General features: G+C 40.3%; 5 protein-coding genes and 2 long non-coding RNA genes across 25 annotated transcripts; 4 read left to right on the top strand and 3 right to left on the bottom strand.

The window, feature by feature from the left end:
- Positions 1-3,466: 3,466 nt before the first annotated feature.
- LOC119851555 (transmembrane protein 14C-like) lies at positions 3,467-13,492 on the bottom strand. The gene is made up of 5 exons (XM_038391582.2): positions 13,368-13,492; positions 11,812-11,888; positions 8,513-8,612; positions 4,521-4,606; positions 3,467-4,284 (listed from the first exon to the last, which is right to left on the bottom strand). The coding sequence occupies exons 1-4, from the start codon at positions 13,388-13,390 to the stop codon at positions 4,534-4,536; spliced, it is 273 nt and encodes a 90-aa protein (XP_038247510.1). The 5' UTR covers positions 13,391-13,492; the 3' UTR covers positions 3,467-4,284; positions 4,521-4,533.
- Positions 13,493-14,013: 521 nt separating this feature from the next.
- Positions 14,014-33,135, bottom strand: PAK1IP1 (PAK1 interacting protein 1). Of its 5 annotated transcripts, none has more exons than XM_043506998.1 (11): positions 33,002-33,122; positions 31,348-31,500; positions 30,679-30,841; positions 29,867-29,987; positions 29,696-29,770; positions 28,298-28,350; positions 27,195-27,340; positions 27,012-27,109; positions 24,760-24,859; positions 21,425-21,560; positions 14,014-18,950 (listed from the first exon to the last, which is right to left on the bottom strand). In XM_043506998.1, the coding sequence occupies exons 1-11, from the start codon at positions 33,062-33,064 to the stop codon at positions 18,796-18,798; spliced, it is 1,263 nt and encodes a 420-aa protein (XP_043362933.1). In that variant the 5' UTR covers positions 33,065-33,122; the 3' UTR covers positions 14,014-18,795. The 5 variants fall into 5 exon arrangements, with proteins under 5 accessions (XP_043362933.1, XP_043362934.1, XP_043362935.1 ...); XM_043506999.1 differs by having other exon boundaries at positions 21,434-21,560; XM_043507000.1 differs by lacking the exon at positions 31,348-31,500 and having other exon boundaries at positions 33,002-33,135.
- LOC122458405 lies at positions 15,788-31,288 on the top strand. The gene is made up of 3 exons (XR_006278449.1): positions 15,788-15,797; positions 26,523-26,533; positions 31,116-31,288. It is a non-coding gene; the product is annotated as an uncharacterized LOC122458405 (long non-coding RNA).
- On the top strand, positions 32,711-46,422 carry C2H6orf52 (chromosome 2 C6orf52 homolog). Of its 12 annotated transcripts, none has more exons than XM_038389165.2 (10): positions 32,711-32,921; positions 34,623-34,808; positions 37,564-37,633; positions 38,755-38,831; positions 38,937-39,073; positions 39,763-39,894; positions 40,943-41,062; positions 43,820-44,012; positions 44,866-44,911; positions 46,028-46,422. In XM_038389165.2, exons 4-10 carry the CDS (start codon positions 38,802-38,804, stop codon positions 46,162-46,164), a joined length of 795 nt encoding a protein of 264 aa, XP_038245093.1. In that variant the 5' UTR covers positions 32,711-32,921; positions 34,623-34,808; positions 37,564-37,633; positions 38,755-38,801; the 3' UTR covers positions 46,165-46,422. The 12 variants fall into 12 exon arrangements, with proteins under 12 accessions (XP_038245093.1, XP_038245090.1, XP_043362937.1 ...); XM_038389162.2 differs by having other exon boundaries at positions 32,886-32,921; positions 38,934-39,073; XM_043507002.1 differs by lacking the exon at positions 32,711-32,921 and adding an exon at positions 33,144-33,282 and having other exon boundaries at positions 38,934-39,073.
- Positions 46,423-54,436: 8,014 nt separating this feature from the next.
- NUP153 (nucleoporin 153) lies at positions 54,437-118,742 on the top strand. 4 transcript variants are annotated; one of them, XM_038391426.2, is made up of 22 exons: positions 54,437-54,781; positions 80,449-80,665; positions 82,697-82,945; positions 84,311-84,450; positions 84,533-84,661; positions 87,071-87,187; positions 87,317-87,361; positions 87,452-87,505; positions 90,028-90,174; positions 94,404-94,456; positions 97,518-97,650; positions 99,641-99,778; positions 100,621-100,713; positions 100,967-101,054; positions 103,645-103,764; positions 104,152-104,772; positions 108,668-108,862; positions 109,378-110,226; positions 112,186-112,554; positions 114,080-114,358; positions 116,855-117,002; positions 117,660-118,742. In XM_038391426.2, the coding sequence occupies exons 1-22, from the start codon at positions 54,671-54,673 to the stop codon at positions 117,742-117,744; spliced, it is 4,380 nt and encodes a 1,459-aa protein (XP_038247354.1). In that variant the 5' UTR covers positions 54,437-54,670; the 3' UTR covers positions 117,745-118,742. The 4 variants fall into 4 exon arrangements, with proteins under 4 accessions (XP_038247354.1, XP_038247360.1, XP_038247363.1 ...); XM_038391427.2 differs by having other exon boundaries at positions 54,636-54,781; positions 80,452-80,665; XM_038391432.2 differs by lacking the exon at positions 99,641-99,778 and having other exon boundaries at positions 54,632-54,781.
- Positions 118,743-122,018: 3,276 nt separating this feature from the next.
- On the bottom strand, positions 122,019-138,098 carry FAM8A1 (family with sequence similarity 8 member A1). Its single transcript, XM_043506997.1, is given in 9 exon segments — positions 122,019-124,808; positions 125,037-125,954; positions 126,480-126,619; positions 127,836-127,959; positions 132,813-132,814; positions 134,674-134,720; positions 134,723-134,752; positions 134,755-134,789; positions 137,701-138,098. Coding segments are annotated over 8 exon segments (918 nt in total). The 5' UTR covers positions 138,096-138,098; the 3' UTR covers positions 122,019-124,808; positions 125,037-125,809.
- LOC122458404 lies at positions 126,619-127,664 on the top strand. The gene is made up of 2 exons (XR_006278447.1): positions 126,619-127,034; positions 127,209-127,664. It is a non-coding gene; the product is annotated as an uncharacterized LOC122458404 (long non-coding RNA).
- Positions 138,099-143,398: the final 5,300 nt, after the last annotated feature.

Raw genomic sequence — 143,398 nt, 5'->3', positions numbered from 1 at the left:
AAGAATGTGCACCACTGTCCAGATAGGATTTCTGCTACGCAGCCAGTGGCAGGGTGCCTTTCACCTACTCCTGAACAGTGGCAAGTGTGGCATTTGCTGGACCTCAGTGATGAGTTGTTGGCGTTTTCTGTTGCCAGATGTTCGGTGGAGGAATATTGGGCAGAGCTGGAAACCTTGCAAGTTTTGTTATGGGAGAAACTATGATTATTTCCATTTTAATAGTTGGGAGCAGTTGCACAGAGAGAATAAGTGACATGCCCAAGATCACACAGAACATCTGGCAGAGCTGGGAATCTGGCACCAAAACACAAGGACATTTGATCTACTCCACTGTGGCATATCTGAAAAGCAGGAGGGGTGGAGTTTTCACCACCTCCCACATTCCTTTGTGCCGGTTCTTAAATTGGCATTTTACATTTTATTTTTTTAGGGGGTGTCACAGGGGCTAGCTCTTGCAGGGGAGTCAGGAACCAGCCTACCTCAGACAGTCTCCTCTAGGGGAGCACAAGCCAGCTCAGACACACCTGGATTCTGGAAGTAATTAAATCCTGAGGTGGCTGGTTGGCAGTTAATTAGCCTGATAAAGGATTACCAGTGCCCAGCTGAGGTGGTTCCTAGAGACAAGAAGCTCTTGAGGGAAGGAGCTTATCAAAGGAAGAGACCCGTAGTGTACTCTGAAGCCCTGCCCCGCAACATGCTACAAAAACTCAATAGCCCAGCTGTCAAGGTTCCTTCCCCACTCTGAACTCTAGAGTACAGATGTGGGACCTGCATGAAAGACCCTCTAAGCTTATTCTTACCAGCTTAGGTTACAAACTTCCCCAAGGTACAAACTTTGCCTTGTCCTTGAAGAGTATGCTGCCACCACCAAGCGTTTAAACAAAGAACAGGGAAAGAGACCACTTGGAGACGTCTTCCCCCAAAATAGCCTCCCAAGTCCTACACCCCCTTTCCTGGGGAAGGCTTGATAAGATCCTCATCAATTGGTATAGGTGAACACAGACCCAAACCCTTGGATCAGGTCCTTAAAAGAAGAATTTTAATTAAAGAAAAGGTAAAAGAATCACCTCTGTAAAATCAGGATGGTAAATACCTTACAGGGTAATCAGATTCAAAACATAGAGAATCCCTGTAGGCAAAACCTTAAGTTACAAAAAGACACAAAAACAGGAATCTACATTCCATCCAGCACAGCTTATTTTACCAGCCATTAAATAAAAGAAAATAACGCATTTCTAGCTAGATTACTTACTAACTTTACAAGAGTTGTAAGGCTGCATTCCTGATCTGTTCCCAGCAAAAGCATCACAAAGGCAGAGACAGACAGACCCCTTTGTTCCCCACCCCCCTCCTGATTTGAAAGTATCTTGTCCCCTCATTTGTCATTTTGGGTCAGGTGCCAGCAAGGTTATCTTAACTTCTTAACCCTTTAAAGGTGAAAGGGCTTTGCCTCTGGCCAGGAGGGATTTTATAGCACCATATACAGAAAGGTGGTTACCCTTCCCTTTATATTTATGACACCAGCTGTGCCACAACAACTGGTTTTCTGCATATAAAAGCCAGGGCCAGTGTTGGGGGGGAGCAAGTAGGGCAATTGCCTATGGCCCCATGCCACAGGGGGCCCTGTTAAGCTAAATTGCTCGGGCTCAGGCTTCAGCCCCACAGCACTTGGGCTTTGGCTTTCTGCCCTGAGCCCCAGCGAGTCTAAAACCGGCCCTGCTTGGTGGACCCCTCATTGAGAACCACTGCTCTGAGTGACAGGGAACTCCCAAACAGTGACAGGAAGCCTTACCTGTCAGAAACTAGATGCTGCCACATAGAAGAGCAGCCGCTGACAGATCTCTTCCCAGCCCTGGCTCCAGGGAAGGATTTTTTAATCGTAATAGACCCTACTCCAGGGAAAGGACCTGAGCTGGGAGAACCTTGCTGAAGGGAAGTGTTGGACCCAGATGAGAATGAATAAAGTGAGATTGACTCAGTCTCCCAGCTAAGGTGCTGGGGTGAAGGCTCTCTTTTCATTGGGCCTTTAGTTAATAAGCCAGACCCTTCAGAAGGAGTACTGTTCCTCATTTAAAAAAAATCTTAATTTACTGATGACATTGGGGGAAACTGAGGAAGCCAGCACCTATAGCATCACACTTGGCCAGAAGGGAGTGCTATAGGACAGATACACCGTGTGATGCGGGATGTTAAGGAACGAAGACTTTCCATCTTATGTAATAACTGCCTGGAGGGTGCCTGGCCCTTCTTTTCCCAGAGATTAAAATGTTCAACCAGAGAACAAAGCTGGCAAGCTAGGAAGTTGAGCACCGTAAAATGATACGGCTTAATACCTCAGGCCGTATTTCTGAGCAGGTATTGATCCTCAGCCAGAGATGCCAAGGTTCCATCAGCTCACAGCACGATAAATGACATAACTAGGACATGGCAAATGGTACTTTTAAAGCCGCCATCGGAATGATAGCTTGGTGGATGCTTTGCATTAAAAACAGGAAGTCATGTGCTATATTCTTAGAGCAAGGGGTAATGCAAGGCAGATCCTTGTTAAAAGAGAAATGGTTTCCAAGATATAATCAAGTTTTTTTCCCCAGCTAACTAAGGTTTTCTCCTCCTCAGCAGTTTGCTTTCAAAGCTCAGTTTTCTGCTCACATTATTTCTGCCAACAGTGAAATGGGTTTTGATAACTTGGAGTAAGCTTTTAATTTACTGGAATTCAGGGAAAACATCAGCTACTGCACATAGTGGTGTTGCTGAGTCAATAGGTAGCCCTCTCCTTCCCAAATCAGTGCAGTCTTTGTACCTCACTATGGTAGCAGTGGTCACTGTTGCTAGAGGCACTATCTTTGGGATAAAACCTAAGGTTCTGAACACTTATGCTTATTAAGATCCCCCCCCCCCCGAGTAATGGGTTTTAATCCTGGAATCATGGCCAGATTCTAACTTGTTAGATTCTGGTGACCTAAATCCACCTTGGGTACAACATGCTTAGTTTTTTGCTTAAAACCACTGCACATTGTTGCCATGTATCATTAAACAGGAGTTCAGTTCCACCCAAGAAGTGGCTGCATTTTGTTACTGGGTGAAGGGATTCTGGTATTTGTAAAACACTTCAGGATATTTCAGGTCAGTATAAATATCATTATAATTACTATAAGATATTTACTATAAGACTGTACTGGATTAACCCTATCTTCTACAGTTGTACAACAGTTTAAGCCACAGACTGCACAGAAAGCAGAGACATGTTAATGATTACAAAATAAAGTCACACCTGTGTCTATTAACTGAAGAGATGCTATATATGCTCAAGCAAGGTTGGAAACTAAAGGGTGATAGGGAAGACCAGAACTAATTATATACTCCGAATAGAAAATGCAAGTGATTGTGTATTTTAAGCTGACTTCAACAGTTCAAATACTCTTGCATAAATCTTGCTGAAATTATCCCAATAGAGGTTCTTTTTTAAAAAGAGTCTTTAATGCAGTGTTAACACATGTACACACGTAAATTCTGTCTTCTTCCCCTCCATTTAAGAGTTACCTTTCTTTACATGATCAAAGACTGACTGCATTTGGAGAACAGTGCACTGAAAAGATTTTCTTAAGAAAAGAAAAGGTAAGCCACAGGAAGGGCACAAACCTGCCCCAATCCAGACTTGCCAAATAAAGGATATAGTTTTGCAATATAAATTCTCAGGTTTTATTAGTATACAAATCAATCTCCTTTAAATGACATTTTGCTTAACATAATTTTGCAATAAATATTCAGTTGGTGGTAGACATTCTTACAGCCAAACTGCAGTCAGGTAAAGCATTATGATAGTTTGCATGCAGAGTAACCATATAGATTTGTATTGTATTTGACCAAGTACTCCTGTTGGCCCACAGTGGGAATTGTCTTTATCATGACATTAGGCACCCGTTCCCTAGTCTTCATATGTTGTCTATACTTTTTTTTTTGGACCGCTCAAAATGGGAGTGGTTAATGAAAGATGTATTAGGAGAAATTTAAACCAACACTAACCCAACTTCTCAGAACAAAGTAGGGATAAATATTGACTGCTGAAACAAATTATATTTTGTATACTTAACACTTACCCATCCCATCAAATTCCCCCATCTTAAAAAAAAAAAAAAAAAGTGTATTTGATGTAAGAACAGTTGTGTACTCTCTGTATATTCAGGCAGCTGCATTTTCAGGCTTCCTATTGACACAATAAGTCACAATTATGGAGTCATGGGCTTTTCAATCATCTTCAGTCCAAGTCTCCCAACCATTAACAGACTGTTTAAAGGAAAACATTGTAAGTTCACTGAATTTAAAAAAAGTGCAGAGCAAACTTGCAAATACTCCCCGCAAAAACATAAGTAGAAAACTGAAATGATCTGGTTTTAAAAAGATACATGGAATCTTATTTAAATATTTTATAATCCTAGAACACAGTAATTTACCCCAATGTAATTAAATAGGAGTGACTCAAACAAATGGAGTAAGATTAGAAACAGCATGTGGTGTAGTACCTGGCACCAGCAATTAATCCAGCAGGCATGACTTTTCCAGAGTGTAAAATCTCATTCCATAACTCCAGTCAGTGTTCCAGATGCAACTAATGAAAGATCAAATGATCAGTCAGAACTATTTCAGAGGTACGTGCGCAAGAGAGACATGCTAACTCAGAGCGAGCAAAAAGGAGTGATAAATAAGATCAAGTGTGAAACATGATTAATTTCATAAAACAGAAAAATCAAGAAAAACTGTAAAAAAAAATGTTAAAACCCACTGTAAGGGGTAATATTTTAAATTCAGGTTTTACACACCTATCTGGTGTCCTTATAGTTCCTTGGAAAAAGATTCATCTTTCATCAGAAATAAGTTATTCTAACCACAAATCAGGCATTGACTCCCTCCGAGTCTTTGGGCAAAACTTGTGCACCTCGGTTTCCCCAATTCGTGTGTGTGTGCATGCACACACGTGTGAAACAGTGAGAATATATTCTTCACCTATCTCTCAGAGGTGTTCTGAGGATTAGTTAATTTGTGTTTGTAAAAGACTTTGAAGATTTAGCATGCTTCATATACCTTAAGTATTGTTAATTTATTTCAAGAACCTGCACTATCTTCCATTAGCTGAGCTAAGAGTGAGTATTATCCATCTTGATCAATTATTCCTGGCACAGTCCCCATGCAAATTCATGGAGCTGCTAAAAATGAAGGGCCAAACCGTTGACTACTACACACCTCCAATGAAAAAGCTGAGTGATTAGAAAAATGTGCAGAGCTCATTCCTCAGCACAGAAGACATATGGAGGATGAAATCCTTAGCCCCATCATGGAGTAGCCAGCCCATAGCAACAACTGCAAAACATAAAAGTGAGCAGAATGATAGATATCTGTCACCATCTCCCTTTATGGGGGTTTGATTAGTGGATCCATCTGTGCACAAATCCACTGCTTAATCCTCTACAAATAATTCTAATGGGCCTATTTACTCAAATTGGGGGTTTGCAGGATGGATCCCTAGTTTGTATACAACTATAGTCTAGGGTACTGATCAGAACTGGCATTTAACCTTGTTGCCTTTCACAAATATTTTGTTAAAACTGCTTTAAGTCCTAATGGACTGATCACCATAAATGTAATCAAACAAAAATTATATTTAGTGGCAGTTAAGACATCTCCACTCAAGACCTTACAAACATGGATATATGTGAAGAAGGGGAAACAATTTATGCTTTTATATCGGGGTGGGCAAACTACAGCCCACAGCCGGCCCATCAGACCTTTAAATACAGCCCTTGAGCTCTTGTGGGGGAGCGGGGTCAGGGGCTTGCTCTGCTCCATGTGTGCTCCACGTGGCTCCTGGAAGCAGCGGCATGTCCCCACTCCGGCTCTTATGTGTAGGATTCGCCAGGGGGCTCTGCCTGCTGCCCCCACTCAAAGCACCGGCTCTGCAGCTCCCATTGGCCGGGAACCACGGTCAATGGAAGCTGCAGGGGCGGTGCCTGCAGACAGGGCGGCATGCAGAATCGCCTGGTCGCACCTCCGCGTTGGAGCGGGAGGTGGGGACATGCCGCTGCTTCTCGGAGCTGCTTGAGGTAAGAGCCACCCACAGCCTGCACCTCCGACCTCGTCCCGCATCCCAACCCCCTGACCCAGCACGGAGCCCCCTCCCGCACCCTGAACTCCTCAATTCTGGCCCCAACCCAGAGCCCGCACCCCCAGCCAGAGCCCTCACCTCCTCCTGCACCCCAACCCCCAATTTTGTGAGCATCCATGGCCCACCATGGAACCCAGATGTGGCCCTAAGGTCAAAAAGTTTGACCATCCCTATTTTATATCAACAGATCAGCACATCTGACTGTCACACATTCCATACATTTGGAAAGTTATTTTGCCTTAACACTGCTGACATTAAGGTTTTGTGTTACTGCAAGTTTAATGAAGGTGGGGTATGTACTGCTTTGGGGCATCAGTTGGAGATGGAAGCGAAAACCTTACAGAGCCCTGGAGTGCATATCAACAGTGCTATAGGCAATATGAAGATGAAAGGGAATACACAAGTCTTTCCCCATTACTTATTTCCATAGTTCTAGGGTTTGAGTGGGTGGAGTGCCACAACCTTAACTGCCATTGAATTAATTTGTGTTTGCTAACTTCTTGGGTTTTTTTTATTTTTAAACTACAGCTTGGATGTATAATTCCCAGAGTCAATGAGAAAGGACGCGGCACCTCCCTGGGAACCAGAGGAATAAATTGCACTGTTGAAGCAGTGTCTATATTGACTCTTATGAGGAGTGCGAAAGGCTCTGATGTTCCCCAGTAAATTGGGTGCCTATACCATTTTATCCCCATTTATAAGTTATTATAAAGTAAACAAGAGCAATCCTCTAGGTTAGCAGTGAAAACATAACCTGTCAGCTGCAGAGAACCTCTGAAGTAGCAGTTGCAGCTGTAGGGTATCATCCCTGCATTACAGCAGATCTGCCTATTGTGCTCCCTCCTCCCAGCCAGTATAAAGCGCATGGCTCAACGCGAGACACCAGCACATGTGACATCCATCGGTTTGCCCAAGACCGGGGACTGAACTAATGGCCTCTAGAGCTAAAAGCATGCAATTTTACAGCTTGTTCTGAAGAGGTATGCCCTCAAGCGGAGCGTTGTCACAGAGGGACGTCCTCTGGGGATCAGACACAGAGGGTTACACTTCATGCACCCCCTGCCTCCACTGGATTACTCAAACAAAATGTTGTGACAAGTAGTTGCAATACAAAACATGCGTTTTGGGAATTCACACCATATTACAGATTGTAATTTTTAACCAAAAACCCTGACCAAAAGTAGTTTTTTCACTGTGTGAATTGCATGCCACCATACACCCCCGCCTTCCAGCAGCAGCAGAGTTTGAACTCCTTGACCTTCAGGTTCTCTAACTTAGGCGCTTATTATTGAGCTACAGGAGCACTTCCTTTCTAGAGCAGTCACTGGAGGAGGACTTGACACACGCTTCCAAGTGACTTACATTGTTTACTAGTCAGCAGTAGAACACTGATGATCAGAACCCCTGGCTCTGGGAAAAGAATGTGGTTTACAGCTGTTAAGGACAAGATAAACCCAAAACTGTTTTAGTCTCTCTGAAAGACAGTGTGGTTGCAGTGGAGATGATTAGGTTTGTGATCTTAGACCTGGGGTCTGGACTTGCAGTGAACTTGCATAAACTATTAACTTATTTTAAAAAGAAAGGGGGCTGGGGAGGGGGGAAAAAAGGTGGTGTCAACACCTCTTTCCTAACTGTCTTCTAGGTAGGGGTTCATGACTATAGTCAATAATAGGGGTAGTGAATTGCAGAGGAATTTAAACAGCACATAGAAGAGGTGAAAGTTGAACTCCTGCCTGGGCTCCTCTTTTCTCTAGGCTACTGGCAGCATTGATGGGGGTTTCTCTCTCACTATTTCTGGAAGTGATGACCGTTCATACCCACAGCAGATTTTTCTTCAAACTGAAATTTGGCAGGTTTGGCTTGGCATATGTTTTCCATTAAGGCTAAAATGCCATACAATGCTCTATAGACAAACACACCTGATGTACAGTATAACTGATATTCTAGGAATCAGTACATGAAGACAATGATGTGGCTAAAAGCCAGAGCCTGGAGTGATTTAAATTTATTGCAAAAGGAGTACAAAGAAAAGTGAGACAGTCTAGCAGGGAGGGGTGGGGAAGACATACCAAGGGGATAATTATTAAACTCTTATTATTCTCTCTATCAATTCATTTTTCATTAAACCATCATGAAAATTTCAAATAGTGCTCTAAGTTTATATTCTATGTATTGCTTTTTGCCATTTCAGTGAGAGTTCTACAAAATAAGGTTTTAAATGCCCGGTTAAAACTGAACTTTGGAGCACAATCTTAACTATGGTGCACCCTACTGCTGCACCATAATATACACCCTTGAAGTGTTATTAACATAGCAGTATGTTTGTTTTACATAGATATTTTAAAGTAGACTCACTCAGAGAAAGCCACACGTTTTTTGGATTCTGAGACAGTGGTAAGCACCCAGCCAGCTAAGCTCCCGAAGAGAAGACCAGCAGCTAGAGATGGGACACTACCTTGAATAAATCAAACATACTGCACTTATTAGAAGATCAGACATAAACTTGGTCCATAAACCAAGCAGTTAAAAAAAAACAATCATGTTCGTTATATGTCTACTGTATAAGGTAGACTAGAATTTAGATCAAAAGTGAGAGGGATGTTAATATTTGAATAGGCTGGCTTTTATTAAGAAAATCATGATATAGATCCTAACAAAGTACCAAATAACTCTAGATTAGTTGCAGGTAACATTACAGCATTTAGTTCTTTAACATGCAAATAAGTCATTGATAAATTACAAACACAAAAAGAGTCACTAGAATAAAAGCATTAGACATGACCTTTGATGGGTAAAAGAACTTGTTTTTCCGCCCCATAAAATGTTTCCAGAAGCTCGAGAGGTACTAGCATGAAATGAAGGAATTAATTATGTTGGGTGATACAGATCTCACATAGCAATGACCTGAGATTAGAAAAAGGAAATTTAAACTAGCTAGGCAAGACTATTAGACAACTTACCAAGAAGGGCTAGAAGGCACCAATAATAGAAGTATTCAAGGTTAAACACACAAAAAGCCCAAAATCAAAGCCATTGGAGACAATGGAAAAAACGATTCTCATGGACTTGAGTGGGCTTTAGATCTGGTCCTTAGTGCAAAAGATAACCCTGCTCTATTGACAGAAGATGCATGCTATTATCAGTCTTATCCTCAGTGATTTGTAGACAACCTGCAAATGGAATTGACAAAATGTCATCACCTTTAATAAGTGATGAATGCCTTCATCAACCATGATGAGAGGAGCATTCCACACCTATTGCTAATGGTGTGAAGTGAGCTGTAGCTTACGAAAGCTTATGCGCAAATAAATGTGTTAGTCTCTAAGGTGCCACAAGTACTCCTTTTCTTTTTGCGAATACAGACTAACATGGCTGCTACTCTGAAACCTAGCATTCTGTCTGTTCCATTTGCAGGTCACCACTAAAATGGTCTGAAATTGTAAGGCTAGTACGATAAAAGCCTTTACTCAAAGTTTACCAGAATGATGAGCACTTAGTGCTGTAGGAAGCCGATCATTCTTCAGTCATTAATCATCAGCTGCACTATTGGTTCAGATCCCACATCTGGGATAAAGCAGGGGATGGAGGGAGAGGAGGTGTAGGATACACTCATTTGTGTAAGGAAAAGACGTGCACATTAGCAACTGGCTATTCTATTCCCATCTAGTTCAGCAACGTAGCTACAGTTTCTCCTGCAAATTGAGTAACTGATTTTCCACAGAATGGCCACTGCATTCCTGAATTTTGCCCCAATGATCAACAATAATGAGATGCCCATGCTCACAGCTACTCACACATGGTACCCGCTTCCCCCCCCCACATTCCATGACACAACTGGGCAGGGAGTGGGGAGGGGGTTAGGTAACGTGATGCCAGGATTTCCCTGGCATGCCTGCAGATTGGTTTTGGAGCACCCCATTGAATACAACATAAGCAAGATATGTTTCACTACTTATGTTGGACCCAAACAAAACCCCTTGAGTTATTACAAACACCCTTGGACATTCTGAAGATATGGTCAGGCAGGGTCTCCACCTATAAAAGATGAAGATGATAACGCTCCCTAGACTTGCACTACAATAATAGATTTGACATATGAACGTAATATCGCAAGTTCATAAGGATCTCCACAGAGGAATATACAATAGAGGTAATTTACACGGAGAACATTTTTTAAAAAAGAAAAAATGTATTAAAGAGCCTACTCTGTCAGTAGTGACATCATTATATAAGGCATCTCTTTTTTGCAAGGATATCAGAATGGTCAGGTATCTGACTGGTTGAACATTTTCAGGTTTAAGTTAAAAATAGATAACTATAGAATAAAGTGAATATAATGATGGACCGAGCCATTTGCTCAGCTACTCTTCCTTTATTTTTAACATGCTTGTCCTGTACTTTTACTGGCACAGGCACGTCTCAGTTATTAGCAGTCTCTCATACCCAGTCAAGTCACCTCACTTGCTTTTACTCCTCCCCTCAAAAAAAATCATTCCTCTCAGATTGCGAGTCAGGAGACCTGGGTTCCATTTCTCGCTTGGCCACTGAATTACCACATGACCTCGGAAAAGTCACTTAAATTCTGGGTCTCAGTTTCCCCATCTGGAAACAAAGGATAATAATGCTTACCATTTTGTAAAGTGCTCTGAGAAATACTAATCAAAAGTTTAGTGCAAGTTCCAAATGTTGTTCATTACCTCCATCCTGACTGGTCATCTACACTACAGGATGAAACAAGCAAGTGGGAGCACATTAACAAGCTCTCTGGAGCTCCAATTTATTCATATTTGTGGTCAAAACTCTTACTGAATTCAGGGATGTAGGAGCAGGCTGGCGGGTAACTGCGAACTCCACAGTCCACATTAAACATGGGTCTATCCTAAAAATTGAGTGAGGGTTTCCACATAAATTGAGGCCTCCCACTGCAAGAATTTTAACAGCTGATGATCCACAGTTCTGTATGAAGGAATGAAAACCAAGAAAAGCAGAACTGGAAGCAGCAGAGCAGGGAATAAAGTTCCAAGTGCAAATATATTCAATGCAGCTCTGCAAAGAAATATTGCTAAATAATTCTGACACAGCATAAACAAGTCACACTACTTACAGAAAGGTTAAAATGGAAAGCTGAGCTCCCTAAATACTTGCAGTTACTCTTCTAAATGAACCATTTTTAGAAGTGATAAGGGGACCATTTGTACAGTACAAGATGGTGCTGGTATCAATTGTAAAAAACAAAATTAAAAACTACCAGCAATTAACCTTCTTATAGGTTATCTGAAAAATATATAAAGTAGGTCATTGATATTCAAGACATCAGCCATAAAGCCTTTCTGAAGCAAGCTTACAGCGATTCACCCAAAGAACATAAAGCCATCAGCAGACGACTGGTATGCCTGATTGTGAGTTTATCACAAAAGACCACCAACTTAAATTACAGCTGTCCACTCCCAACTACAGTGAAAGATCTGCATAAACCTTAAACTGTCAAAGTTAAGAACAGCATGAACACTTAGATAACCTCTTTCTACAAGAATCTACACTGTGCAGAAAACTTGATATTTTACTTTTGATATGAGGGGAGTAGGGGTGGTTCCATTTCCCAACATCTGATTCAATGATGCACCAGAGAGTTTGAGGCTTTATCAATACTATACCTGCTTTTGCGTAGCCAATTATTCCACCTGATGTAACCAATGCTGCATAGCCAAAGCCTATCCAGTCCAAACCCATTCTGGGAACATAACAAGGAAATCAGAGTTATATTAATTCTTTTCATTCCCTCCTTCCTTTACACAGTTTTCATGCAAATGCACATTTATTTTTCAACTTACTTTAATGCTCACAAAAGTATTAACTTGATAACATTTGAAACGGAAGTTCTCTATTGATGTATAGTTTTTGTGTAATGACTAAAGATTGGGCAACAGTAATGCAAACTTCCCTGTACTGCTCTGTTTTTAGACAAGGTATTGGCAATCATTGAGAAACAAGAACAAACATGCACCACAAACTTAAAATCCTAAGAACGTGAAAGCATATACCATGATATCCGTGTATCTGGATGCAAGTGAGAGGGAGAAACATCCCATATGAAAGAACAGTTCTGGACTAAGTGAAAGGACATCACACACATTAAGTACAGAATATTAAAACAGATTTTAAATGGGTTTGATGAACACTGAACCTGAAGGCCAAGGAGAAGCAGCGTGTTAGGAAGGTGGTTCAGTGTCTAATGGTTTGAGACAGATGCACTGAAGCTGCTCCTTAACAGAGGCCATTGGTAATGCTTCCGTGTCAAGCAGCTCAGGCAATTCCCTATAACGACAACGTAAGGGGCAACAAACCTCATGGCCCTGCAAGAGCTCTAGCCCAGAACTTCCCTGAACAGGCAGAGACTGGGTCATGTTGCCATGATCAGATCTGGATCTGAACTTTCCCCAGGCTCAGGGGTGTCTGGATCTAGGCCTGGGTTCAGCCCAGTACACACACACAGGCGCCAGCCACAAATCCGGATCCAAACCTCCCCACGGCCTGGGGAAACTCAGAGGCGGGGGCTGGTTCCGGCTCGTTTCTGTAAGAAGGGTTTGACAGACCCCCTGTGGTCACCCCCAGCGGGATGCAGAGTGACGGCGGGAAAGCAGCTTGCGAGCAAGACGCTAGCAAACAGAGAACAGTCCTGCCCCGGCAAGGCGAGGGAACCAGCCGCGACCAGAGGGCAACGGCACCATCTCCGGGGTCTGGGGGCCCCCCCCAACCGCAACACGCAGAAAACACCTCCTCCCCCCTCCAAGCACAGCCTCGCTCAGCCCCCACCCCGCCGCCCGCGGACAGGGCCTCGCTCAGCGCCACGCCAGAAGTACAAAGCCAGGCACTTGCCCCTGTCTCTGCCCCCCCCGCCCCGGCAGCCCCAGGGCCACCAGACGCCCAGCGGCACTGACCTGCCCTCCCCGGGCAGAGCCGCGCTGCCGCGGGAACCTTCGCTCCAGGCCCTGGGGCGTCCCGACCTTCCACCCCCGAACCTCCCCGGGGCGGGGCACGGGACGGGCCAGCCAATCAGAGCCGCTCCCGGAGTGGCCGGGCGGGGCAAGGGCGGCTGCGCCGCGCATCGCCCGGGGTTTCCCGCCGCCTCGGCCCAGGGGGGCGGACGAGCGGGCTGGTTGGCTGGCTGGCTGGCTTGGCTCCCTCCGCCCCTAGCCGCTGAGCGCCTCACCCTCCCAGGGCTGGATTTACCATGCCCCCGTCTCGGGGGGCAGAAGCTTGGGGCTGCTGCTGCTGCTGCAGGGCGGCCAGGTTCCTCCCTCCCCCCGCCTCTTCCCCCAGCGTGCTCCGCCCCTCCCCCTCTCCCTGCCGCCGATCAGCTGTTTGCCGGCCGGAGGGAGGGGGAAGAGCGGAGCCTCAGCACGCTCGGCGGAGGGGCGGGGCCTTGGGGAAAGGGCTGGAATCGCGGCATACCCCCTCCAGCCCCTTGCCGTGAGTACCCCCACGACCCCAGCCCTCTGCCCACCCTGATCCCTGCACCCCCCCACACACCCCGAGCCCCCTGACCCTTCAACCCCCCCAGCCTCCCCCTACCCTGACTCCTGCACCCCCCCACATCCCCACCCCCATCCTGAGCACCAAACAGTAGCTCCTGCACTCCCCACCCCATTCCCATCTGCACCCCAAACAGGAGCAGCCACAGGTAAACGCGCCACACCCCAACCTCCTGCCCCAACCCTGAGCTCCCTCCCTCACCCTAGCTCCTGGCCAGACCCCACACCCCAACATTTTTTTTACAATATTTGGAAAGATCATTAAGTGGTCGGTCGAGACCCTAAGCAGTTTTCAAGTGGTCTGTAGAAAAATAAGTTAGACGACAAGAACAATCAAGGTACCTCACTTTTATTTTCATCTACTTGCTATTATTTATAGGAGGAGGATGAAAGAAAAAAAGAATAGAAAAGGGGTGCAGGGGGAGATAAGAGGAGTACTTGTGGCACCTTAGAGACTAACAAATTTATTTGAGCATAAGCTTTCGTGAGCTACAGCTCACTTCATCGGATGCATTTGGTGGAAAATACAGTGGGGAGATTTATATACACAGAGAACATGAAACAATGCGTGTTACCATACACTAACCTGATCACTCTCATTACTGTGTGTATGGTAACACTCATTGTTTCATGTTCTCTGTATATATAAAACTCCCCACTCTATTTTCCACTGCATGCATCCGATGAAGTGAGCTGTAGCTCACGAAAGCTTATGATCAAATAAATTTGTTAGTCTCTAAGGTGCCACAAGCACTCCTTTTATTTTTGTGGATACAAACTAACACGGCTGCTACTCTGAAATAAGAGAGAATATTTTTTTTTTTTTGGCTGGGTCCCAAGGAGGGACAAACCAACCAACCGGTGCAGTTGTGATACACAGATAATGGGCCATTGTGCCCAGTTCTTCTGATCTCCTCTCAGCATGTCTGTCTTATCAGAAGCTTCTCTTTTGGATTTGCTCAGTAAAACAGAAATAGGTCTTTACTAGGGGTTTCATATAGACTGTACTTATTGTGATAAGAACATGCTATCAATGTACAGTGTGGGACATATGTTTCAGCTAAGAAGTGTTTACCTTGCAGAACTCACTTTTTTTTTTTTTTTAAACACGTATATCTTTCAGCCCCCACACTGGTTATTGCTGAATTACACTTGCTAAAAGTATCTGACAGGAGCATGTGGAAGAAAATGGTTGGTCTGTCACTGCATACACCTCTCAAAAAAAAAAAAAAAATAACTTAATGGATTTTGGTGAAAGGCTTTTGTTGTTGTTTTTTAAACATCACCTCTGACCTAAAAACAAACATGAAAAACATTTCTTTTCAGCCCAAAAGGAGGTTGAGAATGTTATCAATAACTTTATTTAATAATAAATAAAAAGAGAGACTGCAGTTGACAATAGGAGATTCATTTCAGACTTAACTAGGATAACTGCCACTGTAATGACTGATGACTTATGGAAATTTTGTTGAATATCCAACTTTGGGCCTACAGTTAGCATAAAATGATTTATAGTTTATATACGCCTCTACAATTAGACAGGTTAAAAAAACTAGGGATGGGCCTAAGCAGAAACACCAGATCCAAACCTCAGCCACAAATTCTTAGGAAATTCAGATCTAGACAATAACTTGATTACTGGGATCATATCTAGTAAACAGTATTATTCCACCGCAGCTCAGTCCTTACCGAAGTGTAACATATACATTTCAGATGTTACTGATTAGTAGTTTTTTTCCAATGTTTCTTGTGTCTAGTAATTAGCTGAAAGCCCAGTTACAGAAGATCCCTCTAACCCTCATCAAATGCATTCACAAGTGTGGTAAATGCAACAGTTTCTTCCACTATAGTAAGTATGCAACACTGGCAAAATGGACACATTTGGTGAAGAAAGTGTTTTGCACTAACATTTCCTGCCTACACCTTGTGTACTGCGAGATAAAATATATCCCAAAGACATATGAAGGATACAGAAAAACATTTCTTACAAACAACTAAGATTTAAACAAAACCACCTGAACAAGTGCTTAAAATATCTTCTCACTTTCTTCAATTCAATGGTACTACAGGGTTCAAAGAACCTGAGAGGTGTTGAATAGGAATTCAGAGTGGACACCACATTTCAGGTTTCAAAGCAAAAAAGTGAGCAGTCCCAAACCAACACTGTACAGCACTGAACCTTTTCATTAATATTAGAGTCAGAAACAGGCAATAGTCAGCATGAGTATACTTGCACCTGGGGCCATAGAATTGGCTGTGGAGACATTTATGGAAGGGGGCTAAAGTCATATAGTTCTTTAGGCCTAGATCCTGCAAAGATTTACGAGCAATTCCACTGAAGACAATAGGTCTACTCACGTGCAGTAAGCAAGTTCAAAAGTCTTGGCAGGATAGGGTCTTAGCCAATAAACTCTTAAATTTTTGATCCACAGTCTTAAAAATGTATACGCTTAATTTTTTGGGTAGAGATTAATCTCCATATATTGCAGTGTTTGTGAAAATTCATCCTACATATTTAAAAAACCAAAATTGCTGTCTACTTGTCTACATGTATAAATGGCATCCATCACCTCAGCCCATAGACATATTAAATAGAAATAAAAATAGACATCTGAAAATACTATACAAAATATAGTTCTAAAAGAACCATACACAACTCTCAATATCTGCCTAGCAGTCAGTTAAAAGTTTGATTGGATACATCTCACACTGCACCCTCAAATGGATCAGGCTTATTTTATATAGGTAAAAGCTTTGTATAAAATCAAAAGCTTCTAAAAATTATTTTAGGCCTTAATGTATATTCAGTTATGCAAGTTTAAATAAAGGTGTAACTTTAAACTGTCCCTGTGAAGCTAAGCTAAATCAATATAAACTAGGTTTAAAAATCAAATTAACACAGACAGGGTTTAGTTCAACTAAATAAGGGAAAAAGTTACAAAAGATTAACATAGATCCCTACTCCAAGAGCACATTGCCACCATAAAGTGAAAGATCCTAGGAGAGTCCAGATGATGTTTGTTTTGCTTTTGTTTCAGAGGACCCTTTAGTGCTGAGGCAGAGTCAGGCTGCTGTGCTAAAATACTTTACAGGTTTTATTTTATGTCCCCCACCAAGATACACTGCATTACTTTTTCAGTGTGGCCCCATTCATTCTGTTGAGTTTTCCTACCGCTTCAATACTAATCTGGTCCTCTACATTCAGGTTAATCAAATTTTTATATAGAGTAGAGCAGGGTTCTCAGCCTTTTTCTTTCTGCAGCCCCCACCAACATGCTATAAAACCTTCACAGTCCACCCATGCCACAATACCTGGTTTTCTGCATATAAAAGCCAGGGCCGGTGTTAGGGGGTAGCCACAGGCGCCCCGGCGAAGCTACATTGCTCAGGCTTCGGTTTCAGCCCCAGGTGGTGGGACTCAGAGCCCCGGGTTTCAGTCCCAGGCGACGGGGCTTCGGCTTTCGGTCCTGGACCCCAGCAAGTCTAACACTGGCCCTGCTCGGTGGTGCCCCTGAAACCTGCTCGCGGCCCCCAGGGGTCCCTGGACCCCTGGTTGAGAACCACTGGAGTAGAGAACATTTCTGCTTTAGTGCCTATTGTCAGCCATGATTCTTATTTTGACTGAACATTCTCTGCTCACTTTCCTTTAAAGATAGGTGGAATTATGGCCAGTACGAATACTTAGCACAATGGTATAATGGTTCATCAGGGAGACAACTTTACGTACATAATAAATACTACTTTTTCTCTGTTTTACACAATAAATCTCAGAGCACAGACTTGATAAACATTTTTAGGGGAGAAAAGGAGAAGGAAAGAAATTAATATAAGCTTTTCCAACTTAACTAATTTATATTAGATTTCTTTGAACATAAAGATTTAAAACATATAGGACATCTTAAAGTTGTTCTAGCCCACTTTCTATTAACACTGGCATTTCAACAGCCTGAGTGTAAATGTAAATACTTGTAAAATGCCTGCATAAAAGTTATCAGAGTGTGTGTTTCAATCAAAAAAAGTAGAGGAGTACTTGTGGCACCTATGCATCCGATAAATTGAGCTGTAGTTCACAAAAGCTTATGCTCAAATAAATTTGTTAGTCTCTAAGGTGCCACAAGTACTCCTTTTCTTTCTGCGGATATAGACTAACACGGCTACTACTCTGAACCCGTTTCAATCAAGTAAACCAACTTCTGGAAAAAGAGGACATAAACAGAGTTGAATTTATGGACACAGACAGGCCTTTTTAAAATAAAAGACTTGAAATAGTAGAAGGCAAAAAATATACAATTTGCTTTTTACACCCTCTTTTCATTGCTGTCTTAAGGGTTAAACACAAATTTTCTTTTTGTGAATATATGAAGGATATTTTTGGTAGTTCTATGTTTATGACATCATGGAGTATATATTAAGATTGTCTAAAGATAATCCTTAAATGATAAAGGCAGGCACATATTTTTAGTAAAAAAATCCAGCCTAGTATGTGTATTTAAAACACAGTTTTCCCTGAATTATATAAAAAACTGGTCCCCTCCAAAATGAAGTCCTCCTAGATACAAGTGCCCAAACACTGTGGAAGATCTTTATGGGCTGCCAGTCCTGTTACAAACAATTTAACATTGTAGAAATGGTTAACTGCAAACATTTTCATTGTATATTTCACTGAAACCTTTTTTTCAAGTTTTAATTATTAAAACGAGAAAATCCAAGTATATTAACGCAGAACTGCAGCAATTTTTGTAGTTTTAAATTCAGAACTGTTCAAAGAGAATTTTTATACTATACTTGATATAATTAAAAATATAAATTAGATATACTACATTATGTGTTTACCTCTGAATGGTATATTTCAAGAAAAGTTAGTACCATCAGATTTGCCACCTTCCAAAATTCTGAATAGTCATTTACCAATGAGAAAAATTTTCTACTCCCAAAATTAGATAGTTTCAGAAATACATGCCCTGTTGAGATGGCAAAAAATGGCTTGAGTAGAAGTGAGAGGTGTAAAAAATGGTTACAGTGATACCGAAATTTACTAATATCAGCTTATTATTTGAGTGGTAAAGAGGTTACATTCATTTTCATTCATTACATTCATTACATTCATCAGCTCTGTAGTTTCATTTTTTTCTTTTGCTGTGCACCTTCTGATTTTCGTTTCTTGGGCGTCACTTGCCTATTTCCCTTTGCTGATTTATCACTATCATCAGTCCAACAAACTTTCTTTTTCCTAGTTATCAATGGTGGTTCATCTTCATTTACTGAAACAAAACAGAACGTTATTCATCATGAGTTTTTAAGTTCAATATTTGAAATCTCTGCTGGCATGAAGTACATATTTATTTCCCCCCATTTTAAAAAGAAATTGAAACAGAATGAGCTCTATAATCTATTTTAGTGGAAGAGAGGAGAGTGCCATGTATGTTACTTGGTATGCAATGTCCAAATATCAAGTGAGCAAGTAAATGTATTTTACATGGTCATGCAGGACTGCCAAGTAAAAAAAATACTGGGCTAGATTTTCTAAGTTAAACTCATGATATTGGGTAAATACATCAGTCTACACCTACACACCTGACATGCAAGTGACCTATTAGGGACGCAAAACTGCACTGAAAATCTGACCCAACAGGTTTAAGAACCCGTGCACAGCATACTGCCAGTCAAAACTAGTACCCTAAAAACCTGAGCATTTTACCACATTAATTCTTACTTAAAGGTGCTTAGAGAAGACTGCAGAGAATTAAGATTTTGATCAGACTAGCTATGACCCTCAGAACACCCCAATGCCAGATGGCCAGGGCCTCCCTGGTATATAACAGTAAATCTCAGCTGGCCTGACCAGCTCAATGAACTTCACACACTTGTCATAATATTAATTTAAAAGGTGTCTTGTAATGTATCATTGGAAAACCAATAACCCTGCTGGTCATTAATATCACGTGAAATGTGTGTAACCAGTGGTTCTCAAACTTCAGTATTGGTGACCTCTTTCACATAGCAAGCCTCTGTTTGCGACCCCCTTTTAAATTAAAAACACTTTTTTGCATATTTAACACCATTATAAATGCTGGAAGCAAAGTGGAGCTTGAGGTGGAGGCTGATAGCTTGCGACCCCCCGTGTAATAACCTCATGACCCCTGAGGGGTCCCGACCCCCAGTTTGAGAACCCCTACAGTAAGCAGACAAAAGAGAAAGCCAACACCACTTTGGCTCAACTGCAGATTGAACCAGGTGTGACAAGGACAATGAGCCATTCATTTGCATCAGAGATTGCAGGAATATCATTTGCACTGTAAATCTCAGGAAACTGAGAAATTAACATAGTATCAGGTCCCTGGTGGAGACAGAATGTCGAGCCCTCAGGAAGGCTTCTTGGCTTTGAAGACAAAGACAAACTTTGGAGATATAAGGAGTTGCTACAAGACTTTGGGATATTTATCACCCAAGACAGCAAAGAAGCCAGCGCTTTGTATCTATGAAAGGTGGGTCCTCCTGTTACGACAGGCTGCAAAATCTGACAATATGATATAAAGAACTATGTTAGGCAAAAGCCATATCTTGCTAGAATTAAGTTGTCGACACTGGAAAGTGTGTTTTTTGTTTTGTTTGTAGCCCTTTCAGACCTCTTTCACTTTTGTTTGAAATCACTTAAATCTATGTTCTTTGTTAATAAACTTAATCTCCGTTTCACTACGAACCATCTGTGCTCTGTATTATGGTGGAGTGCGATCAACCCAGCTGAGCTGACAAGCTGTTTTGTGTACTGGGTTTTTGGAGGCAGCGAACTTGGTGCTATCTCTGTGAGTGTCCAGTAAGAGGGAATGGACACTGCAGGGGAGATGGTTTTGGGGAGACTTGGCACTGGAAGGGCTGTTGAGTCACCCTACAAGGAGCAACTGGACTGGTGGAAGCCAGGGTGAGACCATTATACTATAGCATGCTGCTGGTGTCAGGGCTCTGAACCAAAGCTGCACTCCAGAGGCACCCAGGGTTACAGGGCAGACAGTGAGAGAACCCAGTAGGGTCTGGGCGAACGCCCAAAGAGTCAGACTGGCATGTTTCAATAATACAGTCAGTAAGTAGTGTCATGTGTATTTGAGCAAACTATATATTTTTAGCTGGGAAAACTTAATCCTTCAAGTGGGTTCCATTTGAAAAGTGATTCTGCAAAATGCCGTTATATGGTTGCTTATTTATTGCGTCTTCAGTAGTCCTGGCATTACTGCTCCAGACTGAGCCCTGGTCTACACTGGGGGGGCGGGCGGGGGGAATCGATCTAAGTTACACAACATAGCTGAAGTCGACATACTTAGACCTACTCACCGCGGTATCTTCACTACGGTGAGTTGACTGCTGCCGGCTATTCTGTTGACTCCACTTGCGCCTCTCGCAGTGGCAAAGTACATGAGTCGACGGGAGAGCTCTCGGGGTCGATTTATCGCGTCTAGACTAGATGCGATAAATCGACCCCTCCTGGATTGATCACTGCCCGCCGATCTGGCGGGTAGTGTAGACATACCCTGAGAGAGTATTAGGCCAGAAAGTTTGCACTGTCTATCAGTATGATGCCCTAAATAAGAAGTGCTATCATGTCCCTTAGTTTTGAGAGCACCACATTCAGCCACAAAACATGCAATAAAAATTCCTACCTGCTCTTGTATTTTCTATTTTCTCACTATATTAATAGCACCTAAATAGGACTTATTTTCAACATAAAATAATCAGGATCAACCTCTGTTACCATAAGAGGAGGTTGTAGCCGTGTCAGGGTTCTCTTTGGTTTCTGAAGTTCTGTCTAGCCATACTGCTAGACATGTAAGCCTGGCTTTGGTATTGACTTCACATAGCAAAGATGGGCTATCCTGGATCTGAGGAAAATATAGAAACAGATTCATTAAAAGGTTATTTCAATATAGTTTAAAGTCACTTAATGGGTACATCTACTTTTAAGGTTTTATATCTCCATGCCACAACTGTTAACTGTGGTTTTGTAATGCTGTCAGACAGATGGCTGCCTTAAGGGTACATCTTGAGGGGCAAGACAGATGTGTTTTTTAATCACATTGGTTCCACTGAGAGAGCTCAACACAACTCAAATCATTAGTTGGCTGGCTGTAGCCTGGGTGAATCTTGGCTACAACAAAGCTTACTAGTCTGCAACTTAATGGGGCTCAATGGTGTTAAGCTAATATGACTGAAATATATCCCACCCCCCATTTATTTCCTCAAATTCAGGGTTACAACTGGTTACAAGTAACATGGTTTAGTTTATGTGCACACAGCAGCTTTTCTATAATCACAATCACATTTGTGTATCTACATCTACCATACTGCTTAACTGTGTTTGTATCAGTGCACTTTGGGATAATCTGGGCAAACATTCCATAGTGTCTCATCAAGACAAAGTGTGTCCTGAGGGGACACGCAATAGCAGCTCATGAAGCACTGCACTTTGGAATGTCCTACCACACAGAGAGCTGGGAGGAGGAAGGAGCAGGCCCACCAGTTACGTAAACATGTTTAGGACAGCTGCACTTTGGGGGAAAAAGCATGCTGAACCAGTAACAGTAAAATGACCGTGTGCCAGCCTCGGTCTCTGGCTGTAGCCAAACAAACGCTGTTAGCTGCCATGGTTGCTGAGCTTTAACAATATTGTTTGAATCTTGAAATGTGAATTTCTTGGATCAGGGATTGTCTTTTGTGTCATTTGTACGGTGCCTAACACAATGAGGCCCTCTTTGTGGTCCTTAAGTGCTACGGTAATAAAAATAATGATAAAAAAAGTGAGGACACAACCCACAATTAGAGCCAACCAAGGCAATAATTGGCTACAAACTTGGTTAAAAATTGTAGTGAGGACTGGGCCTATCACATATCAATGAAGAATGAATAATTTATAAATAATGGCTAACTACAGTTACTAAACTGTTCACCTTTTGCATCCTGGAAAAAGGCATTCGGATAAAAATGCAAAAGACATTCTGAAGTGATTTTTTTTTTCTGCTTCGTCAAAAAATAAAATGTTTGAATGAACACTAGAATAAAAGTGCTCAGTATAAAATTGAAATGCCTGGTGTATCACCATCTTTGATTTTTTTCAGTCACGACTGTATTTTTCCCCTCTTGAACACAAAAAATAAATAATATATTTTGTGTTTTTAAAGAATGGTGTTAGTCACCAACATTACAAAAGATTATAGTAACCACCAAAGCATAAAAGATTGATTAGGAAGCTATAAGTGTCGCCAGTTAGAAATCAGGGAGAGCATAACCTTGCACGAGATGGAGGGTGAAGTTACTTGAGAATTTCAGAGATTTTTTTTTTAAAATCACCACTAAAAATTAAAAGTTTTAAAGTTATGGTAAGAGGAATTGATAGCCAAAAGATCTAAGTGCGCATATATATATGAAATTTTGCCGATAAACATAGTTTGGAGGAAGTTCATAATTTCTAGTTTGCAAACAGGTTTATTCAATATTTAAAAATAATTTGTAAATGCATGTGTGACACTGCACCTCATATTCTTCACCGTGATATTATTATGATATGATTATGACATAATCATAATGATTTTTTGCAAGATAAGTCATGTGAGGTGTCATTGGAAAGGTTATGGTTTGCTGAATATGATTATCCTATTTGTATGCATGTTTCATTTTTGTATCCGAAGTTGTTAATATTGACTATGTATCTATTTCACATGTAGCTATTCCTGGGCAACACCTACTAGGTAAAATGCTGTCAGTCTAGATAGCTGGCTGGCAAGGGCCCATTCAGGTTAATGAGCCATTAAGAAGAAACAGGTTTCAGAGTAGCAGCCGTGTTAGTCTGTATTCGCAAAAAGAAAAGGAGTACTTGTGGCGCCTTAGAGACTAACAAATTTATTAGAGCATAAGCTTTCGTGAGCTACAGCTCACTTCATCGGATGCATTTGGTGGAAAATGCATCCGATGAAGTGAGCTGTAGCTCACGAAAGCTTATGCTCTAATAAATTTGTTAGTCTCTAAGGTGCCACAAGTACTCCTTTTCTTTTTAAGAAGAAACAATAGGCCTTAGGAGACACTTATCTACCACCTGGAGTGCCTTCCTGAGGACACTATAGACAGCGTCTGAGTAATGGCTGCTGTGACAGGGACATCTGACCAGGTCACCTGGTGCTGGTCTCCATCTTGGGATATCAGTATTTTTCCATTGACCGGCATGGGGAAACAAATTCTGAAACAGGGGAGTGGCATCATCTTGGTTCTTCACTGACTCCCAACCCAAGAAGACTCCTGGAAACAGCTAAGGAACAAAGACTGAGCTGGGGGAACTGCTGGACCCAGGATAAAGGGATTTTTAGCCTGTGAATGGAACATCTGGGGATTCCAAGCTATAAACTAGTGCAACTTGGCCCCTAAGAATCTGCAGCCTGCTTGTGTCATCACTTAGGGTGAGAATTTGCTATTCATATCCAATCTCTTTAGTTTAGTATATTAAGCTTAGTTTGTGTTTTTGTTTATTTGTAAGGTAATCTGCTTTGATCTGTTTGCTATCCCTTATAATCACTTAATCTATCTTTTGCAGTCAATAAACTTGTTTTTGCTGTATCTAAAACCAGTGTGTGGGAGTCATAACTCAGGGCATAAAGCTATTTTATATTCCTCTCCACATTGAGGGATGGGGCGAATTTCATGAGCTTACGCTGTACAGTTCCCTGCGTAGCGCAAGACGGTATAATTTTGGGTTTACACTTCAGAGGGGGTGCATGCGTGAGTAGTTGGGAAGTTCCTTAAATGAAGCATTCCCATGCAGGGCTGATCACAGCGTCTGCATGTAACTGCAGCTGGGTGTGTCCATACCTGTATGTGTGCTAGTGAAAGTGCAGGCTGGAGCCTGGAGAGAGAGCTTGTCATAGCAATACATTGTAACGGGAGCCCAGGCTGGTGGGTCGGGGGGGCGCTGTGGTACCCTAGTTCCAGGAGGTACCCTGGTGGGGGAACCCAGCACAGCATGCTTTTTAAAACCTAATGTTGACCTGTAAATTACTTCTCCAGAATTTTTCCATGAGTTGTTAATGTACTAACCTTATCAAGTTCAAGGCTCCACAATTTAATGTATCCATCACTGGATGCAGTAACGATAACCTGTAGTCCTTCTTTTTCAAAACTGTAGATGTCTTTTATCCTAGAACAAAATATAATACCTGGATACTTAATAGCATGACAGGTGGCTTCAACTAATAAGGGCAAATGGTAAGAAGTTGTCAGAAATTAAAAATGAAGAGAGAACATTCTACATGTCATATATAGAGAGCCACAAACTATGGATGCTTCATGTGAATATTTTTGATTCAGACATGTAAGATACAGTTCATGCACAGGACTAATCTGTTTTTTGCCATTTGCCATTTGGAGCAATATGTGCCTTTGAAAAATTCATGTTGAGAGCTGTTAGGACCCTGATTCAGGAAAGCATGTAAGTGCTTAATTTTAAGCACATGCTGAACACCCATTGACCTCAACCGCACTTAAGCATATGATTAAGTGCTCTGCTGAATTGGAACCTAAATTAAGACAGAGTACTAGATATTTCTTTAATGATAAAAGGAACATATAAGACTCCCTTTTTACTGGCTCGGAGTCTAACGGTTCTATTTTACATGGGTGTCTATTTGGACACCGGTGCAAGATTATAAATTGATAACAGCCTCTTAGTCAATGCTTATGTGGATTCAGTAAAGAGAAAAAAGACTCCTTATGCCATTTTTTAAATTTTTATTTACAGATTTCAAGGCCAGAAGGAACCATTGTGATCATCTAGAATGACCGCTTATATAACAAAGGCCATAATTTTCCCCAAAGTAATTCCTAGAGCACATCTTTTAGAAAAACATCCAATCTAAAAATTAGCATTGATGGACAATTGTTTGTTATCTGGTGTTGAGCAAGACTCATGACTGCTTTGTGGAGAAGACCAGGAAAAGGTGCAGACACTACCAAAGCAACTAAGTTCTGGTACATGTTTGTCAAAACACCTGTGTGGACATTGTGGCTTGGGCTGGAGATCGGGTTCTCAAACTTGAAGGTTGAGGTGAACTTCAGACCCTGACCATGTCAAAGCAACCTCTACACAGCTATGTTTAGTGCGCTAGTGTGAGCTCCGCTAGCATAGGTCTGTGGACCTGAGCTGAAAGACTCACTCCCACAATAAGTGTAGACATACCCACTGTGTTTTAGAACAGAAGCACATTCTTCCAGTGCAATTTGTTCCACCTCTTTTTCCACTGTCTCCATCCTTTCTTGGCAATTTATACTTCAAACATACCTCCCTCTCCTTTCTTACATGCTTTGACCATCAGTGAAATATTGAACAATATAGATGATTAAATCATTATTATTGGGCATCTAAGCTAAGACCATTTAGATGAACGGAGCAGTTCACACCTCTTCGAGCTATAATTTGCCTGCACCTGCAGAGAACTGGAAACATCTCTGCATCGGTTTACATTTGTTTCGCTCGTTTTCAAGGTTCTCTCCTCAACCACAAGGGCTTGAAATTTTAATTGAAACAAAAACAAGAGTAAGTTGAGATTCTGCAGAACAAGATAAAAAATGCTAAGTACCATTTGGCATCCTGGTGCCAAGGATAGATTAGAAATGAAAAACCTGAAATCCTTATCACTGTTAAAAAGCAGTTCCTCGAGAACTAATTTGAGGCACACTGGTGGGGCAAAATAGATAATTCTGCAATTCTTGTGCCTGTGCAGTAAATATTTTATGGATAAAAAAATTAGAATCTGGAGGTATAAATCCATTTCTCTTTAGAATACATCCACGAAAGATGTGAGCGCATGCTCTTGTTGGAAAATATTGGCATGACAATTTAAAATCACATACACACAGTATACTGTATTTAACATATATAAAAAGACTTGCTTGCATATTTTCCATTTTGCTCTCCTTCCTCCCAAGGCTTTTATATGGTATGTGGATAGTCCCTTCCACCTGACAAGGGGCTGACATGGATGCATCCAGACCATATTATTGTCAAAATCATCATATATCCAGTGGGTAGGTATTAAAATAAATCTCACACCGGGATTCCTTGATGTTTCATATAAAAAGAGGTGTACACTCACACTCAATGAGAATGCACAAATCTGTATTGAATTTGCAACTCAGTACATCAGAAACAAGGCAGTCTACTTTCTATTTTAAAAATAAAAATAAACTGTATTAAGCCAAGATGTTCTGAATGCTGCCACTAACCAGGTAGTAGTGTGTATTCAACACTGCCATAAATTTTAAAACAATTTAAAAGGACAAATATAAAATACCTGTTTTCATGAGCTTTAAATTCACAAAGGCACTTTTGTGAGTCACAATCGTACAGTCTTATAACTTCATCATCTCCGGCAATAGCAAGAACAGAATCCTTGAAGACGAAGAGAAGAAAATGCAGATGAGGCTAAAGTAATTCAAACAAGTTAGCTTTCCACCCCCTTTTTTTATGTACTTACTGTTATAAATCTAACTGAAGAAATTCTTTTCTCAGTTGTGATGGCACCACTGACAGATGCTGTTTCAAGTTTGTAGATATCCACTTTATTAGTCACGATCACCACATACTTCTCTCCATTAGGAGACCATTTAACTATGTGTGCATCTGAACAATTTTAAGTAAAAAACAACCAGAAAGAATGTAAGTTTTGCCTTAATAATAATTTTAAAACTCTGAATCTCATTCTTGACATCTTCACTCTGTAATCTTTAACATGCAACGTATATGACCCCAATCCTGCAAAAATAGTTATGCCAATGCTTAATTTATTATCAGGAGTAGTACTATTGACTTCAATGATACTCAAAGTAGTAAACGTAAGCATGTGCATGTGTGTTGCAGGATAGGGGATTATATTACCACTCGGAAGGGGAAATCATATCAAATCTTCATATTTACTGGAATAAATCTAGTAGTAGCAAAAACAGATTTTTAAAAACATTGTTAGGTCCCAAAATTTAGGGTTTTGTAAAAACAAGCTTTTACAAAACCCCACCAAAAATCCATGTTCCAAAGAACTAAAAACAGATACTTCCAATAAAGAGTTATATTTTAAAACAAACATTTTTCTGTAGTCTTTGCAACCCAAATTCATATTAGTGCATAAGTATCTAAAAGTGAAAATCTTTAGAAACTGTCCAGTCTATTTTTAATGTCCAAGCTGAAATAAATGCAGAAAGTAAACAAGTAACACAAATATTACTACTACCACTAACAGAATAAATAGCAAACTATTTTAATTTTTCAGTTTTGATAATCTAAAGTGTTATAATTAAAAGAGGTACAGAAAAAAAAAAGATTTTTAGCCTTATTTCTTTGAGGAAAGAAATAAGATTTCTGCTGTAGTATTACTATAGACTGTCCATTGCAATTTCCGTATTCAGGACATGTGCCTTTGATCTTTAGTAAAAGGTAGAGCAGACAGAATTAATTAAAAAGTCAAACATTTGCAAGTCAAAGGCTACCCTAGTGTACCTTTTAAACAGATATGCATATACACAAAAGGAACTTATCTAATTTTAGTTTTAGTAAATATTTTGCGGATTAGATTGACACACTCACTTTGCTTCAGATTTTTGATGAAGGCAGATCGTCCTTCTACAAGATTCCATGTTCTGTAAAATACCAAAAAGGGATTGAACATGCATCACTTAAAATAGCACAGAGAAACTAAAGTACTATTTACTAACCATTGGTAAGGCTATGTTTTAGTCATAGGTATTTTTAGCAAAAATGTCATGGACAGGTCACGGACAGTAAACAAAAATTAATGGCCTGACTTGTCCATGACTTGTATTTTATATCCCTGACTAAATCTTGGGTGCTCGGGGGGGGGGGGGGGTCTTCGGGGGCACCGCGGGTGCTCTGGGACTGGTGCTGGTGTTTGGGGGAGAGGGGGGTGGGAGCAGCATGTGGCCAGGGACCCCGTTCACACAGCCTGGGACCACTGCTGGTGCTCAGGGGAGGGTAGGGAAAGGAGGGGCAGCACAGCCCGGGACTGCCGCTGGTGTGCAACAGGGCAGGGGGAGGGGGTGACAGCATGTGCCCGGGACTGCCGCTGGCACTGTTCTTTAAAAGAATATTTTAAAGAACATTCTTAAATGCTTCTTTAAATGCTGTTGCTATTTTTAAAAATTAACAGTCTGCACTCCCGTCTAGAGCAGGCCATCCAGTCCTCCTCCCAGCACCAATCTCTTAGCTTTGTATTCTTCCCTGAAAGGTTGGCACTTGTTCCACATGCAACTGACATCACTCGAGGCTAACAGAAGACGTCAATCTAGCAGTTTGATAAAGGTGGGCTTCCCTACTCCTTTGGGTTAAAAGGCCAGGTTTGAATACTACAGAGTCAACAGGATGAATATTAACTCTTTAATATTTCAATGGAGCTAAGAGGAAATTTCCAAGTGCTAGGTACAGCTACACTATAGAAACTTCACAAGTATAGCTATATTACCGTAACTATGTCGGCATGACCCCCTAGTATTGATGCAGACTAGATTGATGGAACGCCTCCTCCCTGAATGATGTTTGCTACGTTGACGGAAGCCCTCTTCCATCAACATAGCTGCATCTACGCTGGGGGTTAGGTTGGCATAGCTAAATTGGGCAGAGGTGTGTGGTTTTTTTTAAAATCCCTGACTGACATAGCTATGATGACCTAATTTAAATGTAGGCGAAGGCACAGAGGTACTCCATCTAGATTCTAGAGTGAACCTTATCCCAACCATAATCTCTGCCTAGTATAAAACAAAGTAAAATTAAAAGGTACATATTGATAGACTAGGAATCCTGCAAGTGTGAAAAAATACACTGTCACATAGGTTAACTGACAGCAGCATCACAGATGCTTCCCTGATCCTTGCTTCACAGTCTAGCCCCAATGTATAATCCTTGCTTATAATTCAATGAGATAATTTAGTAAATTTCACTAAATAAGATTTTCAGCCAGTTTTGACTCACCTTAATGTTTTGTCTGTTCCTACTGACAAAGCTAATTTTCCAGAAGGGTGAATAGAAAGAGATGTCACATGCCCCCTAATAAAGTCAACAACAACAAAAAGTTAATCATGTATTTTCTTTATCACATAAATAACCAAAAATATCTAAAAAGAAGCAGTTCAGAAGACTCACTTATGTGCTTTAATGGATTTCAGACATTCCCATCTCTTTGTGTCCCAAATACAAATTAATCCATCTTCTGCTGCACTTAATAAGTATGCATTCCCATAGAACTCCAGGCAAGTTATCGTGCCTAGAGATCAAGATCAGCACTATTAATCTACATTATGACATCTTGAATAAAAATACTACACAAAAATAGTTTTATATAAAACGTCAAGATATTCACTTAAAGACATGCTAATATTTTAAAACTTAATTGCATAATTTCCAATAAAGTCACACACATGAAATTGTATTTTGAAGTGCAAAATGAAAGTCACTTAAATTGTTTTCATTTTGCATCACACCTATAACACAGATACCTTTTTACAGAATACATGTCTAGGATTTACAACATTGTAAGTACACCTCATACATTATTTGCAAGAATAATGCATGCACAAAACATGCAGCAATACCTCTGTATCTGTGAAAGAACAGACTGCTTCTAGCATCCAAACATGCCAGCCTTTTGTTCTACTTGTTAGATGAAACCTGGCTTACTTACTACATATTTCTTCATAAAAATAAGTTTAACTACCATATTTAAATCACTGATTCCTCTCTCTTGTCCTTGTCTGTAGTAGCATACAATTTTGAATTGTCTGATCCCTCACTCTCTAAAGTAAGTCACATTTATTTATATGCATTTGATAATTCCTTAATCCATTTCAAATGTATCTCAACTGAGGCACCATTAAAAATTGACAGTTCTCTGTTACAGAAACACACCCATTAGTAAATCATGTAATTAATACCTCTAAAAAGAAAAGTTCTCTTACCATTATGATGAAGCAATGCCCCATGTTCTATCTTCTTTTTCATGTCATATATTTGGATTGTTTCATCTCTGCTACCAGTTACTACATATCTGTTATTCACAGCTACTGCTGATAATGAGGCAGTGTGGGCATGATGGGTAAAGTCAGGGATAGGCATCCAGTTCTGAAAACAAAATATAAAATGAATCTTTTTTGAAACATAACCAGTGTGATATGTTCTAACTTGTCTATGATCAGATTATCAATATCATAGTACAATAGCAAAAACTAGCCATGCTCATTTTGCCAAACATACAAAAACATTCTATTCTGTTACATATCTAATGGGAACCTGTGAAGGAAGTTTCCTAGTGGTCACTGTGTGACTAGACCATCAACCTAACAAGTCAGACGTATTGCTCTAAAGAAGCAACGAACTCAGAATACCAAGGAGGAAGCAGCAGAATATACTAAGCTTTTGGCCAAGAGAATAAAGGAGGCCAAGGAAAAACGCCAGGAGCAGATAGCCAAGAGACGACGACTGTCCTCATTGAGGGCCTCTACATCTAAATCTGAGTCAAGCCAAAAGTAAAATATGTAAATGATTAAGAAAATAAATCTTTTATGGTGACCAAAAAAAAAAAAAAAAACCAACAAAAAACCACAACCTCTCCACTCTCCAGAGCTTCCCTTGTGACTGGTGATGGGGATGGATTGGTGCTGTGTGGAAAGAGGTTCTATGGCTTCCAGAAGAAAGAGACAAGTCGAGGCTTTTAGGAAAATCCAAGCCAGTCCTCCCCTTTCTCCTTCAGCACTTTGGCAATGACTGCCTAGGAAGGAGTACTGCGGAAAGGAATCTAGGGGTTATTTAGTGGATCACAAGCTAAATGAGAGACAACAGTAACACTGTTGCAAAAAAAGCAAACATCATTCTGGGATGTATCAGCAGGACTGTTGTAAGCAAGACATTAGAAGTGATTCTTCCAATCTACTTGGTGTTGATAACACCTCAACTGGAGTACTGTGTCCAGTTCCAGGAGATACATTTCAGGAAAAAAGTGGACAAATTGGAAGAATTCCAGCGGAGAATAACAAACATTATTAAAGGTCTAAAAAAACGTGACCTCTGAGGAAAGATTGGAAAAACTGGGTTTGTTTAGTTTGGAGAAAAGAAGACTGGGGGGAAGCGGGGATGACAACAGTTTTCAAATATATAAAAGATTGTTACAAGGAGGAGGTGAAAAATTGTTCTCCTTAACCTCTGAGGATAGGACAAGAAGCCTTGGGCTTAAATTGTAGCAAGGGAGATTTAGGCTGGACATTAAGAAAAACAGGAGGTTGTGGGATCTTTATCAATGGAGGTTTTTAAGAACAGGTTAGCCAAACACCTGTTGGGAATGGTCTAGTTATTACTTTGTCCTGCCATGAGTGCAGAGAACAGGACAAGCTGACATACTGAGGGCCCTTCCAATCCTACACTTCTATGATTCTATATTCTTGACATTCCCCTCTCAACCCTTACTATGCAGCCCTGATGCTTCCCTGGGTAGCAGAAGTAGAGGTGATAAATTGTGGAACTAATGTGCCATTAGCTGCAATCACACAGTTTATTCTGCAGGTATATTCCACCCTGCTGTGCCTGTCTTTTCTCGCTAGGGTGTAAACGCTTCAGAACACAGACCATCTAGTGTTCTATGTCTGGGCAATGCCCAGTAAAACAGAGCCCCATTCTGGGTTGGTTGTTGGGCATTAAGGACCACAATAAAGGTACTAAATAATAATCATAACAAGTGTGGCGCTCTGTGCCCCTCTAGAGGTAGCTGGGCCAAAGAGAGCGTGGCTATGCCTATTGCAGCCGGGTAACTCGGGCTGCAAAGGCTCCCGCTTTTAGAGCCCCGCAGGGGACAAGGCCCCCGGGCGTGCGGAGTCGCACCAGCATGTGGCTGGGCCCGGGGGCAGGGAGGGCTGGCAAGGAGCTGGCGGCGGGCAGCGAGAGCGAGGCGCAGTGTTGGCTGCCTGTAGCGTGCACCTGGCAGGGCTCCCGGCATCCCCTGCTGCAAGCCCGGGCGCCGATCAGATCAGCTGCGCGCGGCCCCGCTCGCAGCTCGCTCCAAGCGCTCACCGCCCCGGCTGCGGCCACGAGCGCCCAGCAGGGGGAACCCAGCGGCGTCGCGGGCGCGCGGAACCACCCTGCTTAAAGCCCGCCTGGAGGCGGGCAGCGTCAGGCAGGCAGGCGGGCGGGCGCGCGCACACCCACCCCTGGGGTAAGTTACTGGGAGACCCGGGGGGACTGGAGGGCCACCAGCAGCAGCTACTGCCGCTGCCGCCGCCCCGGTGCCCTTACCTCCCGCGGCCGCACCGCGAACCCGAAAAGAATCTGCTCGTAACAGCCGCCGACTAGCTCCATCTCCCCGGCGCGACCCGGGTCCTCCTTCCCCCACGCTCGGAGGCGACGGCTGGGGTCCTTCAAGCCACCCGTCGCAGAGGCTGGCCACGCACTGCCTGAGCCGGAATTGACAACGCCCGGACACCCCCGAGCCCGAGGCCCACCCCTCGGGTTTCCTAGCCGGGGTGTATCCCTTGGAGTCCCCGAGTCGGATAGGGAGTGCGCGGGCTGTGGGCGCGGTAGGGCCCTGGGGTTGGGGTAACAGGCGTCGCTGGGGCCAGCTCAGCGTGAGGTCCCGGGCGGGGGCGGAAGTAGGACCCGTAGTGCTCCTTATGGCGACGCCGTGGATGGGAGACGTTAGTGCCGGGACCGGGTCGTGGAGGGGGGCGGGGAGCTCGCGAGCGGGGGGGGGGCTTCTCTCGCGCACTCCCAGGATTATCGCCCCCGCCCCCCCGCATGGGGATGTGGGTCTGCCTTTCCCCGGGGCCTTTCCTGGAGCCGCCCCTCCCCCTCTCCTGGCGGGCGGCTCCCCCCATGGCAGCTCCGTTCTCAGCCCCGCCCGCTGACCCCACCCCTGGGAGGCCGGGGGGAGTCACCGGGGGAATCCGCCCGTGGGACCGTTGCGGGTCGGGTCACTGCCCTCGGGGTCAAACGGCCGCCCGGGGTCAGTGGGTGGAAAAAATCCCCCCCCCCCCTTCACTGACCCTTTCAACGCTTCTGCCCGGGGCTCTCTGCGCCTTGGCCACGCCGCACAAATCCCGTCACACGCACACCACAGGCAGCGGCTTCCCCGCCCCTCCCCCCTGCTCTACCCAGCCCCACTGAGCCTCGCCCAAGCACCCACCCCTACACATCCCGAGCGCGACCCCTCTGTTTTACTGTCTAGTGACGTACAGCTTCGAGGTCTTAAACGTGCCTCTGGATATTTGATTCATTGGCCACGGTTTTTCCATTTTACTATAAAATCGGAGAAAAGAATTGGCATTAAGGATATTTATGCAACATTAATCTCATAATGGTCGGGTTTTTTTTTTTTTTAAATGGTCATATTTTTAAAAATCTTTCCTTCATGCTACTGCCTGAAAAAGTTAGGCCTGGTCTACACTAGAAAAGTTTTACTGATAAGACTGTCAGCGGGTGTGATTTTCCACCTGTACAGCTATAAGCCATATTGTGGGTGCAGTTAGATATGTATAAAAGTACTTTATACTGGTATAGCTTATTTTGCTTCCCAACCCAGAATAAGTTATACTAGTCTATGCATTTTGATACAAATATAATTACATTCACCCTATGATATTTTTGATATTTTAACTACATGAGTATAATTTAAAGAGACAAAACTTTCAGGTATATACAAGCCCTTATGTGCATGCTTAAAGTTAAACGTGAGTAGTCCCATTGAGTAGCCCTATTGGAGTCAAATACTTGAAGTTAAGCATGCAAGTCTTTCCAGGATTGGGACCTTAATAACTAAATGGTAAATTACCTATGTAGCTAATGTTACTATGAATAAATGACGTATCCTATTAATGTGCATACCTCTAACTTTTTTTTTAAAAATTTGTTTGAATTGCAGTGAAAAGATCAAATGACAACTATCAAGCTCAGAGAATAAAATACCAAAATTATTGTTTCATATAGAAGACCATGATAACTGTGATCAAGATATTATTGCATCACTTTTTTTTCTGATACAATTTTTCTGCGGTCAAATTGCTTTTTTTATTGTGCTGCAGCTTGAATTAAATGTGCACACAGAGTGGTAAGTCCAAAAACAAACAGCATAAATGGTCAAAAGTAAATTGGACAGCTTTTAATCTAAAGGCCTACTATTAGAACTTTTCTTTATTTTATTTTTTTATACAAAAGTGAAATTTTGTTGGCTCTGTCTCTTTAAATAGCAGGACTATAGTAAAACCTTGCTGATGTACATTTTGCTAATCTGTGCATTTCATAATTTGTGCAAAATGACATCCATCTGTATCAGAAAAGAGTTAATAGTAGAGTGCTGTTGTAAAGTCTCCCATATTGTTAAAAAATTAATTGCTGAAATTCAAAGTGAAGTGCTGCTCTTGAAAAGATTAAAGCAGTGGTCTCCAACCTTTATATGCCCAAGATCACTTTTTGAATTTAAGCGCAACCCATGATCCACCCCTTCCCCAGGCCCCGCCCTGCTCGCTCCATCCCCTGCCCCCCCCATTTGCTCACTCTCCCTTGCCTTGACTCACTTTAACTGGGCAGGGATTTGGGGTTCAGGAGGGGGAGCGGGCTCTGGGCTGGGGCCAAGGGGTTCACAGTGTGGGAGAGGGCTCTGGGCTGAGTGTGGGGCAGAGGGTTGGGGTGCAAGCTCTAGGAGGGAGTTTAGGTGCAGGAGGGGGTATGGGGTGCTGGCTCTGGGAGGGAGGTCAGGGCTGGATCTGGGATTGGGGTGTAGGATGAGTTTGGGGTGCCGGCTTCAGGAGGGGATTGCGGTGCGTCCTCCCACAGGGAAGCACTTACCGTGGGTGGCTCCTGGTTTTGAGGTGCAGCAAGGTTAAGGCAGGGTTCCTGCCTGCCTCGGCCCCATGCTGCTCCCAGAAGGGGCCAATGCGCTCCTGTAGCCCATGGAGGGGGAGGCCAGAGGGCATGTAGCTCTGAGCGCTGTGCCTCTCTGCCAACACCGCCCCCTCGGCTCCCATTGTCCCCAGTTCCCCATTCCCGGCCAATGGGAGCTGTGGCGGCAGTGCTTGCAGGCAGGAGCATTGCACAGAGACCCCTGACACCCCCTCCTCCCCCCCCAAAAAAAAGGAACCGTGGGGATGTGCTGGCCGCTTCTGGAAGCGTGTGGGACCAAGGCTTGCTCCCTGCCTGCCTACCAGCAGCCCCCCAACACCACCAGAGATCGTGATCGACTGGAGGAGTCCCCAGGATAGACCAGTCGATTGTGATTGACCGGTTGGTGACTACTGGATTAAAGCATGTGAATGACTATTCACATGAATAGTCCCACTGAAGTCAGTGGGATTACTCACCTATTACAAAGTTATGTGTGTGTTTAAGGGCTTGTCTACACATGAAAATAATTTGCCTTAAGGCAGATTGTGAATTTAAAGCACACTTGCTGTTCCTGAATAACTCCATATGTAGACAAGCTAAGTCTTCACAGTACCAGGATTTTTAACAGTTTTCAAACTGAGTTACTATTGTGATTTACTAAATTTGCAATAGTTCCCATAGTCATTAGAATGAAAAATATACTATCTATTTTGCCACTTAGATCCCACTTTAGGGTAATATGTTACAAAATCTGTTATGTGGAATAATACGGGGTGAAATTTCATCAGGCAAGCATTTTATTAAAATGTACAAAGTATTAAATGTAAAACTCATTTGCAATGGTGTAACAGTTTAAAAAAATTGTTGTGAGGGAAAGTGCTGTGTGCAGTGATGTGCTCTTATCCCTAACATTGTTTGACTAGTGAGGTGATTTAAAAGAAAATACACGGTGAATAGCTATTTCAGATTTTCCTTAAAAATTGTGTAGAGCAAGTGAGTGAGCTAAGGGGAAAAGGTATTAAAACTAATGAAATAACTGCACAAAGCTGTAGCCTTAGCATGGGCCTTTGGCCGCTATTGTAATACAAATAACGAGAGGCTAAATTCAAAGGTGCTAAAGGGCTATGTAAGTTACAAGTCAGTAAGAGGGTGAAATTTATATACCAAGCTGGCAGAAGGGGGGTAGTTAGAAAAGATACAGGAGGGCAAAATTCTTCCTCTGCTTTACTTTATACTGTCTTGTTTCTTTTACTGCTACAGGTGCCTCTTCCATATGTGCCACTATGCACACTCTTACTGATTTGTAACTTACACCACCAACCAAGGCCCTTTGAATTTGGCCCAAAGAGAGGAAGAACCAAGAAAACCTCAAAGGCCCATAAAAATGAGCTAGCTATCTTTTTAAGCTTTTGGATAATAGATCTTTCCTCACTTCTAAGCTGACCTTGTATCCCCCACCAACCAAACACATGTTTAAAATAATAATAGGGTGTGGGCCATATATATATATATATATATATATATATATATATATATATATATATATATATATATATATATATATATATGGAAAACCTTTTCCTTGAGGCAGTAGTGGAATAAGAACAAAAACTCACAACTGTCCTCTAGAATAGAGAGGTTGAAAGATAATTACTGGTCTTGGTGAATAGAAAGGATATGTGTGGTCATTCTAGGTTATCCCCAAGTCAAGCTGTATCATGATATGATGCAATGATGATTTGATCCACAAATAATCAATGGTTGCCGATAGCAGTGGTCTGCATAAGTGTATTAAGGTGAGGCTTTTGCAATGCAAGTCTGAGCTCTGGAACCTTTCAAAATTCCTCAAGTTAAATCCCTTAAATCTGATTTAAGAGAAAGTGAACAAGTTCTTAGCTGTGCAGCAACAATTTTTTTTAGTTAAGTTGAATTACATTTCATAAAAGCTTCTCCTCTCCTCCTCCCCTTTTTTCTTTAAATAGAGGATCAGAATAAATTGTGAAGCAGTGCAGCATTCCTTGTGAAGAAAACTTCTGAACAGTGGCAAACCAGGTAAGATCATCTGGTGAGAACAAGTCCAGGTCCACAGTGCTTAGGAGGGATACTAAACCATATCCAGAATTCTTAGCAAATATAAAACTAAAATAGTTTCTCTGATTAGGTGGATTCTAGCCCTGTGCTTCCTTCAGGTAATTTGCTAATTAATTACTCTCCCCTACTCTGGAAACCTAATTATATCAACTGAAGCAGGTTGGGGGACCTGACATGAAGCATTAGACTTCCCATTGTTTAAAAGTGAGGAGGGGCTTGCCTGTAACACTCTCTGAGCAGGATATATGCAAGCACCTACACAGACATTAATGTTCTACTTCTAGTAAGTAATATTTATTGATAAATACCAAATGTATTAACTCTTGGAGCCCTAAGGATGAGAATCCTCATTCTTAAGATTCTAAGGTGAGGAACGTGACCTGCATTAACTCTACCATCATCTCTCTCCTTCTCTTTTCTTTGTAGTTGCCCTACCTCCTTCCTCTTTTTTGAGTGAGGCATGCTTTGTGCCTGTTTCTTCTTTGCCCTGCATCTGGGCATGAGTTCCCCTGGGCTCCAAACTAGAGTCTATCTGTTCCTCGCCTGCTTTCCCCTTGCATCCCATCTACCAACCTCCTCTTGGTTTTTGGCCTGAGCGAGTGACTGACAACTAGCTGTGAGGAGAGGTGTCTCACTGCTGCAGGAAGGGAAAAGCTTCCAGCAAAAGGGAAGCAGGGCCAATTGAGGCTCATTTTAGGCAAGAGTGATGACCTAGCTGTGCCTTTCAGTCACCCAAAAAAATGCTACTAGAGTGCTCTAGCACAGTGTTTCTCAACCTTTTTAAATGCCAGCGACCAGCTTGGTGCTTTCCTAAACTGTGTCAGGAAGATTTCAGGAACTAGCGCTGGTCCACAGACCGGTCGTTGAGAAACATTGCTCTAGCAAGTCTTACAGAACACTTAGGTGCAGTCCGGTCCTTAAAGTGATTAACATTTAGGATTGGCCAGTATCTAAAGGATAACTGCTTTATTTTATTTTATTTTTTTTAATTCCAAGAGGAAGCTTTCAATCCTTTAGCCAGCTTGACAAGTCAGGGGAATATGGCTGTTCATACAATCCTTTGGCTCTGTTATTTTTGCCAGGCATTTTCCCCAGAGGCTGCTTTCCCTCATGGGAGGCGGAGGGAGAGATGGGACCCCAGGCTTCTTTCAAGGGCAAGGTGAATATGGGGAAATCACCTGTGGTGATGGGGAGTGGGTGGGAGGAATTTAAATGAGACTAAGTACTATAAAGCTTTTTTTTTTTTTTTTTTTCATCCCAGCAGGATACAATGGGAAAGCACAAAAGAGAGTCCCTACAAACCTATAGCTGGTGGAGAGGACCACAGAAAAAACGAAAGAAAAAGAACAAAATAAAAGCAGGAAGAACAGACTATGTTAGTGTTGTTAATCTTCCAATCAGGTAAACTCTTGAAACAGACCAAAAGAACAAGCCCCTGTCCATAATAATCCATTTAAATCAATAGTGAACACTGAATGAATACTCTGAGATTCTTAAATGGAGGTTCTTATGTAAGTGCCAAGTATTGTTTATGCTAGTATATTTTGTAAAAGTAAGTCTTTGTAATGAGATTTCATTACACCACTCTGCTATTAAATCTTTGCTGAAATGTGAGTGACACCAATAGCGTATATTTTTGGGGTTATCTTTGTACTTAGTACTTTGAGATCCATAAACTATGCATTTATTCATTTGTTACTGGTATTTTTATCACTCCTCTTTCCTCTTAATTAAGACATAGTAAAATCCAATCAGTTTTCTTTTTTAAAAAAAAAAAAAAAGTGGATTGACTTGGACATCTGCTCTCTCTCAAAGTAGAAGTAAAGCCTGTTTAGCTAGAGCAGTAGGCTGGACTCATCTTTGAGCATATTGCGCCACAGTGGTTGTACAGTACTACAAGATTTGGACCGATCCTGCAAATGTGTATGCTGCCAAGTACAATGATCACTACAGTATGTAGTGCTATAGAAGACCATGGTGTTTGCAGGATTAATCCCATAGTTATATGCAATAACTTAATAGCTTTCTGAGCAGTCTCTTAAGATTTCAATATTCTTGCAATCTAATTAGTTCTTTTCAATCCTTTTTAGACCAGATTTCTCAATAGTTGTAGGAGAGCTAACTCCTGAAGTGGATGATTTTCAACTCTATGATTATTTTGTGAAAAGGTATCCTACATGCATTGACTGCAAAATAGCCACAGACCTATTGGGATACTCCAGGTAATTTTTACACAATCAAAATGCTGCTGATAAAAGGACTGTAGACTGTTATTTGCAAACCACTTGGTCAAACTTAAATCTGAATCGTGTTTCTGTGTGTGGTTTTTTTTTTTTTTTGTTTTTTTTTTTTTTTTCCCCAAAGCAAAGAGAAGGTAGAACAGAGGTTAGAGTCTATAAACAAAGCAGTATTAGAGGAAAATCCCTTGGGCGATTTCAAGTCTTTGTCTGGATTGGGCACATAATAGGCTAAATTGTGATTTCACTAGGCACATATTTGCATACCAGAAAATGTACCTGGGGAGGCAAAAGAGATATACATTGAATTAATGGGGCTCTGCTCATGCCCAGCAGTGCTCCTACGCATAATCAAGTGCGGAACTGAGGGCTAAGAATTATCCCCATTTGTTGGATGGGGAAAGTAGACAAGGGGCCACATAAACTGAAGTCAGTGAAGTTGAACCTGCTTATACCAGTAGCAAAAAGGGCCCAAAGAGTTTGTGACTTGCCCAAGGCCACCCAATGAATCAGTGGCAGGACTGGGACTACAACTCTTTGTTGCTGGTTCTCTATTAAGATCACAGTACGCTTTGGGGGCAAGAAACACAAAATTACGGAGAAAGTGAACTTTTTCTTCTTAAAAAGGCTAAGTACTGTAAATTGATAGCTCTTCGTTAACACTAATTGAGGATGTGGGTAAATCAGTTGCCATATAATCCATTAATATGATACACAGGTAACTATGTTATTTTTAATTAATTCTTTTGTTGAGAACCACCATTAAAATAAACTTGCTCTATTAGTCTGACTGCAGTCAGCTGTCAGTATTTGCTTTTTGACACAAGTTTGAGCTCTGAGAGAAAGCATTTAGCATGGGTGTTTAAAAACAAACAAAACAAAAAAGGTAGAAAGCAAATATGTACTGTAAGCCATAGTAGCTACAATGCTAAATAAGAGGTTTGTCTGCAGAAGACAACACTAAACTTATTAACTCTGTTATAATGCTGTGTATACTGGAATTACTAAAATCTCTACATTTTGGAATTTGCAGGGGGTATGGCTTTGTCAGATTTGGTGAACAAGGTGATCAGATGAGAGCATTGCAAGACTGCCAAAATGCACCAGGTCTAGGTGGAAAACGAATCCGACTGAGTATAGGAATTTCTAAAAGGTAATGAATCAGTCTTGTATTGATACAGGAATTAAAAGTAGTTATTAAACACTGGTAGCTTCACCTTGTCAAACCATATCTCATCTACTGTAATGGTGGTGTCATCCCATATTTCATGATATAAAGGATCTAGTTTTGCATTTCTTCTATTTAATGCTCCTTCATCTGCTTTTTCTGTCTGCTAACCATGAGGTATCTAGAGCCTGGCCAGAATTCCAGGGTAAATTTTTTCAAAAGCACCTAAGTGAGCATGTGCTTAACTTTACTACTGTGAGTAGTCCCCCTGGCTATTCATAATAGCAAAGTTAAGCACATCATAAGTTATTTCAGGATCAGGGCCTTAGGAAGTAAATAAAGATTTTTCCAATGAAAATAGTACAGGGTTTATTTTACAGTGATCTGGTGAAGTGAGGGAGCACTCTTAAACAGGGAGAACAACAACAACAACAAAAGTCTATAGTACAAAAGCCAAAATCAGATCCCAAATGCGATATACAGAAAATACACCAATTTCCATCAATGTTCTTTGCTCTCCAAGGATTCCTGACTTTGAAGCTCTTAACATGCAAGTGAGGACTGTGAATCACTCTTAAAAGGTTCCTTGTTCTGCCTCCTAAACTCTTAAGCACTTTTTGAGGCAATCCCCGCTTTTACCAGTTAGGTTTGGGTAGGTTGATATCAAATTGACATACTCTCTCTCATCCGGTACATGGGTGAAATAGCATGTAACAAAGAGGAGGAAAGCTCCTAAACATACATAAATTATCTCGCCTTATATCCCTGTTAATCCGTGGGAAATATCCAAAAATGAAGCTCCCTTTTCTCTTGGGTATACCCAGACCTTGTAAATATTACCTCTTTCCCTTTAAAGGAGATAAATCTTCTAATTCAAGTTGGTACTACCCAAAGCTGGTCTGAGAGCTAGATACCATTGTCTTCAAACTGTCAGGTTATGAACAGGTTTCAGAGTAGCATCCGTGTTAGTCTGTATTCGCAAAAAAGAAAAGGAGTACATGTGGCACCTAAGAGACTAACAAATTTATTTGAGCATAAGCTTTCGTGAGCTACAGCTCACTTCATCCGATGAAGTGAGCTGTAGCTCACGAAAGCTTATGCTCAAATAAATTTGTTAGTCTCTTAGGTTATGAACAAAATGTCTTTTTCTCCTTTTTGGTGATCCTGTGAAACGGGGGTATGTTTGTCTTTCACATTCCAAAACAGGATCAATGTTGCATACTTAAAAAAAAAAAAAAACTCTTTATTGTTGGAAGTTTTTGAAAGGACATTATAATGTCTGTCTTTGCTAATTTTGTCCTTGTCCATTTGGTAAAAATGACTTGATTCCTGTATATAAAACTGAGAAAAGATAACTTGGTTCAGTTTGTTTATGTATCATCCTATTCTCTTGTTACACTAGTAACTGTCATTAAAGTGTGGGTGCAGCTTTCATGACAAAGGCACTTATGTGTAGGTCCTATAGTGATTTATATTTCTAGTTTAGTAATGACAGACTAGTTGACTTCTGTGCCTTTGTGTTTAAAAAAAATAATAATAATAATTAAAATCTGGAAGACATTACCCAGGAGACATTTAATCTGTTTCAAATTTAGGTTTTAAACTAGAGGTTTTACTTTATTTTGGTTTATTTTAGTTTTGCTTTCTTGGTTAAGGTGCAGACTGTACAACTGGCTTTTCTGTGTCTGTGTAGAGAACTATGAAAATAAATGGGGGCCCTACAAGTACAGGAGTCTGCCTGCACAGGGCCACATTTAGAATTGGGTATTAAATATGGAAAATCTGATATGTCTCTGGAATGTGCAATAAGTCCATCTGACTTCATTGTATAGTATATAATGATGAATGAGTATCAGATGAATCTAAAATAGGGAGTTTTCTAATTTTTCTGAAGAAAAATTTGTCAAACTATTTTACATTTCTTCCTTCATTCTATTAGTAAATGAATCAGGCTCCTTTTTAGAGTTTGTGCTTTTGCTACTTATTCCCCACTTCTGACTTCATAAATTGTTGTGGCAATGATTGTTACAAACAAGATTATAACTTCAGATGGGCAATAAACACTGGCAGCTGCTGAATGCCAGACCAGTCTCCATGCAAAACAAGTTCAGACAGAGTGTGTGTATGTGTGTGTGGGGGGGGGGGGGGAATGTGAGGTGGGTGTTTTTTCTTTTGTTTTAAAGAAATAAAATCCCAGAAGTTTCAGATGCTCCTTAAAATGTAATCTGGTATCTCTCTTTTTGGGATTTTTTTTTTTTTTTTTTCCCCCCCCCCCCGGAACAAAGATTTAGTAATTAGCCAAGCAAAACATAAAGGACTAAATAAAAAAGAATGTAGCTTTAAAGCAGCTGTACTTGATAGCTGTCTGACAAGTACTACTTAACCAATTTATAGCAGAGCACTAGACTTTAGCTGCAGAAACTGTGTTTATGCTGACACAAACTTAAACCTAAAGTAAATGGATAAAAGTAGTAATAGTTTCATGGATTTGGATTTTACCCAGGATAGTAATTACTATTGGTATTGGCAGAGGTGAGACCATTTACTTCTGTATAAACACAGATGAAAAAGCACTGTGCAGTGATTTTCCTCACTCTTTCATTTCTGGCAGCTTTTTCAGAGAAATGTTCACCTTCATAATTTGATGTACAAAGACTTACTAAATTGTTTAATTTTAAACTAAAATCAGTTTACATCCAGTTCTTAAATTCTAATTATAAATTTTTAAATATTTTTTTTTAGAATGAAAGCAGAATTCCAGCGGTATCAGTCCTATAACTATAATGATTATTATCAAGATTATCAGAACTACTACTCACAGTGGGGTTATGATCCTTATGCTGATTACAACTATAGCTATCCTTCCTATGACAACATGCAAGCTGTTGGAGATTCTGTTATAGGAGACTCAATTCTGACTCCAGCTGTATTTGAGGTATTGATGTTACTGAATTTACATTGAAGATAAGTTCTTCCCAAAATCTTAAATTACATAATTAACTTAATAATTTGTAACAGAGTTGTATGTCATTTCCCCCCTTTGGTTTTAATATGGAAACCATGCTTAAATCCTATGATAATGTGTAAAATAAGGACTAAATGGCAGTCTGAATATCCAAGCCTTAATATGATAAACTTTTCTAGTATTAGACCTCTATAATCCTCTAAATGTGTACCTTTTGTTCTTGCATTATTTTATTTATTTGCCAAATGTGATTCTGACAACATTATCTGTGTGTAATTTTTTTTATCCTAATAAGTCTGTCCACAATGCACATAGTTTAATTCTCTAGTTGTTCTAAGCCAGTGGTTCTCAAAGTTTTTGTACTGGTGACCCCTTTCACATAGCAAGCCTCTGAGTGCAATTCCCCCCTTATAAATTAAAAACTCTTGTCTATATATTTAACACCATTATAAATGCTGAAGGCAAAGCAGGGTTTGGGGTGGAGACTGATAGCTTGTGACCCCCAGAAGGGTCCCAACCCCCAGTTTGAGAACCCCCATTCTAAGCCATACTTAACTATAAAATTGCCTTTCTCCTGAATGTCTCTTTTTTAGAAAGAGAATGGCTTGAGATTGAAAAAACCCATTTTTTACAGCTTTTAAAATTTTTTTCTTTTTTTTTTCTTTTTAATGAAGATGCATGAATACATTGAAAATCCTTTTTTTTTTTTTTTTTTTTTTTTTTTCTTTCAGAAAATGGAATGTAAAAATTTCTGGAGAACCTGGAATTGATTAATGATTACACTTCTATAAAACTAACATAGACATATTCTTGTTTGTTTCAGGAGACCCCAACTGTAGCTGAAAGCAATGATGAACTAATAACTGAAGGTAACGCTAATGCTGTCATACTTCCAGATTGTTCGGTCCTAATAATGTCTGGCGTTATAAAATTTCGATACAGAACTGCTGACAAAGTAGTTCATGGAAAAACATCTTTACAAATGTTGCATTTGCATTTTCAAATGAGCTATTCTAAATACTGGCACAGAGGTCAGCAAGTTGGGAATGTAACATAATTTACATTGTATGTAAAATTAGGAGTTTTCAGACTTGGCACTCTTTAAGACAAATGACTTTCTTCTAAGAAATTTTAATTTCTAACTCTGCTAATTTTCATCCATGTGCTATTGTCCATCTCATCATAATTGCTCCAGCTTTTTACAGCCTTGACTCTGCTTTAAAAATATCTCTGTAGAAAACAGGTTTCATAAATCTTTTACAGCATGTTTAATATCAGTACTGCTTAACAGAATCCTGTTCTAAAAAGCAAGAGACATTTGTTATATTTTGTACAGAATTCTTCCCCCTCGTCCCAAACAAAGTGGGATGCCCTACCATTTATCTAACCATAATGGTATGCTAGCTTATGCCAGAGGGCTCTTCCCCTGCTTAAATTGCTGTTTATCATGATTGCCTGTCTGAACCTGACGAAATGTCAGTCTTGCTTTGAACCTAACTCCTTCAGCAACTTTTCACCCTCATGCCTGAGACATAAGTGGTATGTTGGATACTGGGATATTAGGAAAGCATATCCTGGCATGCATTTTCTCTCCTTTTTAAATGTAGGGGTAGTGATATTTCACAAATTTGTAGCGATGGGTGTATAATTTAGATTAATACCTTCAAGTCTGTACAAGTGTGTTTTTTAATATAATTGATTTTTTCACAACGTAGTAATGTAGTCTCCATACTTTAACCCTAAGCAGTAATGTAATGTGTAGGGGTGGTGGGGGACGACAGTTATTTTAAAGTCCCGATTGCAGAGGGGGGTTGTTTTTGTTTTTTTTTGGTGGTGGTTTTTTGAGGTGGAGAGTTTGGTGTAATGAATAACAGTAACCACATGTTACATATGAAGCTCTTGCCATTAATTTTTGTGTGTGTGCCTGTGTAGGTCTTCGGTGCTGGGTCCAATTTTTTTTTTATTTACTGGGTTTATTTTTGCAGATCCACAGCTCCATCTGGATGTTGATGAAATGAACAGGCAATTTATGGAGAGAAGTGAAGAACTCTATGACTCACTCATGAATTGTCATTGGCAGCCTCTGGATACGGTCACCTCTGAAATCCCTAATGCTTTCTAAAAGTGTCTTACATGAATATATAGCATGACCGTTATGACCAAGGTGCTAACATTACATTTCTTCTACATTACTCTAGACCATAAGTTTTAAAGCACAAGGATGGGTTGTTTTGCTAAGCTTTTGACCGCCTTTGTAATTTTTGTTCATCACTCTACTCATGAAGCATCTTGAAATCATGTAAATATTCTAGAAATGTAAAGAGTTGAATAGAATCTCAAGATAGACTTGCTTGTGTAAATAAAACCTCGTTTCTGCAAACCTGTCAGTGGGGAATTTCACTTCTTCACATGTAAGCAATTGATGCATGTTCTCTTTTGGGCTTGCAAAATCCAAATGGTCTTCTTGTTTCCATAACTTTCTAACTTCTACTTTGGAACTGACACCATGCTATAGAATGGCTATAGCTAGAGTGAACATTAGATCTAGTACCACAGAAATATCTGAAAAATAAATATAGATGTGAACATATTCTGAAGATGCTGTTGGCTCAATTAGCTAGCAACTACCAGTGTTGGGGACTCCCACACTATGGAATGGAGCGTTCATTCCCATGGCTCTCCTGCAGCCTCCTGACACTGAAGAATTGCAGTTGGGCAGCCACTTGCTCCATTATTGGTTTTTGTTTTTTTAATAAACTAATTTAAACTAGTTAGAGGCATGCTTAACTTATGCAATGATGTGCAGCTGGGGCAGTTGGCATCTGGCACTTCAGTCCTCCTATTTAATATATTGTCTGTCAGCAGTCCACTTTGTATTTGTATAGTGTTCAAAGGTTCATGGAAACCTCTGAAAATATCCTTGGCATCTGACAGTTACTTATGTACAGAGAGCCCAATATATACCATATTATGTATCCTTATAATCCTATTGTGAAAACTCATTCTTTTGTACCTTGCTTTCCTCACTGCATTTCTCTTTTTTGGCCCTTTAGCATGCAAGTAAATTGTACCAACTCAAATTTCTGTTAATTTTAGTTAGGGTTCCTTACACTCAAACTCTGTGCCAAGTTCAGTTGTAACATGCAAAGAGAGGGGGTATACATTACATTTTAGTAAAAGGTTATACAGAGACTCCGTCTGGACATAAATGTTCTCCTATTCACACGCTGTGTGTTGGGGAAGCTGGAAGAAGATGTGTATGTTCCTTCATTTCTTTCTGTTGGACTCTGAATCGGAGGAGTCCAACTGAAAGACTTCACTACTTTTATATAGGACTTTAATCCTTAAGGACAATAAAGTATTTTGCAGGTACAGGGATCCCTTCACTGGGTGTCTAGTTTGGGCCTGAAACTGAAGAATAAAGTTCTTAAGGGCCCTGTGAACAGAAACTACTGTCATTACCAATTTTTGCCATTATTAACGCTATGGAAGGTGCCATGGAGTCTTTTAACTATCGCAAGTAATCAGGACCTCTCTTTCCCATCTGATCCTGGCACCAGCAATATGTCATGCTTGTTTTATGATGTTGGTGGGAAGGTGGTCATTCTAGCTTGTTAACTGTCTCTATTATGATTCACAATGTAAGTGAGGTTCATAAACCATGTACTGTATCATTACACATTTTTAATAGCTGATAAATATAATAGCTGTTGAATCAATGATTTTTTTTTTTAATAGTGCCAACATCTAATCATTGACAGTTAATTCCTTTTACTGTAACCAAGGGTGAATTTGGTTCTGAAGTGCAGGGGGGCTTAAATTTAGTTTTATGACTTGATTTGTATCAAATTGAAGCTCTGAATCTTGAGTTTTCTGGTGATTTGTTAAAAACAAAGTGATCAAAAAAAATCTGGGAGGGCAGCCTAAATGGCAAGCAATAGGCCAATTGCTTAACCAGAAGGGTTCAAATAGCCCTCCCTCCTTTAAGGGGCTGAGTGGTGAGACTTTGCAGACTTGACTTATTGTGCTGTTTCTGTACAGACCAGTAGTAGCAGCTGAGAAGAACAGGCTGCCAAGGAATGCTACGGTAACACAATGAGTACACGCTCCACCCACAGTGCTGTGTCTTCATCTTTTCCCCTCACTACTGAGCGTGCCCTATGCCACTATTGGCTTTTCTGAGTACTGACCAGAAATTTCTACCGTTTCTTCTTTATCTCTTACTTGCTGCTGGGATGCTCTCCCAGCCCTGCCACTGCTAGGCAGATAGGAGGCATCTTCCGGCCATAAATTCTCTCATAGAGCTGCAGGAGGCTCCCTTACTCTCCAGCTGTTAAGCTGTGAGAGTGGAACAGGACCCATAATGCAAAGAGCCTCCTGTATGGCAGGGGGCGCAGCAGAATAGAGTGCCTTCCTCCCTGCTATTAAGAACTCGCTCCAGGTGGCGTGAAGAGTTTGCCCAGTCCGTCCATAGAGTGAAGTGACCAGCTTTGCATCCAGACCCACAGTTTGGGAACCCCTGGAAGAGGGGACTGAAGGAAGAAGTGGTGGTTTGGAGGGAGAGTGGATGGGCTGGATGAGGGTGGGAGGGAGAAGTGATGGACATGTGTTGGGAGGAGAAGGGAGAGTAATTGATGGACTCGAGGGGAACTAGGAGTGGGGATAAGTGATGTAGGTGTAGGCCCCTTGAAGCTTCATGGAGAAGCTTGATGAAGCTCACTTTATTCGTATAGCTTGCCTGTGGGGTTGAGCTCTAGAGCATGTGGCTTGAATTTTCTGCGTTGGTAGCAGTGACCCCCACACCTCTGATATGTAAGCCACCTAATTTGGGTTCCAACCTCTATGAAGTTTGTAAGCCCCAAATACAGCAACATGTTGTTGCTAAACCCTGGTACAATTGTGCCCTGCAGTCCCCCCGCCCATGCATGATCCTCACTCAGGGCCAATGCCCCCAGTGTGAGTTACATAGTCCAGGGCTTCCCAAATTGTGGACCATGGCCTAAAGGTGGGCTACAACACAATCCCAGGTGGTCCACTGGCAAAATTGCATTCTCCCATCAAGTCAGGGGCAAAGTTTGGGGAGGGCTTGTAGGGGCATTGCCCCCCCAACCCTGGCCCCCAGCACAACTCCAGGACACGCAACCCCATCTACTTGCCCTGCCTGACAGACCCAGTGCAGGGAAAGCATACGGAGGGCTGGAGTCAGCAAGGGGCTGAAAATTGAAGATGAGATCTGGCTGAACCTCACTAACCTGTCCCCAACTGGAAAAACTGTGCAAGGAGAAGCAGGCACTTCCATCTCATTAAGAAGACTCCTGGTCTGTAAGTTATTTTATATGTTTATTTGCAATATTTGATTCTTTTCTAATTATCAGAGAGTAGGGTTGGGTCATTACTTACAAAGCACAGAAATTCAGATTTTACACTTAAAAAAAATTGAAAACGTAATATAGTATTAAAAGTTGGACAACTATTTTGTTTTAAAACCAACAAATAACACTGTTTTTTAACAACTTTGTTAAAACCATTGTTTTGCTTATTTTCAGTTTTATACCAAATTGAGTTTTCCCTGTTTGAACACCACACTTTGCTCTCAACATTTTTTTTTTAAGTGTAATTTTACTACAACTGTTGGGTTTCAAAGATTTTTAAGCATTTTTTTTTTGAGTGCATATTGCAAGGACTTACGATCATTTACTTTAAAATGAAAAGGAAACATTAGATGGTTTGTTTTACTGTGAAATTTATATGTATGTAATCATTAAAAATTAATTTCCCTCAAGAAGTGTTAATAGTGGGCCGCAGTGCCTATTGCATCTGCATAGGTGGGCATCAGGGGAAAAAGTTTGGGAATCCCTGACGTAGTCAACTTGATTTAAGGTCTGAAGAATATTTTTCCCCTCTTAGGCACCAGTAGGCCAGCTGGATGACTCGGCCCTACTAGAATGCTCCAGCCAGATACCTCACAAGACTCCGCATTCCATCCACTGCCAGAGAAGGGAGCATCCCGGCCGCACAGGGACCAATGGTTCTGTGGTTCTCTCCCCCGCATTGCACCTCTGCCAGAGGCTGGGGGTGGGGAGAGAGTGTCCTCTCCCTGTTATCCAGTCAGCCCTGCTTGTTCCCTGGGTCAGGAGGCACAGACACAGGCACTGGGGGGCCTGAGCTGATTAGCTGTTTACTCAGGCTCTCCAGGCCTTGAGTGCTGCTGCTCCACCATTTCCATTCCATGAGTCACAAACTGGCTGTAAAACTGTCCTCTGCCTCTTGGGTTGGAGAGAGGGGCTGTGGTGGTGTTCCCAGGTGGGGGGAGGTTGAGGCTAGGGCTGTTTTGGGTTTGGGCTTCTGTAGAATGTACCTTTACCCTGTCTTGCCCCCCATGTTCAGCACCTGGCTCCAGGACAGGGAAATGCCACTTCAAGAGCCCTTGAAGCCAGAGCTCCTAAAAAACTATGTAGGATTCCCTGCCCTGGAACTGAGAACACGGAATGGGGAGCTTTGGGACTGGGTAGTAGGCAGAGCCAGGTGGAGGCAGGAGGAAGGGAATGAGCAGCTCCTTCATTGAGGGTGTGGCTTCCGCAGATGCACGTAGTTAATACCAAGGCACCTACACCACGAGCTTGTAGAGGGCGGTGCCCATTGAGCCATTTGCCCCTCTCTCCCATTCTCTTGCAGGGGGTTCCCATGATATAAACGGGGAGTGACCCTAACCACCCTTCCTTTCCTTCTGATCCTTCCACTGAGAGCAGTGCTAGGCACTATATAAACACATTGTCAGAGACCATCCTTGCCCCCAAAATTATTTAATTTTATTATTATTTATTAACTTATATTAGCACCCACTAAGGGCTTGATTCAGGAGAAGTGCTATAACATAACTTTGTAGTTTCTCCAACCACTTATGCAGCTGTCCCTTAAGAATCCTGAATCTCAGTAGTAGATGTAAGATTTTATCTCCTGCAGATTGTGGATCCCTGCTGTTGAGTGTATATCCTGGGGCTGAAACAGTCCCAGTTCTCATTTAGGTTTTATAAAGCAACTATGCAAAGTAGTTAACTAGTAGCTTCTGTCACTTCCCCCTTGGTATCTTGGATTTGGCCATACCATCCAATCTGCAAGCTGGGGACCAAGGAGTGGCTTGATCATGCTCAAACTGTGATTTACTGGTGCAAAAGAGTTATAGTCTTCTGCAACCTCCCACCCCAAGCTGGAGGAAGAAAAAACAGGATCTCTGGATCTAGAAGTGGAGCACAGACACCTGTGGCCCATCATCCTAGCTGAGGAAGGAGCAGATGGTCAGTTCCTCCATGGAGGCTAGTGGAAAAACTCTCACCAAAATTTCTACTCCTTGTTCAGAAGTCTATTGGTGTCCTGAAAACAGTGAATGAGACCCCATAAGTGGTTGTGGGTGGGCAGCTGAGTGGATTTTGGAAAGTAAAAGGCTTGGGGGTAGGTTGGAGCCAGATGGATGGGGGAGGAGGAGAGAGACTGTGAATAATTTAGGAAGGAGAAGGGCAAGTGGGAAGAAGGAATTGATGGAGGAAAGGAGATGAGATATGTAGTGGCAGAAGGGAGAGAACACTGCTCTACAAAAGGGATGGGGAGGTGCATAAGTCCCTAAATGTTGGTATCCAAGTTAGAAAATGTTGATGTAGCACACAGTTTTTATGTCAACTTGATTTTATACTTGTGCAGGACAGTCTTGGGCTGTGATAGAAACTCATAATGAGCATGCTTGGTGCATGCCACAAGCAAACTCCTGTAGCATTTCCACTGTTTCTGTGGAGTCTAGCAAACAATGAACAACTCTTCCCACACAACCCTGCCTCAGTCTTCCTCACTTGGCTGCTTGTCCCATTCTTTTCAGCTCATTCTAGTCTACCAGCACTGCCTCTAATAAGGGTTAAATGTTTTACATAGTATTTTTCCTGTCAGGACTTTCCATGCCATTACTCCTGACTTCATTTTATTCCTATCCAAATCTATTTAAAGTTTGTCACTCGCTGATTGATTTTCTTTCAGCAGTTTGGAAGGGCTGCTTTTCATTGACTCCTGCAGTGTGTCCATTGTTTCTGTGAAGTCTGTGGGCTGGGATAACAATGAAGGACTTTGCCCATTCTGTTTTAACAGGGCATCCATTCGTCTTTCAGCCTCAACTAAACAGTGTTCTCAGATTCTGGGGTAGCCAAGTTGGAATTCTGATTCTCGGTATCTTCTCAGATGAACCTTCTGGGTAATTTTGGGCTTAGTCCTGGTATCCAACTATATGCTATTCACCACTTCATTTATTTTTATCAATACTGTACAGAATCCCTCCCAAGGTTAATCAGCTTTAGGGCTCCTTCCTTCTTCTCCACTAAGACTGTGGATTAGCTCCTCCCCCCCGAAAAAAGTTTCCCCCTATGAACTTTATGGTTAGTCTTTTTTCATTTTCAAATGCTTTTAAATTTTCTCAAGGAAATGTGTGGTTTTTTTCAGTTTGGGGCCGTGGAATATCTGTATAGTTCAAATGATCCAAATTCCTTTGTTCCTTCCCAGAAACTCTACAGAAGAGATTTCCTGGGGTCCCTAATTTATGTCCAAACATGAGGTGCACATTTTGTACTTTCATTGACTGCTATCTTATAGGCCATCAAAAAGAATGTGAGATGCTGGTTACAGTCAGTTTGATGCTGTTCTGAAACGGTAGCCTGCTTAACCTTTTTTGACCCATTCCACCTTCCCACACAATTGTGGAGTGAGTCTTATGGATTCCTAGTATCTCATAAACCTGTTTGAAATACTTTTGATTCAAATGTTTCCCCTTGATCTGTGTGCCGATCACCTGGAACCCCAAATCTGGTGAATTCATTCACTAAAACTTCAGTGACTGGCACAGCCTTTTTGTTCCTTATTAAGATTGTAAAGAAGTCCATCCCATATTTGTGAACTGCTCTCTATAATGAGAAAGAGACCAGACAGAAAGAATAAATGGGCACGTCACAAATGATTGACTGTTTCTTCTCCAGGGCTCAATGAAGGCAATTCATGGGGCAACATCTTCTCTATAAACCTGTCTGGAAGGGCATTTTTATATTTTACCGCATATTTGACATAGATTTATAAATATGAGCCAGATCATCATCTGGATAAATCAGGTTTCAGAAGGGTAGCTATGTTAGTCTGTATCAGCAAATACAATGAGGAGTCCTTGTGGTATCTTGGAGATTAACAAATTTATTTGGGCATAAGCTTTTGTGGGCTATAACCCACTTCATCACAAGTATTGAGTGAAAAATACAGTAGGCAGGTATAAATATACAGTACATGAAAAGATAGGAGTTGCCTTATCAAGTGGGGGGTCAGTGCTAACAAGGCCAATTCAATCAGGGTGGATGTGGCCCATTCCCAATTGTTGACAAGAAGGTTTGAGTATCAACAGAGGCAAAATTACTTTTTGTAGTGACCCAGCCCCTCCCAGTCTTTATTCAGGTCTAATTTGATGGTGTCAAGTTTGCAAATGAATTTCAGTTCTGCAGTTTCTCGCTGAAGTCTGTTTTTGAATTTTTTTCTTGAAAAATGGCCACTTTTAAGTCTGTTATTGAGTGTCTAGGGAGACTGAAGTGAACTTCATTGGCTCCTTTTAAGCAGCTGAGATTTGGCCATTTTGGGTGTGTTTGTTTTAATTAACGCTTATTTAACTTTAGCGACTAAATTTTTGCTAGACGTGTTGTTGGTCTGACTTCACCTAGAAATACTTCTGATGCTTGTGTGTTGCTTACCAAACATCTATACAGGACGTGTCTCTACTGGCACATCATGTGCTTCTCGCTCTTCCCTGCACCACAACATAACAACTCTGTCCCTCCAATTGCACTGCGGGCTTTCATAACAGCCGACCAGAATCTGGCCTTAAGGACCAAAGCAGTTATGGATCCAGTGGTAGATGTTACTTTTCTTTACCACATTTTCTGATTATATTGATTCAAATCTTTTTGATCGCTGCAGAGGGGAAATCGTCCCCCAGCATATGTGCTGGTATAACGTGACTGCACACAGCAACATTGCCAACCGGAAGCCTCCAAAATTATGTTGAGCGCTAAATAAACCATGCACTAGCCTTAAAAAAAAAAAAAAAAAACCCACACGATCTAAAGAGTAATAAGGGTGGAGTTCTGCTAAATGCAAACTGCGATTGGAGCTGGGGAAAAAAACATCCCTGGCCCTAACCTGGCTCGGTCCCTACCTGCCCTTCCCCCATCGCCAGCGCCTGCCGCTTCTCGAAACTACACTTCCCATGAGCGTTTGAGGTGGGGAGCACTAGCTTCTGGGTAAGACGCAGCAGGATGACGCATCCCGTTGTGCGCGAGTTAGTGACGCGACCTGCCCGGGCGGGCGCTGTGTGGTTGGTCGGGCCGAGGGGAGGGGTGCACGGAGTCGGCCGCGGCGCGGGCGGGACGGAGCCGGCAGCAGGCGCGTGAGGCCCCGGAGTCCGCGAGACAGGCCTTGCGGCGCGTGGCGGGGCATCTCCATAGTGACAGTGACAGCACAGAGGGGAAGGAGGGAGCGCGCGGCGCGGCCAGGCCGCGGGGGGGAAGGGGAGCGCGTGGGGACCGGGCCCGCTCTGCGCTGGGGGGCCGGATCCCAGCATGGCCTCGGGCGGGGGAGGCGGCGGCGGCGGCGGCGGCACTGGAGGGGGGAAGATCCGGACCCGGCGGTACCATCTGGGCGCCTCGAAGCCCTACCCGAGAAACAAGCAGGTGAGAGGCCGGGGATGGGCCGCGCCGCTCTGCCAGGCCGGGGGCTCTCACTCATGGCGGGCCGGGGGCCCGCGGGGTCTGGGAGCCGCCGGGGCGGGCGGAGGATCCCTGGTCTGTCCAGGCCCCGCGGGCTGGGGACTCACGTGGAGCCCGGGGGCGGCGAGGCCGCGTGGGGGATCGGGCTGCTGGGGGCGTGTGAGGAGCCGCGGCCCGGGGTGGGGGACAAGGGAAGCTGGGGGGTTCCTGCGGGGCTGGGGGTGCGTGTGGGAGAGGCTTTCCCAGGGGCTGGGGTCGGTATGCATGTGTGGGGGTTTCCTCTCGGGCAGCGGGGAGGGGTTTGGGATTTCCCTCTGGGAGCGCGCGGGGGGCGGGGGAGTTAGGGATTTCCTGCCTTTTTTTTTTTTTTTTTTTTGGTGAAGCGGGGAGGGGTCAAGAGAGGGAAGAGGAAACGTGTTTAGCACTTGGTACCATGTGTGAATTAACCCCGTCTCAGTTTGCCTCAGACAGCTTTGATGGGGCGGGAAGGGGAAAATAAAAGCATTGGAAGGAAAAATCTGGAGAGCGTTTCCTGTCACACAGACGCGCATAGGGTGCAGATTTTCCCAGGATGTAAACTTTACTCTGCCCATCCTGTCATATCTCTGGGCCTTTGGCGTGGTGTAGATCCACTCTTGATACAGTCTTTTTCTATAATGCCCAATTTACTGGTTGCTTTCCAACTCAGATTGCTAAAATATATTTATCAGCAGGAATAATTTGGGTTCAATTTTGGGCAAACATTATAAACAATCAGGATAAACCTCTAGAACAGGAGTTCTCAAAGTGGGGTTAGAGAGTTGCAAGGTTATTACATGGGGGGTCACAAGCTGGTAGCCTCCACCCTAAACCCCGCTTCACCTCCAGCGTTTATAATGGTGTTAAATATATTAAAAAGTGTTTTTAATTTATAAGGGGGGAGTTGCACTCGGAGGCTTGCTATGTGAAAGGGGTCACCAGTACAAAACTTTGAGAACCACTGCTCTAGAGTGGCATTATCTTAAATAGGTGTTAGTTAGAATACAGTGAATTTTGAGATTTGAATGTCTTTAAGATCAAACCAACCAAATCTTTAATTCTTATTTACAAGTTTCAAAACATCTTACAAACCACTTTACAAGAGCAGTGTGAAGTTAGTTGTCCTTGTAGTAATTCAGTAGGCTAATAGTTCATAATCTTCAGCCCCTCACATACATTTTTTTGGTACTGTCATTCTGTGCATATCGGTTGCTAGCACATTGGGGATGCTAATACAGTATAAGTAATAACAATATTAAAAAAAGTTTTGTTTTTTTAAATCTTGCTGAAATGGTAGATAAATAACAAAATAACTTGTTTATATATTACAGCACTTGATACTGCAGGGCATTTATAGATAAAAATCCAGAAATTAGGTGGGATGGCTGGTGGACAGGCAAATAGATCCTTCATTATTACTGTGTGTGTTTCTAGGAGTTTTAGGGTGCTCATATACCTATGTACTGTACAAATCTCATCTGTGTGGGTATATATGTATGCATACATTTAGGAATGTGTTTATGTAAATGTTGAACTAGGTTAATACATTATTTAATGAGTAATTTGACAATCCAGGCAATTCAGTTATGTTCTGTTTGTATATAAAATGAGGGTCTATCATACATAAATCTTATCACATACTGCTTCTCAGAATACTAGGAAGGAATTGTACAATTGTGTAACACTGTTCTGCATCTGTCCCTGAAGCTCTAGGACAAGGGTTCTTAAACTGGGGGCCGGGACCCCTGAGAGGGTCACAAGATTATCACATAGGGTGTCATGAACTGTCAGCCTCCACCCCAAACCCTGCTTCACCTTCAGCATTTATAATAGTGTTAATTAAAAACACTTTTTTATATATCTTATATGGGAGGTCGCACGCAGTGGCTTGCTATGTGAATGGGGTCACCAGTACAAAAGTTTGAGAACCACTGCTCTAGGAGATAGTGGTTTAATGACAGCTAAACAGTAAAAATCAGTTTCTTTGTCTCTAAGTGTAGTATTGAAACATTTGTGTAAAAACTAAAGTAGTACTGAAATAGCAAGTAATGAATGTGTTGATCACTGCTAGTTGAGGAGACACTTTGAAGGAGATGTGTGGAAAGGTTTACCATAGTAATTATGGGCCCAATCCTCTAGTTTAAATGCACTAGTTGTGTTGTCTTTGTATATTCCCAATGGGTTCATTTGGATAAGTGCTGAAGTAAGCATGTGTTTGGGAATATTTGCAGGATCAGGGCCTAAGAATAGATACTTGAATGTACTGGTCAAATTTACAGATGTAACTTGGTGTAATAAGAAAATTGCTTTCTTTATTATAATGCTTTAAAACTAAATTTTTCAGGCAAAAATTATAAAGCCTGAGAGCACAATTATTTGTTTTCCCCCCTTGGGTAAGTCAATTTTTACTGGCTTTTTAAAGCCTGCCACCAACCTGTATGTTCATGTTAAGATTCAGACTAATGGTTTTAATCTTGGGGATATGTCATCTGTACTTTTAAGGATTTGTCTACCTTTTTGTGCACTGGTGTAAAAAGTGACTTGAACTGGCTTACCTGTGTTTGAAACCTGGTTAAGCTGCACCAGGGTAGTATATCTTCACAAGGGGTTTGCACAAGTGCAACTTCATTGATGGAGCTGTAGTATTGCAACCCCCTCCAAAGTCCTGGTCATGCAAATTGCTTTGAGCATGTGGAACCCCACTGAAGTTGTTGAGGCTTGATACCTGGGTCTGCGCGTGCAAAGCAATTCCTCTTTCAGGCCTAATCCTGCATGTACCAGTGCTTTAAATCTTTTTTTTTTTTTTCTCACATGCACATGAACAATCCCTCATTCTAAACTGTTGGTTGTTTTGCTTCTGAGTGACATGAAATACAAGAGCCAAAAGAAATACAAAATTGTCATATATCTGAACTACCTGCCCTGCTCTATGAGGAACATCTTCTGATTGTCTGCTGCTGAATCATCCTAGGAAGAAAAAGTCTCATGATTAGGCATAACTTTTAGAATTTTGCAATCAACAGTATAATTTGGTGATATTCTGTAAATGAGTCAAATATTTTTTAGTTTAAGAATAATAATGTTCATTTGAGTATTTTGTGTGTCTGTCTCTACAAACTTAGTTCAGTAGTAGGCTGGTGTAAGAAACTGAACACTAACAGTTTTAAAAGTTTGTCTTCTTTCAAGAATTGGGCTGTAGTTCATTTCAGCTCATGTTTTATCTCTGGTACCATCTATACGTAGGTGGCAACCATGTTATCAAGAACAGTGCTTAACTATGGTTTTTATTAGCAGATATTAACACAGTTTCCACCATTAGCATAAAAATGACTCCTAATCCACAGGGGCCTATCTACACTGAGAATTTTTAGCAGTTGTCTCATTTTTAGTCTAGCAGTTGCGCCAGTAAAGCTGGAAGTGCTAATGTAGAGTTGGTACAGGCATTTTTACCAATTTTCATCTATCTTAACGCATTTTAAATATAGCTTAGCATAGTTTTCTGAAACAATTTATAGCAGGGTTCATTAGTGTATGTTGACCAGGGAACTCATATTAGCATGTAGTTCCATCACAAATGTAGACAAGACTAGGTTCATAACATCCTTATTGGTATATACTTCAGTTCTGTCTCGAGGCTTAGGTTCTTTCGTTCCCATGGAAGAATAAAGTTTGTAATGGAGAAAAGTCCTTTCTGAAGCAGAGAAATAATGTTTACATCCTGCTGTTGTATCTTATCCTAGGTAGTTTATCTATGAATTTAGAGCATGAGAGTCTCTCAGAGTAAGACATGCCTACGTTTTTTTGTCTATATTACTGTTTCTGAAAGTGGTCCATGGACCACTGCTGACTTATGGAAAACTGACAGATCATGTGGTGCAGGCTCTTTTATTTTTCCAGCTACTGTGTCACGTGAAAGATAGCTAAAAATTGATTGAATTGTTCAGAATCTATTTCTGATATTGTATTTAATGCATAAATATTGTGAAAGGGAGGTATTCTGCACAGTGACTGAGGAGAAAAAGTGGTCCCCAGTATAATCTTTCTGTTAATACATGATCTGCTATGAAATGTTGAGAATCCCTGGTCTGTACTATATTTTGTATAATATACCTCTGTGGTCACTAGTGCTGTAGAAGTAATAATTATGCTGGGTATTCCAAAATGCTACTTTGCAGAAACCCTTTCTTGTAGTCAAATTTTTAATTTTGACTCATTAGAATAGAACCTTAAGAATATTCCTCAGTTTGTCCACTCTTTCTGTATTTAGTTTCAAAACTGATTCTTTCCAAGAATAGCCACAAAAAATTTGGACAACTTTCATGCATTGCCATCGGATATATCTCAATCTGTCCCATTGTCTGGGCATTCATCAGATTGAGTGAATGGTTTATTTCTTTATGACACTTCAAATATCTGCCATTTCTTCTTTATCCCACTGTCAAAACATTTACTGAAGGCTTGTGCACACAAAGTTGCACTGATTTAATCTAAAATGGGAATTTAAACCAATATTGTTAAACAGGTAAAAACCCCTGTTTGGACGCTCTTATTTTGGTTTTAGAGCAGTCCTTTCTGCTTCAGTTTAAGACTGTTGAACGGATTTAAGATAAACTAAAATGAAAGCACAGGGTATCACTCCACTTTAATTAAACTGGTTTAAAAATGATTTAAAGGGTGGACTGTGGTGGAAAGTTATACTCATAGCTGCTGAGCTGTAAACGTAAACCAGTATAACTCCAGGTGTGGATATTTTTGTTCGGGGGAAAAAGTGTGTCCCCCAAGGTTTATTTAACTTTGTAAGTGATGTAAGTTTTTATTCTGGAGTAAATGTTCACACGGGAAGTTATATCAATTTTACTATATCTGTTTAACTATACCAGTATAATTATAACTGGTAAAACTTCCATGTGTAGACAAGCCCTAAGTTAAACCAGTGCAACTTTCCTCTGTAGACAGGGCCTAACACTTCAGTATTCTCTAAACTTTATCTCTCATTTCCCTACTTCTCCTACTTACAATGCTGCTGTCAATTGGTATAGCTATAGTTAAAATATTTGTGGTAAACTTGGTATACTGTGGCTTGCATTTTTAACAAGTGTTAGCTAATGTGTGTTAAAATCCTAGTGTAGACAAGGCAGTTGTAGTTTTAACACAGGTTAGTTGGTTGAAGTAAACCCTAGAGTCAGCCAAGCAGTGAATTGTTTGTGGTCAGTCTGGACTGGACTTGAACTAGTGACCTGGGAGTGAAAGGCTCTGTATCCCATTATCAGTCCCCTAAGTCATCCAGTCCACCGAGACTGTAAATAGTGGTTGAATTCTGCTTAGACTCTGTGTGTGGGGGGGAGGGGGGAAGAATTAGAAGTAGTAAAAGATGTTCGCTTCTCCCTCCACCCTTAAATAAAAAGGTCAATATTTTTACTTGCAGTTTGAAAAGGAGATAAGCTGATGGGTTGGTAGCAGTAAGAGTTATAGAATACTGTAGACTATTTCTTATGAATAAACACTCCAAAATATTTGGATAAAGCACAATTTGAACTTTTCCCTACATAAAATTTGTGGTTCCTTTGAGACAAATATTAGCTCCATGTTCTTTAAAAATTATTTGCAAGCTGTTGGTTTCTTTAGTGAATCTCTCTTCAGTTTGGCTTGTGCAAATTATTTGGTGGAGGCTGTCGTGCTAACATTAAGATTAGAATAATAGAATATCAGAGTTGGAATGGACCTCAGGAGGTCATCTAGTCCAACCCCCGGCTTAAAGCAGGACCATTCCCCAACTAAATCATCCCAGCCAGGGCTTTGTCAAGCCTGACCTTAAAAACCTCTAGGGAAGGAGATTCCACCACCTCCCTAGGTAACTCATTCCAGTGCTTCACCACTCTCATAGTGAAATTTTTTTTCTAATATCCAATCTAACCCTCCACCACTGCAACTTGAGACCATTACTCCTTGTTCTGTCATCTGCTACCACTGAGAACAGTTTAGATCCATCCTCTTTGGAACCCCCTTTCAGGTAGTTGAAAGCAGCTATCAAATCCTCCCTCATTCTTCTCTTCCGCAGACTAAACAATCCCAGTTCCCTCAGCCTCTCCTCATAAGTCATGTGCTCCAGCCCCCTAATCATTTTCGTTGCCCTCTGCTGGACTCTTTCCAATTTTTCCACATCCTTCTTGTAGTTTGGGGCCCAAAACTGGACACAGTACTCCAGATGAGGCCTCACCAATGCTGAATAGAGGGGAACGATCACGTCCCTCGATATGCTGGCAATGCTCCTACTTATACAGCCCAAAATGCTGTTAGCCTTTTTGGCAACAAGGGAACGCTATTGACTCATATCCAGCTTCTCGTCCACTGTACCCCTTAGGTCCTTTTCTGCGGAACTGCTGCCTAGCCCCTTGGTCCCTAGTCTGTAACAATGCATGGGATTCTTCTGTGCTAGGTGCAGGACTCTGCACTTGTCCTTGAACCTTATCAGATTTCTTTTGGTCCAATCCTCTAATTTGTCTAGGTCCCTCTGTATCCTATCCCTACCCTCCAGCGTATCTGCCACTCCTCCAAGTTTAGTGTCATCTGCAAACTTGCTTAGGGTGCAGTCCATGCCATCCTCCAGATCATTAATGAAGATACTGAACAAAACCGACCCTTGGGACACTCCACTTGATACTGGCTGCCAACTAGACATGGAGCCATTGATCACTATCCGTTGAGCCTGATGATCTAGCCAGCTTTCTATCCACCTTATAGTCCATTCATCCAGCCCATACTACTTTAACTGGCTGGCAAGAATACTGTGGGAGACTGTATCAAAAGCTTTGCTAAAGTCAAGGAATAACATGTCCACTGCTTTCCCCTCATCCACAGAGCCAGTTATCTCATCGTAGAAGGCAATAAGGTTAGTCAGACATGACTTGCCCTTGGTGAATCCATGCTGACTGTTCCTGATCACTTTTCTCTCCTCAAAGTGCTTAAAAATTGATTCCTTGAGGACCTGCTCCAGGATTTTTTCCAGGGACTGAGGTGAGGCTGACTGGCCTGTAGTTCCCCGGATCCTCCTCCTTCCCTTTTTTAAAGATGGGCACTACATTAGCCTTTTTCCAGTCATCCGTGACCTTCCCCGCTCGCCATGATTTTTCAAAGATAATGGCCAATGGCTCTGCAATCACATCCACCAACTCCGTTAGCACCCTCGGAGCAGTGCATCCGGCCCCAAGGACTTGTGCTCATCCAGCTTTTCTAAATAGTCCTGAACAGCTTCTTTCTCCACAGAGGGCTGGTCCCCTCCTCCCAATACAGTGCTGTACAGTGCAGTAGTCTGGGAGCTGAACTTGTTCGTGAAGGCAGAGGCAAAAAATGCATTGAGTACATTAACTTTTTCCACATATGTCACTGGGTTGCCTCCCCCTTTCAGTAAGGGGCCCACTCTTTCCCTGACCACCTTCTTGTTGCTAACATACCTATAGAAACCCTTCTTGTTACTCTTAACATCCTTTGCTAGCTGCAACTCCAGTTGTGATTTGGCCTTCCTGATTTCACTCCTGCATGCCTGAGCAATATTTTATACTTCTCCCTGGTCATTTGTCCAGTCTTCCACTTCTTGTAAGCTTTTTTGTGTTTAAGATCAGCAAGGATTTCACTGGTCGCCTGCCATATTTACTGTTCTTTCTACAGATTGGGATGGTTTGTTCCTGCAACCTCAATAAGGATTCTTTAAAATACAGCCAGCTCTCCTGGACTCCTTTCCTCCTCATTTTATTCTCCCAGGGGATCCTGCCCATCAGTTCCCTGAGGGAGTTAGTCTGCTTTTCCAAAGTCCAGGGTCCTTATTCTGCTATTCTCCTTTCTTCCTTTTGTCAGGATCCTGAACTCGACCATCTCATGGTCACTGTTTCCCAGGTTCCCATCCACTTTCGCTTCCCCTACTAATTCTTCCCTGTTTGTGAGCAGCAGGTGGAGAAGAGCTCTGCCCCTAGTTGGTTCCTCCAGCACTTGCACCAGGAAACTATCCCCTACACTTTCCAAAATTTTCCTGGATTGTCTGTGTATTGTTCTCCCAGCAGATATCGGGGTGATTGAAGTCCCCCATGAGAACCAGGGCCTGTGAACTAGTAACTTCTGTTAGTTGCATGAAGAAAGCCTCGTCCACCTCATCCCCCTTGTTGCTCACACTTCTAAATTTAATCCAGAGACTCTCAGGTTTTTCTTCAGTTTCATATTGGAGCTCTGAGCAGTCATACTGCTCTCTTACATACAATGCAACTCTCCCACCTTTTCTGCCCTGCCTGTCCTTCCTGAACAGTTTATATCCATCCATGATAGTACTCCAGTCATGTGAGTTATTCCACCAAGTCTCTGTTGTTCCAATCACATCATAATGCCTTGACTGTGCCAGGACTTCCAGTTCTCCCTGCTTGTTTCCCAGGTTTCTTTCATTTGTGTATAGGCTCTTAAGATAAATCGTTGCTCATCCTGCTTTCTCAGTATGAGGCAGGAGTTCTCCCCTCTTGCGCGCTCCTGCTCGTGCTTCCTCCTGGTATCCCACTTACCTCAGGGCTTTGGTCTCCTTCCCCCAGTGAACCTAGTTTAAAGCCCTCCTCACTAGGTTAGCCAGCCTGCTTGCAAAGATGCTCTTCCCTCTCTTCATTAGGTGGAGCCCATCTCTGCCTAGCACTCCTTCTTCTTGGAACACCATCCCATGGTCAAACAATCCAAAGTCTTCTCTCCGACATCATCTGTGTAGCCATTCGTTGACTTCCACGATTCAACGGTCTCTACCTGGGCCTTTTCCTTCCACAGGGAGGATGGATGAGAACACCACTTGTGCCTCAAACTCCTTTATCCTTCTTCCCAGAGCCATGTCGTCTGCAGTGATCCGCTCAAGGTCCTTATACAAATTAACAAATTCCATTCATTTTTTTTTTACTGCAGCTATTGCTATGGAGTTGTAGACTGGTCTACATTGTCTTAAAAAATTTAAATCAAGTGAATTGAATTTAGTGCAGATCTCTAATATAGCTGTACTTAAACTGATTTAACTCTCACTTTATTTTATCTTAATTTGGTTAGTAAGGGTCAAACAAGTTTAAGTATATCTGTATTAATGAGTTGCACTGTATTAACGAGATCGGTTTTTAATAGACTTAATTAAACTGGTGCAACTTTTCTAATGTAGGCAAGTCCTGATTGCCTTCTTGTAGTGCATTAATTGACATGACTACCATCTGTGTGGAAAATTTAGGAAATAAAGGAGCAGTGTCCTGAATCTTCACAGTATATGATGCTACTTATGGCTTTCAGCATGTTCACCTCAGGTTAATTAAAATTTAAAAAAAAAACCTGCTAATGAAATCTTAAAATTACAGATATAAATGCACACAAGTAGGGAAATGGGTATTAACATTAATGACGTTAACTTGCCCACATTCAATATATATTTTTGATTTGCACTTTGTAACCTTAACATTGCCTTAATATATATAATATTAAATTGATGTTTCTTGTGTTTTGTTTTTTGAGAGAGACAAAATGCTTTTGACTGATCGTGTTTGAATTGAAATAGTTCCAATCTGGAACTATCTTGATGTTCACATCTCACTGAAATGAATAGAACAGGAGAGATGTTATTACCATCTTTGCTGCTATTTGGCTGCAGACATCTTCCATATAGGTTAGAAACATATTGGGGCACCTTAGTCTTTGCCAGTGAAAAAGAAAATTGGGACTGGTCTGCATTAGACAAGCTATACCCACATGTTGAAATCCATTGTATAGATTCACTTAAACAGTTTTCAATCTTACATCTGTTTAGCTTAAGTCAATTTGTTTAGTTACACCAGTGTTTAGTTACATCAGTGCAATTTTTATAATGTAGAGCAGTTCTTTATGTTTTTAACAGAAGATTAGAATGTACAAAACACTACAGAATGAATCAGAAATTATAGACAACCATGATGAAACTGCAGAATCTGCCATTTTTGCAACCACTGGTTTATCTTGTCACTGATGTTCCATCTGTCTTCAGAGGACCTTGTTGTGTGCTTCAGTGGGATACTTACAGTCTCCCTTAAGCACATTGTCCAAGTGGCAATCCTTGTGTTTATCAAACTGGTCAGAGAACACATAGCACATTGGAAAAAATATAGATTTAAAAACTCGTGAGCCCTGACTAAAGTAACTACAACTTCCACTGTTGCTACCCAAAAGTGAATTTTGGGTCCTAACTCTTCTGTTGTAGACAAAGCCCCTGTATGATGCTTAAAAGTTGATAGCGCTTTGTTGAGCCATGCTAAAAATCATAGATGGCCATTGAGCATAAGAAGTGATTTTTCAATTATTTACCTTACTTTAATATTTCCCATTTCATCACCCAAACTTAACAAGATGCTACTTCTAAATAAGGGCTCTCTATACATGCAAAGTTTCAAACTCAAGTATAGTCTACATTAGGATTTTACATGGGTATAGCTATGTCTCTCTTGTGTGAAAATACACCCTTGAGAGATGTAGCTTTGCCAACCTAATCGCTGGTATAGACAGTGCTAGGTTGATGGAAGAATTCTTCTTGTGCTAATGGGAGAATCCTTCACATTGGTGTAGGTAGTATCTACAGTAAAACGCTACAGAGTTTGTGTCTAACTCAAAAACTGCGTCTTCGCTAATAGGGAGGCCTCGTGAACAAGATGAGATGAATACATAACAGGATTGGCACGTTCAGTGTTTGAATCACAATAGCACCATCATATATCAGCTCAGTCTATAATAAGGAAGGGAGGTAAAGACAGTACAGCATTGATTCTTGAAGAGTTTGTCTTATACAGATTCTGTTAAATCATATGGCTAGAGAGTAAACAAAACCAATCCAACTGCTGACGTCACTTGTAAGCAATGAGTAATTTTCCTAGTGTAGATCCTGCTACAATGCTGAAGACACTTGGGAAGTTCTGGGCAGCTAGATGACACAGTCAGTGTTTAAAATGAAAAGGAGGACTTGTGGCACCTTAGAGACTAACAAATTTATTAGAGCATAAGCTTTTGTGAGCTACAGCTCACTTCATCGGATGCATTTGGTGGAAAAAACAGAGGAGAGATTTATATACACACACACGTTCTCTGTGTGTGTGTGTATATAAATCTCTCCTCTGTTTTTTCCACCAAATGCATCCGATGAAGTGAGCTGTAGCTCACGAAAGCTTATGCTCTAATAAATTTGTTAGTCTCTAAGGTGCCACAAGTACTCCTTTTCTTTTTGCGAATACAGACTAACACGGCTGCTACTCTGAAACCAGTGTTTAAAATGTTAGTTCATATTAATGCTCTCAGCTGGTATTGCTGCAACAGTGGTAATGAAAGAATAAAAATCATAAGTCTTGGGTGGGCATAGAGTTCTTTTACGTTATGTATGCATAATGGTGATAGAACCCACTCTTTGCTAATATTGTTGATGTGCATTCTAAACAGAGCTTAGAAAAAAACAAATTGGGACCTGCCTACAAAATTAACCACATTTAAACATGATTGTGTTTAAGCCATATTATAGCACTATTTTTTCTTTCTTGCATGGACAGATAACATGTTGAACTAAGTTTTAATCCTGGTTGATATTCTTATGTACACGTGTGCTTAATTGTCTTAGAGAATGTTACTAAAGTACATTTCCTATCAATGCAGTCACAAAAAATCCAGGAAATCACGAGTTAGGCTACACCCGGAGCAGCTTCAGTTCATGTAATTTATTGCTCTAGTCTCACAAGTCCCAAACCTTCAAAGACTCTAACAAAGAAATTCCTGCTGATGCCAACTGGCATTGGCACAGTTGGGGTTCCCTAGTAGACAAGGCTCTAGTGGCTTTGATTGGCTTTACTGCTATGTTAATTAAAGCCGCCAGAGCCTTGTCTATGCTTGAGCTCCCACTGTTGCTAACATGGTTCAGCTGAACGAGTAATAACATTAATAGGAAATTGTTTTGTAAACAAAGCGATAGATTCTTTACTTCGACAACAAACTTTCACTTTCCACATATAACTACCCAGAAAGCACACATCCAGTTTCTCCAAATCTCAAAGAAATGCAAAGGTTTAATTATGACCTCAGCAAGACAGTAAGATAAGCATACGTTGCTTCACTGTGAAAGTGTATAATGAGTTTTTACTACCTTAAAAATTCAAGGTCCTAGTTAACGTTTGTATATGAAAGTTGTGGGCATGGGGGAAAATGACAAGGATTTTTATGGAGGCAATGGCAGCAAGTGATGGATTGGGAAGTTTTGGGTTGGAGGGTAAAGAATTAGTCAAGGTAGCAGAGGTGCTTGGAGTTTGGGGGCAGGGAATGATGGGGGTAGTATGTAAGGAGCGCTGGGGTACAACATGAGAAGAGGGCAGGGTTTGGCTATGTTTCCTTGTTTTCTCCATCCGACAGATACTCCTGCTGGAATTCTGTGCCACTGCACAATGCAGAATTTTATTTTTTCATGCAGAATTTGTGACAGCCAGAGCCCCAGCTGCCCACACCGGATAGTGGGAGCCCCAATCACTCATTCTCCAGTTTATCTGGATTTTTGTTTATCCAATCTGGCACCGATCCCAATTAGATCAGTACTAATAAGACCACTGTACTTTTATACAGCATATTTTTATATAATGACTTTGTTTAAATGAAATATTTAATTTCACTGAAACAGAAGATAACTATCAACAAAGATACATCAAGTTCAGTATTAATATGCCAAGCAAGGAATCTATTTGTCAAAAAAACATTTCCTGAATCTTTTATGTTGTCTGTATTGTTACAGATATACTTGCTGATAGGTATTTTGAAATAAATTACCAAGTAATTGAAACTGGCATGATTATATTGTGTTATTTTGACAAACAAAGTATGCAGAATTTTAAAATATTGTGTGCAGAATTTTTAATTTTTTGGTGCAGAATTCCCCCAGGAGTAAAGAGATGTGCAAAGTCTCAGTGCAGAGTGACTTACTTCCTCAACAAACTTTATCAGATGTGGTGGGTGGAGAAAGCAATAACATTCTAGTGCTTCCCTGGTTTCTTCATTTCCTGTACTTGCATCTTCATCAACATGGTTGCTCTCTCCTTACGTGCTAGAATCTCACTACCTCATACTCTGCAAACCCTGATCCCCCTGTATGTTAACACAATCTCGCTGCAATTTTCCCTATCATCTGATAGCCCCGATGGCTACCGTGGCTCAGAGCAGTCTACATAATATGATGATAAAAGTGTTGGTATGTAGTCTACGCTAATAACTTGTCACTTCTTCGAGTGCTGATCGTTTTAGGCATTCACTATGAATGCTCTGTTTACCTGTGACCAGAAACTCTTCATTAGCAGCGTCTGTTGGTTTGCACCTTGCATCTCCTCATGCTTTCAAATGAGGGCAGAAGGGGCAGCGCAGACTGACCACCTCTCCAGAACTTTGTGTCTCTTCTTCTCTTCTTCATTCTCCTACCTAGAATCTGTAAATATTGTAAACAATATTTTAGCTGAGATAGTTTAGTCTAGTTTTACTGCTAATTAGTGGAGAATTGAGGGTCCTCCTCTATTATCTCCCCTTTGTCTTGTTTACCTATTATGCCCAAGGTACCATGCTTTAAGCCTTGGCTGGTCTGACCCTGGGTCTTCCTGGTGAGCGACCTGCATGACAGGTGCCTGTATTGCCTTGGGGAGGTTCACATGCCCTTGAGGTGTGGCATCTCTTGCTCTTTCCCTCCATGTACAAGGTAGTCTCATGAGCTCAGGCTCTGAAAACACTTCATGTAGCTCTCCATGAGACCCTGCTTGTATCCTGAACCCTCCTGCTTCCCTTCAACCTGTTTGGCGTCACTAGGCAGCGTTCCTCTGCCATCTGGTACCAGTGGTTCAAAGTCCTTCACCAAGCACAGGGGCTCCATGAGGCAGACGCAGGAGAAGGACAAGGGCAAACACAAGAAGAGGGACAAGTCCCCACATAAATCTTTGAAAAACAGGTCTGCCTCACCTCTTTCTCTAGCACCACCTAAGACTTTGCACCCCGGAACAGGTGCACTCAGAGCTTGTACTAAAAAGGCAGTGTTGGTGGTACTGGGAGCTTCCAGTTCCCCAGTGCCACATATTGAAGGACATTAACAATGCCTATGCCTCATAAAGTCAGAAGGGATTCCCCCCCCCCCCTCCATTTCAGTGGTGCCAGCCACTTACAGATCCTCCTCCTTCAAGACAGCACCAATGGTCTAGACAAAGCCAAAGACATCAATCAGCTCAAGGCCCTGTGATCTTCTGGAAGACTTAGCTATATATGCAGACTCGACAACTCTGATTTTCTCTGAATTGATCCTGCTCCAGGAGGTCTCCCCATCGACTCTCCATTCATTCACCAATACTGTGAACCAGCTGGAGAAAGAGATCAGCCTGATCCTCTACTTCCTGCTTGTCCTTGCTCCTGATTGGTGGGAACCATCCCACTACGCCACCAGCCCCACCACTGGAACATGAAGAATCCTGTTCATCAAATAAAAATGAGCTTGTACTGACTGAAGCTCCAGATACCCAGCAAAGAGCCATCAACCCAGACTGCTTCCAAATGCACTCGCTTGCCCTCATGTCCTCCCCAACAGCATTTGTTGTCCTGGGACTAATGGTACTCTTGATGTGGACCCCCACAACTATTCCTAAACCCCATCCTATATCTCTGTTGAGGTCCCTGGGAACCATACTTCCAGGCACCTGAATATGAGGACCCTATGTTCTGCACCCAGTAGTGGTTACCACCACTAGTCACCGAGGGAGCAGCTGATGGAGAGGGAGCAGCTAGATCCACCAGTGAAACCTTGTCCTCTCCACATGAGGTGCTATCACCAGCGTCTCCATTACCCCCAGATTATTTTAAACAGTACCAGGATCACCTTAGGAGAATCACAGAAGCTCTCCAAATCCACTAGAGGAGTTCCAGGATCCAGCCGACTTACTTTTGCACATCCTCCAGGCTATGTCTCCGTTTTAAATGGCAGTCCAGATTGGCAAGGCCATCATGGAACCTGCCAGATTTATCATGCACATTACTGCAACCTGTGCCCCAAAGAGGGCTGAGAAATGCTACTTTGCTCCCCCCAAAAGTGTGAAATTTCTGTTTTCCCACCCTACCTTCAATTCCTTGGTGGTCCAAGCAGTTACAAAAAGAAGCCAGCTACCTCAGCCCAAATCCACTTCACTGAATAAAATTTCCAAAGGACTTGACCTCTTTGGAAGAAAGATGTTTTTGTCAGCTTAGTTTAGCATGCTGAATAGCAAACTACCAACTTCAGTGTCTAAGTATAACTTCTTGAATTATAGGAAGCTCCTTCAGGAAAACAGACCTTAGTTCCAGGCCATCCTGGATGAGAGAAAACTAGTGTCAAGATCTTGTCTCCAGGTGTCCCTTGATGCAGTGTCACAATCCATAATCATGAAATGGACATCATGGCTGCTGGCCTTGGCGTTCCTCAGGGATGTCCAAACCACCCTTGAGGGCTTTCCCTTTGAAGGTCACAATCTCATTAGGGACAAAACAAGTGACTGCATATCCTCTGCTTTCTGAGTTCTTTGGCATAGTGTAGAAAATACTCCAGGTCTCCTTTCTGCCTTGACATCAACCACCATCTTCCAACAGAAGATGTGTGAACCCCTAAAGCAATGACAGAGGATCCAGCTTTGTAGGCACCCTGCATCACAATCCTCCAGTTTACAGTTTCAGCTGCTTCTTGTGTTGCAGCACCTGAGGATTGACAGCCAGTCTCCACAATGTCTGCTGCTGTCCCCTTCAGAGACCACCTGGTTCATTTCCTTCTGATGTGGCACACTATTACAATGGACAAATAGGTCCCGGACATGTCAAATGGTTAGAGGGTTTGGGCATTCCTCTTGTTCTGGAGTATCTTTTCTTGCAAAAGACGTGTGGCTTGTCTGTCAGGTCCCAGTGGGTACATGTGGCAGCTCTCCCCACCCAGTGGGGAAGACTACTCAGTCTTTACTCATCCTACTACTGCAAAGTTCCTGAAGCATATCATAAGGACATTCAAATTGCAAAACCGGTCCCTGCCTAGGATCTGAGCCTCATCCTCTCTTCTCTCATGAGATGACCATTTGAACTCTTGGCTTTCTGTTCCTTTCTGCACCTTCCTTGATTGTTGGTTCTTGATACCAGTTACCTCTGCTAAAAGGGTTGGGGAGCTTGGGTTCCTTATAGCGGACCTGCCTTATACAGTTTTTCACTAGAACTAGTTTTCTTTGTGACTACATCCAAAGTTCATACCTAAAATACCTTCTGAATTTCACCTTAACTAGACTGTTCACCTTCCAAAAACCTGAGCATGCAGGGGACGTGACTCCATTCCTTGGACTTGTGTATGTCTCTGGCCTTCTACCTGCACAGAATGGCACCTTTTTGGAAGTCCCCAAGGTTTGTTTGACACTGTTGCTGAAACAGTGAAGGAAAAGGCTGTCCCTTCCCAAAGGGTCTCCAAGTGGATTTCCTCCTGCATCGTTCTGTGCTATGATCGTATAAAAGTCCATCTTCCTTAAACTGTCAGGGTCCATTCCGTGAGAGTCCAAGTGCTGTCAGTATCCTCGTTACAGGGAATCCTGCTCTCGGAGATATGCAGAGCAGCTACTTGGGGCTTTGTATTCACCTTCACCAGGCACTAAGCTCTGGTCCAAGATTTGGCTGTGAAATGCTTCCTTTAGCACAGCAATCCTGCACTCTGTGATATAATAAACTTCCTTGTGCCCTCCTCCTTAATGACCACTGCTTGGGAGTCACCCTCAGTGAATACCCATAGGGACTAGCACTTGAAGAAGAAAGGAAGATTACTTACCTTATGGTAACTAGAGTTACTTGAGATGTGTGGTCCCTTTGAATATTCAGGACTGCCTTCCTTTGCTCAGGTCCTTTTGGGATCCATGTTAAAATGACAACTGGAGAGGCAGTTGGTTTGCACTGCCATTTATGCCCTCAGTTGAAAGCACAAGGAGGCGCAAGTGCAGACCAATGGATGCTGCTGTTGAAGAGTTTCTGGTCCCCGATGTGAGTGTGAATGCACTCTGTACAGTGATTACATATTTTGTACTCCAGTTACTATAAGATAAGTAACCTTTCTTTCTCCATTCCTAGGGTTAGATGATACATTGGTAAAAATGTATATGTCCTGTCTATGTTATAGTTTATATCATTGTTACTACATGTGTTAGACTGATTCTACTGATAAATTGTGGGGCCTAATTTTTCTAGCCTAAATAAGGCATTTCTGTCCATATACATTAAACAAAGCAAACAATCCCCTCCCCCCAACACACACACACACATTCGGGTTATGCAATCACGTTTAAACAATTTTTTAGAAGGTTACCGTAGGATAGGTCATCTATCACTTCATCATATATGAGTGTGCATCATGTGTGGCTAAGTCCTTTATAGATTAAAAAAAAAAAGAAAAAAGCACAAGAGAATTGTCCTTACTAGTGTCTCACATTTTTATTTTTATGCTTAATTTATTTGAAATCTTACTTTGCACAGTAACGTAGCCCCACTTTCACTGTTCTTAAGTATGACGCAGCTAATTGTTCAGACGTCTAATTGAGGACTTTAAATTCTGATAGTCATTCATTTGCGAAGTATTTTGGCCAAAGGTGTTAAGTTATGATTCTGTTTTATCTTGGGGGTTTTTAGCAACGCAAATTGTCACAAACGGATCACTTCAGTGGTCCATTCTCTGCACTGTCTCCCCATTGAATAGAGAAGTTATCTGTCCTAAATTTCAAAGCTCTTCATGGGAGTGGTGCTATCTTGCCTTTCCCTGAGAGATTGTCTTTTCTCTGATGACCTTGCACGATAGCTACGTTCCACTGGAAGAATAAAACCGTTGACCAATAGGTGGAAGTTTGTAAATGTGGAGAGAGAACTTTTATGGGAGCTGGACTTTGGCAATGGAATTCCCATAAGAAGTGATGATATTCACAGACCTCACCACTTTTAGAATTAATTGTGAATCATATTTCTTCGTCATTCTCTCTCCACATATAATATAGTGAGGGAGAGCAAAATCAGACAGCTCTTCCACTGAACTCACAAGTAAACATTTAAAAAGTTAATTGAACTATTTTTTTATTTTTTTATTTTTTTTTTTACAGACTGGGAAGGAAGGGAGGGGAGAGGGTTGTTCCTATTTTTAAATACTATGTAAGCGTTCAGATAATATGGTAAAGGGCCCATATAAGCACATAATCAATCTGAGATGGATTGGAAAAAGTATTTCTGATGATTTTCTATTCAGTACATGTCAAAGTATTTGTCAGGAGTGTTGTACTCTACTTTGCCATCCTGCTGTCTTGCCAGTTTTTAAATAAAAGTTCTAATTTTAGTCTGAAACAGTTTTTCTTTATATGAATAGAACCAATATCATCGGTTTTGAGCTGGCTTTCCATTATTACAGTTCTAAATTATGTTTTTGTTCTATTGTAGATGTATTTTACATTATGTAAATATAGAAGTCTTGATGCAAACAAATACAGTTAGCTAAATCTCCAGTCTCTTTTATTAGGGTTGCCAGGGATTCCTCTCAATTTTTCCTTGCATTTTAGCGTAGTGCCCATAATAGTGGTTAAGGTGCATATTAGTATTTTTAAATTTATATTTTTCTTTTTTTCTTTTCAGTGTTGTAATTGATGGCTATCTCAAAGTGTTATACCTAGCATGTGCTCTGATAGAATTGATCAATGATAGGCACAACATATTACTAAGGCTTGCATGCAGCCTGTAGTCTCACATTTTCCAGTCTTATGTGGTTTTATGAAATGTTTACACTATATCCTATAGGATATAAACATAGAATATATTTACCTAGACAAAGACCCTCAATATTGGGGGAGCAGGGCAGAAACAGGCTTTAACCAACTGGTAACCTGAATTCCTTAGAACCAGGAATGTCTGGGTATGACTTCTCTTGTAGCGTATACAATGTGGATTGTTGGTAATGATAGGCTGGGTGTTCGCTTTGCAGATTTGCAAGCAGTACTAAAATGTAGAACATTGCAGTATCTTCTCTGAGATGTTTGGATCTAGTAAACTAGCTAGATATTTTTTAAAGCGTTTCCAGGTCTCAGTTCAAATAATGAAAGAAAAACAAGCTGGTATCAAGAGACACAATCCTTCATTCAGGATTTTAGAAACAAAATTTTGGAAGTATTCCAGTTGCCCTAAATGAAGCAAATGTTCCAAAGGCTTATGTAATTGGTGGCATGCCAGTAACATGTTGTTCAGAGCAAAATACCGATATTAAATCAGAAACTTACCAATGCTTCATTTAATATTAATAATAATAATAATTAATAAAAAGGCCAAATATGCTGTTCTGTCATACTTTACTCCTGGGGGAATTCTGTACCCAAAATTAAAAATTCTGCGCACAATATTTTAAAATTCTGTATATTTTATTTGTCAAAATAACACAATATAATCATGCCAGTTTTAATCACTTGGTAATTTATTTCAAAATGCGTGTCTTCAAGTATGTCTGTAACAATACAGACAACAAAAAAGATTCAGGAAATGTTTTTTTGATAAATTCCTTATTAGGCATGTTAATATAGAACTTTGAGTAATAATTCATTTAAACTACAATACAGAAACGTATTTCCCACATCCCTCAAAAGCAGCCCAAAGGCTTGTGGAAGTCAGGGTAATGGAGAGCTGAGGGTCAGGGAAGTAATTGCTTGGGAGGAGTCTGGGAGTAAACTTGGCAGGTTGTTGGGTGTACGTGTGAGAAGTATGGTACAGGGTTTTTTTGGGTGGGGGGGAGGGAAGGATTGTTAGAGAGTTGGGGAGCCTCACCCATGCAGAACCTGGCTGACCCCTAGCCTCTGCCATTCAGACAGACACATCTGCCCCTGTCCCCATGTGTCCCTGAATCCCTCCTCCCCGTCCCCATGTGTTCCTGCATCCCATTCAGCCAGGCATATTGGCACATGTCCCCATTTGTCCCTGCACCCCCACTCCCCATTCAGCTAAGCATAGCTGCCCCTGTCCCCATATATCCCTGCACCCCCACTCAATCATCCCCACTCCCTCTATCCCTGTGTGGCCCTGTACCCCCACCCCATTCAACCCTGGCTCAATGTTGTCACCCTATTAGCTGCTGTTCCCCCACCACAATCTGCCCCCCACTAGTCCTTCTAAACTCCCATCTGTGTGACCCCCTAGCAGCTCCTTGTGTGCCTCTCTAACCTCCTCCCCCCTTCCATCCAGTGCATCCTTAAAGGCCCCGTACGCAGGGCTCTGTGAAGAAGGTAGCCTCTGCGCTCTCCCCCCCCTCCCCCCCCCAGCTGGCTGCTCCAGCCCATGGACCAGCTGCCTCTTTTCTAATGCCACATCAGCCCCTGGTGAGCGAAAGATGTAGTTGCAATTTCCCTTCATCTCCCCATCAGAATCAATTATTCTGCAGGGAAGGGGTGGGGCAATTAATTCTGTGCTTGCATGGTGGTGTAGAATTTCTCTAGGAGTAATACTTCAAGATCGCTTTGTTACTTAGGCATAGCAATATGCAGTTTCATTTTGAGATTCATGCATTCTAAGAAATTAGAGTAAATTCTGACAAGAAAAAGGAAAATCCTGAGAACTTGGCTGGATGTGAACATTTACAGCCTGATAAAGATGCTTATTGGTGACTAATTTCCACTTGTTATTTACGTTAGTGAGTGTATACCTTTGACTATTTGAAGATATGATCTGAACTTCATGCATAGTCTTTTAGCTTCATTAAGTTCATTAAGGCAAATTGCAGTTTTGCAGCTGATCTTTAATGCTGTCAGCTTGAAATCTAATCAGTTTTTTTAAAGAAAAGAATTTAACGTAGTTTCATATAACACACTTGCTCTGGGTTCCCTTACCACTTATTGTGGTTTTTCAAACACGCTTTCTTCTTTTAAATTTTCTTTACTTTCCTATTGGTGTGTGAAAGGCCAATGCAAATAGGTGAAACTGTCACATGCATAAAGTAGTTTCATGGTATATCTACATTTATAGACACTGTACTCCCAGCTACCAGAGGTATAAATAGCAATATAGTTGGTGAGGCACAGCTTACATGCCTAACCCTAGGGCAAGAGTTCTCAACCCTTTTCTGAGGCCCCCCCAACATGTTATAAAAACTTCACGGCCCAGCTGTGCTACAACAATGTTTTTCTGCATATAAAAGCCAGGTCCAGTGCTAGGGGGTAGCAATCAGGGCAATTGCCTGAGGCCCCACAGCGCAGGGGCCCCGCAAAGTTAAATTGCTTAGTCTTCAGTTTCAGCCCTGTGTGGCAAGGCTGGGGGTCCTGGGCTGCAGTCCTGCATTATGGGGCTTTGGCTTGCTGCCCTGAACCCTAGCAAGTCTAACGTCAATCAGGCTTCCCGGACCCCCTGAAACCTGCTCACAGCTCCCCAGGGGGCCCCGGACCCCTGGTTGAGAACCACTGCCTTAGGGTATATACCCTACATGGCTCTTTACATGACCAAGCAGTGCTTCCTGGATCTATCCTGCTACTTTTAGCAGTGTAGCATCCTATCGTCTCCTTGTTGCTGGAGCCTTTCCCCACCACAATGAAAGACTCCGGCAGTAAGGGAAGGTTCTGGAAGGGGGAAGGCAGTGGGGAATCATTCCAACAGCTCTTCCCTGCCAGAGGCTTTCCCATTGCTTCCTGCCACCACAGCCTTTCGCAGTAGTGAGTGTGGATGCAGCAGGCCTTTCACTGTAGTCTATAGTTACATGTACCCTACACACCACCACCAGTGTAGACAAGGTCTCAGATGCAGAAAGTTAGCTAAAGGACTGGAAGGGTTATTTTAAAATAAAGTTGGGGAATGAAATTGTGACATAAACAGTTTGCACATTTAATTGTTTTATATACTACTTATTTCTGCTTGTGATGCCTTTTGAAGAGTGGATATTTAAACCCCCCTCCCCACTGAATTATAACATTCATTTATATTGGTTACAGCCGCTAGTCAAATCTTCATCGGAGGTAGAGGCTTGACTTGATTTCAGAGTTGCATCTTTGTATGTACTAAATAGCCATCAAAATTACTTTTAAATAATCAGCCAAAACTGTAGTTACTACCACCTCTTCGAGATAATACTAGTTTTATTTTTTTAATAGAGTTAAGAACATAAGAATGGCCATACTGGGTCAGAACAATTGTCCATCTATCCCAGTATCCTGTCTTCCGACAGTGGGTAGAACCAGATGCAAAATGTGGATAACTGAAGATTAGTACTGTATGTTTTCAAATATCTGTTCTTCAACTGCCTATCTTTTATTTCCAGGATTCCATGTTTCTATGATTTGTAGTGTTTTTCTACTCTTTACACTGGAATGAGAATAAGATGTAAATGAATTTAAACTGGTCAAACTGTTATTGTTATTACTAACAATAGCATCTGAAACTGCTGTAACATGTGAGAAATTATCTAATTCAATAGCTCTTTGCCATAGGGCTAAATAAATATAATGCCTATACAGGATAGTTTGTGATTTGCCCAAAGTCGCACAGGAAGCCTGTGGCCAAGCCAGGAATTTAGTCCATGTCTCTGACACTCACTCCTGTCCAGTGTCTGATGCACTGAACCATCCTTCCTACCCTGAACAAGGGAATAAATTTTCTTAGTCAAATTACAAAAAATAATTTAAAAAAATTGACAAATGGCATCTTACAGGAAGGCCAGGTTAAGGTGTTGGCACTGTAGACATGTGCCTAGGACTCCAGCTTCTGGAAAGAAAGCTTTAATATAAAATAAAAGTTCTGTTCCTAGTACTTGTGGTTGTGAAGGAAAACTTGAAAACATGACCAAGATATAACCCATACAGTAATGTCTGCCTGAGTCTACAGACAATCTCTGATGGTAGCTTTGAGGTGTGAATTCACGCAATGCATTTTAATGGTGTTAATTCTGAATCCACTGTTCTGGTTGGCTCACACCAACACCACTCTGGGAGGGTCCACGCTGCTGCTATTCAATTATGACAGAACAAAAGTCATCTGTAATGTCTTTTCTTCCTCAGTTTAAGTAGTTTGAATCTTCAGTTTACTCATTTGATCATGTTTATGTATAATCTTATACAGTGAAGTCCACATAGTTTAGTTTTGTTTGCTTTTGAAGCATTGAGGAACAACATTCGTAATGTCCTGCCACAAGTCTATTGATTTCGATGTAGTAGAAACAGAACTTGAACTGACAGTTTTGCATTTTTAAGTCCTCTGAAATTCCAGTTTCAGATTACTGCTTAAGTGAAATAACCTGACATGCTATGAACAGTTTTGTAGTGTTTTCTTATATATTGTGTTACATTTATTTTTCCTTCAAATTGGAAAGAAATGATTCAGTGGACTGCATAACTACATTATGATTAAGTCTGTTTCGTTGTGTGATTTGGATACAGTCAACTATCCCTGTAGGAGTACTTGTGGCACCTTAGAGACTAACAAATTTATTAGAGCATAAGCTTTCGTGAGCTACAGCTCACTTCATCGGATGCGTGAAGTGAGCTGTAGCTCACGAAAGCTTATGCTCTAATAAATTCGTTAGTCTCTAAGGTGCCACAAGTACTCCTTTTCTTTTTGCGAATACAGACTAACATGGCTGCTACTCTGAAACCTATCCCTGTAGGGAAGCTGAGGTTTAGTGTTTGTACGGTACAAGATGCCAAGTGCTATCTTAGTAGTAAGTATGGATTATATATTGCGTACATTTGTGAGTCCATTGTGATCTTTATGATGCTATTTGTAAATGAGATTCCGTATTTAAACAAGGAAAGCTAGAATGACACCACTTTCTTTCAAATCAACCAGCTGTGGAACTTTTTCTGCAGAAAAAAGCCATCCAAGCTGGTTATGCAAGCCTTTTTCATTTTTTTTTAACTTCCATCACAAGTGTTTATATGAACTTATTTGAAAGACTTTTTTGTTAGAAAATCTCTGATTTCAGTCTGAATAACTTTTATTCTAGAAAGTTGAGTACAGCAAGGTTCTTGTTCTGTCTATTAGGAAAGAAAAGTTACATAATTACCTAGAAACCTAGACCCAGGTTCAGTAAGGTAGTTAAGAAAGAGCCTAACTTTAAGCACTTGTGTTGTCCCATTTACTTTAAATAGGACTGCTCAAGTTCTTAGTTAAGTATATGCTTAAGTAGTCCTATTTAAAGTTAGAGGGACTACGTAGGTGCTAAGAGGTAGCATATACTTATGCATCTTGCTGAATCAGGGGGGTTGAAGAGAGTCTTGAGAGTCGGGATGAAGAACATGACTAGTGGATGGAATTGACTGGAGCGCTGACATTGAAGTGTTTTGACATTGAACTTTTTACGGAGGGTCTGATCACTTTGAAGGAGTTTGTAGTATCTGATATAGTGATTCTGTATAAATCTGGTTAGCTCATCTTTTCTCATATTTCAAAATGTGTAGAATTCAGTAGGGTATTTCTCATTCTAACTGTAATAGAGTTGAAAGCTGCTGATCGATACTTCAAATGCATAATTAACGTTTAGTGATTACCAAATGGTGTCTAAATAATGACTCAACATGCTTGAAGTAAAAAGAACAGTAGGAATCAAGTGATGAATAGAAGTAATGAAATCATAATCTTCTAAAGTTAAAATATAAACCTTGCCAAGAATTATTAAATGGAAAACAAAAGCATTTGTGTATTTTAAAAAGTGCAAAAAATTAGGTTTTGGGGGTTCTTAAAGATCAAATGTGTCATTGAGTGAAACTTAACCAAGGTAGAAGAGCAGAACACTAATTATTTTGACAGTCCCACATAGATACATTCTTGATGCCATAGATGCTATTGAAATGTAGCCAAGTTTCTTCCAACTAAGTTTCAATAGCAACTTAGTTCAAGAGCACACTGTCTTCAGCCCTCAAAAAATTAATGACCAATTGATGACTCTTTTTCAATAACACTAATATAACAATGATAAATCAGCATTGATTACTCACTCATATTAACAGTTCATCAGAGGATACAGAGATCTGTTCAAAGCATAGTATTTTATAGATTTTGATACAAGTAGTCAATGTTTAAAGTGCCATGAGCAAAAAAATCATGAGGCTCATGGTTGTTGGAAGTACCTTGATGTCACTGTAGATGTTGACTAAGGGTTTCTTTGCACATATAGTTGTTCCTGATTAACTCCACATAGGGATGCATTTATTCTAGAAAAAGAATATTCACATATGGAATTAATCAGGAGCAACTCCACGTGTAGACAAGCACTAAGAGAAGGGGTAGGAAGAAAGTCTTCTTACAAACTGGAGGGAGAATGTAGCTTAGTGACCTTGCTCTTGAAGTTCAATCAGAGTTTTGAGAATTAGGTGAGAGAAGGGCATCAGGGACATTAAAAACTCTGATACAGGGAAATAAATAAATTGTCCAATGAGTAGTCTTCATATTTGTCCTCAAGGAATATAATACTTTAAGAGTTTGAACTTCTTGTCTGTTGTATTCATTTTCTCAGCAGTTCTTGCCTGACATGTCTTTAGTATCTGTGTAATATTGTATGTCAAAATATATTTTTGAGTTCATGCTTGTGGTTAAATATAAGCACTTTCTTTTTCAAGCAGGGAATCATTAGTAGAGTTACAGAATCAGTGAAGAATATCGTACCAGGTTGGTTACAAAGGTATTTCAATAAAAGTGAAGATGAATGTGTAGATGCAAGCGAACCTGTAAGCCAGCAGGAAACTCCAGTAAACTACCATCATGGTTATTCAGATGATCACACCCCAGTGTTTGATGGGAGAGTCACTCCTGAGTCAACAAGAATTAATTTAGAAGGTATGTGGGAGATTGCAATCAAAACTGTAGTCAGTTAGTTGAATAATCTTTATTCATAAATTTACATTTATGAATTAATTATAACTTAAGAGAAATTGGAAGGAAAAGCCATTTTACAAATTCTGATACAAATGTTTTGATAACTTTTTTCAATTTTAAGTACAAACGTGTCATTTGAAACATTGTCTTCCTGTGTTCTCTGAGGGTGTCCTATAGGGAATTATATGTCAATGAGTTTCACGTAATCCATTAAATAGCTTTAAATGGTCATGATTTGTACTCAGAAGTAAGTTGGATTGTTTATAAACAAAAGACCTCTAGATGAAAAACTCTTATCCCATTACCATAGAAACATTTGTTATGTTTCATAGTTCCCAAAACAAGATACGGATGAGCAGTCCTAGAATGAGTGGAATATACCCTCCTCTGAGTCCTGACCTTTTAAATCAGGCTCCTTTGATCAGTAATACAGATGGTAAATTCAGGTTAGTTCTTAATTATCTTAAAATTAGGATACCTATAAACATGACAAAATTGGCAGGACATGGCAATAGTTTCTTAGATTTGCAGTGCAGGACTATCCAGATACTCCCATCTGTGAGCATGTATTAAAAATGTTTGCTGTGGTGGCGATTACCAAAACTGCTAGCCTGGGTAGGAGGTCATTTGTGTGCATCTATCATTATATGACTGTCAAATTGGAGAAAGTTAGTTGCCTCTGCTAACAACACCATCTGAAGAAGACTTTAAGGGCAAATAAGAAAATTTACAGCACTCGCAGTCCTTGACTGGAGAGCAAGTTTTCATAAAGGAATAGGGGATGTCTTCAGGACAGAGGAACACATACTGTCTTGGGTTGAGAAGAACTTACAGGACTTCTCAGCAAGGACAACCACACAGCAGATTTACTCAAACAACTCCAAAGGATTAAAAATAATACTGCTGTCCAGAACTTTAACCAGTTATGATGCAAATGGGGAATGCCACAGATAAATCTTAATGACTTGAGAACAGAAAAAACAAACTCCATATAATCAGCTTTCAGGAACCATTGACCTGAAGCATAGATGCTCTCTCCCAAGCTGGACCTTTAGCCTGATCAATATAATTCCTCTCAAGATGTTATCATAAAAATCTGCTGGAGATTGGGCAGACTGGTTAGTGACCCCACCATGATTCTGGACACTGAGCTAATCCATAGATGCTGATATTAATAGCATTTGCTTTCCTAGAACGTCTGAGGAAGGCCTCGGGCTCCTTTTAGATAAAATGTACCTTAATTGTCATCTCCTTCGCACAAGAACTATAAGAACTAATCCACCAATAGTCTTTCAGAACTTCAGACCTTTTGATTTATTTGAGAAGTTGCTCATCTGGTTACTATAGGGTGGCATCACTTTCACACAAACCAAGAGGTTTGTATCCTCTCTCTGTATGCTAAAATCCCATCAATAAATGATGGCAGGGACACAACATTTTTCATCTGTAGGGGGAGCCAGTACAATAAAATTTAGAGAAGATACCAAAAAAAGTACCTTTATTGCATATAATCAAGTGACTTTTAATACTTTCTATCTAATAGAGATTGTATTAATTAGGTGAATTGTCTAATGTCTGAATCTCATCATTTTCTTCATACATTCATTTTGTAAATTTGCATATATTTTGTGTGATGAAAGACTCTATTTGAGAGCAATTGGACATAGGGGACAACATTAGAGTTGTTAAGGAAACCTTGACACTGAATTTCCTAATTTTCTTGAAAATTCCTGAATTTTCTTTGTAGTTTAAAATTTTGTTTAATATTGCAGTAGGTTAAGTATTTGCATATAGTGCTGCTGCTGTCATGAGACAGTTAAGTGAAACCCTGTACGGGTGAGGAAGAAGTTAAATTTGGCTTATCTCTATTTTTGTACTTGACACAAGGCAGTATAGTGACTGTTGATAGAAAACAGCTCTTGATTTCTGTGTGCTTGTACATTCACCTTGCCTAATAGAATTCTAATTGTGTTTTTTTTAATTCCTCTTTAGAACCGTCCACAAGTAGATCTGCATTAAACTTCTCAGATGTATTAACAAGACCCTCTCTTCATCGGGGTCATTTGAATTGCACCATGTTGGATTCCCCATCACCACATTGTCAGCCCTCCACATCCTCTGCATTTGCAATTGGCAGTTCTGGACTCTCCCTTGTAAAAGAAATCAAAGATTCTACCTCTCAGCATGATGATGATAACATCTCAACTACTAGTGGCTTCTCCTCTAGAGCATCTGATAAAGGTAACTTTCATTTTACTACGGTCATATCTGCCTTATATGATGATTGTGTTTCACAACATGAATAAATTGAGTTTGTTTCATATGCCATCTGTCATCTTAGTAAATACAAAATTTGTTAGTGCCAATTACTTAGATGTATATCTTCTGGTATTTAAGAATTTAACTTTTTTTAAGTATCTGAAATATTACATCACATTGTAATTTTTAGGTGAGTGTTCTGAAAAATGCTGTTATGAGGCTAGGATGTCTCAGGAGTTGGTGATGGAACACGAAGCCTTTCACCTTGGTTATACTCATATTAAGTTGAGGTAGTAGAGACTGACAGCTCATTGTACTCATGAAATTGGGTGGTAGTCTCAATCAGTTTAATTTTAAATGGATGTTCATATCAAAATCACCAATGTAATTCAGTATTGAATGGCAGTGGAAACCCTGAAAATGGGCTGGGGTGTTCTGCAGGTCAGAATTGAGGCATACGGTCAGGGTCATGTGGGGAGACTTGCACTGCTTGTGCTTTATCTGTTTTGTGGACAGAGGACTTCACTTTTCAATACTGACAAGTCTGTCACATTTCATGAATACTACATTCACTAAGGAAAAACATTCTCAAGATTTTAAAGTAAAAATTTTAAGTTTTGGACTGACACCTTTGGATACTGAGGTCCTTTATCTTCAGAATAAGTGCTGGACAGCATAGGCTGCCGTATTGCAGGTCTCCTCGTACTGTGCATCTACCATTGCTCTCCCTCTTTCTGGAGGAGCTATCCTTGGTGAGGATAGTTGTTTCCATGCTGTTGCAATTCTTGGCCTACCTGAATCTGTCGGTAAGAATGCTGGTGGTTTCTATGGACTATTTGATAGTAATGGGAATAAGAGCATTATCTCATTTCAGATGGATAACTAAACAGTTACCAGACTTATGAATGAGTCATTTCTGACCTGGGCTAGTCTTGAACCATTGACCTACGTGTGAAGGACTTAGTATCTGATTACCAATCCCCATGTGTTATAGTCTCCTCCTGTCTTCGTCAGAAAGAAGAAATACCGTTTTATAGTAAATCCATCAGTATTCAGTTCTGTTTAGTTCCTTTAATTTCCATTCTAAGGGCTAGTTGTGTATATGCTTTTGTGAACAGAGCCTGGGTTCAGGGATGATGTTGGTGCTCCTACTCTTTGATGCAGATTATATTGCAATAATACACAATATTAGTCTGTTTAAAGAACCCTGAAACCCTGGGGTAGAATAGTGCAGGATTAAATATTGGATTTTATTATGTGTCTCCTTAATGCTGTTTTATATCCAGTTTTCTTGTGTATTAACTAATTTACAGTATGATTTACACACACCATGTGTCCTTTTGTCAGATATAGCAATTTCAAAAAATACATCAGTACCACCTCTCTGGTCCACAGAGGCTGAACGATCTCATTCTCTCACACAACATTCTGCTACCAGCTCTAAAAAACCTGCATTCAACTTATCTGCTTTTGGAACCCTATCCCCTGTGAGTACTACACAATATAAATTTTAATCACATTAGTTTTGTCTCCATTTTGCTAACTACCTGTTAATATTTCTCTCTGCAGTCACTTGGTAATGCTTCTGTCCTTAAGGCAAGCCAGCTTGGGGATTCTCCATTTTACCCTGGAAAAACCACTTATGGTGGTGCAGCTGCAGCAGCAAGACAATCTAAAATACGAATTACTCCTTATCAAGTAAGAGAAACCATTGGTTATATGGGCAGGGAAGAGTAGTTGAAATGTAAAATGAAAATTTTGTCTTGAAAATGTGCACACAAGATAGATCAAAAACTTACTTTATTATCAGTAGTAGACACTATACTATTATAGAGATATCACTGACATTCAAGTAATGGAGGAGGAAACTGTCAAATGTAGAAGTCTTTAACCAGGAAAGCTTCCAATCTTAAAGGTAAATTTCATGAGCGTATTAGCCTGTGGGACTACTGGTGATGAATAGTTGCTTATTAAACTGATTTTGAATTTAAAAACTGTTGTAGAGCAACCATTGCTTCTCCGTTGTGCGTACACACTCTTGCGCAGTTTTTATATTTCAGCAGCCAGCCACTAAAAGGAGTGTTGTAGCCATGTTGATTCCAGGAGAGTCATAAGGTGGGTGAGGTAATAGCTCGTAGCGGAGCAAATTCTGTTGGTGAAAACTCAAACTCTGTAGCTGCAAAATTGTCTTTCACCAACAAAAGTTGGTCCAATAAGAAATGTTACCTCACCCACCTTGTCTCACTGGAGCAGTGGTACTCAATCCTTGGCTCTCATGGAGACCTGTGCTTCTCTTGTTCTTCCAGATGTAAACCAGAGTAAGTGAAACACTGAATACAGGTTTCCATGATGAATTCCATGCATCCTAATCTCTGCTGAGTAGAATAGTAAAGGGTCAGTGCCTTGTTTGTAAAAAAGAAAAGGAGGACTTGTGGCACCTTAGAGACTAACAAATTTATTTGAGCATAAGCTTTCGTGAGCTACAGCTCACTTCATCGGATGAAGTGAACTGTAGCTCACGAAAGCTTATGCTCAAATAAATTTGTTAGTCTCTAAGGTGCCACAAGTCCTCCTTTTCTTTTTTGCGAATACAGACTAATACGGCTGCTACTCTGAAACCTGTTATTATGCCTTGTTTGTGTAATAGCAGTCTGGCCTTAGGAATGTTGTAGAAATGATCAGTGAAAATTACAAATAGTACAATGCTGTTTGTTGTCTGAGAGACAGGGACAAGCTGTATTATAACAAAGTTATACTTTATCATGCATCTTTAAATTGGAAAATTTGTATTGTAGCAGAAACAGTAGTGATTGCTTTAAAGTTGCATAACAATTTATATATAATTTACACGTGCTTAACTATACACGTGTGTGTGTGTGTGTGTGTGTGTGTGTGTGTGTGTGTGTGTGTGTGTAAAACATCATGTAACCTTAACTACAGCAGGAATAGATATTTGTGCCTTTTTGAAAGTTTTCATATTTAAAGTGACATACTACTTAACAAACAACATAGTTTTGCTGACCTTTGTTCTTCTACCCAGCAGAGATTTGGATACAATCCTAAATGCAATGTCAAGATACACACTATAACACAATCCATTTAAACATTTACATAATCCGAATGGACGTACATGTATCTTTGTAAAGTGCCAACTCTTAAAGACAGATAATGTTTTATAAACTAAGACCTGTCTAATATCATCATAAATGCTATAAACAGTCAAAAAAAATTGATTGCAATTTTTCAAAAATCAGTTTTAAAAAATAAACATAATTGGGCCTGGGGAAGGGGAACTAAAATGGCAAGCTTCCTTTGAAGGAGGGAATAAGCTCACATCCTGCTATTTGCTGTGGGTTACAGCCAGTATTACTAGCTGCTTGTATCCTCTATGCTTTGCTTCCTGCCTGCACATAGCAGCAGTGTGGTGCGCAGCAGTTGTCTATGATTACACAGGGGCAACATAGGATGCCAACAATAAATGAGTATTCAAGGAAGCTTTCCGAGTATTCTTCCTTTTGACCTTTGTTGCTTCTCTTTTATAGTTATGTTTGATATGTATTGTTGTAAATATAAAGGTTTCTCTTCTTTATAAAGAAGTTACAAGGCACTGTAGTAGCAAAATATAAACTCTGAAAATAATTAAAAAGAGAAACTAAAAATTGGAATTCCCGATCATGATGTAAACTGATTAAGATGATACATTATACTGTCATGTAACTCTGACTTCTCTTGCTTACTCAAAGTACATTCTTCAAAAGTGATTTGCAATGAGCCTTTACTTACATTTTCTTTCCTGCCCTTTTTCAAAAAAGATAGCAGGCCCATTATTTTCTTCTTTCAGCCTTTTACATTTTGATTAAAAGAATATGAATTGAAGTGATTTAAGACGTCACTTTGTCCCACACCCATCTTTCAGGCCCATGGCGGGGACAATCCAACTCTTGCTGTGAAGCCAGTAGACTCCCATTTTCTTCAGTAGGTCCTCATTGAGCTCATTCCCCACTTCTCTTCTAAAATATTGGGATCCAACCCATTGTTGTCCCAAAACAAATAAATATATGAATGTTGAAGTCCAACATTTTAACATTTATCATGCTAACTTTTCAGACACCAGTCAGAAGACAAATGAAAGCTAAGCAAGCAAATGTGCAATCCTATGGAGTGACAAGTTCCACAGCGCGGCGCATCTTGCAGTCTCTGGAGAAGATGTCAAGTCCTTTAGCAGTAAATGGCTCTCATTTTACTCTATTGTGTTTCAGTGCAAGAGCATGTAACACATTCTAAACTTACCTGCACAATATTGGTGAAAACTTTCTTAATATAGTTTAACTTACTGTAATATTTATTTGACAGGATGCTAAAAGGATTCCATCTTCTGTTGTTTCTCCATTGTCTTCTGTAAGTTTGTCTCTAAACTGTCTTCTCTTTTGTTTCATGCCAATGTCATTGTAAAGAATTTTCCTCTAACGTGTGGCTTTTTCCTTACAGCCCGTGGACAGGAGCATGCTGGATATTACTCGCTTCCATTCAAAGAGAAAACAGGTAAGGATTCACTGATACCCAGGTAGTTTATCAACTTAATTAAAATATTAATTAGTTTTAAGTACTGTGAAGATTCTGCAAACCTATAGTGCATACAAGCAATAGGATATTAACTCACATAACATTAAAATTATATTTTGTTTGGGTTATTAATGACAAAAATGTTCTCTTGTACACACTATATCTGGGAGGGCTGGGACGGTTATCCACTCCACTTCTGGGGCAGGCTAGTTTCATGTTGCTCTTTCTTGAGATCTGTTACTAAGAGGAACATGACTGGAACTCTAAAGGGAGCTTTGTTTCTTCCCACTACTAGTTGGCAAGCAAGGTGTGTGTTAGACAATAATTTGAGGAAGGTCTTGTGCCGGAAGAGTGACCAGAAATGGAACAAATAATAAATATTTATAAATGGTGCTAAATGACTTCGCCAGATTTGTATTTAAACCAATGATTTAAACTTGTTACCTGTGCTTCTTAATGCTCCTGTCTTGAAAAATGGTGGCTTGTTGAAGAGGGAAGGAATTTTGTAATTTCTGGTCACCTCTATCATTTTAACCAATGTTCTTACACATAAGAATAAGTTTAAGCTGTTGTTAAAGAAGCCCTAATTAGTCATAATGGTATGGTAAATCCTGATTCCTGTCATGGTGTTAACAAGTGAAAAATGCTAATGGATTTTTCAAGTTTTTCAGATACTTCTAATATTGCATAAATTTGGGATCTGAGACCACTATAGAAATAAAAATATTATTTTCCTTCTATAGCATCCACCACATGAAGTTTTACACAGAAAATGGAGAGAATGTCTCTTAAATTTCTGTACTGACCTTTTGACTAGAAATATTATTACACTTGACAGTTTACCAGAACATATTAGAATCCACATCTTTTGTAGTTGAGCATTTGTTGAAAAGATGACACTCGAACACAAAGTATAGTGTGTAATTCCTTCAGCATAAGTGTCATGTAAATAAACTGCAAAGAAAACTGCAGTATAGCATTTTCAGTTAAATTATAGAGCCACACCTGTGTTGAGGCGTTAAAAAAGATGTAGCAGTTATGCAACAGAGAGCCTGGTGACATCAGACTAAACGAATGTTGCACACAGCTGTCTCTGGCTGAAAGGAAAGGAATTGTCTATTCATACTGCAATATTTGGCAAGAAAAGGGAAGCCCTTGATGGTAGTAATTGCTGGTCGAGACAAGGATTGTTGGGCGGTTTTTTTGTTTGTGCTTAGCTGGCAGAGTAAGTGGACCGTTGACAGAACAGTTGTGTACTTAGTAAAAACTGTTTCAATTGATACCAGTAGTGCAGTACATTTCTTGCTTTAAAAACCCACATAGGCCAGAATAGCACTCACGTTAGTGCTTTTCATCTGTAATCCCTTGTCAGAAAAATGTCCGCCTACCTTTCCTTATAATGTTTTGATGACGCACATTAAAATTCACACTGCAAAATTCTTCCATTTAGAGTGGACTAGATTGATGAACAAACTTAGTTTAATGCATACTTTATGGAAGGTCTCAGAAGCAGACAAGAAGCATTATTGTAATGAGCTTTGAAAAAGCTCCTTTTCATGAAGTAATCCTTGAAATTACACTAGGGGAAATAAAATGTGGCTCCTTCCTGAGTTATAGGGATATTGTTAGTTTAAAAATAATATTGTAAATTATTTTCTCTACTGGTGTTTGACAAAACTAGATTACTGCAAGTGAAGCAGATTATAAAATTCAGATTAATTTTCACTATTTACATGTCCTAACAAAGAAATGTTTGAATAATGAAAATCAATGAAGACAGTTTAATTTTTAGATATGTATGTAGTGTAGTAATGTATAAGTTGCAAATATAGTGCATGTGGTATTTGTTTAAAATAACTCTTAACGTTGGAATGTTTGTTAAAAAGAAAATAATGTAAAGATTCTTTTTGTGTTCATCTTTTTGGTTCTTCTGTAGAAGCTTGCTTTATACAAAATCCAAAATTTTGGATACAATTTGAATTGACATTGTCTTTTTAAAATGAGTCAGTAAAATAAAATGTGGGGTAAAATTTTCAAAGTGCCTGCATGGTTTGAGGGCTTAGTTGACTAATGCTGTTGGGGTTTTTTTTTTTTTTTTTAGGATGAGATTTGTTGGTGTAATCAAATCCAGAGGGTGGGTTGATTAGCCATTAGCACTTTGACATAGAAGTCTATTTCCTGGCTTCAACTATGAGCACAAATTTCATTGTGTGTGTAAAACAGGATAATACTCTGATGATTTCAGTGAATTAATGTTCCTAAATGTTACTAAAATTAGCTGAGGAATCCTGGTTTTAGATTCAAGACACTGTTGGATACCTTGCTTGACTTTCTTCATAATTTCTCCATGCGCATTGAATACTTGTATAGTACACGAAAGCACCTCACTGAGTGCAGTGATTGCGTAGAGGTAGTTAGCTCGTTTTATTCAGGTTTTTAAGTAAATACAAATGATCCCAAAGCCTCCAAACTAACTATATTGATTGCTGCTTCTTTTAAAGGTGGAATCCCAGCATCCTCCAGTCCAGAAACTAGTGACAGCGAAGACAATTTCTCAGTCAATGAGCCGGTTACAGTATTTTAAACCATCTCTGACTCCAGCTGCTGAGTCAGGCAAGATTAGACAGAGAGTAGATGTAAAGCACAAAGTAAGTATGCTTTCTCTTAACTTTGGAAGAGCTATAAATATAAATAGTTCTCCTATTGAGATGTTCTTACCTGTCAAGACAATTTATAATATTCAGGGTAATGCTTAAGACAGTAGGAATCCTTGTAGAAGGAATATTTGAATTTGTGTCGATTTTTATTGTATTCATAGACCAGTATATGATTGGTTGGTCATCCTCAGTGTAATGGTGTGCTGCTGGCTAGGACTATATTTGGACTGAAAGGATAACGCAGAAGAGCAGTAAATTTTGAGACCTAGTTATGATCAAATCTCTGATAGTCTTACAAGAAACATCTGCTGAAATAATTATCTAGCAAAACTTGGATTATTTTCATGCTAAATAAACATACTTAAGCTCTGTATAAACTATCTTTCAGTTAAGCTATGGTCTCCCAGTGATCTAATTTTTGAGATCCTGTAGGGCATTTCAGTTTGTGTTACTCTAAAATTTTATAGGTAACTTATAAAACATATAAACTTTTTCAGTTCTGATATACCATATTTCCCAGACAAAAATTGTACCTTGTCCTTTTCTATTATGCAAATACTGGGGATTGGAAAGTTGGGAGGATATCTTTTGAGATGGTTGAACCAGAAGAGTGAAGGAACCCCACTGCCTGTGCAGTTATCTGTTTTGCCAGAGATAGTCTTTGGAAGAAGATTAAGTAGCACTGACGTGAGTGGGAGGAACCAACCTATGGATATTTTTGAAAGTGAAGTGAAGTGTATGGGTTGTAAAACTGTTGAACAACCAAGTGGCATAGGCTTGGAGGAAAGAGGGTGCCATTTATGTTTCTATAGAAAGCATAGTTGTTAAAATTCAAAACAAGTATTGATATTTTCACTAAATATTCTCCCTTCGGCTCTTCTGAGTAAAGCTTGAATGGATTTTAGGCAGCACACCAACATATTATTTCCCAGCCACAGACATCTGTAATACAGTCTATTATGGCGGAGTTGGTTATAGCTCAGTAATTAAGTCTGAGTTCCCTTTTGTCCTTAAAAGCAGGGATTTAACCTTTTTGTTGTTTAAAAAAAAAAAATACAGCTTACCCTCCCCAAACTTACAGGACTTGCTCTTTTTACAGAATGAATTTTCTGAGAATTTACAAGTAAATCTGTTAATAAGTTTTGAGTTAGACTTAATTATTTAAGAAAGTTATCTGTCAAGTTTTTTTGTTTTTTGAGTGATCTTAATAAAAGAGAGACAGACACTTCAAACTTATACTTAAAATCAATTGAAATCTTTTGTGCATAGGCTATATTTGAAGAAATTAGGTTGTGATGAAGCTAAATTAATGATTGTATTTAATTGTTATGAATATAGAGACTACAGAGTTACGTCACTGCTGAAGTTTGTGACAGTGGTAACTTGGTCGCTGCCTCTTTTCTGCAGTTTGTTTGCTTGAAGCCGTTCTGTTGGTTGTATTGAGTCAGTGGCATGAGAAGACTGGACTTGTGTGTCAAGAGTTCTCATTGGTAGATGACTTGGCCCTTAACTGTCACTACTTTTAGAGGTTCTGTGGCTGTAACTTGGGCATTAAGGCCTGAAAGGCTGTCCATAGCACTGCTCCTTGAACTCCCCATTGTGAACCAAGGCAGCACTGCTGGGGGGAGCTGAGACAGGAACATATGGTGAGCTGTTAAAGTGCAGAGACGTTGGGGGTGTGTTTACACTGCAATAAAAAACCCATGGTACTACGTCACAGAGCCAAGGTCAGCTAACTCGTGTTCGTGGGGCTAAAACTAGAAGTATAGATGTTCAGGCTCAGGCTGGAAGGTTTTCAGTTTTACAATATTGGATTTAAACTGAAATTTTGAGCTGTTATGTAGATAGCATAAATACTTTATCATGATTTTCATTAGACTCAAAAGTTGTCAGAATCAAATATTCAGTGAATTTTGAACTCTAAATGGGAACTATCTGCTAGTAAATAACACAGCACAGCTACCATATGTGGGGGTGCCTCAGTTCAGCATTTTTGTGTTTAACATTTCAGTTTGGGTTTAAGTCTCCTATCTGGAAGGGCCCAGGGAGCAGGAGGACCTGTTTTATGATGTTGACCTTAACTGCCCCTTGTAATTAATGATGATTACATGTTGATGCAAGTGAGAACCTAGAGAAAAGAAACTTATTGCAGTTTAGAGGGGGGAGTAAAAGTGTTTGTTAGAAGAAAAATAAGTAGTTATAAAAGGGAACTAAAGAGAGAAACCCAGCGGTTGCGATCTGTTAGGGCTGCCTGCTTAGTCAGCAAGAGACTAAAGATGTTTTATTCCAATAGCAACTCTCAGAAAAAATGCAAACCTGCAAGAGGTAGAACTAAGATTATATGTGCAGGCTTAATTTTGGATTTTCTAATTTTTTGAGGGTCTACCTCTCTAACCTTAATGTTATCTGAATATTCCATACAAAACTCCATGTTATGTGTATTTTAGTGACTAGCTGAGACTTTGTTATATTACAGCGGGGAGAGATAAGCTGTATTTCACAGTCGTCTGTGTATCTGTTCTAATGGGATTTTTCCCTACGCTCTAAACATTTTGTTTTGAATACAAAGTTCTATGCAAATGGCATAATCAATGTGGCACACAGTAAATGCATTAAAAATTGGCTAATAGATCTCACAAAGTAATTGTAATTGAGGAACTGTTATCAAGTGGGGCATGTTTCTTGTGGGGTACCTCAGGAATCTGTTCTTGGCCAAGTGCTATTCATTATCTTCAGTGATCTGGAGGAAAATATATGATCACGGCTGGCTACTTTTGCAGATGATGCCAAAATTGGTGGAGTAATTAAAAAAAAAAAAAAAAAAGAGGACAGGTCAATTCTGCAGAGCCTTCTGGATTGCTTAGTAAGCTGGACTCGTTTGAACAACATATATTTTAATATTGCCAAATGTAAGATACATTTAGGAACAAAAAGTGTGCGTCTCACAGTGAGGGTCTACATCCTAGAAAACAGTGACTCTGAAAACAACTTAGAGAGTCATGATAAAATGCCATGCCAAGAGGGCTAACGTAATCCTTGGATGAATAAGCAGAGGAATATTTAGTAGGAGTAGAGAGGTGGCAGTATGTCTACGTATAGTGTTAAGGAGACCATTAATGGAGCCCAGCATCCAGTTCTGGTCTCAGTGCTTCAAAAAGGATGTTGAAAAATTGGGGTTCAGAAAAGAAGGTTCAGATGAATGATTAGAGGTATAGAAAACTGTCTTGCAAAGGAAGATTTAAGAAGCTCAATCTGTATAGTTTATCCAAGAGAAGATTAAAATCACGGTCTGAGTACCTACACGGAGAAAATTTCTGATTAAAGGGTCTTTAGTCTAGTATACAAAAGCATGACCGAGTCCAATGTCTGGAAAAAGAAACTAGACTAGAAATAAGGTATACATTTTAAATAGGGTAACTAACTGTTGGAACAAATTACCAAGGTATCTGGTGGATTTTCCATCACTTTAAGTCTTAAAATAAAAATTGAATGTCTTTCTGAAGCTATGCTTTACCTCAAATTGAAGTTATGGGCTTGATGTAGGAATTACTGAGTGAAATTATAGGATTTGTGTTATACAGTGTCAGAATGGGTAATCATAATGGTAATTTATGGTCTTAATATCTATGAATTCATAAATTGTTTAGGTTGCAGAGTTTGTGTTTTGTCCTGATAGAAGATTGATATGAGTCAGATGTCAATAGATGTTTGTTTCTATGATTAATGGGATTGTTAAAATGGCCTGCTCTTTCTAATATAAATACCTTGCTAGTATTATATGATATACTACTTAATTTCAGTAAATATTACCTCAGTGGGATTGCATGGACTGTAAAATCAGCCCAGATTTTGGTCCAAAAAGTTTATAATATATTATTTGGAATCCATTGTTTGTTAAAATTGGTACTTAATGTGTCTTGTATGCAGGCTATGCTAGTGAAATTTGGTTAATATAAAAAGAATTTAATCTCCCATTATTTTAATCATTAATAGTGATAAACTGATGACATCCATTGGAGCTGCAAAGCTTCATTTGAGTGTATCTGTAATATTGACTTAACTCCAAAGTCTAAGTAGATGCAGTTAGATTTTTCTAGTTAGTTTAACTAATAAAAGAAGCAGAAGAAATGTTGTAAGAATTGCCATAACTATAGTCTTGTTTTGTGTTTCAAATAATAGCAAATTCAGAGAAACCCGAAGTTATTTTCCTTTATTTGCAGGGAGTGAGGGAGAAGAATTTGACTGCAGAACAGCAAGTAGAGCCACCTGAAAGGTATGTTTACTTCTTAGATTTAATCTAAATTATTTATGTGAGAAAAGGGTGGTGGCTTTGTGCATCCGCCACTGGAATCTCTGTGCGTACCCTTTTTGTAAAGGAAATAAGAAGTATTTCTTGATCACACAACAGAATGTGAAATTGGGACTCTTTTTAGTTAAGAATTGTTTCTCAGAAATGGCATATGAAATGTCTGAAGTCTGTTAATATACACTTAGTAGAAAAGAAGGGAATGATGATAGATAAATTAATAACGACAGCAGTAATTATCCTAAATGAAAAAAGGATACATGAGAATATGATTTACAGACAACCACTTATTAGTCAGTATGTGTCTTCCTACCAGCAAATGAAGACAGGAAATAAACAAAGTTCTTGCAATGTCACTCTTGTAGAGGGGGCTGTTTGGCTAGTGAGACATTGTAATTTCCCTTCTCCAGGAAGTGTGGACAGTTTTTCAGCTAGCTGAACTAGATTTCTAATATTACCTTAGCTCCTTTAGCAATTCTGTCAGGATTAGATGTTGTAGAAGTAAGGCATTTTGCAGTGAAGATGTTTCTCTTGGTTCGTCTGGGCACTCTGTATGGTAGCAGCCTCACGTTTTTCCTAATAGTTTGGAATGTGAAGCCTTGGTTTAAGGTACTCTGAGCTGACCTACCACTTCCCGTGACATGGCAGAAGTAACCTGCTTAGTGGGACTAGCCTTTGTGGTTCCACCTGTCCTACACTCTGACCTTCAGTTTTGGCTCATGATATTGAAGAGTATATTAACGTAGCAACCAATTGATGTATCAGTCCTGTTGTATGCATATGGTTACTACAGTAAGGTAGGTTCTCTCTGAGGGAAGTTCTTTTGAGTGTGAACCAGTACCATTTTCTTAGTTAAAGAAAAGGAGTACTTGTGGCACCTTAGAGACTAACAAATTTATTTGAGCATAAGCTTTTGTGAGCTACAGCTCACTTCATCGGATCCATTCAGTGGAAAATACAGTGGGGAGATTTATATACACAGAGAACATGAAACAATGGGTGTAACCGTACACACTGTAACAAGAGTGATCACTTAAGGTGAGCTATTACCAGCAGGAGAGCGGGGGGACACACGACCTTTTGTAGTGATAATCAAGGTGGGCCATTTCCAGCAGTTGATAAGAACATCTGAGAAACAGTGTGGGGGTTTTCTTAGTTGTATCTCATGGTCTTTGTGGAAGGCAGCATGGCCTTATCAGATGCTTTGCTGTGTGTAATATACAGGACAAATTGCTGCTTCATCCCTAGATGAGTCACTAGGCTCTGTTAGCCTTCAGAAGCTAGCCCTCACCTTCTTGGAGTAGTTCTGTGGGCCTTGGAAATGATTACCTGAGTTTTCCTCTATGATTTTTATTAGTCTCTCAACTTTCATAGCCTCAGTATCAGTTTCAGTTTAGCATTTCCCCCTCAAAATGGATTATTCTATAGTGGAAATAGGATTTTTCTCACAAGATATCCTCTGCATGAAGATAATGAACTTGTACAAAGCCTGACTTCTGTGGATTTGTATTTTCCTGCAGAAGGGATAATTACACCCTTTTTTATTTTTTTTTTTTTTTTTTTTTTTTTTTTTTGCAAGAGAGTCAGTCCATTTGTATTAATTGATCAAGAGAGTCTGCACTCTAATCCATGGGTCTGTTTAGTTCTTGGGTGGCTCTTGATAAGAAACAAGGGAATTCCCTTAGGATTTTTGCAGAAGTTTTCCGTTTTTGAAATCTGGGTAAGGACTTGTAGGTCAGAGTCTTTCCTTTTGGGACAGAGGAGTGACTTCCTCCGTAAGTGACAAACAGGTGTATGCAGAAAAGGTTACATATTTTGCATAAGAGTCTGAGTCAGGCTCTGGTGCAGGAGTAGTTAAATTGAGTAAAATATGAAATTTCTAAAATTCTTGCTGCTCTTTTAAGTTTGGATAGTTAAAGGTTGAGCATCCAAGTGCTAGTTAGGCTTTAAGAGGCAACAGAGTGCTCTTCCATAGGTTTCCATCCAGAGCTAAAGAGATTATTCTGGAGCATCTAACAAGGTTAAACCAAGACTCCGCCCTCATCCTCATGGGGACTTGACCTGGGGCTTAAAAGCCTTCATGTGTGCTTAAACCTATCTTTTTAGTAGTCATCTGCTTGGCCGGAAGAAGAACTTCAATATAGGATTTCTTTCCATTGGGCACTTTTATCTCTTTCTTCATCTGGGCAAGGTGTAATGCTTAATCTTGTTCCTTTTTCCTTACTTTCCTCGAGTAGTTTTTCCCCTTTCCACTTGGGTTAGAATATCTTTCCCCTTTGTTCTGTCCAGGCTTTTGGAATGAAAAGAGAAAATTCCATTACACTTTATAAAGCTCTTTGATGTATGTGCATCTCAAAAGAATTTTGGGATGTTAACACAATCGGAACTCCTCTTTGTTCTATTGAGGGCCATATAAAAGATGCCATAGCTTCTAAGGCTTCTGTCTGTCACTGTCATGCGGCAGAAACTGGAGTCTCTGCCTTCTTTCAAGGTTCGTTCCATAACAGTGGCAGACAGGTACCTTGACATCCTTTTATATCTTCTCTATGCTGAAATCTTGATGTGTCAATGTTTGCATGTAGTCTGATCTGTTCTCCCTCCCATGATACACCCATTCTATCCGGTCTCTCATTTGGTGGTGAATATTTCATTTGAAATGTCCACTGTCCAGGCTAACAATAAGGGATGTGGGAGAATAACATATTTTACTAGCTAACTTAATTTTTCCATCTTCTTCTCTGCTGGCTCAGACATCACACCTTGTGGAGTTGAGACTATTTCTGATTGATTGATTGATTTTTTTGATTGATTGACTCTCTTTTTTGGTGGTAGCTTTTTCTATTTAGCAATATTCTTATTGCTTGGGATGTCTATTTGACCAACACAATACAACTTGGACAAGAACTTTGTTTTTTCCGGACTGTTAGTAGGAAGGTTTCTGTTCCAGCCCAGACTGAGGGTATAAGAGCTTAAAACAATTAAGTAATAAGAGTGCGCTTTAATCATATACTGTTTATTTCTGTGCTAGCAATTTCACATACCCCAAATTCAGTACACCTGCATCCAATGGATTATACTCTGGAGTGGGAGGTGGTGGCGGTGGCAAGATGAGAAGGGAAAGAGGAGTACATTATGTATCTCAACCAGGACAAGAAAAACAGGTAAGAGAAAATACTTCAGTTAAATTGCTTTATCACAGTGGAATTTTTCAAAGCATGGATGCAATGAAACTGAAATATTTGGCTCCTAAGAGACTACACAAAAAATTAATAGTTACGAGCCAGTCATGTTTGTACATTGCCTAACTATGATTGAAGTTCCTGGGTGCTATGATAATACAAACAATAAATAATAATAGTTAATTCTGTTAGATATATAGGCCCAAGTCTTCAAAGAGCTGCTGATTTTGAATGCCTCAATTTTGGTACTCAACTTGAAACACTTGGCCCTGACTTTTCAGAAGTGCTGAGCCACTTCCATCTCCAGTTGAAAGTCAATAGCTACTCATCACTTCTGGAAATCAAGGCCTAGATTTCTGAAGTTGGGCACCCAAAATGAGAGGCTGCATTTGCAAACTTTGGCCATATTACTTTAGGAGTTCTTCCAATTGTATTGTAGGGTTTCCCTGCTATCAGCTGAATAAAACTATACAAGAAACACTGAGTAAATATTTCAGGGTAATATGTACAGTTTATTTTAAAGGATTAAAATATTAAATAAGTGGCAGTAAGCAAATAAAGTATTAAATTCATAATTCTATCTTATATGACTTAATAGTATAGAACAAATCAAAATTTTGAAATGGAATAAAGCTGAAGACAACTTGTGCATGCAAAAATATTAAATATGTTAGAGATCTGTGAGTGACATTGACTAATGCTTCCTGGATGCACAAATCAGCCACTCCCTCTTTATTTTTTTAATAAAAAAATTTTAATAAAACACATAAATAGTAGTACATGTTCACAGAATTATTTCTGTGTTTAGTGTCTCAAATATGTATAGTCCAAAGCATACAATAAACTATACACTGCCTCTTTTGTCTTAAGTATAAAGTTATGAATCATTAGACCAGTCTTTTGATTGAACTGATGTAGAGAGAAAATCCAGCTGGATATTGGAGATCTTTGAGGGTATTTCTGTAGCACAAATAAGAGAACGTAGTATAAAGATTTGATAGGTCTAATTTTCATTAAATATGTTGAAATGAACCAATATAGAAGTTGGGAACCCAAATTCCTTTGGGTATAAACACATGGAGAAAGTTAGGTCTTAATTTATCCACACTTAATTGTTTCTGCATCGATCCAAGTGCCATTAATGAGTTGTCATTAAACTAGTTAAATCTTTATAATACCCAGTTTAATTTCAGCAGCTAAATACCTTTAAAGAAATGTCTTTATGCTTCAGTGGCTTCTGTGTTTGTTCCATAATTGTCTTACACTTTACCTTAAACTATATGACATACCGTGAGTCAGACAGCATACTAGACCAGATTGACCACTGGTCTGATCCAGTGTGACAATTTCTGTGTTCCTAAAATAGGGCTTATGCCCTTTTGTGTCTCTGTGATGTATAAAGAAGGCCCGAAAGATTTTTGTGTGTGTTTTAAAAAAAGAACAAAACTTGCTTTCTCTGTTTTTTTTACCTTAGAAATATCAGAAACTTCAAGACTGGTCTTCCTTAGCTTTGCTAAAGGATTTCTTGCAAATCTCAGCATATATTGAAATCCCACCTCTTAATTAAGAGTATGGAGGATCAACTAGCAAAACTATCCTTTCTCTAGAATTTTGGTTATTAAAGTTGATGATGTTAACAACAAAAACAAGTTTTAAATGGAGAGGAACAACTCAGACTCTTTCTTTCTATGTTATTTTTATGGCATATCCTATGGGCAATGGTTGAATTAGCAACTTTGAGACAGTCTTCCCTGTTCTACCTACTGTACACATGATGATCATGGCATACCCATGGAAAGTGCCTGCCAAAGGTTAAAAATGTTCTAGTAGACTGGCGGGGGGGGTTGGATATATTTTTGTCATTTTATTTTAAATTTGGCTTTGCTGCTTTTAATTTTGTATAGATATTAGAGGGGGAAATGTAGTTTCTAATGTAGAATAGAAAAATAACTAAATAAATGTACAATTTTAGGAGGCGGAGGCACCAGTACTACCCAAAATACCCTTACCAATTAATACTATATCACTGCCTAACTTCAGCTTTGGCTCCCTTGCCAGTACTAATGTGTCGTCATCACCAATCACTAATACACAACCAGTGATTAACAAGGTAATTTTTTACATTGTATGTACTTAAAACTTTACAGGATTAGAATTGGTTTGTCTTGTTCGTTCGTTCCCCATGTTGCATATCAGATACGTTCTTAGTGGTATTAGGGGGTCGACTAAGTAGCGTTAGCTTATGTACAGCTGAGTAAATGAGGGCCATTATATTCTGATGTGTAATAAGATTGCAGAAAGATTTTGATGTAGTTTCACAAAGTTAATGGATTAATTATTGGATAATACAGATGTATGGCTTCTAGAAGTGCTCTGGAAAGCCTGTTATCGTTTCAGTATGCCAAGATTTATTCAACAATTTAGAAGTACCATAAATGGCATTGGAAGCATCAGTAGGAAAGAAATGTCATCACAATAATTAGTGTATATAACTGCAATAAAAATAAACATTAAAAATGTCTAGAGACGTTTTAATATTTGTGTACAGCTTTTTAAAAAAGAATCAGATACTCATTTATTTATGGAGGACCTTGTAAATGTTGAGTTAAATTTAAGGTTGTTTAGGTGTCTTGGCTGCATTTTTGTACCTTAACATATTTGAATATATTTTCAGTGTAACCTCAGCTCTGAATTTTCTGAGTTTATACCATATGGTTTTGGAATAATTAAAACATGACTCTGATATATTTTACCATAAACTACTGATATGTACTCTGAACCTTAATTGCATTTCATCATAGTTCTTGTCTGGGAATTATAAATGTCAAAACTAGCTTTCCCAAGTTCAGTGCAGAACTCCTGATATTTTTATAGCCTTAAATAGTTACTGGTTTTTCTTTCAACATATTTTCTTTTTAGATAGTCTTAATTGTTTTATTTTTGAAAATTTAGGTGCAACCAGCAAGTAATGCTAGCAGTCCTGTGTTCAGATTTTCATCTCCAATTGTAAAATCTACTGAGGCAGAAGTGCTACCTCCACTATCTGTAAGTAATGTATGTAGAAACTCTGCCCGTCCTTGAAGCTTTTGCAGTGGGCTTAGCAAAACATTTCAAAACAGAAAAGTGGCGTTCGTGGCAAGTAATGGAAAAAGGAACATAAGTTTCGATATTCAGTTGGACGCCAAATAAATTGTATGCTAGAGAATTGAAGTCTGAATTTGTATTTGTGTGTTAGACTGAATGAAGATTTCTTCCTTTTGGCATTGAAAAGATTTTTTTTTTCCTTCGCCTTCTTCAGATTGGGTTTACATTTAGTGTTCCTGTTGTGAAATCAACACAAGCTTCTGGATCCAGTGATACTCCAGTGCCACTTCTGATTAGCCCAGGTAACTAAAAATCCAGCATTTCAGACCTGAAATGTTGTTTTATTTTTTCTAGCACTAAATCTGGCTGGTGGGCATATCCTAGCTGAACTGTCTTACCCCCACCATCTGCATGCTCTCAGATGGGGATCATTTTCCACCAGATATTGGAACTAGTGTGTCACCAGGAGGAGTTTCTAGAACAACCCTCCCACTCCCAGCCCTCACTCTCAATCTTCCACCTTTCCTCCTATAGGCTGTTATTTTATCCTTTTGTGTTTCAATCACAATGCCTAAGTAATGATTATTAACGTGTTTGGTTTATCTTGAAATTTTATTTCTTTGACTCGTTCCTTCTGAAAGCAATAATAGTTCCCAACCACAACCCTAAATACTTCTGTGTTACAAGGGAAGTTTTTAACTTACATAGCCAGGGTTTCTTCTGGCATAGTGTGTTATATGAAAATGCCACTGAAATGCTATCATGGAAAGCATGCTTTAATTTGTGCATAAGTTATGGGGACACAGTAAATTTAAACCACACTACTGCTGGAAAACTTTATATACTATTGTTACAGGCAGCACCTAAGATTACTGTTGTGAAAGGTTATAGAGAAAAAAATATTTTAACTTTTTGCATTTGATAGCTTTTTTTTTTTTTTAAATATTCAGTTTCCCCTGTTAGTGGGTGTCTTTCACACAGCAAATGTTAGAACTTTTTTTTTTTTTTTTTAAAGATAGGAAAATCAGATTTTTAAACTACAGAAACTGGCAGGGAGACTCAAGGGCCCTGAAAGTATATTTGACTAATTTTTTTTAATTGACTATTTCAGATTGTTTGTTTTAAAATAATGTTGAATCCACATCTTACACACTAAGGAATTTCAGAACACTGGCTGTGCTGTAGTTACTGCACATGAAAGTCCTGTTAACTTATTCCCTTTCCTTCTGTCTTAATAGCTCTATTCCATCAAAACTGGGGTAATGTCCCAGATTTGTTAGGAACTCTTTCTAAATGTCATTTATTAAAATTACATATTTGTGCCACCACAGTTCAGGTTGTCTCACCATTTTAATGAAGAAATTCTATCTTGTGGTATTTATAATTTAGCTATAAAAATTGTCTTACCAGAACTTTGGTACATATGGCCCCAGTCTAGCAGTACAAAAACTAACAAAAAGTAATAAAAATTGATCTGACATTTAAAAAAGTGAGTGGATTAAAAAGTAGTTTACAGTGCAGTTTGTGTCAGATCAGTCATACAAATGTTGTATTTATAGTCGAAGAGACTGAAGTCTTCTGTCCATAAACAGGCATAATAATAGCAGTGTGACAGGCAGATCTTTCTCTAAGTATAAAATTTTGGTAGCTTGAAAGCAATTCTTTTCTCTCCTTTTGAGTCTTCCTCTTTCCCATTCCCACTCTTTAATTGCAGGCCCTAATATTTTGTTTTCAGTGATAGCAAGGAAGAAAAAAATCTTCTTGGGGAAAACTGCAACAGTGGATGTTAATACTACTGCATATAACTACAGTAAAATGAAAATCAGAATTTCTTTTCTGCAGGAAATTCTGATATTTCTACATTTCTTTTCAGCCTCAAGTGGAACAAAAAGTTAAAATATCAAAAAAAAAAAAATTGTGCAACAAAAAGTTCTGAAAAATTGATTCAGAAGTGGCAAAACGTTTTTACCTTTTTGCATTTTTTATCAGAACAAAATGCTTTGATATTCCCAAATTGAAACCTTTTGTTTCAGTTCAGTTCAATGTTAAGTTGCATCACCTTCTGGTGATGCATTGTCTCATTGGATTTGTTGTTTGGGTGCCTCCTGCCTTCATTCTCTCTTAGAGACTGGGCTCTCTAGCCATCCTATATCTCCCATGATACTTGAATAATCATGCGACTCCCGTGATGCATCATATGGCTCGGTCACCGGAGAGATTGGCGAGGGAGCCTAACACATAGGAAAGAATGGATGCATGTTAAATCCAAACAACTACTCTCATGGGGTAAGGTGGCAGAATAGGAGGATGCAGTTTAATCTTGAACTAACTTTATAAACCAAATGTTTTGGTTCATTTCAACAAACTGAAATATTTTTATTTGGCATGAACTGAGCCAAAGTGAAATATTTTTCTGTTGGGGAAAATAGAAATAAAAAACCTCATCAAAATCAATTTTTCTCTATGAAAAATTTCAGTTTTATAGAAACTGCATTTTCTCTGGTTTTTTTTTTTTAAATGTTTTTTTTAATGGAAATTTCCAAATGGAATATAAGCTCTACATCCAACCTCTCTTTGCAGGAGTCCGCGTTAATTTTATTATGCTTGTCAACTAAGTTGAAAGTGGGAGGCTGTGTAAATGTTTCTTGAAATTAGAAAGTAACTTTGTAATTTATACATAAAAAGTTGATTGGACTTGTATAGTTCTTGTAATAATACACACATACATAAGTTTCTGTTTTGTGTGAACATAAAATTTTAAAAATCAAATCTTGGAAAGTAGGAAGACTTTTGAAAAGTTTATGTTTTTGGGAGGGATGGTAGAAGGAAATAACCTTTTGATTCAGTTTGAGCATGTTTCTCCATGAAAGTAGTAAACTTTCTGTTTTAAAGGTACCACTGCTGTAAATAGCACCAGCAATAAGAGGAAAGAAAAGGAAGAGTACGATGGCGCCTTCAAGCCTGCAAAAGTCTTAAAAGAAGGGAGTGTACTGGATATTCTAAAAAGCCCTGGTGAGATAATGGGTTCCATTTTAAAAGAATTTACAACTTGGACTAGTATGCAGTGTTGCAGTTCTAGAGAAACTTTAATTAAATCATTCATCTAAGATGAAGTTTTGCTGACAAATTGGAAACAAACTCAGTGTTGAAACACTCAATGGTAGTCCACTGTGGTCCAGGACTCCAGTATTAACTATGGAAAAAAACCACAGGGGTGGATGTTGTAAAGCTTTTTTACAGTAGCTTTACCACTTCTGTTTTTATGGTACTGGAGTCCTCCCCCATCCCCAGGACCCCCGTGTAGATCTCCTGTTGTGTGGTGAGATGAATGAGGGCTAAAAAGAGTTCCTCAAAGGAGCTAATGTAAATGTGCCTGATTTTGTGTTTATATTTTTCTAGACTTTACTTCTCTGAAGACACACGCCCCTACAGACACACAGCCTGTATCAACAAGCACAGAAGTTTATACACGGCCTGCAATAAGTAATTTTTCTGCAGGCTCATTGGGCTTTAGAGAGACCTGTAAACAAGCTTCATCGTATTGGCGCTGTGACACATGTCTCTTACAAAACAAGGCAACAGATAACAAATGCGTCACCTGTCAAGCTGCTAAAGTGCTGACAGCAGACCCTGCTAAACAGAGTGGAATGTTGACTCTAAGCAGCACTGTTAAATCAACTGCTCCTGCCACAGGAACACCGGGCTTCGGAGACAAATTTAAAACAGCAGCAGGAACATGGGATTGTGATACATGTCTAGTCCAGAATAAACCTGAAGCTACAAAATGTGTGGCCTGTGAGACACCAAAGCCTGGAACAGGAGTAAAGCCTGCACTGACATTGCCAGTGGTCACAGAAAATACAACAGTGACTTCCTCTCCTAGCTGCACTGAAACTACAGTCACTTTGGGGTTTGGAGACAAATTCAAAAAGCCGAAGGGTTCTTGGGACTGTACAGTGTGCCTTGTGTCAAATAAGGCAGAAGACAGTAAATGTGTAGCTTGTCAATGTGAGAGACCAGGTACGTGGTGTTTGGGTGTTTTTTTTTTTTTTTTTGGTATTTTAACTCTCCATGCTTGCAAATTTACTTAAATATTTTTTTAAAAAGCCCTTGTCTTTTAAAAACAAACAAACAAACAAAAAAACATTCTGTTTTATTTGAAGCTTAAAGTATAGAACACTCAATATTCTGATTTTAAAATTGAGGATTAAGATTTATGTATTAATAAGAGACAGATGTGTTAAAGAGATGACTTGTATCTAAATATTTGATTTTGTTTTCTGGTTACCATTTCTTCCAAGTTTCTGCTTGTGGGACACTGCTTTGGAGCTAGCATCTGGTTCTCCTCATTGCCTGGAATGAGGTAGTTCTGCCTCAAAGGGTTACGCTTCCCTAATCTGTAGCTCATCTTCCAGCACAAGTTGATAACTTAGTTAAACTCCTTTTGCAAGACAAATGACTCATTCTCCTGTGGCTTTTGTAGTACTGCATTATAGAGAGGAGAAAGAAACCACATTGTCTTGAACTGTGGTTCCAAAAAGTCTTCCAAAACACATTTACAGATGTACCAATGTGTACTCATCAGAGAATGAAGGTAGGAATGGACTTCTAGTTTATATCCTGGCAGTGTGTCCACATTCCTTTTATGCTTAAGTAACTGTCAGTCCATTAGTGGAATGTCTCTTGACTTCTAGAGGGCAGGGGAGAGCTTCAGCTATATAGTCTTCCTTAATATAAGCACTTAGCTATTTTGTTATGAATGAGAAATAACAAGAATTTGTGCTATGAGCGGGGGACATATCAGTTGGAAAAGACCTAGGTGCATTGGTTGATCACTGGATGACTATGTAGCTGGGAAAACGGCTGATGCAATCCTAGGATGCATCAGGCAAGGTATTTCCAGGAGAGACAGGGAAGTGTTATTACCATTGTACAAGGCACTTGTGAAACCTCATCTGGAATATTGCGTGCAATTCATGTTTAAAAAAGATGAATTCAGACTTGAACAAAAGCAGAGCAGGGCTACTAACATGACAGAGGAATGGAGAACCTAATTTACAAGAGGAGACTTAAGAGGTGTGGCTTGTTTAGCCTAACAGAACGAAGCTTGAAGGGAGATGATTGCTCTCCATAAATACATCAAAGGGATAAAACACCAGGGAAGGGAAGGAGTTATTTAAGGGCCAATGTTGGCACAAGAACAAATGGATGTAAACTGGCCATCAAGTTTAGACTTGAAATTAGACAAAGGTTTCTAACCATCAGAGGAGTGAAGTTCTTTAACAGCCTTCCAAGAGGGGTAGTGGGGGCATATAAAACCCAACTTTTTTCAAGACTGTCTTTGATGAGTTTATGGAGATGATAATACAATGAGGTTTCTTACAATGGCATATGGCCCATTCGCAACTACTATTAACAAATATCTCCAGTAGCAGAGATGGGACAGTAGGTAGGGCTCTAAGTTACTACAGAGAATTCTTTCCTGTGTGTGTCTGGTGCATGTTGCCCACCTGCTCAGGATCTGATTGCCATATTTGGGGTTAGGAAGGAACTTTTCCCCAGGACAGATTGGCAGAGACCCTGGGGGTTTTCACATTCCTCTGCAGTGTGGGGCACTGGTCACTTGCTGGTCTGAACTAGTGTAAATGGTGGATTCTCCGTAACTTGAAGTCTTTAAATCATGATTTGAGGACTTCAGTAACACAGCCAGGGCCTATTACGGGAGTGAGTGGGTGAGATTCTGTGGCCTATAATGTGCAGGTAAGACTAAATAATCATGTTGGCTCCTTTTGGCCTCTGGGTCTGAGAAGCTACATACACACACTTTCATTTTTATGACAATTGAAGAGAACCACTCTTCCTTGCAAAAGCTTTGAGCTCTTTATAAATATGTTTTGACCCTGACTGCATCTGATTTTTGTGTGTAGTATATTTGTGTCTAAAATTAATATTAATATATGTTTTGAGTTTTATTTATAATTTTATGCACCTGACTGCTACGTGGCTACTTTCAGTAAAGCTGGGCGGGAGCAGAATGAAGGGAGATGCACTGAAATAAGGCCATCTGTCTTTAGGTATAAAACTAGGAACATCTCCAAGTTGGGGCACCTTTTGCAGGAATAGACATCCATAGAGAGAGCGACTAGCCCGCCCACCCTCCTGGCCTAAACGATGCCAGAGAGCTAGAAAAAGGGAATCACATTAAGGGTTTGGAAGTGGGGGTGGGTCTGTAGACCACTAAGCCAAGACTCCAAACTGACTATTGTCCAAGGTTTAGTTTGTAGATTTTTCTGTGAGCTGTAAAAATCTGGATTCTAGGTTGGTGGGAAATGGTGGAAAACCCTTCTTAAAGGACCCCCTGCTGGACTTTAAGGATGAGTTGTTCTAGTAATATGTAACGTGCTATCACCTTTTTAAAGCCTTCCTGACAACTGTAAAATGAGCTAGAACCTAGATCTCCAACCACTCTGCACAGTTAGAGTGGAATTTCTTCCAAATATATATTAAATTCCAGAGGTCGTTGCTTTTGTGGACTTTAAGCACCATAGTGAACACCTTGTTACTTCAGGGACTTGCTCATGTGAGCTGGCCCTTTAGATGTGGCTTGTCCGGCTTTGGGCTGTTGCTGAGAGGTGTTTGGGAAATGAAAGATTTCAGTGAGATCCCCATGATGCAGAGAACTGCATGGCCTCTAGGTCCATCAAAGATGAGAATTAGAGGGGAGAGAGAGGGCAAAGAATACCGGATTATTCTAAAAGATAAGCTGTGGGATGAGGGTGAACATGTTCCATGTTTGAAGTCAAAGGAGGGTGAATTTGAGGAGAAGAGTAGAAGGTAGGCAGCCAGTTCTTTAATCTGGCTGCTTCAAAGACCCAGTTCAACAGGATAAACTTGCTGGGATGCAACTGGTGTTCAGGAGATCCTTTATATACGTGCTGGATTTGGATTTGTGCTTCAATCTGAGTATTTGTTATGGAAGTCGGAAGGCCTGCTACGGGAGCAGCATCCACTGACGCACTCTGTTGGGGGATGACGATGGGTCTAGGTTGCAGGGCAGGCAGAAGGAGCCAGCTACAAATGAGAGCACGCCAGTGCTGCAGATAATACGGTGCCTTCCGTGTCTCTTCAAAGAAGCCTCTATTGCTGTTGAAGACAGTTGGTTTGGGTGATTGAGCATGGCGTTGGGAGTCTGGAGCTCATGAGATCTAGCTCTTTTATCACTGACTGGGATGTATGGTTTTAGACAAGACTCTTCTTTCTGCCTTATCACCAGCCTTTCCTCTTCTCCTCCAGCCTTTGACAGTTCTGACGGGGTAGAGGGTGGGAGTAGCTTTAGCAACCACCAAGGAGCAGGAGGAGGAGAGGAGTCACTGCTGCTGCAGGAGTGTTTAGTCCTCTATTCAGGCTTGCAGGGGCAGAGGGGAAGGAGGAAGAGATCTGGTTGGAATTTGCTGATGAGTCCGCGTAGTAAATAACTTCTTACCTCATGTCATTTTACAAGTTGGGCCAGCATTAATTCCAGCTCTGGTAATTACTTTCTGTCAATTTCTCCTGCAGTTTCAGTTGGATACAGTTTCCTTCACTTTCTATCTTAAATAGCTGAGGTATGTTGCTGTAACCCGTGAACTTCATGTTGCTGTTTAAACCTAGCATTGGCTGCATTTTAGTGTGCTTCATTCAAGTAATCCCTCTATATAGTCTGTATATTACTTTTCAGTTTGTAAAGCTCTTCAAGATTCTTCAGAGATACTCAATTTATATTTAAAATAATCTGCAGGTTTTGTTTCCTCTTCTTGTGCTTGGTCAGTTTATACATTACATCTTGAAAGTGTAGCTGAAACTTAACAGCTTCATAAAATTATCTTAGTTAGTTAGTTAGTTAAATAGACTTTTAACACTTTCCTTTGTTTCCTAGGGGGTTCAGTGCCTGTGACTAGTAGCAGCACATCCTCTTTCTCCACTCCTTCCGGAGGATTTCTGGGATTAGACAAATTCAAGAAACCTGAGGGAAGCTGGGACTGTGAAATATGTTTGGTACAAAACAAAGCAGAGGCCACAAAGTGCATAGCTTGTGAGAATGCAAAACCAGGCACCAAACCTGAGCTAAAAGGTAATGCTTGCTTCCTGAAGGAAATAATAATTGCACTCTTTCAGTTGTTTTCTATCAGTTGTAGTGGAAGATTTGTTTGAATTGCTGCATTTTTTCCAAAGTGTGTGTGTGTGTGTGTGTGTGTTGTATATCAGAAAAAAGAAAATAAACTTTCACAAATGACTTGTTAGGGCTCAGCATTGTCTTTGTGTGTATGTGGGGGGGGGATATATTCTTGTTCTTAAAGTATTCCATATCACCAAATCTGTTAGTTTGAAGTGTATAAAAAGTTTAGGTTTAGAGTGAGTCGTAAGTTCGGTTCTTTGATCCTAGTTGGGGATACAGCACCACTCATTTGAGAGGGTCTGTATGATAAAGTAACTGACAGTCTACAAACAAAAGGCATTTCTAGTAAAAGTTTTTTTCATATAATTGGCTCAGGAGAGGATCAGGACCAGAATAGCACTGTTCTTGCAGAGCAGGACTTAAGTGCATGTGTCTGTATTACAAATGTAGTCTATTATTCCTTTCTACAGGTTTTGGTACTGCTGCTGTGTCCTCAGATGCTGCTGCACCGTCATTTAAATTTGGTATTCAGTCATCATCCTCTGAGTCATCTCAGACATTAGGAAACACAGAAAGTTTTAAATTTGGAGAACAAGGGGGTTTGAAGTTTGGTATTACATCAGAGTCAGGATCTGTAACAAACAACATGACTGTGGGCTTTAATTTCTCTAAAACTTCAGGGGACTTCAAATTTGGAGTCTCTTCCTCAGACTCTAAATCAGAGGAGAGTAAAAAAGACAGTAAGAATAACAATTTTAACTTTGGACTTCCCTCTGGTACAAGCAATCCATCTACTTCAGCATTTCAGTTTGGGACATCTAATCTTGGACAGCAGGAAAAGAAGGAGGAACCTGTTCTAGGGGGTTTCAGTTTTGGCACAAGTTCTACTGCCTCCATTGCTACATCAGAGAATAAAGCAGGAGTGAGTGGATTCAGTTTTGGAACGGTGGCAGAAAAGGAAGTTGCAGCAACTCCTTTTTTATTTAAAAAGTCAGAGGAGAAAAAAGATGAAACTCCTTCAGCAAAGGGAGGCTTCAGTTTTGGCAGCATGGAGCCCGCATCTGCCTCACAGTTTGTCTCGGGAAAGACAGAGGAGAAACAGGACTCTGTTACCTCTGCTACTTCATTAGTGTTCAGGAAGACGGTTGACAATGAGGAGCCCAAGGTGCAGTCCATCTTTTCATTTGGGAAGTCTGAGCAGACAAAAGAAGAGAGCACAGCAAAACCCACATTCAGTTTCAATTTAACAAAACCAGAAGAGAAGGAAACTGAGCAAACAAAGCCAGCTTTTACATTTGGGGCACAAACCAATACTGCAGGTAAAAGAATCTCTTGCTTTAAACTTTAGTTGTCTGGTCAAGTCCATGAAGTAACAAAATTAAGTCACTGCCAAGAAAAGAAATATATTTGAGTGATTTGTTCATGTGTTAGGTCTTCAGAAAAGCTTTTATTTACTACATGAAGATGAATTTACAATTCTGGGTCTTAGAGGATAACAGGATTGTTATAATTTCTCTATGGACTTCAGTGGAGTTGAACACCATGGATTGAAACATTGGGAAAATATTTACTGCACATAAGAACCATTTTCTATTAGGCCTTGCCTAAATACAAAAGTTGTACCTCTTGCTTTCCATACGTCCATAATTAAAGCAGTACAGTGTGGACGCAGTTATCCCAGTGTAAAGGTGCCTTATACCTGTGCAGCGTATTGCAGTGTGGGATGGGGAATAAGCTATACTGCTATAACTGTGCCCACATGAGAAGTTATACCAGTATAACTATATCAGTAAAAAAGATAAAATAAGTCACAGCCCTAACTGAAATAGTTATACTGGTATAAAATCTGGTACTAGTATATTGTCCCACATTAGCCCATATATTGGTAATATCTCCACCTTTTCAGGTGAAAATGAGCTTTTTAGTGATGTCGCTGCATAGAGGGCTTTCTGGCTGTTAAGTTCCAGTTGTGCCCAACTACCTGTCATGTTTTAAAACCGATTATTTTTTCTCTAGAGGATTAGCAAAGAGTTTTGTCAGTAACTCTGACTAAAAATAGTGTTTTAATTAGTCTCTTCACAGTGTTGTGTTATGTTCAGAATCATAAAACTGCATAATGATGTTGCTAGACAAATAATAGAATGAGGGCCCAGAGTTCTGAGATGAAATACCCTGACATAAATATTTACAGTGTTGTTTTAATCCCAGAGTCAGTGTCATCAAGGACTCTTGTTAGTTCTAACTGAAAAGATTTGTGACAGTCCTTTGAGGAATTAAGTTCCCCTTTCGGCATAAAGTCGCCCCATCTCCATCCCCAAAGAAAGGGGGAGTTGAAACAGAGACCTAAGTAATAGAAAAATGGAGACTGAGAAATGAAAACAAGATGCCAGACAATTAAGACTGAGAAATGGACACAGCAACAGACTTGGAGAAAGCTTAAAGCTTTCCAAAATGTGGGTAAACTTAGTTTAATGTCTTAAAACAAAATGGTTGATGAAGAAATCGGACTGAGGATGGTTAGTCTTATTTGCTTTTGTAGGAAATCTTGAAGGTACTTAAATATGCATATTTATATATGCACTTTTACCAATTTTAAATTATTTTCCAGATAGCACAGGGGTTAATTAGCAAATTTTAACCCCCATTAGGGATAAACAGGGCACCCTTGAATTTTTGTGAAAGTATAACTAGGGTCTGACTTGCAGCCTTTACACAGGGTAAGTACTCACTTTAGTTGTTGAGTTTTGCCTGACTTAGGAAAGCAGGATCAGGTCCTTAGATTCACAGTGGGGTGGAGAAGAAAAATCTCTAAATCAGTCTGTCCTTTCACCCCCCGAAGTAGGATCCATTTAGCATAGCCATGAAACTATTTGTTCTGGTATCTCTTGGAATAATTTACTACCAAGCATTTCCACTACTGGTGGCACAAAAACAAAACAAAAACCCCAAAGTACTTGTACATATGTAATGCTAGTTCATATTTCCTTAGTGAACACCCCTATTCTTGCCAGCCACAAGTAGAGCCAAGACCGGAGTGCCTTTCCTCTGCTTTGTAGTCGTCTTCTTAAACCCCTTCCCCCACGGATTGTGCTTTTCCTGGGAAAGAGACCAGTTTATGCATTTCACCTTGGTTTTACATAAGTCATGGCTTCTCTCTCACCTAAGTGTCATCCAGTGTTGTTGTTGGCATACAGTGCTTGAAACAAAATGTATGTTGTGCCTTCAGAGCCTCATTTGCCATTTCTAAAGTACTTTATAATTGCTTTCCTTCTTTTCAGATCAAGGGGCAGCAAAGCCAGCCTTTGGTTTCTTGAGCTCTGGTTCCTCCAGCACAGCCATACCATGCACTTCAGCTAACAGCAGTAGTGTGTTTGGCAGCTCCTCCTCTGCCTCAAATCCTCCACCAGTTGCCACTGCCTTTTTGTTTGGACAGGCCAGCAACAGTGTGAGCAGTTCTGCATTTGGCAATGCCTCCGAATCCAGTGCCACTCAGTCATTTGGGTTCTCTCAAGAAAACAAACCAGCAACCACATCCTCCAGCACAGGTGCAGCTGTTGGGTCATTTCTCTTTGGTTCAGGAACAAGCAGTAACAATACTGCAACCCCTGGTTTCAACTTTGGGGCCACCACCACATCAAGTTCTACAGGTATGTATACAGTTTAGTGCTGGTAATTTCACCGTTGTGGGTAGATGAAGGACCAACACAATTTTATTTCCATCAGCATTTTACTGTGGAGAATACATGGGCTGTGTACAGGGCTATTCAGTAGTCTTTGTACAACAAAGGAGTCAAACAGTCAGTGGGGGGTTAGTGGGGCTACCTTGTTATGAAAAAAAATGCCAAGCTCTTAGTACTTTTCATCAATAAATCTCAAGGACTTTGTCACAGAAATGTTTAGGAAAAGTCATAAGGCATTCCTATTGGAAAAAGGCATAAGTATTGGAAATAGTTTAAGAGTAAAGTGTCACAGGCATTGTTTTATACACCACATAACCTCTGTATTTGGTTTCCAGTTCATATAACTAGAGTTCTGCTTCCAATATGGAAACTGTAGAGAAATTTGATTGAAGTTATGGAATATTGCTGTATCAGAACCAGTTTTTGAAAATCCAGCCTAACTTCCCAATTTTTAAAAAAACACCTCTTGGAAAAGTTAAAGTCCTCACTAAATGGTCTGGGTCCATTTGTTGCCACAATATTGTTGCTGTCATAGTTACGTTGCTGAGCCCTTGGTTCTCAATTTGCCTTCTCTGCAGCTCAGATCAACTTGACAGCACTCGGGTTTCTCAGTGAAAATGGGCATTTATTTACCTTCCCACTCTACCTTCCACATGTGAAAATCCTCAAATGTCATTAGTATTTTTAAGCACAGAATTCTTGACTTCTTTACCTTAATGCAGCCACCTTCATTAGTGCAGTGTTTAAGCACAACACTCATGCATTTGCTGCTGCTACTATGACTGGTTCATTTAAGATCAGTTTTGTTTCTTCCAGGTTAATGGGTTAAGAACAGTGATCCTGTTTATCTCCCACTGATTCAAACAAATTAAAGATCAGAGTCTCAAATCCTAAAATGTGTCATCTAATTTGGCATGAGTTTAACTTAAACTCAGAGATACAGGCTCAAACCACCCAGTGATTTAAGTAAAATTTATTTTGTTATTCTTTCTATTACGAAGCAGAATTTAAATTTGGTTGTCTCCAACCCTCATAACCCGAGAACTTAAGTTCAGGAACTCTTTGTGCCAGAAGCAGCAGTTCAGAGTTTGGACCTGGAATTGCCATATGAAGAATTCCACATTTTTTAAGAACAAATAATATCCTAACTCTGAATTGTGGCTTTTTTGCCAGCAGACCAGCTTGTCACTTTGAATAAATCGCACTGAATCTGAGACAAAAATGACATATTAATTTACTATTATTTCTAATGCAGAAATCCAAAATTGTATGTGCAATTAAACAAATCTGTTTCCCTTCATTCTAAGTTATAGTGCAGTAGACCATGCTCTTTTTCTCTGTTGTGTAATTGCTGCCTGAAATGTCTTTAGACAAAATGAAAAGTCATTGAAATAGTGACACTTGGCAGATGTGTTCCCTGTGTGTTCAGTTATTACTGTATGTCAGTTATATGCAATACTTAAGTTTCTGTTCTGCTTCCTTGCTTTTCTAGGTTCTTCCTCTTCATTTGTGTTTGGCTCTGGGTCTTCAGCACCTGCTGCTGGTCCAGCATTTGGTGCCAGCCAGACACCAACATTTGGTCAAAGTCAAGGTGCCAGCCAGCCAAATGCTCCAACCTTTGGATCATTATCATCAACTTCATTATTTTCAGCTGGCTCTCAGCCTGCACCTCCAGCCTTCGGGTCTGTGTCAAGCAGTAGTCAGCCTCCTGTGTTTGGACAGCAAGCAAGCCAACAGCCTGGTTTTGGCTCCGGTACAACACCTAATTCCAGTGAGTGCAAGCCCTTCGTGTCTGACATTTATTTTGATCTCAAGATGTAGGTTTGTTTCTAAAAAGAACTCTCCTTAAATGTTCAGTAAGTAATAAGGCTACATGGAATTTCTTACCAATTTTTGGTAAAACACTACAACTTTTAAGGAATAAATTTTTATTTTTTAAACTCCTTTCTCAAACATAGTGCATATTAAACACTTTATTACAGATAAGAAATAGAATCTGATTACTATAACATGTAATGTCCATTAACAGAATTACTCAGTAATTTGCCTCATTCCTCAAGGTCAGATGGTACCCCCCACCTTCTTCAGAAACTTCCTCCACAAAATTCATTAGGGTGAAATTAAGGTTTGTTCTCTTTCAAGGATGTTAGTGTTAAAATTAACAAATGTTAGAAAAACACAGTATAAAATATATGAAACTCACACCATGGGGTTGAAGGCAATGGGACTTGAAGATGAATATACTCTAAGCCTGGACAAGGCCCTGCGCTTATGAGGATCCTCCTCTGTCACTGTAATTTATTATTGTTTTGATTTTGGTAGCTTAACTAGTATTTTCTCAGAATAGAATGCATATTTTTTTATTAAAAGGAACAATTTCTCAGCTTCCTTGTCTTTGTGGGAGCTTTATTCACTGACTAGGGGTGTATGCAGTAATTTTATAGAAATTATAAATATCATCTAGGAAAGTAAGCAAATAATATGTCAGTAATCAGTTAGCCATAGCAACAACATCGACACTTTTTATTTCTATTCATTTGAAAGACTTAGTCAGCCTTCCCTTGATCTGGTGGCATTTAAAGATCAGTGTCTATCTGATTACCTGGTCTGCACAAATTATTTAACGTTTATATTGTGGTAGTGCCTAACTCATTGCATTAGGTGTTATACAAACATATTGACTGTTGTTGAGCCTTCAGGGTGGTGAATTTATAAACTTGTTAGCACAGTATAAAATGTTTGCTTAAATATCAAAACCACAACACTCAACTGTAAAGTAAGACTTTATTTACAGCTAGGCTTGTAGCTATAAGGTTACTGCTGTAACAAAAAATAGGGAAACAGTTTTAAAAGGGCACGATAATACCCTTAAATGTTATGACTCATTCTTAATAGAAAAATTGAAAAGAAACTTCTATTTATTTTTTGCATTTCACTCAGTTTGGACAGTGAAAGTACAGTAGTCAGTTTCATTTTTTAATGGATTTTGTTTGGGTTGTAAACACTGCAAGGGAATGTTCAAATCCAAATAAACTGTTCAGATTGAAATAGTCAGGCCCTAGTCCTGCAGTGGGTGTAGTCCTCATCATACGTCTGGAGTTTAATGATTAACTTGAAATCTAAACTACCTTCAGCATTTTTTAAAAATTGCCTACTTTTTGTTTCAGGCAGTACACCTACCCTTGAGTTTGCCTCCCGGTTTTAATGGTTTTGTACAACTTTTACTCTTCAAAATAAATACAATAAGAATGAAAATGAACATTATTTTAATTTATACTTAGGCACCTAACTAAATAGCCTAAATTTTAGAAGCTCTCCTATAGATTTAAGAGACTGACTTTAGGGACCCACTTTTTAAAAAATCTTAACTTAGGTTCAGTAACACTTTTTTTTTTTTTTAATGGCACCAAAATTTGGGTATAAGCTATGGGAGTGTCCCTTTAAGTTGAAATAACAGTAGTTGTGACTTTAGTATTGAAAAATGTAAGTTGCAAAGGAGTACTTGGTTAATAAGAGCGAGGTTCCTTTCCTTGCCTTACCTAGAAGGGTTCTGTTCTGGAGCCTCTGTCTGTAACTGCGTCCTCTCACTGAAAGCCTGTGTGAATATGTTGAAACTCTTTTGTTTGATAATAAACAATACTTGAATACAATTCTTGGTTCAGAAAACTTTATAGTATGTATTCTGATTTATGAATGACCAGATAAATTGTAACCACTTCAAGTATTATGCATAAATCCAATCTGTGGGAAGCATCGCCTGTGATTATAAATATATTTTAAGTAAGCTCCTCAATTTCCTTTTTGAAAGGCTTCCTAAAAATGTTCAGACCATTCAAAATATGCCATATGCCCTGCTTTTATAATTAATTAATCTGACTTCTAAAGGCACATAATCTGAAATGCACAAATATCCAGAATAAATAGGAATTGACTGTCATGTACCCTAAATGACTTTAATAAACCTGCTGCACATATTAAAAGCTGCTGCATTCAAAGGGCCATCACCTTGTATCTGAATTAGCAATGCTGCAGTAGCTGTTGGCTTAAAAGTCCCAGTCCTCCATGAAGTTGCCCCACTTAACTGAGTGAATATTTTTAGTGTAAGTTTTAGCAATAGCTACTTTGGTATCACTGCTTTAGGGAAGCCTGTAGTCTTGTTGTGACACAAACTTGTATGATAGAATGGCAAAGGGGAAGAATTGTGATTTTTTTTTTTTTTTTTTTTGCATCAGATGAGGGCGTTAAACATGGACTTTGTCTTTTTTAGGTGCTGTATTCCAGTTCGGAAGTAGTAATAATTTCAGCTTCACAAGTAGTAATCCAGGAGTATTTAATTTTGGTGCACCAGCGCCACCAACCCAGCCTTCTGGCTCTTCAGGATTTCCATTTAACCCGACTCCATCATTTGCAATGGGGTAAGAATATCTTTTAAGTGACTAAAAGGGTGGTGGTGGTGAGGAGGAATAAGGTCCTAATTCATAGGAATCATAGCTGTTAGAGTTAAGTATGTGCAGCTTCCAACTCCCAAATCTGTCTTCATTTACATGATTACTTTAGGTGTTCACATGAACATCTATGAACAATGAGTTCCATATAAATACTTAGACTGCAAGTTGTGTTAAAAGTGACTGACTAGTGGTTCTGGGTGCCAAATCTGGCATCATCTTAAAGGGGCCTGGTTTTCAGATGTTGAGCATCCATCCTCTGAAGATCAGGTAATTTTTAAAGGTTTCAGAGTAGCAGCCATGAAGTGCCACAAGTACTCCTGTACTTTTTAAAGTGTCTCAAGTGAGGCATGAAAATTAGGCTGCCTTTCATGTTTGCAGACCTTGCGTCTACTTTAAAGCCAGTGACTGATTCATCTTGTTCTGTGTGTAATACAGTAAATGTGGATGTTTACTTTGTTTCTGGAATCCTTCTCTTGCTGTAGATTTTATGAAGTTTGGGCCTGACTAATTGCTGTCAGAATACATGTGATTGCAGATGGTGATTTTAAATTATTCCAGAAAGATCCTGAGATTTGCAGTGGCAGCATGCGAGACTTTTGACTACTTCTGAATTCTTTTTGACAGGTCTAATGGGAAAAATATGTTCTCTGCTTCTGGATCTTCAGTTTCTGGGCGGAAGATAAAGACTGCAGTTAGACGTAGAAAATAATTGTTAGTGGTTATTAGACAGCAATTTTCACAACAGCTGGTGCCCTGCACTTATTGGATTGTACCTCATGCTGGGTTTAGTTGAAGTCAGATCTGCCTAAAGAAATTCAAAACTCTGCTGTCTTTTTCCCCATTTAGTCTTTTTGGTAAGAGGTAGAGTTGGCAACAGGAAGGTTCTCAAGCAAAACTATTTTAGAATCCAGTAATTTCTTTATTCAGATTTGGCATGGTCCGGCTAGAGACATGACGATAGCCTGCACAGCAAATAGCTTTGTATAATACCTCTTCATCTGCACCACTGTGCACATTCATTTGCGTTTACTGACGCCTCAAAATTGTAATTATATCAGTGAAGGGATTCTGTATAGAGTAGAGAATGTTGATAATGAATGATTTCTATGCTGAGTTTGTGCTGGTGTATGTGTGAAGTGAGTGAGTTGGGTGTATTGTGCACTAAAATTTTCTGATAGAGGAAGACTGATTAAAGGATGGTCCCTGCTAAGGACTTGTTAGATCTGTAGTTCTCCATTTAATAATTATATTCTATTTCTATATTTTCATTCTTACGGCTCTTTATCACCTGTCTCGCCTTTTTGTTATTTTATTATGAAAGTGTAAATACAATTTTGTTTCTCTTTTGGCATAACAGATCTGTGAACTTGAAATTTTAATTTTGTGTTATGGCAATTTTTGTTTAGTATTGTCTCAGATTTTATTATGTAAATCCCATTATTCAAAGTTGCCTAAATCCATTTGGAAAATCTTTAAATAAAATTGGGAATTCTTAAAGTGAGTTTATTGGCTTTTCTGATCCATTTTTGTTTGGACCAAAAACCAGTATTGTACAAAGTATTAAGTATATATTTTTATATTTACAGAAATGGACTGTGGTGACTTTGGATAATAAGGAAAAGTTTAATATTAAAGCCATGTTTATTACAGTATAATTAACATGTTAAACCATGGGATAAATGCCATCAATAAAAATTATGAAATATTGTTTGTGGTAGTTTTAACTCACATTGAAACCTATCTGTAAGATTAAGCATTGTGTCCATCAGAATAGAGGTCATACCTCCCTGCAACATTTCTGCTTTTAACAGAAATACGGAGATTAGTATAAATGTGTGCTCTGTGATTTAATGGATCCTTGAAACGAGGGGATGTCCAAACTTCTCAACCCCGAGGGGCTGTAACTGGCTACTTACCTAGAGCCTGAGGGCTGCACCTAATTTGCATTTACACTTTTAAAAATCAAAATAAATGCTCATAATAATTGCCTGTACTTGTATTTTACTTGATTTAATTAAAATTGCTGCTGTGTGGAGTTCAACAGCACTGACAACCAACCAAAAAGTCAAGCATTCAGAGAGCTATAGCATATGGGACTGAGGCCCAGAGCATCTCAAACTGCAAAGCACTTGCTGGTGACTTGATTACATAGGCCTGGCTCCTTGTCATTGTTCCAGCTGTTAAATATTTTCCTAGTATTCTTCTATGTAAGAAAGTGCAATTGTCATAGGGCTCTAATAGGAAGGGATGGTGGTCAGAGACTCTAGGGAGGATGTTAGAAGGCCTCTGAACCTAGAATAATTTTAGGGAAAAATTCTAAAATCCCTACCACTAGGTCATCTGTTATGGTGGCTTCCACTGTGCTGATTAAAACTTCTAAGGCAGCAGTAAGTATTTCTTGCAGTGAGCTGGTGGAAGATAAGCTGATCTCAGAGCTCACTGGGGAATGGTGAGGCACCCACCTCTGCTGCCAGAATCTGACAATCTGTACTTGCCAATATTGTTCACACCAACAAGTGCTAATTGTTCATGGTCCAACAATAGTGGGACAAACCAGGGGTTGGATTACATAAGTAAGGAGGCATTCCTGGAACGAAGAGTAACTTGACAGAAACATCCATTTCCTGGTGGAAACAAGCTACCTCAGATTGTTTGGTCTGTTAGGGTGAAGGTGGTTGAGGTTTATCCAACTGGATGTTCAGAAATATGGATTTGCTGGAACCCAGGTATCCATTCTACTGTGTTAATAATCCAAGTTAGTTACATGTGCTGAGGAGCTACATGTGGTTAACACTTCAAACTTCTCTCATGTAGAAGAATCCAAAGCCTACTCCAAGGAAGACTCCTCATTTAGGCTAGAACATTATGTAAAATATTCAATGCTTATTAGAATTACCAAAGCACAAACTAGTACTAAAAATTTTAAAAGTTAGGTGTTTTGATAGCTAAGATATTTATGGTCAATCGCACATCAAATTGTATTTTTAAAACTGAAAACAGCTTAGTTAAATGTGCTAGTCATCTCTGAAGAGGGGGAATTCGTCATACTCTTAGCTGCTTAATTTCAGTCGTTTAACTGAACCTCAAGTTTCCCTTCACTTCCAAAATGGGGGGTTTGACAGACTTCTATCTTGCTGTAAAACCCTTGTGGAGATAAGGTGTAGGTATTTTTTAACAAAGTCTATAGTAGTCTCACCTAGCTCCATTGCTCTAAGCAACCTCAGAAGACTTAATAAAAAGTATGCTAGTCTGTTTCCAGTAGGGCTCTCTTTGGTGGAGCTGTACAGGTGATAGGAACAGTTAGAAACTTGGGAGGGGTAGCTCCCCACTTCAATCCTACTGTACTGATCACCTTTGCAAGTAGTAATTACCTGTTTCAAAGGTTCAACTGCCTTCAGTGCAGTTAGTTTACACTGTCTATACTTGAGCTATTGCTGCACTTTAGCTAAACTCAAGTGACTGGCCACACTATAAAACACTGAGGATGCACAAGGTGATTAGATTAGCAGCAAGGTCTCACTACTTTATTAAAGCCAGATCTACATTTGGAAGGCTTTGCTGGAATAGCTGTATCAGTATACCACATTGGCAAAGCACTCCTACTGTGGACAAGTTGGCCAGCAAAAGTGCACTTTTACTGGTTTAAGTGAAACCAGCTGCTGGGGTGTTTCCCACATCCCTGGCCTCCTATGAGAGAAACAGATTATACTAGCAAAAGCACTTTCACTGGTATAAGTGCATGTGTTTGAGGGGCTTTTTTGATCTGGCCTAACCTGAGCTTCAGTTTGTAGCCAATGATGGACTAACTTGCTCAGATTTAAAGCACCTAATTCAAATTTAAGATTTGTACATGGACAGGAGGTGGGTTAAGGCAACACAAGTTATATGTTGAACTAACACTTCAGTAAAGATAAGCCCTGAAAGTTAACTAGTTAACACCAAGGAATTATTTTCACCCTCTCCCACTGTGGGCAGAAAATGGCCTCCATACAGGAAGGAAGGAAATTGTAGCAGTTCCTACAGTATGCCTGAAGTGTTAGCTAAACCTTTAAAATAAGCATCCCTTTTATTCTAGCCAAGCCATACTTACAGTGAAGAGCTACGATGCTCTACAGGAAAAAATGTCAAACAGGTGGCAGCTATAGTATTACCAACTTCCAGAGCTGCAACTCATCCCATTGCTGCAAGGGTTCTGCATCATGACTGAGTTAACCTTGTAATAAAGCAAAGCACACACTCCTAACAGGTAGTTTCTTCTGAAATATGCCTAAAGACTGAAGCAAAACATGCTTACTGCAAAGAACGTTTCAACCTGCCACCTTTAGGTAGTTTCCTTCACAGAACTTTGATGTCTAGGCTGATCTTAATCACTCCTCAGCATTCCACTCCATACAACAAACACTTCTCCAAAAGAGGAGATATACTTCAGTCCATGATTAGCTTGTCCTTTTTCCCTTTCACTGTTTTTTTACCTTGCATCTTTCATACCGAATGATTTAGCTGAAGTAGGAATACAAAAGGGTACTTGTATTTTATACAGACCAGCCTACAGTCACTGACTGGCAAATAGCACAATTGACAAGCCATTCATTTTCCACAAGCACAGCTGAGCTATCCAGTTGTGATAACTATAGCATAACTTGATCACATTTAATTTATAGTCTAAAGGCACTTTAGAAGTGAATTCTTAAAGCTTATATTCTAAATAGGCAAGCAGCTATAGATGAACTTTTTGTATGAAAGACAGCAAGCTATGACAGAGTGCTGATAATTCAAAGGAATTAATTTCAAAACTCAAAATGTTTGTGGTAAGTCATTCTTCAGATAAAAGAACACTTAGGGCTTAGATTTTTATTGAGGAACTGAATGGTATAAACTGTCTTTGAAGTATCAGACTGAATACCCTGACCAATTCCAAACAAAACAGCAACTGCAAGCACCCATTTGAGTGTGAGAAACAGACTGAAACCAGAGGCAGTGACATTTGAATTCAAGTACTTTGTAAAAACAAACTTTTATTTGAGATAAGATTAAATATATAAAACAAGAGAAAGTAAACAGTTAACTGCAACAATTCACCATAAATCTGGTCATATGACTGACATCTTGAGCACTTAAGAGCAGAACCTCAACACCAGATGTCAAGTTTTTTCTCTTGATTCTACAGTCTCTGAAGTTTTGCTCTAGTACAACTTCACTATGGTGCAACAGACAAAGTATCATCTATAGGCAACTGATAGAAGGCTGCAGGTTACTTTGTGATACAGAGAATGAATTCATTTATATAGCAGAAACTAGATTCCTGTTTAGAATGCTATGAGCCTTTCAGAAATCAGATTTGGGTGTTAGTTTTAAAGGTTAGAACTAATCTTAAGAGTTCAAAAATGCATGTCTTCCAGAAGATGACCCATACATCATTAGAACAATTTTATGCTGGTACAATTAAGCTTGAGCCACACCTATAAGACATTCCCCCAAGAGTTTGGGGTGATAGACATTACAGCTTCAGTGACTAAGGATTAAATGGGAAGTTATATTCTGTCTAGCAGTGGAATGATATTTTACCTTACTGTTATTTATTAACTGTACAATTATCAAATTTACATTTTTGAAGGAAAAGTATGTGCAAATACACCTTGCAAAGGTGGCTCCTTTTAGTACTAATGATTTCTTCCCTAAAATAGTAAGCCTAGCTCCAGTTGTTTGCAATGACTATAATGTAAAATAAACCCACTACTTTAAATCTTTTCTTCAATTGTAATTTCTTTGGACAGGGATCATTGGACTGTTTGTACATCATAATTTTGTCATCTTGTGACCAAGTTATGCTATAGTTATCACAAAATGACATCACACAATTTTTGCCATCATAATTTGGAGAGGCAGAGGGAGAGGTGCTCTTTTAATACAAATAAAAGATGTCTAATTGATGATGGGTCTAGGTTTGGAATCTGAGTCTCCAGCTGAAAAAGGTTTGGTCAGTGTCCTGACTTTAGATACAAGCAGAAGGTTGCCCATCAGTCAAATAGCCACCCATATCTCAGGGATGGGCAAAATTTTTTGGCCTGAGGGCCACATCTGGGTGGGGAAATTGTATGCAGGGCCTTGAATGTGGGGCAGGAGGGGGTGTGGTGTACAGAAAGGGGATCAGGGCAGAGGGTTGGGGGCTCAGGCCTGTGGGTACCACTCCCAAAGCTCCTGTTCCCCATTCCCAGCCAATGGGAGTTGCAGGGGGCGGTGCTTGCAGGTGAGGGCAGCACACAGAGCACCCCTCCAAGGGGCCACAGGGATGTGGTGCTAGCTGCTTCTGGGAGCATCGCAGGGCCAGGGCAGGCTAGAAGGCTGCCTTAGCCTTGCTGCGCCACAGGGCTGGCAATCCTGTGGGCTGGATCCAGCCCACAGGCTGTAGTTTGCCCTCCCCTGCAATATCTGTACTGAAAAGGAATGGCTTAAGCAGAGTTAACCAATCATCTCTATCTAGCAGTAGTTCATATTCACCGTTACTGTCATTCTCCCAAAATCCTTTAACTATACTAGTATGACTAACTCAGCTATTTAAGGTTGTGGTGTAGATTAACCTATTCATGCTAGTATTGTATCCAAATAGTTCCCCTTACAGCATGTGCAGAACAGGAACCGCTTACTAAGGGAAGGGGAGGGAGTACACTACACACAATGTGTTGGTGAAACCTGCTGCCCTACCACACAGTGAAACCAGAAAGTAGAATATGGCTGTATTTGTACTGTGGCTGAACTCCATGTTTGACTTCATTAGTTCTAGGAATGAGTATTAGCGGAGGTTCAGATTTCAAACAGTGGCTCTGCAGTTTAAGAAATTGGCAGTTTTAATCTGATCTGCAGTTAGTAGGCAATACTTAAAAATTACAACGTGTAAGTGGAAACAAAGTTTACAAGAAGCAGTGAGCTGACTCCAGGGTGGGGGAGAGGGGGAATCTAATCATGCAAATGAATATACATCCCTGTAGAGCAGACGTATTCAACCTTTTGCAAGTAGTAACCAAAAAGCAGATTAAACACCACTGTAGTGAAAATTTGTACAGCTTCATGCTTCCTTAGATCAGAATACTCCCTCAGGAACACTTCAATACTTAGCCCTAATGATACACCAAACACACTCGTTTAAAATGCTAAACTATTATGAAGTTGATAGTGGCACTCACCTTCCTAAATTATTTCATTAACAGTAGAAGTGCTTGTTCTATGTTTAAATTGCACATTTTAAAATACCCTCCCACAACACCCTCTTGCACAAAGTAGATGACAGTCAAGAGTAACTGCTGCAACCACTCGTCAATATTTAGTCCTAAGCCAACTACCGACAGCAATGTGGAATTCCAATTCATTTAAAAAAAAAAAAAAAAAAAAAAACTTGACACGATTAATCAAGCTTTTAACAGAAAGTTGGCATTGTTCTTCAGAAGCTCTATCCCAATCAATATTACATGAAGAATAAACCATAAAAAGTTAAAGCTATGTAATCATGCAAAATATTAGGCTTCTTTATTCATCAGTAGGTATCCAAGTTATTCTGCATATAGCAGTGACTACGCAGAATTTTAAAATATAAAGTGAAAACCAATTTTTGAATTTATCTATAAAGTTAGCCATAATTTACGTTCTGGTTGATATTTCTACATGCTACATATAAACTCCATCCATCAGTTTACATAGTCTATCTGCAACAATTTGAGGGAAGTAAAAACTTTCCATCCCCTACAAACAGAAGCAACCATTTTCACCTTTTGTTTGTTACTATGTTAACATTAAAAAGAAAAGGAGTACTTGTGGCACCTTAGAGACTAACAAATTTATTAGAGCATAAGCTTTCGTGAGCTACAGCTCACTTCATCGGATGCATCCGATGAAGTGAGCTGTAGCTCACGAAAGCTTATGCTCTAATAAATTTGTTAGTCTCTAAGGTGCCACAAGTACTCCTTTTCTTTTTGAGAATACAGACTAACACGGCTGCTACTCTGAAACCTATGTTAACATTATAGCTCTGAAGGTATTTACACAAACCTAATTCACAAATACCACAGTAACTTATTCTTCCCACAAAGTAGTAGTAACTTAGTTTACCTCTTCATTAGGACAGAGGTAAATAGCAAGTGACTTAATGTTTAACACAATCATGCAAAAAAACCTGCCACAATACATGTTTAGATAAGACATTTAAAAAGTGGTAAAGGAATACAATTCTTGAAGTGAAGGAGTTCATTAAGTCTTTTAGGGGTTGATAATACCCAGCCACCACACAATGCATCGGTTTAATGGAAACATTAGCTATATTTTTGCCTCCATCCCCCAAAGAAACACTGCAATCCCCTCTAAGGGATAGTTTCTGTAATGTGTTTTGTAAACATCAACATAGACAACAACTACATTCTCCAGCTTATTTTTGCCATAAAATAATCAAGTTGTAGAACTAGTACTTCTTAGGATGGCAATATTTCCAGGCATCTCCCTTCTGGAGACTGAGATACACTGTCCTTTATGGATAAATACAAGTAGTTTCCTTCCTGTCAATCTAATGTTAATACTTCCCAAACTGAATAAGTACTATTTCTCTGAAACCTCTTTGGCATTTAAGAAAAATCAATACTTTCAAGATAATCATTGCCACCATACTGGAATGACTCATTGTTTAACATCCGAATCTGTCTCCAGTTAGTTTGGGCAAGCAATACTGATGTCTTCTTTACTTTGTTTTTTAGGAGTTAAAAAAAGTTTGGTAATCTGGGCTTCTTTTGGCATCATCTGACTCCATTTCTTCTTACCACAATAGTTCCTGCTACAATGTCATAGGCTGTTCTGTTATGCTGAAAAAATAGCAGTGTAATGAATGCAGGAAAAAAGGAAGCAATAGAAAAATTCTTGATCAAGGCTCGTATTGTAGACCTAGAATGAGAAGGAAATCAGTTTGTTTTAATTTTCAGTCCCTGCCCAAAGTAGTTTTGCCACCGATCCAGTACCTCAAAGTTATGCAGCACAAAGGGAATCATATGGATTTAGAAATCAAGTATTTTAACATGCAAAGCTAAAATATGCCTTTCCGTTTAAGTAATTAGATAGTCAGTACATGATTCTTGGGTCACTGCAGGATTCTGTCTGATAAGACTCGCTGTTAAAGAGAGACAAACTTTAAGGCCAGAAAGGACACACTGACCTTCTGCACATTGCAGACTATAGAACCTTGCCCACCCACACCTATAATAGACCAATATTTCAGAAGAAATAGATCCCCTCAATTCTTTAGTGTTAAAAGGCAGACCCCTCACTACAAAGTATGGACTGAGAGATCTCATTATACTGACTGTTTTAATAAGGAAACAAATTAGCAAAATGCTGGCAAAGTAATCATTTCAAATCATGTACTTTCAAACCTATTAATTTGTGAGTGACAATTAAGTGAAGAATACTTACGTTGTTATGCTAACATTAGAGGATGGAATCACTAACACACGATTTGGTGCAATAAGTACAGATGTATCACATGTCACAACTCGAAGTCCAAGCAGAAACTTCCCTGGGGTTGCCCCACCAGCTCCCCAAATACAGATAATCTGCAAGAGAAATCAACTAATTTATTTCTGCAATCCATCACTGTTGGTTGCCCAAAATGTATATAATTTTAGCAAGTCTGACCTAGAAATAAGAGCAATACAAATGGCACAGAAATCAATCTTAATACACTGAATATTTACTTTACATTTATTCTCATGTAGTAAGTTTACATTTATAGTTTTAAAATAAAAGGTTTCAAGTTAGTTTAGCTTGGGTAAGAATTACGTGTGTTTAGTAAACTGCAAAGACCTAAGCAAACAATTAATCCTTGAAAAATAATTGGTTCAAATGCTAAAAAAGAACGTAACATCTAACAAGACAAGTTTTAGGAGAAGGCTATTCTTAAAATATGGCTAAGAGAACACTAACGAAAACTTGGTTCTAACAGACAAAAGGCTTGTGGTGAATTTATAGGTTTCAGATTAGCAGCCGTGTTAGTCTGTATTCGCAAAAAGAAAACGAATACTTGTGGCACCTTAGAGACTAACAAATTTATCTGAGCATAAGCTTTCGTGAGCTACAGCTCACATAAATGTGTTAGTCTCTAAGGTGCCACAAGTACTCCTTTTCTTTTTGATGAATTTATAGTAACCTCCAATATTATCTTAAAATATGGGCATGTGTAAAGAGATAAAAGACCAGTTGCAGCTAGCTTTAACTTAGATACATTCAAAGAAAAAGGCCCACACTGCCCTAACCCTATCTGGTCTTAGCCAAGATCGATGGAAAGCTAAGAAAAGAGCAGCCCCAGACTGCCCAAAATTGGTTCTTAGCTGAAGTAAGCAATTGGCAATGGCATCACTTGTTTGTTATACTGTATAAAAAAACCCATGTTTGCTAAGGGTAGTTATCATTCCTATCTGATCATGCTGATGCCAGTCAGGATGAGAGAGATGTCCCTAGGATGGGCCTTTTCAGAGTGTATTAATCAACTTATGTTTGCTACTGTATAGATGTATTGATTGCTTATTGTTATTTAGATTTTTTAGAGCAATTGTATAATTTGGCCTTTGGATTTAATAAAGGAATTTATGGTTAAATGAACTTCTAGTAGTATCCTATATTATTAATTCCAACAACTTCAGTTGGTATATTAGTGTTAAACTTCTTAACCAGTTAACTAATCAGTTTTCAAATATTTCTGATAGTCATGGAACAACATTTGACCTGGATATACAGCTGATAAGTTAGGATTTAATATTCATGACTAGTTACCTCATAGAAGCAGACTAACAACCTGTAGATAAGGGCCACTACCATCATTTTCTGCAAGTCTTCCATAGATGTGTCTTCATCTATTTCTTCTATTATATAGTGCATAGCAAACTTGGAAATGTCCCTGTACAAAAGAAGACTTCACTTTAACAAGTGAGCCATTCCAAACCTACTGCATTTGACCTTCATTATGGTATTGCCATACCTGCAGCCATCACTTTGATTACCCCTTTGGAAGCTTAGCCTGGTCTACACTGAAAGGTTATATAGGCATAGCTATGTCTATCAGAGATGTGAAAAAACCACTCCCTTGATAGATGTAGCTATACCAGCATAATCCCTAGTGCAGATGTAGCTTGTTGACTCAGCCTCATAGCCCAATTCTACACTACAAGTTATGTTACATGGGCATACAGCCACGATTATTAAATCGCTTGTGCGTGCACATCTGGCTCCTTGTGTCAGCAGTGCACATCCTTACCAGGAGTGCTTGGTGTATGGACTATATCGTCAGCGTGGGGCAGCTCCTGGAGGCCAGCAACAGTCAACATAAGCAACGCAATGTCTAGACTGACACTACACTGACATAATTACACATACCATGACAATGCCACTCAGGGAAAGCGGCACAGAGAAGCACATTGGCAGGAGCCAAATTTAAGTGAAGACTCTTCCACAGCTAGGTCAACACAAGGCTGCATACGACCTACCTGTGTAGGATAGAGCAGGCCACAGGCTTTAAGGCCAGAAGGGACCATCATGATCATCTAGTCTGACCTCCTGCACATTGCAGGCCTCAGAACCTCACCCACCCATTCCTGTACTAGACCCATAACCTCTGGCTGAGTTACTGAAGTCCTCAAATCATGATTTAAAAAATTAATTTACAGACAATCCACCATTTACTCTTGTTTAAACCTGCAAATGACCAATGCCCAATGCTGCAGAGGAAGATGAAAAACCCCAGGGTCTCTGCCAATTTGACCCAAGAGAATTTCTTCCCAACCCCAAATATGGTGGTCAATTGGATCCCAAGCATGTCAACAGGACCCAACATTCAGACACCTGGATAAGAATTCACTGTAGTAACGCAGAGCCCTCCACATGTAGTGTCTCATCACCAACCATTGGGGATATTTGCTACTAGCAGTCGCAGCTTAGCTACATGCCACTGTAAACAGTCTCATCATACCATCCCCTCCATAAACATATCAAGCTCAGTCTTGAAGCCAGTTAAGTTTTATGCCTTCATTGCTCCTCTTGGGAAGCTGTTCTGGAAGTTCACTCCTCTGATGGTTAGAAATCTTTGTCTAAGTTCAAGTCTACAGTTGTTGATGGCCAGTTTATATCCATTTGTTCTTGTGTCAACATTGGCACCTAACTTAAATAACTCATCTCCCTCCCTGATATTTATCCCTCTGATGTATTTATAGAAAGCAATCCTCTCTCTCTCCTCAGGTTAGGTTAGATTAGGCTGAACAAGCCAAGCTCTGAGTCTTCCTTGCATAAGGCAGGTTTTCCATTCCTCTGATCATCTTAGCAGCCCTTCTCTGCACCTGTTCCAGTTTGAATTCAGCTTTCTTAAATCTGGGACACCAGACAGGCACACAGTATTCCAGATGAGGTCTCATTAGTGCCTTGTACAATGGTTCTAATACTTCCCTATCTCTACTGTAAATATCTCACTTGATGCATCCTAGAACTGCATTAGCCTATTTCACAGGTGCTCACATTGGCAGTTCATAGTCATCCTGTGATCAACCAGTGCACTTGGGTCTTTCTCCTCCTCTGTCACTTCCAACTGATAAGTCCCCCGCTTATAACAAAAATTCTTTTGTTTGTCCCTAATTGCATGACCTTGCACTATTAAATTTCATCCCATTTCTATTACTCCAGTTTTCAAGGTCATCCAGATCTTCTTGTATGATATTCCCTATATAGAGAAGGACCGTAATAGCTCTCATCTTTTTGTCATCCACAAATTTTATTAGCACACTCCCACTTTTTGTGCCACGGTCATTAATACAAATGTTAAATAGAACTGATTCCAAGACCCATCCCTGAGAAAATTCACTAATAACCTCCCTCCAGTCTGACAGTTCTCCATTCAGTATGACCCATTGTAGTCTTCCCTTTAACCAGTTCCTTATCCATCTTTCAATTCTCATTAATTCCCATCTTCTCCAATTTAATAATTTTCCATCTGGAAATATATCAAATGCCTTACTGAAACTAGGTAGATTAGATCTACTGTATTTCCTCTGTCTAAAAAGATCAGTTATCTTTTCAAAGAAAGAGATCAGGTTAGTCTGGATCTACCTTTTGTAAAACCATGTTGCATTTTATCTCAATTACCTTTTAATCTCTATGTCCTTTTACTACTTTCTCTTTCAAAATCTGTTCCAAAACCTTGCATACAATTGAGGTCAAACTAACAGGCCTATAGTTTCCTGTAGTTGCCTGTAGTTTTTTTATTCTTCCTTAAAAATAGGTACTACAGTAACTCCTCACTTAATATTATAGTTATGTTCCTGAAAAATGCCACTTTAAGCAAAAACGATTTTAAGCTAATCCAATTTCCCCATAAGAATTAATGTAAATAAGGGGAGGTTAGAGTTCAGGGAAATTTTTTTAGCCAGACAAAAGACCACACACACAGAGCATCAGTTTTAAACAAAATTTAATACTTTACACAGCAATGATGATTGTGAAGCTTGGTTGAGGTGATTAAATCAGAGGGTGGGGGTATTTCCCAGGGAATGCCTTGCTGCTAAATGATGACTAGCGCTCAGTTGAGCCCTCAAGGGTTAACATTGTTGTTATGTAGCCTCACACTCTACAAGCAGCATGAATGGAGGGCGGAGACACAATAGACCCATGGCAGCGGCTGCACACATTCCCTGTGGAAACTGAACTGATGCTGAACCCACGCTATCCCACTGGAGCGTACCACTCCCTCCACTTTCCAAAGTGCTGGGAGGGGGGGTGTGGTGTGGTGTGGTGCGTGCAAGTGTGAGAGTGCAAGCATGAGAGAGAATGGGCAAGCACGAGAGAGAGAGAGAGACAGACATGCACTGCCCCTTTAAGTACGCTGACCCCACTCTAAGTACACTGCCTTTTTAAGGAGATCAGCAAGCTACCTCCATCCTGAGCCTTGTCATGTCCCCCTCCTGCTCTGTGGAGATGGGGTACAGGAGCAGGTGGAGAGGACACCCTGACATCAGCACTCCTCTTCCCCCAGACCCCTGCACATCAAGCAGGAGAGTCCTGGGAGCAGCTCCAAGGCAGAGGGCAGAAGCAGCACATGGGTGGGGGGGGGGGACGGACAGCTGAACTGCCCAGCAATTGACAGCCTGATGGGCAGCTGCCACACAAGGAACTTAGGGGAGCTGATATGGGGGCTGCTGCCCACCCTGGTTCCAAGACCCCACCAGCTAACTCCAACTGCCTGCTCTTCCTGCAAACAATGGACAAAGCAGGCGGCTGTCCATCATCATCATAAGGAGCACTGCACAACTTTAAACGAGCATGTTCTCTAATAGATCGTGACGTAACAACGAAAGAACGTTAACCAGGACGATTAAATGAGGAGTTACTGTCATAGTTTAAGCAGAACAACTCCTAGTATGGACACAGTTACAGCGATGTAAAGTGCTTTATACGGATATAGCTATTCCCATACAAGAAGGAGAATAAGCTATACCAGTATAGGGCACATTTATACTGGTTTAACCATTTGAAAGAAGTCACACCCCTAAATGAAATAGTTACACAAGCCTAAATATCAACTTGCATACTCAGTCGCATGTATCCAAAAACCAGTTATGTTGCTGTAAAGCCTAATAATTTAAGTCAAGTTATAAGGCATTATAAAAAAAAAATCTCCCCCCCAAGACTGCTTAAATTAGGTCATCAAGAGTAGGTGATTCAAACCACACTGACCCATCTTCCCATGCAGACTGAGTAGAAAAAAGTTTTCCATGATTAGGATAGCAAAGTCCCTATAGCTCCTAATCAAGATCAAACCCCATTGTGCTACATGCTGTGCAATATGTAGCTACAAAGCCCCTGCCCTGAACAGTTTACTCTACTTGGAGAAAAATTATAAAGAGACCCAAAGAGGCAAGGAGAAGGGGACAAGAGTAAGAAACTGGATCATGAGATTGTTATGTTGCAGCCTTGTGATGCAATTATTTATCTCAAATTAACTCACACTTTCCCATAACTTCTACACATACATCCATCATTGGTTGGCTTTCCTTTAGTATCACAGCAGAAATGAGTCTGGAGAAAGTAGTAGTCTTATTGTTAATTCAGCATTCCAAGCTTAAGGGCATGCATAGAAAGAATGAAGATGTTTGCAAAAGCAGACAATCAGCCTTAAAAATTTGCTCATTTGTGCAGTAGATAGGGGAACAAACTGAGTTAGAAAGGGCCTTGAAGTTGAAAAAAGCAGTCATCTGTAGCAGATTCCCTCCATTCTTCTTTCGTATACTCCCAAGGAACAGAACCACTCTGACCTCTTAACAGGCCACTTCTGGGCTACTGCACCAGGTTCGTTAGCCTCCTTCATTATTCTAGATTACCTCTCAGTTTATTAAAGTAGATCCTTCCTCTGTATACCCACTTGCAGGATCTGGTGCCCCAGTGTTGAGATGAGGAGCTGTCTTTAAAAGCAATATCCTTTGAGGGGCACACAAGAGATTTACAGGAAGGCACCTTCATCACCCAACTCTGTGTAAGGGGGGGAGCCTCAACCTCAGTTCCTACTCTGCTACCATAGACGGAAAATGGAACTTGCCTTCCTGTCCTAAGGCTAGATCTTCCCTTACACTAGATTATTTTCATATAGGATAATTTATGAGTACACAGACTGCCCTTGTCCCGGGAACAACTGACTCTCCACTAGGACCAAGTTGAGCCCCCAGCCCTTCAAGATGTACGATCATTCAGGAGATGTACCTATACAGCCAATACTTCTTTGTCTTGCACAGCTTGCCATACCTTCACTCCCTTTCACCCCCACTAGAAGGGGAAGACATTGAGACTCAAGGCTCATCGGTTTTTCCATGCCTACAGCCTGATATTCAGACAGGGCCACTGAGGAAACCGAGGACTAACCTCTGTGCCAAGATCCTCTAACACAGGACCCAAAACAGATATTCCTTTCTGGCCTTAAAGTCGCTGTCTCTCACTGGTCCAAAACTGTAATGTCTTCAGCCTTATACCAGGAGCAAATCCCTTATCCAGCATTGTTAGTAGCGCTAAACAGAAGTGGCACGGAAGACCAAACCATCACTGTCTACTGAGACTCAAAGTCTTGGCAATGATGCAGGAAAAACCCATCTGAGCCACTCTCCTCATTGGCACCAAACTTTGGACCTATCTTCCAGTGCCAGTACCTTTGTAGTGATACTGCAAGTTCATGAGATGCCCATCAGGGAAAAGAAAGCAGACCTTTCCACAAGAGGGCCAGAGTCATCTCTTTCCTCCTTTTTATTATGAACCAGAACTTGGGATCTTGATGGATGATCAACAGCTGAACATGAGGTCCAGGTGAGATGCAGTGGCCAAAGGGCTATGCAATCCTTGGATGTATAACCAAAGGAATCTCTAGTAGGATTAGGGAGACTGTATTATCTCTATTTGGCACTGATACAACACCCACTGGAATACTATTTTCAGTTCTGACACCCACAATTCAGGATAAATTGGAGAGGGTCAGAGAAGAGCCCGAGAATTATTAAAAAGAAAAGGAGTACTTGTGGCACCTTAGAGACTAACAAATGATTGGAAAACATGCCTTATAGTGAAAGGCTCATGGAGCTCAATCTTTATCTTAACCCAGAGAAGGTTAAGAGGTGACTTAACTAGTCTAACTAGTTAAGGTAGTCTAACTACTACATGAGAAACAAATTCAATAGAGCGCTCTTCAATCTAGCCAAGGTAAACAAGATCTGATAGCTGAAGCTAGACAATTCAGACTAGAAGGCACAAGGGACAGTTTTTAAAACAGAAAAGGTAACCATCATTGGAACTTACCAAGGGCCAAAGTGGATCTCCATCACTGACGATTTTTAAATCAAGATTTGATGTTTTTTCTATTTTTTCCAGTTCAAACATGAATTATTTCAGGTTGTGCTAGATGATCCCAGTGGGTCTCTTCTGACTTTATAATTATGAATGTTCTCATGCAACTTTTCTCAAGTAGCATGTAAAATTAATTTTATACAAGGAGTAAAGAACAGTCAAGATTCACAGGTTCCACTCTGACTTATCTACCCCCTACCCATACTAAAGTATTGCAAACAAGTGTTTTGTTTAGTAAATGCTACTTAGCCTTTTCTTTAAAATAAGAAATAAAAATTCCACACCAAAGACCGTGGAATTTGTTAGAACAACTGATTGCAGGAAAAAACCTTCAAATATATCAGCTTTCAAAGTTTTTCTAAACACAGGGCATAAGAGATTTTTGAAAAACCCAAATAGTCTCTTTTAAAGTACAAGCTAGTTTAAAGTGTTTTCCCAACTGCTCAGACTCAGAAATTTCATTTTTAAACAAATTGTGAGTGCCAAACTATTAAGCTTATTTAACAAAAAAAAGTTAACTTTGAAAGCATGTTAGGCATCTACAGAACTTTTTATAATTACACACCTGTATAATGCACCACTTAATAAAGATCTATTTTAAAAGACAAAAAAGTTTGAAAGAGCCTCTTATCAATTAAGGTTTCCTCATGTGCTTCTCCTCTGTGCAACCCTAGCTACTCAAAAGCTATATAATATTCATCACAAGAGTGAAAAGCTTATATAATATGCCTTAAATGGTTTAACTTACTTTATTCCTGAGATGCATAATACTTAAGACAATGGTTGCCTTTATAAGAAAAGAATAAAGAAATCCACCATCTCTGCTAAAACCTGTGTGCCAAGGAGGGATAATGTATTCCCGACCTGTACAAAAACAGTTAATTACCTAAAATTTTACTGTGCTAAAGCAATTTATAACTTAAACCTGAATGTACATTAGTTTGTACTATACAGAATAAAGGCAACATTAAAATGGTCTTCCACATTGTCCCGCTGCAAGGAAAAAAATCATTATTCTGACTCATGGAAGCCCATATCCTTTTTATTCAATTACCTCCTTAAAATGTACTTTGATACAATGGGAATTGGACGATAACAAGTTAACTAAGCATGTACCTAAACCGAATAACATATCTTTACTGTTGTTCTTCCTAATCCCATCCCCTCCCTGCTCTGTTTGAGTCACACATTACACCTAAGTAACTAGACATGGTCTCACCCTTGAACAGCTTACTTTTTGTAGTGTACCATTTTTGCCTTTATTATGATATTTACAAGGAACTTGATATAGAATGTTTTCCAGAAGTTCAATTTTTTATCTGGTATTAAAACTGCCTCCTTCCCACCACTAACTCATTCCACTTTAGAGAAAGACTTCAGAAAGAGCTGAGCACCAGCCCTGTGGAAATCAGGGAGGGTTCCTTTTAGATATCTCAAGACAGGTGTCCTAAATGCCTAGCCACTCTTGGTCCCAAAACTTAAAAAAAACAAAAAAACAAAAAAAACCACACACAATGAAAGACCAAGAAGTTGTCTTTTTTTCTACTTTTTTTTTTTTTTTTAAACTTCAGGAGAAGTAGACAAGCATTCCTATGCAGATACAGCAGGTTACACTACCATGAGAGAACAGGAAAATGAAAATGGCTACTCTGGTTTAATTGGCCCTGGTGAAAGAAATGCAATCATTTTTAAAATGGTCTTAATCTCAGGTGGTGGTAGTTATAATACAAGCAAGCTTTTCCTTTTGGTTTAAAAAAAAAAAAAAAAAAAAAGTGCCATATAAAAGAATTGTAGGTAGGCTGATTCTCCACATTGTATTTCCTCAGCAGGACTTACAGGAGCGCCTGTATGAATGCATCCGATTAAGTGAGCTGTAGCTCACAAAAGCTTATGCTCAAATAAATTTGTTAGTCTCTAAGGTGCCACAAGTACTCCTTTTCTTTTTTATATGAAACGAATATTCTAACAATTACAATTTAAATATACTCATGCACCTGACTTAATATAACCTTGTTAAAATTCAAACAAGTATATTTTGGAAGGGAGAAGGAACCCTTCACTTCTTCCACTTCTTCCCCACAAAAAAATTTCACCACAATAACCTCTCCTACCAAAAAAGGCATCTTCACACAGCATCCACAGAAGCTGCACAAATGGCACTCTGAATACTAGCCTCAACAAATTGCTTGAGAGCAGCACAAAGAAAGCTCTTAGCCTCTGTGTTCTTGTTTTTAAAAGGCAAATACAGTTAGAAGAGTGATTGATTAGGTAAGAAGGGCACCGTCTTAATATTTGTTTCTGTGCATCTTCCTTTTATATCTGCTTACCTCACTGACAAATTCACTCTCATTAATGCTAAAGAATAGCAAAAGAGATTCAATTCCCATTCTTGCATTGTCACAACCGTCAAATTCTAATTGTACAATCTTTAACCAAAGATGAAGCAAAAATGGGAAGAACACAGCTGGACTTTCCTCACACCAGGTTGAGCATGCAGTGCCAGAAGGTAGAAATCAAGTCAACTTTCTAATATGAGAATTTTTAATATGAAAGTTAGTGATATGGAACCTCTGATTTTATTCTTCTGACTACAGCCACACCAATATATTAAATGCAGCAACAACTGGTTAAGATGGAAGGTAAGCGTTAAGGCTGTGAAAGTCAGAATTTAAATATATGAAAGACTTGTTAAAGTATATAGAATTCCTAAAGCTATTAACATGGATGGTGCTAATACAATACTGCACTAATACTAATATAATACTGCAATATTTGAGGATAACTGTCTATCCTGAATTAAGAAGAATTATTTTATTGCTTCCATGAAATTTTGATTGTGGTCACAACCACGGTTCCATCTAAACTGTGCACTGTGCACAGATACTAAACCCCACGCACACGGCAAAACACTATGAGCACAAAAATTTGCACAGAAGCACAACAATGTGTAAAGAAATTTTTTGCACACGCTGCCTGTCAAAAATTAGAGGGAACATTGGTTACAGCTATCCTTGGTATTCAAAATCACTTTCAGATGCCAGTGGAACACAAAGTACCAACTATCCGTTAGTGCACACATTATCCGCTGGCATAGTAAATTAGTGTACTAATTTCTGAAGAGGATAAAATTGCTGATTCAATAATAAAATGTTGATTTTATTTAGTACTTGGATCACCACCATTTCTTTCATTAGGCAGCTAAAGGAGGTGTCACACACTCCACTTCAGAGGCATTAAACAATCCCAACAACATTGGTGCGTCTATGAAGCTCTTCGAGGATTTTGAGAAGCATTACAACCTTGGCATCGAAACCTCATCAGTCCTAGTTCCCTGCAGCAAAATGAAGAAACTGAAGCACAGAGATTAAGTTTGCCTACACACCACAAACCAGTGGCAGGGCCTAGGCTGAAATACAGAAGCGCCTACTCCCAGGCCAACCACAACGCTAGGCTTGGAAAATATAAAATGCTAAATAGCAGACCCGAAGAAGGGCTCCGTGTAACTGGGCTCTGTCGCGAACAGAAGTCAGCCCAGTCAAAGAGATCGCCTCGCCACCTAATTCATACCCGCAAAGCCCCACCGCAGACAAGCCCGGTCCAAAGTCCGCCTGGAGACCAGGCGTGGGAGAGGCAGCACGGGGGGGGGGGGGGGGGGGAGAAGACGCCCGGCCAGCCCGTTCAGAGACCCGGCCGGGGCCACCCGCTTTAGCCGGACACGAGTCGGGAGCCTCCTTCCCCAGCTGCCCCCTCGGCCGGGGTCTCCCGCCAATCTCACCTGCCGGCCGCCCGCTCCCTCGGGGCGCTGCTGGCGGCGGGGCCGGGCCTGGGCACCGCGGCCAGGCGGGCGGCTGCCGGCCAGGCGGGCGGCGCGCGGGGCCCCGGCGCGGCGGGGGCGGCGAGGAGGTAGCAGGGGCCGTAGTAGGCGGGCGGCGGGGGGCAGCCGGCGGCGGGCGGGCCGGGGCTGCCGGAGGGGGCGGGGGCGGCGGCCAGCAGCGCGGGGAGGCTGCTCTGCCAGCTCCAGTAGCCGCAGTACGAGTCCCAGAGCCACTGGTGCACGCGCCGCGCGTACTCCCCCGCGCTCAGCGCCTTGGCCTCGGGCTCGGGCTCGCCCGGGGCTGCCGCGACCTCCGCCATAACCCCGTCCCCTCCTCCGCCTTCCCTGTGACGCATGCCCGCTCCCTGACTGCGCAGGCGCGGGGGCCCGCTCCAGCCAATCCGGCAGGAGGCAAGCTGAAGAGCTCTTCCCGCCCCGCCCCGCCGAGGTGAGATGGGATGGGATGGCCCGGGCTGAGCGGCTAAGGCGGGAGCCGCTGGGGCCTCAGAGTCCCGGGAAGGGAATGGCGGGGGGGGGGGCGGGGCCTGCCTTGCGCTTAGAATCATAGAATCATATCAGGGTTGGAAGGGACCTCAGGAGATCATCTAGTCCAACCCCCCTGCTCAAAGCAGGACCAATCCCCAATTTTTGCCCCAGATCCCTAAACGGCCCCCTCAAGGATTGAACTCACAACCCTGAGTTTAGCAGGCCAATACTCAAACCACTAAGCTATCCTCCCCCTGCCGGTGACCCGGCTGGGAGGAGGGTCCCTAATTCTGACTAGCGGCGGGGGGCGGGGGGAGCCTGTACCCACCAAAACAGCAAGGAGTCCGCGGGCACCTCCAAGACCGGCAGAGTTATTTGGGCATCACCCCTATGCCACCCGGCTGGGGACCGGCCCTGCTTCGAGCAGGGGCTTAACCCTGACCCTAGATGACCTCCCGCGGTCCCGGCCAACCCTGAGAGTCTATGATTCTGTGAAAGTTCATGCCCAAAGACATCTGCAAAAAAAGGACACGAGGACTTGCGGCACCTCAGAGACTCGCACATTCATTTGAGCAGAAGCTGTCGTGAGCTACAGCCCGCTTCACCGGAGGCAGCAAAAAATGCTTCTGCTCAAATAAATGTGTTGGTCTCTAAGGTGCCACAAGTCCTCCTGTCCTTTTTTGCGAATACAGACTAACACGGCTGCTACTCTGAAACCTGAAATAAATCTGGTAGTCTTTAAGGTGCCCCCGGACTCCTTGTTGTGAGCATTTCAATGTCACCAGAGGTAGGTGGGTCTAGGGAAATCACCCCCAAAAACATGTTACCCCATTCACGGAGAGCCCCCAGGAGAGGGCTCTGCCCACCTGGCGGCAAAGAAGAGAAAGATTTCCCGCAACTCCTACCCCCCTAACGCCCCCTGCCACTGCTGCTGTCAGAGGTGGGTCGGATCTGCTTGGGAGTGGGTTTTGTCACCTGTGTCCTTTTGTCATTGCTGACCCTTTGTGGTCCCGAGGCAGGTGCAGGTGGCCACGTCAGCTTTCTCTCTCCTTTTTCCAGTTTGGCCTCATTGCTTTTTGAGGAGAAGTCTTTAATGGTGTCTACTCATTTGAGAAAAATACCCTGCTTGCGCTTCCTCCTAGTGAGTACATAAGAACGGCCATAGTGGGTCAGATCAATGGTCTGTCTAGCCCAGTGTCCTGTCTTCTGACAGCGGCCAGTGCCAGGTGCTTTAGAGGCAATGAACAGAAAAGGGCAATTGTCAGGGTTCCCTCCCCACTCTGAACTCTGGGGTACAGATGTGGGGACCCACATGAAAGACCCCCTAAGCTTATTTCTACCACCTTACGTTAAAACTTCCTCAAGGCACAAATCCTTTCCTTTGTCCGTGGACAGTATTGCTGCCACCACCAAATGATTGAGATAAAAATCCAGGAAAAAGGGCCACTTGGAGTCCCTGTTTCCCCAAAATATTCCCCCACGTCTCTTCACCCCCTTTCCTGAGGAGGCTTGGGAATAATATACTAACCAATTGGTTACAAAGTGAGCACAGACCAAACCCCTGGGTTTTTAGGACACTGAAAATCAATCAGGTTCTTAAAAGAAGAATGTTATTTAAAAGAAAAAAATAAAAGAATCACACCTATAAAATGAGGATGGAAGGTAACTTTACAGAGTAAATAAAAAGATTTAAAACACAGAGGATTCTCCTCTGACTCTGCTTTCTGGTTACAAAACAGGAATGAAATTACCTTTTAGCATAGGGAAAATTCACAAGCTAAAACAAAAGATAATCTAACACATTTCCTTGCCTTTACTTACAATTTTTGTAATCTTAAATGCTCATTTCAGGTAGGTTTTTAGGAGATGTGTTTTCCTGCCTGGTCCCTCTCTTGTCCAGACAGAGAACAAACAAAGAGAGCACAAACAAAACCTCCCCCCCCCAAGATTTGAAAGTATCTTCTTTTCTTATTGGTCCTTTTGGTCAGATGCCAACCAGGTTATTTGAGCTTCTTAACCCCTTACAGGTAAAGGAGGGATTTTATGCTACCCTGCGCTGTCTGTTTATGACAGCAGTAATCCAGTGATTGATCCTGTCCACTCCCAGCTTCTGGCAGTCAGAGGCTAGGGACACCCAGAGCATGGGGTTCTGTTCCTGACCATCTTGGGTAATAGCCATTGATGGACCTATCCTCCAGGAGTAAAAAGTGTTTCTCTGCTCCCCACTAGGTTTAGACTGCTTATGCCTCCTGCTTTCTGCCTCTAGATTATGGTCACTGATTCTGTACTTGGTGACAGTTCATGTGAGTCTTAACACATTTCACTCAGTGGGGTAGTCTGTTTCTCTGATAGGTCTACGTAGGGATCAGTACTCCAGCAGCTAAAGGTGCGGGGAAATGACCCCAGGAATTTCCACAGTAAACCATTTAAGATAACAAAATAATGCCATTAATGCTGATGAGGGCCCTGAGTGCAGTAAATGTGATGGTGAGAGCATTGCTGAAAGATTTCTCAACAGAAATCTGTGCAGTTGAGTACTGATTTCTTTATTAAATGTCTTAGTATTAAGAGTTTTTGAGAGAGACAACTTCATATTCTAAGCTGCTTTAATATCTTCTCAAATGACCTCCTGGTGCCGGGGCTGCCTGCATTGCAAACCACAGAGACCATGTGCACAAAGATTTTTTTTTTTAATGTGAGAATGTTAACCTCCCGCTGAAACACGTGTAGGCAAACCCTTCGTTCCCAAAGGCCTTCAGCTGTATTCCTTAATTAACAAGTTTCTTTAGTCAATGCGTGAGACATTTGGGGCTGCTCTGTTGATAAGCAAGCATGTCTTGGTTTCATTGTTCCTATCATTTAAGGTATTTTCATTCCAATGCTGTCCTCCATCACACCCATGCAATTCTACTGAAGTCAATGGTGTTACATGGGGTGTAAAAGATAGAGTGGAGCTTTTGTACAAACCCCACTGCCATGTTGAAATTCCATTCTGAATTCAGAACTGAGTTTAAGCTGGTATAACAGATGTGCTAAGGGGGCAGGGCATAAGTTACCAATTAAGCTTCCCATAAACTTTCCTCTGAATTTGGTCAACATCACTGATGAATCAGTCTTACCAACAGTTCTCTTGTCATGCCAATAAATCTACTGACATGATTAAAATGTGCTCTCACCCTACCGTACATTTCTGAGCAGATGTAGCTGGATAAATTTAATTTTCTCTGTTGTTCTTGCCCATCTGTGCTTTCAGCTTGTTTGTGGCCTCTGGCTACTTTCAAATCACTTCTATTCTGAAAACAGAATTAGATTTGCAGTTGCATTTTCTAAACTGAAATTAACTAGAGGACACAGAATTAGCTAGGGGCATCAAGGCTCAGGAGGATGGGAGGTAGCTAAAAGTTGCCATTTTTCTATGTATCCTAGTTGTTTCTAAGGCACTTGTCACCATGGTATCTAAGTCAGACAGTATCTTTTTGCCTTGAGACCTTGGCCTCTCATCTTTTCTGTCTCCCTCTTCTCTCTTTGCAAAACTTGGAAGTGTAAGAAACTAAATTGGGAGCCTTACAGCAGCTTCCAACTCAGCTGTCTAAAATTAACTTTACATTTTAAACTACTTTGCTGGTTTCCAGATGCTGCTGAGCACCACAGCCACTCTTCAATAGGAAGTGATGGCTTTCCTCTGAAGATCCACCTTCAACAGGGCTGGCGGCAGTACATCTTCCCCTTGCTGCCAAGCTATGGTGCTCAGCAACATTGGAGAAATAGAGCTCTATTAGAAGGACAAAACAAACCTCACAGGGATTAAACCATATTGATTTTGAAGTCAATCTAGTTACTTTGTTGCGAGCCCCTAATACAGATGGATTGAAAGACATTTAAATCATTCTTAAACTGATTTAACTGAGTGGGACAGACTTTAGCTAAACCGCTTTAAGCACATCTGTAGTAGGAAGATCCACACTAGTGCATGTTTTCTAATATAGACCAGACCAAAATTAGAGATCAGATTAAGCAGATGAATTGAGACCTTCTTATACTGCAAAGTTTGGCATAAGTGGGGAAAGATACGAGAAGAAGAGGGTAGTGCATAAAGTGGTCTGAAAAAGGTTTTTGTGTGGATCTATCATTTTCTACAGAACTGAAAGCGGTATTACATCGGCCTGTCTCTGCAGCTCACTAATTCTGTCCCTCCAACACTTCACATCAGGTCTTCTCCGACCTTGCCTCGTCTCTGGTCCTGCAGCTCTTGGGGTTCTTTGCCCTCCCCCCCCAGGCTCAGGGGCTGCACTGGGGTCCCCTCTCCCCTTTCCAAGCTGCGGGGGGCAGCTCCAGGGGCTCCACCCCCATACACTTTCCATTCCAAACCATTTGGGGGTGGGAGGGGGTCCATGAACCATCCTATGGTTCACAGGAGAGAAGGAGGGAGTGGAGCTACCCTGAGTTTTTGTGCTCCCCAGTGAGAAGGGCTTTGGCTCTTGAAAGGAAGGGGAGAGAGCAGAGCTTGTTTCCTGCAGCAGCTCTGATTGACTGGCCCCAGGAGATGGGCAAGAGAGGAAAGCAGGGTATTTTTCATCCCAAGTAGGGCTGAAATGTCACCCCTGCTTGAGTTTTAGAAATTTTATTTCTGGGCCTCTAACCCAGTGCACTTTAATCACTGAGAGAGGGAAAAGAGAAAAGATAAGAAAGGAGCTAAAGAAGGGTGGGCAGACGAGAACTGCACAGTGTGATTCATGTAAGGTAACATTTTGGAAGAAAGACTGTGGGATCAGAAACTCTTACAGTAGAGAGCTGCTCTGCTGCTGAATGACTATGGGAAGCCCAGGGATTTTTAAGAGATCCTGAAAACAGATTTATTTTAAAATGTTTATTAATCCTTAAGTGGAGATCTGTTCTGGAAAGAGACTGTAAAATTGGTATCATGAGGCTTCTTGTTCATTAACTTTCACTGATTTTTATATTAACTATACTTTTTAAAATTTTGCTTTAAATAGGTTTTCTAACTTCCAGCCCTGCAAATTCAACTAGCCAGAAGTCCAACTTAGTTCTTTCCTTCCTGGGCATTACCACTGGCATAAAGAGTTCTGAAGGCCAAATTAGACCTCCAGTTACATCTGTGAAATCTTCCAGGCTTCAGGTATGCCCTCAGTGACACTTTTGCAATCTCATTGCC

The sequence above is a fragment of the Dermochelys coriacea genome, chromosome 2 (genome assembly GCF_009764565.3).
Source record: "Dermochelys coriacea isolate rDerCor1 chromosome 2, rDerCor1.pri.v4, whole genome shotgun sequence".
Classification (NCBI taxonomy): Eukaryota; Metazoa; Chordata; order Testudines; family Dermochelyidae; genus Dermochelys; species Dermochelys coriacea.
The sequence above is the reverse complement of the archived record's forward strand: the minus strand, read 5'-3'. Positions and strand labels throughout refer to the sequence as shown.

Excerpts from the sequence above, each read along its gene's own strand:
- PAK1IP1 (XM_043506998.1), bottom strand. The coding sequence starts at position 33,064 with ATGGAGCTAGTCGGCGGCTGTTACGAGCAGATTCTTTTCGGGTTCGCG. Across the intron at positions 30,842-31,347 it reads TCCCCATCACCAGTCACAAG|AACTGGATGCCTATCCCTGA; the intron begins GGAAGCTCTGGA and ends TTTTGTTTTCAG. Across the intron at positions 21,561-24,759 it reads GGAGCCTTGAACTTGATAAG|ATCCAGGATAGCCCATCTTT; the intron begins GTTAGTACATTA and ends TATTTTCCTCAG.
- LOC119851555 (XM_038391582.2), bottom strand. The coding sequence starts at position 13,390 with ATGGTAAATCCAGCCCTGGGAGG. Across the intron at positions 8,613-11,811 it reads AATTGGCTACGCAAAAGCAG|GTAGTGTCCCATCTCTAGCT; the intron begins GTATAGTATTGA and ends GATTTATTCAAG. Across the intron at positions 4,607-8,512 it reads AAACGTGTGGCTTTCTCTGA|TTGCATCTGGAACACTGACT; the intron begins GTGAGTCTACTT and ends ATCTTTCATTAG.
- C2H6orf52 (XM_038389162.2), top strand. The coding sequence starts at position 38,802 with ATGGGACCCCAGGCTTCTTTCAAGGGCAAG. Across the intron at positions 39,074-39,762 it reads GTTGTTAATCTTCCAATCAG|ACCAGATTTCTCAATAGTTG; the intron begins GTAAACTCTTGA and ends AATCCTTTTTAG. Across the intron at positions 39,895-40,942 it reads GACCTATTGGGATACTCCAG|GGGGTATGGCTTTGTCAGAT; the intron begins GTAATTTTTACA and ends TGGAATTTGCAG.
- NUP153 (XM_038391426.2), top strand. The coding sequence starts at position 54,671 with ATGGCCTCGGGCGGGGGAGGCGGCGGCGGCGGCGGCGGCACTGGAGGG. Across the intron at positions 100,714-100,966 it reads AAGTGCTACCTCCACTATCT|ATTGGGTTTACATTTAGTGT; the intron begins GTAAGTAATGTA and ends CGCCTTCTTCAG. Across the intron at positions 117,003-117,659 it reads ACTCCATCATTTGCAATGGG|GTCTAATGGGAAAAATATGT; the intron begins GTAAGAATATCT and ends TCTTTTTGACAG.